This window comes from Carica papaya, chromosome 3, assembly GCF_054855325.1.
Source record: "Carica papaya isolate Zhongbai chromosome 3, ASM5485532v1, whole genome shotgun sequence".
In the NCBI taxonomy this organism is placed as follows: Eukaryota; Viridiplantae; Streptophyta; class Magnoliopsida; order Brassicales; family Caricaceae; genus Carica; species Carica papaya.
The window spans coordinates 34,836,338-34,980,516 of NC_142311.1; the positions used below are offsets into that span (position 1 = coordinate 34,836,338).

General features: G+C 34.5%; 9 protein-coding genes and 1 pseudogene across 23 annotated transcripts; 6 read left to right on the top strand and 4 right to left on the bottom strand.

Moving 5' to 3' along the window:
- The first annotated feature begins 9,008 nt into the window (after window positions 1–9,008).
- On the top strand, window positions 9,009–11,911 carry LOC110814833 (small ribosomal subunit protein uS19-like). Its single transcript, XM_022042418.2, has 4 exons — window positions 9,009–9,113; window positions 9,209–9,354; window positions 9,453–9,510; window positions 11,399–11,911. Exons 1-4 carry the CDS (start codon window positions 9,111–9,113, stop codon window positions 11,645–11,647), a joined length of 456 nt encoding a protein of 151 aa, XP_021898110.1. The 5' UTR covers window positions 9,009–9,110; the 3' UTR covers window positions 11,648–11,911.
- Window positions 11,912–14,110: 2,199 nt separating this feature from the next.
- On the bottom strand, window positions 14,111–17,049 carry WRKY21 (WRKY DNA-binding protein 21). 3 transcript variants are annotated; one of them, XM_022042338.2, is made up of 4 exons: window positions 16,763–17,049; window positions 15,591–16,596; window positions 15,381–15,506; window positions 14,111–14,579 (listed from the first exon to the last, which is right to left on the bottom strand). In XM_022042338.2, exons 2-4 carry the CDS (start codon window positions 16,367–16,369, stop codon window positions 14,435–14,437), a joined length of 1,050 nt encoding a protein of 349 aa, XP_021898030.1. In that variant the 5' UTR covers window positions 16,370–16,596; window positions 16,763–17,049; the 3' UTR covers window positions 14,111–14,434. The 3 variants fall into 3 exon arrangements, with proteins under 3 accessions (XP_021898030.1, XP_088072915.1, XP_021898029.1); XM_088216789.1 differs by having other exon boundaries at window positions 15,591–16,657; XM_022042337.2 differs by having other exon boundaries at window positions 15,591–17,049.
- Window positions 17,050–20,221: 3,172 nt separating this feature from the next.
- LOC110814773 (Signal recognition particle, SRP9/SRP14 subunit) lies at window positions 20,222–31,255 on the bottom strand. Of its 4 annotated transcripts, none has more exons than XM_088216790.1 (5): window positions 31,034–31,255; window positions 30,699–30,767; window positions 25,966–26,059; window positions 25,147–25,243; window positions 20,222–20,431 (listed from the first exon to the last, which is right to left on the bottom strand). In XM_088216790.1, the coding sequence occupies exons 1-4, from the start codon at window positions 31,103–31,105 to the stop codon at window positions 25,167–25,169; spliced, it is 312 nt and encodes a 103-aa protein (XP_088072916.1). In that variant the 5' UTR covers window positions 31,106–31,255; the 3' UTR covers window positions 20,222–20,431; window positions 25,147–25,166. The 4 variants fall into 4 exon arrangements, with proteins under 4 accessions (XP_088072916.1, XP_021898033.1, XP_021898035.1 ...); XM_022042341.2 differs by lacking the exon at window positions 20,222–20,431 and adding an exon at window positions 22,576–22,862; XM_022042343.2 differs by lacking the exon at window positions 20,222–20,431 and adding an exon at window positions 24,326–24,539.
- Window positions 31,256–44,999: 13,744 nt separating this feature from the next.
- LOC110814737 (PRA1 family protein F3 pseudogene) lies at window positions 45,000–45,599 on the top strand (annotated as a pseudogene).
- Window positions 45,600–49,307: 3,708 nt separating this feature from the next.
- On the bottom strand, window positions 49,308–55,998 carry DRIP2 (DREB2A-interacting protein 2). 3 transcript variants are annotated; one of them, XM_088216791.1, is made up of 8 exons: window positions 55,771–55,998; window positions 55,449–55,684; window positions 54,351–54,450; window positions 53,581–53,914; window positions 52,991–53,433; window positions 52,841–52,891; window positions 51,260–51,332; window positions 49,308–49,600 (listed from the first exon to the last, which is right to left on the bottom strand). In XM_088216791.1, the coding sequence occupies exons 2-8, from the start codon at window positions 55,561–55,563 to the stop codon at window positions 49,421–49,423; spliced, it is 1,296 nt and encodes a 431-aa protein (XP_088072917.1). In that variant the 5' UTR covers window positions 55,564–55,684; window positions 55,771–55,998; the 3' UTR covers window positions 49,308–49,420. The 3 variants fall into 3 exon arrangements, with proteins under 3 accessions (XP_088072917.1, XP_088072918.1, XP_088072919.1); XM_088216792.1 differs by having other exon boundaries at window positions 55,449–55,998; XM_088216793.1 differs by lacking the exons at window positions 49,308–49,600; window positions 51,260–51,332 and having other exon boundaries at window positions 52,837–52,891.
- A 4,091-nt stretch (window positions 55,999–60,089) lies between these two features.
- On the bottom strand, window positions 60,090–65,193 carry LOC110814757 (magnesium transporter MRS2-I). 7 transcript variants are annotated; one of them, XM_088216794.1, is made up of 11 exons: window positions 64,695–65,192; window positions 64,549–64,578; window positions 64,232–64,376; window positions 63,795–63,916; window positions 62,834–62,908; window positions 61,511–61,735; window positions 61,382–61,426; window positions 61,252–61,299; window positions 61,013–61,042; window positions 60,707–60,826; window positions 60,090–60,565 (listed from the first exon to the last, which is right to left on the bottom strand). In XM_088216794.1, exons 1-11 carry the CDS (start codon window positions 64,932–64,934, stop codon window positions 60,479–60,481), a joined length of 1,167 nt encoding a protein of 388 aa, XP_088072920.1. In that variant the 5' UTR covers window positions 64,935–65,192; the 3' UTR covers window positions 60,090–60,478. The 7 variants fall into 7 exon arrangements, 4 of the variants coding, with proteins under 4 accessions (XP_088072920.1, XP_088072921.1, XP_088072922.1 ...); XM_088216795.1 differs by having other exon boundaries at window positions 61,252–61,296; window positions 64,695–65,191; XM_088216796.1 differs by lacking the exon at window positions 60,090–60,565 and having other exon boundaries at window positions 60,975–61,042; window positions 64,695–65,193.
- Window positions 65,194–68,128: 2,935 nt separating this feature from the next.
- On the top strand, window positions 68,129–76,115 carry GAUT6 (galacturonosyltransferase 6). Of its 2 annotated transcripts, XM_022042253.2 has the most exons (10): window positions 68,129–68,500; window positions 68,783–68,817; window positions 69,139–69,180; window positions 69,279–69,429; window positions 69,518–69,594; window positions 72,401–72,627; window positions 72,807–72,924; window positions 73,039–73,164; window positions 74,056–74,577; window positions 75,512–76,115. In XM_022042253.2, exons 1-10 carry the CDS (start codon window positions 68,389–68,391, stop codon window positions 75,785–75,787), a joined length of 1,686 nt encoding a protein of 561 aa, XP_021897945.1. In that variant the 5' UTR covers window positions 68,129–68,388; the 3' UTR covers window positions 75,788–76,115. The 2 variants fall into 2 exon arrangements, with proteins under 2 accessions (XP_021897945.1, XP_021897944.1); XM_022042252.2 differs by having other exon boundaries at window positions 68,130–68,500; window positions 72,807–73,164.
- Window positions 76,116–76,602: 487 nt separating this feature from the next.
- On the top strand, window positions 76,603–77,398 carry PSBW (photosystem II reaction center W). The gene is made up of 2 exons (XM_022042254.2): window positions 76,603–76,812; window positions 76,948–77,398. Exons 1-2 carry the CDS (start codon window positions 76,716–76,718, stop codon window positions 77,256–77,258), a joined length of 408 nt encoding a protein of 135 aa, XP_021897946.1. The 5' UTR covers window positions 76,603–76,715; the 3' UTR covers window positions 77,259–77,398.
- Window positions 77,399–79,347: 1,949 nt separating this feature from the next.
- Window positions 79,348–86,032, top strand: LOC110814836 (RNA polymerase Rpb7 N-terminal domain-containing protein). The gene is made up of 8 exons (XM_022042421.2): window positions 79,348–79,747; window positions 80,033–80,153; window positions 80,260–80,355; window positions 80,858–80,945; window positions 84,855–84,939; window positions 85,059–85,122; window positions 85,211–85,300; window positions 85,688–86,032. The coding sequence occupies exons 2-8, from the start codon at window positions 80,043–80,045 to the stop codon at window positions 85,757–85,759; spliced, it is 606 nt and encodes a 201-aa protein (XP_021898113.1). The 5' UTR covers window positions 79,348–79,747; window positions 80,033–80,042; the 3' UTR covers window positions 85,760–86,032.
- Window positions 86,033–92,375: 6,343 nt separating this feature from the next.
- Window positions 92,376–94,342, top strand: LOC148268604 (MLP-like protein 34). Its single transcript, XM_088216112.1, has 2 exons — window positions 92,376–92,571; window positions 93,050–94,342. The coding sequence occupies exons 1-2, from the start codon at window positions 92,376–92,378 to the stop codon at window positions 93,328–93,330; spliced, it is 477 nt and encodes a 158-aa protein (XP_088072238.1). The 3' UTR covers window positions 93,331–94,342.
- The last annotated feature ends 49,837 nt before the right edge of the window (window positions 94,343–144,179 follow it).

Genomic DNA, 144,179 nt, shown 5'->3' on the forward strand with positions numbered 1-144,179 from the left:
GATCCATAAAGAAGGGAATCTTTGACCATAATTTGAAGGCCTTGAAAAGGGAAAGTCGAGCCCATCAAACCAAGGGGAAAGGCAGCCACTAAAGAATCCTACACATTATGAATTCTCGACCAAATCCTTCTAATAAGTATTGGTTGATTACATTACATGGGAAAATCCTCTATAACTAATGCGAGATTTTCTCTGACACGAGAAATTTTTTTTTATTTTCATCTCATCTCGAATCGGCCATAGAAGTCCATAAAATCTAATATTTTCATAAATCAAACATAAGAGATTTTCTTTCTAAAAAGGCATATAAATATAAAAATAAGTCAATGACACTTACTCTGCAAGATCATGGATAAATACTTCTTACAAAAGATGCATATTAAACATTAAAATAAATCAAAGACACTTACTCCACAAGATCATGAGTGAATTCACAAGATTTTCTCCTACCTAAGCATGATCGAATATCACAAGAAATAAAAGTGTACTTTTGCCCAAATTTTAATTATTAAGGTAAATACTACTTAGCCAAATATGAGTAGCATTATTCACTACATCAAAGGTAAATAAATATTATCATCATCTTAAGTAATATGCACTTTTACTAAAGTATCTATTTTTATATTTTGTGTTGATTTTTTTTTTACGTATAGGCTTAATGTGGACCTTACTTTGCGTATCAGGCTATCAATTTAATAAGCTTATTTAAAAGTAATCAAATATGGTTAAACAATATTGAATCTTAATGTATTGGGTTTAGATATGAGCTTGTAATATACAGATACTATTTTTGTAATATTCTCATTTATGATAGATAAAATAAAAATTACAAAAGTTAGTCGATATAAAAGGTGGTTATAGTCCCCAAATCATAAAACTGTCATTTTATTTTTCTAAAATCCTGTCACCAGAAAAAACTAATTTCAAGGCGTCATATTGATTCAGAAGATCCTACCATCATACGTAAATAAATCTTTTGCGATGGATTCAAGTACGCTTTCGATTATATTTTTCTTTAGTTCAGTATGATAATAGATGTTTAATTTTTACAGATCTACGGATTTGAAAAGAAATTTTATTTTAACAATTGGTATCAGAGCCATTTCTAGTATTGAATTTTTTAGAAAGTTTTTTTTATTTTTTAATATGTAATTTTAGATTTTAGATTTAAAATTTTAGAGTTTGGATTTGTTTTTATTTAGTTGAAAATATATATATGCAGGGAATTAAGAAATATATATATATTAAGAAGTTAAGTACTATATATGTATATATATATATATTAACCATGTATGTATATATACATATATATGTATATGAAACAAAAAAAAAAAAACAGAGCTGTGGTCGAGCGCCATTGCATGAGGAAGAAAATCCAGCAGTTCAACAATCGTTCAGCAGCTGAAATGAGTACCAAATTTAGTCCGTAACAGTTGAAAATTTTCAGCCATTACTGTAGTAATTAATTTAGTTTTAAAAAATTTAAAAGTAGCCGTTACAGACTGGATAAGTTTAATTTACCGTTTAATTTTCTGTTTAAAATTAAAAGTGTAAGGATTTTGTGCTTGATGGTTGTTTAAATTTAAGTTTTAAAATTAAAATTATGTGGGCTTGGTCCACAAAAAGAGAAGAAATAAAGGAAAAAGAAAAAATACAATCGGCTGGCCCAAAACCCAAGCCCGTTTAGGCTGGGCCAACCTTATTTGGACCCAACTCGACTCGAACCTGACGGTTGTTGACCCAACCTAGTCAATGGTCAACAGTTGATTGGTCAATGATCAACATTTGACTGGTCAACAGTCAAAGCTGACTTTGACCGGTCAACGGTCAATTTTTTACCAACAAACAAAATTTAAAGAGTATTTTTAGTAATTTTATGGTTGATTTTCTTCTTAATTAAGTTTAAATTTAGTTTTAATTTTGAATTTTAATATTGGTATGTGCATATACATAGTGAAATAACTTAATTTACACAATATCTTACCAAAGTGACATTTCTTGTGGATAACTTATTTATTTCATAATGTGAATAGTTGTATGGATGTAATTTATGTGAATGTTAATCAGTCTAAATGGAGGTTAATATTTAACATTATTGTATTTCATTTTTAAGATAATGAATATGTGACAGTTATTTAATATAACATGTGAATTTTAAATCGGTCCAAATGAAGGTTTATTATTTGATGTATTTCTACTGTCTGTATTTAATTACTATTACATGGTATCATTTATAAGTTAATATTTTATCTAAAGATAGAGTGTTTGGTATCGTGATATGAAAATATATTTTTATTTAAAATTCATTATTAAATTTTATTATTTACAGTTTTATGTGAGTATTAATTAATTTATTTTTGTATATTTTTTGTTCAGCTTCATTTCCTACTGAAAGTATTATCGCAAATATTAATTCCATCCCAATGTTGAACGACACAAATTTTAAGTAATTGAAGAACAATGTTTAACTTGTGTTTGGAGTTATGGATCTAGATTGAGCTTACGTGTTTATCAACTCAATTCAATTACTCCTGACAGCACCATTAATGAAAAGAAGGAATTTAAAAGATGGAATCGATCAAACTGTATGAGTATGTTGGTTATGGAACAGACCATTCCATAGGTTTTTTAGCGCACTATGTCCGATGATATCACAACAATTAGAGATTTTTTTTTTTTTTAGAACAACGTTTCACTAGAAATAATAAAGCTTATGCATGCACATTTCTATCGACTTTTATTTTTATGAGGAATAAGATCAATGAAAATATTAGAGAGCACATAATGGAGATATCGCATGTACATGCAAAGGTCAAAGCACTTATAGTGGAATTATCAGAAGAAGTACTTGTGTACTTTATTTTTATTTCTCTTCCACCACAGTTTAATCATTTTAAGGTGACATACAACTGTCAGAAAGAATCCTGGAATATGAATGAACTCATTTTACATTGTGTTCAAGAGAAGGAAAGACTCAAGTTTGAGAGGACAGAGAGTGTTTATTTAGCAGTGATCTTAAACAATAAGAAGAATAAGAAAAAGAAAATAGGTAAATATGTTGCGGTTCTAGTACAATAGATGAAGCAACAAAAGGCTTAGACGAAAAATATTTGTTTCTTTTGTAAGCTCTGGGACACCAGAAAAAGCAATGCACTAACTATCATGCGTAGCGTGTAAAGAAATGTATGATTCTTAATTTTGTTTATTCTGATATTAATTTAACTTTTGTACCTACACACACCTGGTGGATAGATTTTGGTGTCACAACTAATATCAGTGTGTCTATGCTGGGTTGCCTCCATTGTCGCAAGCCAAATAATGGTACTAGATTCATTTATGTGGGCGATGACAAACCAGTCGAAGTGGAAGCAAATGACAAATTTTGATTATTGTTAAAGACTGAATTTTATTTGAATTTAGAAGAGACTTTTATTATACCATCATTTAGATGGAACATGATTTCTGTTTCTATATTAGATAAATTTGGTCATTTATGTTCATTTAGAAATGAAAATTTTAGTTTTTACTTAACTTAAATCTAGTTGGTTATGATTCTTTATTAGTGCATGATAATCTTTATTTGCTTTATACAATTGCTTCTTATAATTAATCTTTGCATGTTAGTACAAGAGGTATAAAGAAAAAATTAACAAAGGAAGATTCTGCTTCTTTATAATACAAAAGATTAGGTCACATCTCCCAAAGGTGAATTGAGAGACTTGTGTTAGACGAAACTCTAGATCCCCTTTATTTTTCAGATTTTGATACATGTGTTCGTTGTATCAAAGAAAAAGAGACAAATATTAAAATATTATGTGCCAACAGAGCTATGAACATATTAGAACTCGTTTATACAGATATTTGTGGACCGTTTTCTACGACTACTTGGAATGGTCAACAATAGTTCATAACGTTCATAGATGATTATTTAATATATAGTTACCTATATCTCACTTATGAAAAGTCTCAGTCATTAGATGTGTTCAAAAGTTTTAAAACAGAAGTTAAAAATCAACTTAACAAAAGTATTAAAACTGTTAGATCTAACCATCGTGGTAAATACTATAGTAGATCTAACGGATCAGGTGAACAACATTCAGGGCATTTGCTCAATTTCTAAAGGAATGTGGTATCGTTCTACAGTACACCATATCAGGTTCTCTTAACATAAATGGTGTTGTTGAAAGGCGAAACACAACACTTAAGGATATGATAAGAAGTATGATTAATTATTCTACCTTACCTGAATCACTATGGGGAGAAGCATTAAAGACCGCAACATATTTACTCAACAGAGTTCCAACTAAAGAACCTACAAAGACTCCTTAGGAGCTTTAGATGGGCAAAGAGTCTATTTTGAGACATTTGCACATATAGGGATGTCCACTAGAGGCTAGGCCTTATAGGCCATAAGAAAGGAAACTGGATTCCAAGATAGTTAATTGTTATTTTATTGGTTATTTTGAGCGACTTAGGGATTACAAGTTTTATGATCCCACTACTAAGATAATTTCTGATACGGAAAATACTCAATTTTTTGACGATATTGAGTGTGCGGGGGGAGAAAAAGTTTGCGACCTTGTTTTTAAATAGGAATGGGTCAATATTCTTATTCCCTCATATGCTCTTGACAATTATCAGGATCATATTCTTATACCTAGTATTGTTAAAAAAATAACTCCAAATCAAGACAATATCATAGTATCACTCATTCATGTTTCAAAAACTACTCCTGAAGTACAAAGTTTACCCCCTCAAGAACTTATGTCATTAAGGAGATCCACAAGAGAGATGATAAGTGCAATATCATATGATTATTTTATATATCTCAAAGAACATTAGTTTTACATTGGCACGATGAAAAATGATTTTATCAACTTCTATCAAGTCATGAAAAATTCTAACTCTCACAGGTGGATTGATGACATGAATGAAGAGATAAAATATATAAAAGACAATGACGTTTGGGATCTTGTCCCATTATCTAAAAATGCGAAACCTTTTAGTTGCAAATAGATATTTAAGATCAAGAAGGATTCGAAAGGTAATGTGGAGAGATACAGGGTCTGTCTTGTCGCGAAGGGCTTTACACATAAAGAAGATATCGATTATAAAGAAACTTTCTCTCCAATTTCGTTGAAAGACTCTTTTAGGACTATAATGACTTTAGCGGCATATTTTGATCTTGAATTACATCATATGGATGTTAAGACAATATTTTTCAATAGTGACATTGATGAGATGATTTATATGGTGCAGCCATAAAATTTTGTATCCAGAGATGCACAGCAAATGATTTGTAAACTATATCACAAATTTCATCAAGTTGTCATCTTGTTTGGTTTTGAGACGAATTTAATGGAAGATTATATATACCATCAGTTTATTAGGAGTAAATATATTTTTTTAGTTTTATATGTCAGTGATATAATGCTTGCCAACAGTGATATAGGCCGATTACATGAAATCAAGAGATTTCTAACAACGAAATTTGAGATTAAAGATTTTGGGGATGCTTATTTTGTATTAGGGATCTAAATACACCAATATTACTCTTAGAGTATTCTTAGATTATCACAGAAGAGTTATATCGAAAAAGTTCTTAAAAGGTTTGGTATGTAGGATTGTAAACCAGTAGATATCTCTGTGTTTAAATTAGATAAGTTCACTTTAAGTCAATACCCCAAAAATGATTTAGAGACTACAGAGATGTAAAAGATTTCTTATGTTTCTGTTATAGGGAGTATTATGTATGCACAGGTTTGTACGCGTTCAGATATTGCGTATATTATTGAGATATTAGGTAGATATTTAAGCAATTTAGGTATGAATCATTATAAAGTAGCTAAATGTGTCATGCGATATCTACAGATAATAAAAGAATATATACTCACATATAGGAGTTTAGATCACTTAGAGATCATTAGTTATTCTGATTCTGATTTCATTGGATATCAAGAAAGCAGAAAATTTACATAAGACTATATTTACTTGCTTGCTGGGGGGGTTATTTCTTGGAAGAGTGCTAAACAAACACTTGTAACCTCTTTTACTATGGCAGTAGAGTTTGTAGCTTGTTATGAGGCATCCAATCATAGAATATGGATGCAAAATTTTATCAATGGGCTGTGTATTATTGATGGCATAGAAAAGTTATTTTATAACAACAAATCTACAGTTATGTATTATAACAACAATAGAAATTTGACGAAGTTAAAGCATATAGATATTAAGTCTTTGTTGTTAAAGAAAAAATTCAGAGTAAACAGATATCGATATAGCACATTGGAACAAACTCCATAATTGTGGATCCACTCACTAAGGAATTATTAGCTAAGGTCTTTCATAAGGACACTGCTCATATAGATGTCATATTTCTAGATGATGTGTAGTTTTAGTAGGAGTCTTGTACCATATTGTATTTATTTTGTAAGACATATTATAAATTATGTACTTTGGTTTGGTTTATGAATATATGGTTTCATTTAAGTTTTTGTTTTTTGCATTTATGTTTATATATATTATTATCTCTGAATTTTCTTATATTTGCTCTCACTAAAGTTAAGGCAAGACTAATTGGAAATAAGCATGCTTAGATCACATAGCATGTAATTTTTATATTGCATATCCATATTTGATCTATGTTGTTTAGTTATATTGATATACGTGACCATTGATGGGTTTAGCTACATTAGCTGTAGAGAAGACCGCTTTGATCCTAAGTCTTTATGATTGATGAACGAGATTATTTGTGATGTACTCAAATATTGATAGCATAGTTCTGAGTACTTTTACGGTTGTTAACACATAATTAAGGTGTCATGTAAAGCTCAAGTGGGAGATTGTTGGATTTTTTCTTACGTGTGGGCTTAATGTGGATCTTAGTATGCGTATCAGGCTATCAATTTAATGGGCCTGTTTAAAAGTGATCAAATATGGTTAAACAATATTGGTCATTAATGCATCGGGTTTAAGTATGAGTTTGTAATGTGCATATACTATTTTTGTAATATTCTCATTTTATGATATATGAAATAAGAATTGTAAAAGTTAATCGATATAAAAGGAGGTTATGGTCCCCGGATCATAAGACTGTTATTTTATTTTTTTGAAATTCTATCACCAGAAAAAACTAATTTCAAGGCGCCATATTGATTCGGAAGATTCTACTGCTGGACGTGAACAAATCTTCTACGATGGATTCAGGTACGCTTCCGATTATATTTCTCTTTAATTCAGTACAATAATGTATATTTAATTTTTACATATATACGGATTTAAAAAGAAATTTTATTCTAACATTTTAATGTTTTTATCTTTCTACTCATTATTCTTCATCATCTTTTACTTCTTCTCATGCAACTTTGTCTCTTAAAGCACCCATGCAATCTCTTCATCATCTCTCTATTTGGGGGAACTCATCAGACTAAATTCGAACTAGATCACAACATCTTTTAGACATAATTTAAACTAAAGATTGAATCGTAATACTTTCCAATTGGATTATATTGAACTTATTTGTACTCATCCAATATATTTTAGATTGAATTTGAATAAATTTTATTTAAAATTTAAGTAAACTCAAATATATAAATAACTTATTTACTAACAAAATTAGTAAAATCAGCCATCTATAAACATAAGCATTAAGATTATCTCAATTAGTTAATAAAACTATAAATAACTACTCATATTTTATACTTGAAATTAAGATTATCTTAAAATTATAGGATAATCCAATTAATATTCGATTACTCATCTAACTCCAATTTGTACTAATTCAAAATAGATTAAAGTACACAAAGATGAATACAATTGTTTGGTGATAACTTTTTATATTCATAACCACCGTAACTCATGATATTTATTTTTAAAATTAAGCGGTGATATTTTTGGTCATGATTAGAGACCAAATATAACTAACAAACTTTAATATTTCCGCAATTGGACAAAAAACAAGACTAAATAATTTTGGTTTAATTTGGTCTATTTGATATAATTTGATTTAAATTTAATCGAACTATAAGTACCACTAATACAAACTAAGAAATACAAAATTGTTCATTTTTTCTTTTAAAAGTCAATTGTGACTATGAGATACGAAAATCATATGTATCTTAAATTTTGGTAATAACTTAAGTGTATCAAATCAAATATCTTCACTTTAAAACTGTGTAGTGATTAGGTGGTACATATTAATATTTTCTTTAAAATAAAGTAGTGGGCGGAAGAGACCATTCTTTCTTTTTTCGTTCCGAATCTAAAAATTTTAATTAATTCAAAAGAGCTAACATAACGAACATTAAATAAATTGAATACATACAACAAGATGTGGGAAAAGAGCATGGCAAGTGAGGTTAGGGCTTAGGGCTTCAATACTATAATTGGAATATATAAGATATATGTTATGTGATGTATGTAAATTAAATTAAACGAGATTAGCATAAATATTTTATTATTATTTTTTCTTTTATTTTCTTTATAATCATACGAGTGTGTGCATACTTGTCAGTCATATTTTCATTAACTCTCTCATTTACAATATTTGACTTCAGGAAATGAAATAAAAAAATTTAAAATAGTTAAATAATTAAGTGTCTATAAAGAAAATAATTACTAAAAAAATAACATAAAAATGTACCTTTAGACTCATCATTTTCTTTATTTTTTAATCCTCTTTTCTTAAACTATTAATATTTAAACATATAATTATAAATAATATAATAAGCATATAATATTAAATATTTATTTATTTATATTAAAAAATTATTAATTTAAGTATTTTTAAATATATATTAAAAATACGAAATAATTATATAATTAAATCCATACTTGTCTCATGTCTGGTTCGAATTTATAAATTTATATTTATACTCGTTGTTTATTCAATTAATTATGAATTTTTATATGTTTTAAATGTAATTTTTAGGATTGAAAAAAAATTAAATTAGAAAAAAAGAGAGGAGGTACCGACCCGAGAAAAGGCTTCAAACCCGTACCCGTTATATCGGCTACACTATAAGTAGTCTCAAATCTCTCTTTCAAAACCCTAGACACAGCAGCACTTCGCGACCGAGAAGACGGTCTTGTTTGCTGCTTAATATCTAGCCATGGTAAGAGTTCCAAATCGAAACTAGCATTCTATTATTCTCGTCTGTTGTGATTTGCTTCCAAAATTTTGGCATTCTTGAATTGTGTTAATGTTTAGGCGGGGGTGGAAACAGAGGTTCCTACTGGGCAGCCAAAGAAGAGAACGTTCAAGAAGTTCAGTTTCAGAGGTGTTGATTTGGATGCTCTATTGGACATGTCCACTGACGAGCTCGTCAAGCTCTTTCATGCGCGAGCTCGCAGAAGGTGCCGCAACAGCTGCATACCAATTTTTTTTTCTCTCTTTTTTTATTGTAGGTTTCTTATGAGTAGGTGCTCATATGTGTATAATAATACTTTTTCAGGTTTCAACGAGGTTTGAAGCGGAAGCCAATGGCTCTGATCAAGAAACTGCGAAAGGCTGTAAGTAGTTTCTCATGCTTAAAAAAGTATCTTCAAAGAGTTTATTGAGTTGTTAATTTCATTATCTGATAACATTTCCAGAATGGTGTGAGTAACTCGAATATCCAATATTTCGTTGTCTAATGTCGGAATAAGAGAATTTTATGTCAGTGATATTTAAAGTGTAGGCATTTATATATTCATTTGATGTATCGAATATCATGATGATTGAAAGATGGATGCTCTTGTACCCATATCAATCCTTTTTTAATTGTTGTGTAACTATTCTTGCTGCCTATTGAGGGGTAGTAATTGGCCTCGAGCTAGCAGATCCTGAGCTTTGTCTTGTTATCAGGTAATCATATGGCATTGTGAATGTTGTCCTGAACTGACTTGGTGGGTTATTAGTTAATTTGAATGAAAATTTTGGGAGAAGGTTGAAGATCACTATGCCCAATTTTTTTGTTATGATGGAACTAGAGCTTTGGGATTTAGCTGTTGTAGATCAAAGGTACTAGAGCGGCCAAATTGGAAGATAAAGCATCCATTTTGACTTATAAGGCCGGAACTGGTAATTATTATGAATTCAGAAGGACTTTAGTCAATTTGTTACACTAGAATCAGAACTTTGGAATTCAGCTATGGTAGGACTAAAGCTAGAGCAGCCAAACTGGAAGAGAAGGCATCTACTCTGATCTCAATAACGCATATGAACACAGCATAATTTTTATCTTGCTAGGTATCAAAACGGAGGCAAAAAATTTTTCCACAGCTTAACTAACTGTGACTTTAAGAATAACTTGTTCTGCTTAGGTGTAAGTGTGAGTAAAAACAAACTTTGACTGTTAGTTGGTTAATTGTGGTTTAAGGGCAGAAGCCAAGAGAGACGTTTCCTTTTACTCTATCCACCCTTGAGGGGAAATTTGTCAAAAAGTCATTGAAATAGAAAAATATACCAATTCTGTTCTGCATGTCAAATTGTTTTATTTTATTCTGATAAAATCTCTATGTTTCCATGTCAATTTTCTTGGTTGGGTTTGTTGTCTCTGAGATATCTAATTCTTCAAATGCTTTTTGGTAGTACTTTGATGGCCCTAGTGGTTCGTAAATTGCATGTGATTGCTGTCATGTGAAGGGTCAGATTACCTCTTGGTGTCCTAATGAAAGCAATGAAACTTTGCGTGACAGCAATGACATCCAATTATCACTAGATTTCAAGTTGTATAACCAACCTTTGGTTATACAACTTGAGTCTAGTAACCTACGTGCTGTGGATCCCCAATTTGGTATGTTGATGCCGTTTTTGGTGTGGAAGTCTTGGTTGATAAGGAAGATGACGGGGAGGCTCCTTTACTAGTTATCTAGAGACTCCTTTACTAGTTATCCTGTTGACACTGCCCCTCCTCTCTCTCTCTCTCTCAATTTCCTTCCCCTCTCTCTCTCTCTCGGCACTGCACCTGCATGCCTTCCAGCATGTGAGTAAATGTCTGCATGCATCTGTACTATTAAAACATTCATCTGCCTCAGCTGATACATTAGTTGATGCTGAACTACAGTGTTTAGTTTATTAGACTAGGTTGTAAGTGGACTATGGTGTTTTGATTGAATTTATGGCAAAAATTGTTTCTGTTTTTATTTTTTTTGGAAGTTTTATTGGATAATTAATGATCAGATAGTGGATAATGGTTGAACAGTATGTGATAATTGAAAAGTTCTTTTGCTCGCATTTTTCCTAATTAATCAATCAATCAAGATTTGTTGATGTGCACATTTTTTGGGCTGTTACCCTCAATGTTAATGGAAAAATTGAGTTTTCACTAGTGTCTATATCTTTTTCCACAGTGGGTGTTTCTATAATCTTTGGTATTGTACTGAAACAGTTGCTTTTGCATTTTTTGCCTTGAAACAGAAAAGGGAAGCCCCACCAGGTGAGAAACCAGAGCCTGTAAGGACTCATCTACGTAACATGATAATTGTTCCGGAGATGATTGGGAGTATCATCGGTGTTTACAATGGCAAGACTTTTAATCAAGCTGAAATCAAGCCTGAGATGATCGGGCATTATCTAGCTGAATTTTCTATCTCCTACAAGCCTGTCAAGCATGGAAGGCCTGGTATTGGTGCTACCCACTCGTCTCGGTTCATTCCTCTCAAGTAAAAGCTGTGTTTTTCACTGGGTAATGTACGGGAGTTATTTTTCCTGTCGTTGACTGGATTTTGATTAGTTTTCTTTCATTGCAAATGTCTCGATATATTTAATTCCGGCGGAGAAAATAGCTGTATGGGAGTTCTTTTAATTTGTTGTCTTCAACCGGATTTTGATTAGTTTTCTTCCTTTTCAAATGTCATGACAGTATCTAATGCCTGAGATCCTGAACAGAATAGTTTTCCTAAATTGAAAGCCCTGCTAGTTTTCATCAAATTTTCAATTATATTAATCTTTGGGAGAGAGGATTGAGATGGAGTGGGATGAAAATTGCATATTAGGAGAAATTTTAATATTTTTTTATAAATTTTAATATTCCCAATAACTTTTTTATTGGGAATATACTAATATTTTATTATATTTTTATTAATGAGGTGATGTAAAATTTCAATTCCATAATTTTTTGATAATCTTACTTTTATTTTAGTAAATTGAAGAAGAATTTTTTGTTTTGTTTGTAGATATTAGTAGTTTGACAATTTTCCATTTACTTTCTAATCCAAATTAAGATAAGTATTATGCCTATAATATAAATTGGTTTATTTAGATCTTGGTAAGTTCATATACCAACTACAATCATATTGTTGCATGTAGGAAGGATATTTTATAGCCTTTAGATAAATATATATATATATATATAACGAAACTAAGATTACTTTCCAAATAAATTGAAAATTCGTATTGAAATTATTTACACTAACATCAATTGTAAAACAATACACATTTATCTAGAACTAGAAAAATTAAATCCACACGTGTGAAATTGGAACGATACATTACGACTTTAATTCATCTTGATTTCGCGTAAAATCTTATATGACTTCATTTTCTTTAATAATCATCCGAATACACAACCGATAACTTTTCGTGACTAAATTAAGTACAAATCTATACGACTTAGAAACCCAAGAATGAAATCACCCTAGTAATTCTATTAGCCAAGACATTTGTTATATAATTACATAATCTAGAAACCCAAGAAAAACATAATTCTAAAAAAAAAAAATCATCCAATATTAACCGTTAGCCATAGAGGATTAAATTGTATTTCTTAAATTAAATATTTGAAAGTTATATATTATCTTTTAGTGCTAACAAGTAAATAAATTGTTTTTCTTTATGTATATATATATATATATATATAAATTTTAACTAAGAAGAAAAAGGGTATGCTCATCTTTAGGAAACAATCTTTGCACCAAATGTGATTTAGAAAGCCTACTTGCCAAATATACAAATTTAGGAAACTCCTCCATTTGTCATCACGCATTGAATCACCTTCCCATCTTAATTGACTACCCACTAAATACCATAACTTAAAATTTGTCGAAGGTCGAAAATATTCTACTTCTTATTAAACATTGCGTTATAACTTCACATAAAATAAAATGTAGACTCGTTCATTCTAATTTAACCTCAATTTAACTCGAATTCTATGTTCGAAAACAAAAAAAAAAAAAATAATAATTATTATTTTGAAGATCCGTATAAAATTTGATATTTTTAAAATATAATTCCGACTTAAATTTATTTTCTAATCGATTTAATTTTTTATAAAATGATTATTAATTTATTCCAAACATAGCTTTAAAATAAATTAGATTATGTAATTGTATTTTTTTCACTTCACGTAGAATTATTATTTTTGAAGTTAATTTTTAATATTTTTTTTTATATAAAATAACAAAAATTATAAAGCCATAGAGATTGGGAGATGCAATAAGTCAAAAGCTTCTACGCCACAAGCTTTGTTTCCAACCCCCGCCTCCAAAGACCTTAACGTGTTTGAATAATTAATTCTTCTCATGAAAACAAATTGGAGGAGTATGGGCGTAGACTCTTGACTCTTCCTTCACTTTTGGCTTCTTCCTCATTTTCTCTCCTCCTCCACTCACTTTATTCATATCTTTAAAGACGCCTGGCACCAGATGCTAGACCCAGAAAATGCAAAACAAAAAGATTAAATTTTTTTACGAATTCTGATCCAAAATCGAATAAATATTCGTACCCAGTAAGTACATAAACTAGTATCGACAGTCATATTTACATCCCTTAACATCCTCATATTGCAAAGCTATACCATCAGACAGAATTAAGCAAGACAAAACCATGACAGGGGATCGACTATAAAACTGTGTTAAAATTATTTTCCGAAATCATATAGTATTAGTAAGAGTTTGTCGAACATAACAATTCCGAATCTTGATCAACTCTCGATGATTCAGTTTTCACTACACTACTACTGGGTTGGTGGTCTTTTTTTCCTCTTAGGAAACTTCCACTTTGGTTCCTTCTTTCCTTCTACTACCATATTCTATAACATCAACTCATGTATAACACAACTTCATGGTTAAAAAAAAGTTAAAACCAAACACACCCATCTCATCATGATAGGTTTTAGCTTACTATTCTCCATTGAGGAAATAACTTAAACTATTTGAACCACTGATTGCAGTAAAAGATGAAAGATTCTTACAATTTGAAACCCCAATTCCGCATCTTTTTTGTTCCGGCATTAGGTCTCAGACCTGCTACCAGATTGTTTAAAAGGCTTCAAAGCCAACTCCCCGAAGCTATAAAAGGAAAAAAAAGAAAAAAAAAAAAAGAGAGAAACACTGCTCCGAACCTATTCCCATGCTTGAACAGACAAAAATATGTACAGGAGCAATACAAAGCCGACCATAAACAAAAGTTCTCATGACCTGATTGATCCGATCTTCGCTAAAACCCTCACCATGTTCATGTGTTTGCAGATTGTGATGGTAACTTAGGGTGGTTATGTTCCCCTTCATATGTCACAATAAGCATTGATGGGTCTTCCAAACATCTCTCCACATGCTTCCTCGCGGGACAACCTCTCATGCTGCTACATTTATAATATCCCCTGTATGATTCCACAAAATTCTAGCTAAATAAGTAAAGAACTAAGCTCATTTAAAGCTATTAGTCCCAAGTTTATATGCTGCATTTAAAGTTCACATCCATACTTAACATAGTAATGCAGCAAAGATGAAACAGCAGTTAATTATTGAGACTTAAAACTATTATATAGATCAAAGAATAAAAGGAAAGGCATAAATTTAAGAGCAGTTCGTCTTTGACCAAATTATGGATTGGGATGGTTGTTTTAAGAAAAGGCGTAAATAAGTTTCACTCTACCATCTTTGCAGCAACTATTTGACCCAATTCTGCAAGGACGCAAAAGCTTCAACCACTTGACCAGTTGACCCCTTCACTGCTTTTCCCTTTCAAGGTTATTGTATGTGTAGGAAGGTCCTTAACCAATTCAATAGAATAGAACCCATTACCTAATCCTAGTCGATAGAGACTAATAGACATCACACCCCACCAAACATATGTGTCAGGAGGGGCAGATTGCATAGAACAACCTCAGTACAGTCACAAAGTCAATCATAATTTTCCAACACCTACCAACCATTAAAGATCTCTTCACATGGAAATGCAACAATATAATGCACCCATAAAAGGAAAGATGATATTAATATAGTTAGAAACAATAAAATGGCTACCCATATGCTTTCCTGATTCATATTTCAAAAAATCATAAACATAAATGTGAAAACAGTAAAGCCAACCAGAAATTTTTTTACAATACCACACCATAAAACTATAAAAAAAAAAAAAGAATTTACTAACACTCACACTATGCTAGAATTGGATTTACCTTGGGTGAGGAGACCCCTTGATTGGCTTCTGCCCATATTTTCTCCATGAATAATCATCAGGAGGGATGTCAGCAAGCTTGTTGCTGATAGCAGGTACCTTGATTGATCTTTTCACCCTATGTTTCCTGTCAAAAACCATATGCAATTAAGCAAAATCTATGAAGCCAAATCTAACATCCACCTTATAACAAGAAAGGAAAAATTCAGACCTCTTCTTGGAGCAGTGACATCTACTGCTGCTTCCACATTTCACACTCCCATCTTCTCCCCTTCCAGAACACTTCCTCTTGTGTTGTTGTGAGTTCTGATCCGATGAGCGGGGTGCACCGATCAAATGGAAGGCACTTCCATCCAAGTTAGCCACACTACCATCTACACTCAAGGAAGAAATGAAAGACCTGGTGGATGACATTGTAGGAGTGCAGCTAGAACTATCAAAATTCAAGTTAATCCCACTATTGTTCTTCCTAAACATCATTTCAGCTTGATTTTTCAGCTGCTGCTGCTGGTGCTGAAGTAGCCTTTGTTGGAGCTGTTTATGTTGTTGATGGAGGAAATGGTACTGTCCAGATGGTGTTGGTTGGGCTAGTTGAAGAGGGTTTTTCCCACTTGAGCTCAGTTCAAAAGAAGGGCTTCCCAAACACAGAGAATTCTTGGCATGTGAACTGCTTGATTCTTGAATTAGACTTTCATGGTAACTAGATTGAAGAAAGTGAGGAGTCTTGGAAGGTTGGTTTGTTCTATGTTGAGGATTTTCTAGGAAAATGCGTTGAGGAAAAGGGGTTTGTGGCTTTTTCAGCTTCCTTACTCTAGCATGACCTAAACCAGTATTGAGAAGAGAAACAACCTTTTTAAACTTACAAACAGCCTCTCCAGTTTCCGCCATTAAATTCTTGTAATGAACCTGATCTTGGGGACGAGACAAGAGATTGAGAACTCTATGACAGCTCTCAACAGCTACCTTGTTTGCTTCTTCAACCTCCTCCATGGTAACACCCAAACACCCACCAAAAAACCCTAATTCCCCAATCAGAAAACACCTAGACCAGAAGAGACTACGAAAAAAAAACACAACTCCGAAAAATCAACTACGAAAACAGATCCTCAACGAGAAAGCAAACAGTTGGTACAGTCAAGATTCCATCTTCAAATACACAAAAACCCCAAAGCACGCTTTCTGAATCTGATTTTACGAAAATTCAACCTCCCAAAAGACTGAAATTTGAAAACAATGAAGACTCGGAATATCAGATTCAACTGGGTCTGAGAAAACTGACTGAAAGAGAGAGAAAAAGACTTACCACTAACTCATTAAAAGAAGTAAAAAAAAAAAAAACGGACCCGATGAAAAAATCAAACAAAAAGGTGGCAAAGAACAGACCTTGTTACAGTCGGTAGTCTCAAGCCCTAGCTTCTTTCATGGTTTCAGATTTCAAGGTGCGAAATAGAAGACTTTTTGCCGCAGAAAAATTCACAGAAACATAAGAATACAAAAGCTCCCATTTTTCAGAACACCCATATGAAATTTTTTCTCTAGAAAAAGAACGCACACCCCGGAGAACCGGTAACATATTGAAGAAACAAAAAAACGAAGAAGAAGAAGAAGAAGAAGAAGACGAAAGAGGAACTGCGAGAGAAAGAGAAAGAAGTATTTAAATAAGGTTTGTGAAGCCTGCGAATTGAAGAGGAGCTGCGAGTTGAAACTGCCGTCTCTGTCTCAGATTTGAGCCGTGGGTCCCACCGGAAAGACCTTGGTTTTTCTCTCCCCTTTTTTTTTTAATTTCTTTTTTAAATTAAAAAAATTAATTTTATTTCCAAAAATAATTTTATTTTCTTTAATTTCCAGATTTGCCCATCTCTGTTTTGTCTTTTACCGTTCCTTGCCGAAGCCTGGCTCGGAACCACATTATTTGGACGTAAAATACATATATTTTAAATTATTAAATTATATAAATACAAATTAAATACCCACTTAATTAAAAAAAAATTATTTATTAATTTAATAATTATTACTTTCGTGGGTTGGAGCTCGAATTATAAGTTACTTATTAGATTAAAATTTAAAAAATATTATTTAATTTAACTAAAAATTTATTATAAAATAAAAATGTATATAATAATTATAATTATTATTTTCTACTAAAAGAAAAAAGGAATCTCTGCAGTTGAGATGTTAAATGCATTTTTCTTTTTTTGTATTCTTGTGTTTAATTAAAGAAAATTTAGTTTAATTAATAGTTGTAGTACTAAATCCCATTTAAGCTCAATTTCTTAATTTAACTTTAAGAAAAAATTAATTATGTAAAATTAATCCTTACATTATTTTTAATAATTTAATTAATTAATAACCTTATTATAAAAAAAGGGCACAAAATGGTACAATATTTAAATATTAAAATAAAAAATTTAATTTATTTTTAAAAGTAATTAAAAATATATATATATATAATTAAATTCCCATTTTTTATTTAAGGGCAACAGTGGGAGTTCGAAGGGCTTTTTTCCGGTATTATGTGCGCAGCTTATTAAATGTCCGCTAAAAGTGGGACCCACTACGGGATTAAAGGGGCAACCTGCTGTCATAGCCGTTGTCAAGACAGCCCAAGTGGATGACGCCACGTGTAAATCTCCACTGTTACGGCGTGACACGTAACCAATTCGTGCCAGCTCATCACTGAGCCGCTACGTTGAGCCGAGGAAACACCGTTAAGTCGGTGGCCGGCGACTCCGTGGGGCCCTTACGCCGTTGACTTTTGTCTTCGGTTAGTTATTCATCATCACACTCTCCTCTCTTATTATATGTTGATGATAATCATGTGTTTTTTTTTTTCCCCACATGATTTCCTCAACTTGGTAAAGTTCAAAATGAATCAATTCAAATTTTACTTTTTAACCGTTAGGATTAATATAATATATCTAGAGATAAATTTAACAAAAATCAAACAACAAAATAAATCTCCAAATCATATTTTGTTATTTATAGAAATTTCATCAATGATATATATATATATTTATATATTGATTGTTCAAATTATTACTCTAAAGTATCTGAAATCTTAAATGTAAAATTTAAATTCAAATTTTATTTCTGTTAGTAAGTTAATGATTAAAAATTAGAAATATAATTAAATATTAGATACGTTTAGATAAATGAGTTACTTGAAACTTCTGTTATAGCGTTAGGTAAAAGTTAATACTTATTATTTATATGACCGTTTAAAACTCATGCGTTTTTAAAATAAATAGTCTGTTACGTAATTACAACTGATGATGAGTTGTCATTTCTTATGGATTATTGATTACCACTCATCTATTAACGTTGTGCTTTGGGTCTTCTAGAGAGTTTCAAGCTGCGTGACACTTATGCCATTGTCGACAAATTTGTGTCTTACCTATAGTTAGTGGCTTTAATGTTACTATTTATTTTTGGGTGCTTTCAATTAGATTAATGCTTAATTATAATAATTAGTTAAAAATATGTAGTGAACCCTTAAAGTGTTAATAGTGGTGAAGTCATAGCATATTAGATGCTTGCATAGTGATTTGAGTAACACAATAACTTTTCGGGCCAAATATTATCTAATGAGAATCATTAACTATGACTAACTCTTCTTATATTCACCATCTATAATAACAATTAAAGCGACAATCGATAAAGTGCATTAGCATTTCACATATAAAAAAGATTAAAAATTAATTTTACAAACTAGGAATTTAATAATTATATAACGCACGCAACTGTGAGAAAAACAACTGTCATTTTTTATTACTTTGCTAAATATTAAATACGTTAGGATTATGAATTAGTTGAAATTTATGCTAGAACGTTATGTGAAAATTAATTATGGTTATTCATCTAACTGCACACGTTTAAAACTTATGTATTTTCAAAATAAACAGTTTATTATATTATTACAGTTGGTTATGAGTTGTCATTTCTTATAAAATATTAATTATCACTTATTTGTGAGGGTTGTGCTTTTGGTGTTATAGAGGTTTCAAGCTATGTGCCAATATTGGCAACTACCCAACTGACGACAATACTAAAGACTTAGAACTCATAAGCATTTGCGAAATAACTGTAGGTAAGACCAAATTTGTCGATAATTATCACTTATTTGTGAGAGTTGTACTTTTGGTGTTATAGAGGTTTCAAGCTATGTGCCAATATTGGCAACTACCCAACTGACGACAATACTAAAGACTTAGAACTCATAAGCATTTGCGAAATAACTGTAGGTAAGACCAAATTTGTCGATAATTATCACTTATTTGTGAGAGTTGTGCTTTTGGTGTTATAGAGGTTTCAAGCTATGTGCCAATCTACGGCATTATCGACAAATTTAGTATTACCTACAGTTATTTTGCAAATGCTTATGAGTTCTAAGTCTTTAGTATTGTTGTCAGTTGGGTAGTTGCCAATAAGACTTGTCTTAATCGCCATGTAAATTTGTTGTTGGCTTTTGTTTTACTTTCCACGCTTTTTTATAAGAAGGCTTATAATAAGCTACTCTTTTGTTGTTTTGATCAAAATCATAATCTTAAAGGTTTGATTTCGGTCCATCATTCCTTCAATGCATTGATATATTAATGTTGAAAGCAATTGTTTGTGGTCTTGGGAGACCATTAGAGAACTACGTGATCTCTTAATTTTGTGCATTTTCTCTCATATTGTATAGTTTCATAGCATAATTAATTTCATTATTGCTAGAAACCAATATAAGTCAATTTGACTTATTCTCTTCCGTAGAAAATTGGGAGTACCTATATAAATAATACTATTTGTAATTATTTACACGATAAATATTGAAAAAAATGACGCTCCTTTATAACAATCATCTGATAGATTAAATATAATATTATATAAATATTACGCTCAAAAGTCCATAGTGATAACATCTGTCCCAGTTCATGCATGAAAATAAATTTGTGAAATGATGGTTAGAGTTACAATGAACAATAATGTACGTATTACTATTCTCATTATTATCATTACTGTACCGAAAACTGATATCTTCTTTCTCGCCCTCACCCTCTTCGTCACCATTAACTTTATCATCATCATCAACATCATTAAAAAAAAAATTAAATTCATTAATTGGTTTTGAATATATTTAACATAAAACTCAATGAATTCTAACAACAAAATTTTATGATATTATCAAACGTAATTGTAAAATAAGCTAACTAAACATAATTATGCTTCGCGAATGAAATTTTAAATATTATTTGAAAAACTACCAACTATTTAGAAAAGAATAATGAACTTGCATCACTAATATATATATATATATAGATATATATAATATAAAACAACAATCCTTTCCCTTCAAACATTTTGATAATCATTTACCTCAATAGCTACATGTATTATTTGTACTAATTAAGAAAATTTTGAATCTCATTGAACCATGATTTGTTTGAATATACCATCATGGTATTCACACCCAATAAATTACACTATTTGCTTTTTTTTTTTTGTCACTAAGACTATAAAACAACATGATTTTGATTTAAGTCTTTAAACAAATAACACTAATAAAAATTAAAAAAATTGCATAACTTAATTAATTAAATGGAATTAACCACTAAATTAGGTTTGACCAAAGAGATTAAGCTAAAACAAATTAAAAAATCTTTAAGAAAATCTTCTATTAAAGCTTCGAAATATTTTTTTTCGATCTCGATGAAAAAAAATTAATTCTTATTTAAAAATTTAAAATATATAAGTTATAAATTATAATAATTATAAAAAATTATAAGATGAAGATAATATTAGTATTGATGTTTATTACTAATAAGAAAATTATTTTATATATTCGAACTAATCAAGATTTAAAAATTCGATCTAAAACCAACCCACTTGATCAAATTCGAACTAGTTTGACAAAAAATTTAAACAAAATATTTTAATCAATTTTTTTTAAAAGTTACGAATTTTGTTGCTTTTCAAAAAATAGTAAGTCATTTGTATCGACGAACACTCTTATTATAAGATATATATTTTGTTGTTAGTTTTTAAATTTTTTTTTAAAAAACTTTAAGTAAAATTAAAATTATTTTATTTTAAAAAAGAAATTCAAATAAGACAAAACTATCACTTTAATGCAATTAATTACCCACTGAGTCACTAATGAATCTTGGATCTTCATAAATTATTGTATTAATGTTTAATTTTTTTCAACAATTAAATTTCATAGTTATTAATTATTAAACCTTCTATCTAAACCTTCAACTCCCTAATTTTTATTTTTATTTTTTTTGCAATTTTCAATTTAAAAAAATGATATTTTAAAAGAGAAAGAGAAAATTAATTAATTTATGAATTTTTAAAATTTCAAAAAATAAATTTAATTTGTTGATTTATATAAAAATAAAATTATTTTTAAGTTTTAATCGGTCAAAAACTTCCAATAAATGTGAGCAAAAGTGAACATATAGAAAATAAGGCGGAGGGCGGCCAAAATTTCTTAAGAGTGGGTCCCACTTCATGTTGACTAATAGACCAAAAAGTCGTTGGGAGTAAAAGCATTGTCCATTCCCTAAGACTCAGCAGCTTCCATTAAACTCCCCCGTTGAAACGCTACTCGAAATGAATGAATGATTTTAAACCTAAACCTAATCCATGCTTCTTTCTACTTGTATTTATGTATGTATGTACGTACGTATAGCTGTATATATATATATATATGTGTGTGTGTGTGTGTGTATAACGTGCATTGACCTTTAGGGTTCATAATTAATCATACTTTTAACTTCACCAATTTATTATGTTTCCATGTAATTTCCTCTTTTAGACTTACTTCTTGTTTGTATCTCGTATAAAATCATAAAACTACCCTAATACGAGATAATAATTAGATTATATTTATATTTTAAATGACATACAGACATTCGTTTAAATATAGTATTTTAATAAAAATATATAAAAATATACTACCTAACTGAAACTCAAAATGTGATAATCACTTTTATTCTTATACAAGGTAAATTGATATTAATCCTAACTTTAAATGGGTTATGACTAGTGAATACATATATATAAATATATATATATATATATAGATTGACAGGACCCAGAGTTATATATATATATAACCAAAAGGATTCTGCAAACAAACATCATGACATTATAACAAATACATGGAAAAGAAAGGAAAGAAAAAAAGGAGAAAGAATCAAAGCATATGAGAATAAGGAATAAAAGCAGAGGGTAATTCACAAGTGTTGTTCATCCAAAAAAGTAGGAATTTTATACAACTTTGGAGATATCCTAAAAACTTTTATATGACAAAAAGCACAAAATCTTTTATTTATTTGTATACCAAGCGCCTATATAATACACACACACACACACACACACATATTATATGCAGATACATATCTTGTCAAGTTCCAAATCTAACTATGTTTATGATCCCAACCTGTCAAATCTTTGATTGCTTTACCATCCATGACTTATAGTTTTTGCAGATGGTGTTCTAAAAAGATAAAAAAAAAAAAAGTATGAGTGGAATGGGTAATTTTATGATGCACCTTCTTGAGAAAAGAAAAAACTAAAATAGGGGAGGAAGAGTATAAAAAATCAGTGTTGAATTAATTTACAAATCTATATTTATATTAATTAAACAATAATGGGATTTATTTCATTTATTAAATTAAAAAAAAAAGTAAGTCTCTGAATTCTGTTAATTTTTGATAAATTTTTGAAATGCTTCTACAAGAACTCAATATTTTTTTTTTATAATTAAAATAATTTCGAATCAACACATAAATACACTAAATTAATTCTAAATATACCCTCAAATTTGTAGGGTAACGTTTAGATTTAAACTATAATTACTAATTTTTTGATTGATTTTATTATAGCAGAAATAATAAAACTAGAATATTTCAATCATTCTACTCAAACATGATCTTACGTTGAGGTTAATTACTAAAATCCAAACAGGACCAAGAAGTAACAAGGAGAAAAGTGGGAAGGTGGGTTGCCCCACTCTCTCTCCTCTGTACATAATTCACCAATAAATCAACTAAATGCTCTTTGTCTTACCTTATACCCACCAAAAACATTCTGTCCACCTGTCCCTTTACCTGGAGAATATATATATATGTATATATATATTCTGAAATTATTATATTATACTATATTATTTTTGTTATTTATTTGTTTCTCCTAACTTTTTTTTTTTGGGGGATAAACAGATTTTTTTCTTTTTTTCCAAGAAAGAGAAAAGAAGGTAGGGTAAAATTTTGTAACACCAACTTTTATAGCACATGGTTGGATCAAATACTTTTGAACTTTGTAGTAGCAGGCTAGACTTGCTAAAGCAAAGTGATAAGCAAAGGGGAGGAGAGCATTGGGATCTGAGAAAAAGAAGGGAAACACGTTTGGCTACTAGTGTACGGCTGTGATCAATCAAATACATCTATGTATTCAAATGTACGGTCAGGATTGGTGATTCAGGCTCTCTCTTCTTTCTCTGTCTTCAGTTCCATTAGTTCACACTAGCTGCTTGCTAGAGATTGAAGTTGTTGAGCAGGGTGGAATGATTCCTAAAGCTCTGAGTGAAAAGCATTGTCTCCCAGCAAAGAAAAAGTGGGTGCCTCGAATATTGTATCTAAAACTTTTTTTTTTTTTTTTTAATGATTGACGCCCATTTCACTAGCCAATTCACACAAGTATTGTATCTAAAAGATACTTGTAAAGATCCAATATTTCTCTTGGTTTTGGTGAGATAGCTTGTTCAGTTTACCTTCAATAGAAATGTCTAATCCAACTCAATTGTAGATATAATGAATGGTCTGAACCTGAACCTCTAATTATACCCTCTTTTTTTCTTTTGTTCTTTCTTGAAAGTTGAAATCCTTAATCTATAAAACGGCAGTTAATTGCATCACACAGCAGGTAAAAGTTGAGATAAATTTACTCAAAAAAGCACCGTAAGAGAATTAATAGTAAATTAACATAAAAGATACACCAATACTGAGACTATCAGGTTGCCAGTGCAACTTTAGCTTTTCCTCGAGTCAGGTACATCAACAGAGACAATTTTCTTGACCAAAAAATGCATATGCATATGCAAAAGTTGGAGGGGGGGAGTTATTATTATACTTCTGTCATGAAGCTTGCAGATCAGACAGGCAGAAGAAAGAAACTGTTATGGCAGGTTTACACTAGTCAGTCAAGAATCAGGGTTTGGTTCTAAGTTCTTATTTAATTGCTACTTTACGTAAATTGAACATAAAAATCATCACGCCATTCTACACGTTAAGATCAGTTCAGTATGAGTGAAAAAATAGAATAAGAATCAAATGCAGATTGAACCTAATTAACTGCAATATCCCTAATGTGAATATTCCTCGTTCATCTGGACTTGATTTCTATCTACCACCTTGCTGGATAACCTACACCGAGAAATCAAAAACCTGCCTAATTGTTTTTTCAAATGTAGCAGGCCAGCATCCGTTCAGTTTGTGAATAAACCTCCACAAAGAGATAGCGTTACCATTTACTAACAGAACAGAGAAAACACAAAATAATACACCAAAAAACCCTGTAAAAACAGAATATATCCCAGCAAGACCAGAGAAAACACATGAAACAAGGATGTCTCAAATTCCAGGTGGAAAACTTGACTTTGGATGATTAACAAGGAAAACTTTCTTTTCTCAAAAGATCCACAAGTATGGGGGGGTTAAACCTGCAATACAGGCATCTGGACAACGTTGGCTTTAGGAAGAGAAGAATAGCCAAGTGATTACCTAATAGTTTAATAACCAAGTTATTGTTTTCTTCCCCTTCCCTTTTTTGGTGGTTGCGCGTCTATCTGTTCTTTGCCTGCAATTTCTGACAGATCCACTGCATGAAAAACAAGCAGAGGTAATTGATCAAACAAATAAGCAAGCGATTAAAAGATTTGGATCGAGATCAATATCATGAAGAGAAATAAAAGATAAAAAAGGTATATAGTAGCAAAGCATACATCTTTACACGAAATGGTCTGCCCATCACATTCTACCTCTTTGGTAGTGTGGTTCATAGAATACCATATTCCAAGATATTTTTGATAGATGGAAATACCATATTCCATGATAATTTTAGATGGATAGGAATGCCGTATTACCATTAATGTCCCATCATACAAGATTATCATGTTCGGTTATTACAATTTTGACACTATACATGCAGCGTACAGTACATAAATAGGCAATACAATGTATTTATACCATATATATTGTATATATGTCTAATTGTATACATAACATTGAATATATGCAGTATATATTCAATGTGCATACCATCCATATTTTGATGCCTAATCAGCCACATATGGGCAGTATTCCCATGTATTAATCCCAGGAATCTACCATGGATTCCAAGAAGGAACAGCCCCTTTTTCCTTTTTTTTTTGAGGATGTGGAGAGGGGATCATTTTCAAGATTTCCCTTCCTCACAACATGGCAGAATAATTCCAGAGTTCCATAAATTATGTCCTCTACAAGTTCCCAGTGAACTCTACTTCCAAGAAAATTCAAAATGCAACAACAGTTAAAAGTAAAGAAGCTAGAAAGAGATTTCACCGTTGGGGCCCCGAGCCATCAAAGTGAAGAATAAATTGTTTAGCTTTTCCATCTTCTTAGCATCCTGTGCTTGGTCTGTCTTAAACTTGAGACACTGTGACAAAGGAAAAGGAGCCTATGAGACAAAGTAAAAGAAACATGCACACGAAAATACAAGGGCCAATGAACTAGCCATTAGTAGTAACTCATTTATATCTTCCCTCAAGTATGAATCAAATGAACTTTTGGAAGCCTGTAAATATTGTTCTACTCAATTTCAAATGCATGAAACTGAGGCAATGTTATTTCAACAAACAAAAAATGAAACTAAGATAGTGTTTGTTTAGTGTACCATACAAATTTTATACAATACAACTTGTTATAGTGCTGCCCAGTACTCAGTTTAGAAGGTTGATAATTTGGTATAGTAACTGTAACCAATGAAACTTGATACAAATCTTTATAACTAGTTAGGACACTGCTTATGTTTATTAGTGATTTATAAGCTATATTAAGTCTATATTTGGTACGAATGAACTATTTCTGTAGAACTGTTTGGAATTACCACACTTAATTTAATTAAGAAATGCTAAAAATTCTATTAGAATGTGATAAAAATGACTTAATAGGAAATTTCAAGTGAAATTAAAACGGTGCATTCTTAATTTCATTGAAATACTTTAAATTCTCTAAGATGTCAACTTTTATCGTTATAGTTCCCCGGGCTGCCATATGACTTAGAGAAAAAAGATCGCTGTCACTTAGCTACTAGGAAGTTGCACTAATTACATTTTGTAAGTTACACGTGAAGCTTAGTGAAATATACTATTTGAGCCATTTCAGCCTAGCTGTTTAAACTGTTGAACTTGAGCAAACTTGTCTAAGTTGAGCAGATGCTAGTACATTTTTTTGAGCCGTTAGAACCAATTTTGAGCCTTTTTAGCCATCATGTCTATGTTAGAATTCATCATCTAATCATCTGATAAGTGAAACATAAAGTGTATCAAGTAGTTGGTCCTTCTAGATGCACTGAGAGGATCGGGTTTCTTTTGATATTATCAAGCTCGTATTCACTACAGATGTACTCAAGAAGAGGCTAGAAACAAATTCCCTAGACAACGGCTGCATCTATGATAGTTTTAGTCTGTTGAACATTAAGTACTGTTTAGATTTATCCTAGATGATTGAAGGTTTATTTGATTTGGTGCAAACATGTCAAGATCTGAGCAATTCTATAAAGGAATCAACTTCAAAGAAATCCTCTCAACCCATCGCCATATACAACAGTAAATTCCCGCCTATCTTGAGAACCTATATGGCAGATAAGCCCCTTTAGCAAAGCCACCCAAAATCGTCCTTGAAAAGTTTGATACCTTTATATCTTGCCTGACAAACTCCAGAGAGCCTAAAGCTTGACCATGACAATATATATCACGCCAAGCTGTCAAACACCAATACATATGATGCACCTTGACAATTTGCATTGCTACTTAATCAGAACACTTGTTGCTCCACCATCATATCACCACATATTTCTTCCACTACTATAGCGACACATTGACCTTGACAAAATGCCAATAAGAGGTAATTGCTGTATTCCTCTTTTACCAAAATTCCAAAATCAATTCTCTGCGTGCATCCGTCATTTTCTTTGCTATTTGGAGGTCTCTCCCAGCATGCTTTCCTGACTTGATTGCTGGAGGCTTTTCGCTGGCGAAAATTCCTAGCACTCCTCTCCCTTTTAGTCTGTTTTGCAGGTGATGTGGAAGGGCCCAAGGGCCCAGACCATAAAAAACCGCATTATTTTAGAAAGTGATGAAACACACGTGATAATCTAAAAGCAAGTTAAGCCATTTCCGTCCAAGCATGTGCAATCATTGACAAATTAAAATGTTGATAATGTCCTCTTTGACATGCCGATAGTTTCTTGCATGATTTCTCAACCTTAGTTGGTTTATGCTCCTGTAGAATCTATAGTTTTGAGCCACCTTTTGTGGTTTCCTCATGGAGGTTTCAAGTACCACAAGTCCTTGAAGAGCACGTCTAGTCTTATAGTTCTAGATGTTTCCTTACGTTCCTAAGTGAGAAAATGAAGCAAAATGAAAATATTAGATTGGAAATTTTTTAGTATTACAGAATTTTTCACATGATTAGCATTATCACTATTTCTAATTTCTTTAGGAACTCTAGAGATATTAGCTAACACTTGTGTTGTGTTTTGATCAGATTCTAATTCCATGAAATAGGAATAGGATACAATACAAATAGGGTAGAAATTTGAAAAATAAGAATATTAAATCAATTCTGTGTTCAATTCAAAACAAGTATTTTGTAATTCCTACATTTGTATTTTGGAATTCAAAATGTGAGGAAAACTAATTTAATTATGCATTAAATGTGTAAACAATAAGTAACTTTTACATATCAAAAAAAAAAATCTAGAAATTGAATTGAAACAGAATAGGTTTGAACCAAATGCAACAATAGAGTTCTAGTAGAGCATAAGAGGTTTTGATATTACCATTGTTGTTATATTTTCCTAGTTTGATTGCAACTACCACCTATTCAAGGGTATTAAACTGGATCACATGGGAGAGGTTAAGCTGGATGATTACTTTTTAATGTAGTATAATTTTGTAACTATATTTTGCAGTTCTACTCTCTTTCTTTCTTGTTTTACTTCTCCTTCCCCTCATATTTTCTCTTTTTTAACCTTCTTCTGCTTCTTGTTAGTTTGTGTTACATCACCAACACGTATTGCACATAGCTCATTCACATGCAAAAACAGCCACATTTCTTTTTTCAGTCTCAAAAAGTTTATCACATTCATATAACACAAATGTATGCAATGAACTAAACATAGCAATGTCAGCAGAGACAACTATATACACACAGTAAATTTCTTAAATTCAAATTATATATAATAAATTAAGATAAATTTGAATGCTTGGGAATTTGGAGTAATCTAAATATTATAATTAAGGTTCTCAAGCATCACACTCTAATTGATTGAATAATACAATCAAGGCATTGAGCAAATTCACAAGTTAATTTGTATTGACTGATAACAATCTCAAAAGTAAGCTCCCAAATAGGACTAAACCAAGGATTTTCAAAGTATAGACAATAAATACTAATACTACTAGGAAATAAATACTACTACTACTATAAGAATAGGAAAAGTAGTTAAGTTACCTAGAAAAATATAATGTAAACCCTAAATAGTTCAAACACTAAAATAAAAGCTATTTCTTAAATAATATGCGCCATCAATTCTCTCTAGGTGGGAAAAACCGGGCTTTCTTGAGTTGAAATCATAGAACTTCACCTGAAGATCATGTTTGAGCTGCTTGATTTCAGCTTATGGGATCCAGTCGTAATCATGATTTAGAAGTCCCTTCCGTACTATGAAGTGTGACAAGTAATGCTTTGCATAGTAAACTCTTGATATCAGCAATATCTTCTATCCCTATGAGGCTTGTAGAGATCGGTAAATTAACAGGGTTACCATCTAAAGGAGTAATAAGATCATGTCCTTTATGAGTCTAAATATACGTCAGTAGGGATGTCAAATTCTTAACATTGAAGACTTTACTAATGCCATAGCTTCTAAGAAGTTGAAAACATAAGTTTTTGAGCTAATTTTCTTAAGAGTTTTATAAGGGCCAATGTTTTGGGAGTGATGTAACACCTTCCTAAACTTACCAGACTTGATTCGCACCATGACCATGTCTCCTTTCACTAAATCAGCAACTATTCTTCTTCAATCGACAAAGCCTTGTACCTGTTAGAAGTCTATCGTTATACTTTTAGTAACTTTAGGATTTTACTCTTATTAGTATTTTTTTCTATTCGTATTAGTAGTATTATTTCCTAATCCTATTAGTATTACTATTACTATTTCTCAATCTAATGTTATTGGATAAAGATTATTTAAGAAACATTATAGTTATCTTTATAATTTCATTTTTTGAGATAGACTTCTACTATTCAATGAAGCACTTCCAGAGTTCCTCAGTTTTTTAGTCTAGTAATGAAATCAAATCCTTTGTTTAATGGTTAAAACTTTTTATATATGATACTTAAGAAACTCTAAGTGCAACGCTTAGGTTTTTATGTCAAATTCCTAAGTAAACAAATTAAACCTAATTTCTTTTTCCATACATTATTTCCACAATCAAATCACTCAGATGATTGCCAAAATGATTAAGCCAAAACATATAACTTCGTTAGGCCTACGGTGAATACAATAAGAAATGATCATTTTATTGATAAGATTGTGGAATGTTTAAATTTCTAGCCGTAAGTACTGCACTTATGGAAAACCAATGCCAAAACCTGGGAAGGGACCATAAAAGGTTCCTCATCACATTTAGGCGTGAACTTAAGTAACAGAGTCCAATTCTCGCGGACGCACAAGTTAGGCCTCTTACCACAAAGCAAATTGGCATTATCAACAAAATTATAGTATGTTGTCAAATTAACGCTAACCACTAACACCTAATTAATTGTTTGGGCCTCAAAATTGAAGTAAACTTTCATGCTCTATAATTGAGAGAAGAAGAAAATTGAAAGGTTACACTATAACCATTCTCAAGTTTCACACACATGCTCAAGCTATAGACTAGCAAGGATCATTCAATGGAAAAACAGCCTCCCAAAACAAAGCTAAATCTATAATCTATACCGGTGATTTATCACAGGAAAATAACCAGAGGAAATGCAAGGAGAACTTAAATGAAGACAATCCATACCTCTTTGTTATCAGTGACCTTGAGAACCAATTTACCATCACAATGCCTGTACTTCATGACATAGCGCGTCTACATCATCAATTCCATCCAAAGAAATGAAAAAGATTAAAAGAAAATATTATCCAAATCATCATCAAATTGAACTCACAAATTCAAGCAGATAAAATTCTTCAAATAATCTATTTAATTTCCGATAATAATAAAGTAAAGAAGAAATTCGATTAGAATCATCTATTCGCCGCGGCTATTTTGCTAACCTTAATTTTCCGTTAATTTTCTCGAGAACCAATCAAAATTCAACCGCAAGAGTGAAATGGAGGAGGAGAGTAACATACAGATTCAGGATCGGCACGGAACAACTGTACTGATCGGTCAACGAACTCGTCCCACGAAGTAATATAAACCATTGTGTGAAAGAAACAGAGAGATCGAAGAAGAATTTCAAGAAACCAAGCAGCTACCAATTAACGCCGTCGCAGTCGAGAGCGGCACAGTGTTTGAATTTTTCTTTTTCGGTTTCGGGAAAGGAGGGGTTTAGGGACGGTGGGTTTTCAGGCAATGTAATTCGCAGAAGATCCCATTTTGACCACTTGATATTCCAGCCAATCAAACTTTTCCACGTAAGCAAAAGTCAACAGATGGAACCACCATGACCTATGGGTCCAGGTATTGCATATTCGGGTTACGTGGATGTCCAAACCCTAAACGTCGTCGTTTCCATTGGAACTGAAACGTTGACTATATGGCTTCTTCTCCATCACCACCCCGAGGAGGCTAAAAGCTCCGAAAGAGTTGCAGAGATGGTGAGAGATCATGAAACAGAGGCAACGAAGAAGGACTCTGCTCCTTTACCTTTTGCTCTTGCTTCTTTCGGTTGGACCCTTGGCAAGTACTTCTCCATAAGCAATTTTTCGCTTCTCTTCCAAGAGTTTTCAGAGATTCTGCATTTTTTCTTTAGCAACTTCTCAGTTCATATTTCTTCTTGTTGTTGGGTACTTAGGAATTTTAGGAATCTGGGTATTGATCTATCACATTTTTTCAGCTGTTTGCTTCTTTTGGCAATGGTTTTTACCTCTCAAATTGCTTCTTGGAGCAGCCTTAAAGTTAGTCAATCTCACCATTTTAGCTTCTCCTTCATTCTTTCTAAAGCTTGAATGGGTGGTTCTGATACCTAATTTTTACGTACGAAAAATATATGATTTTTGAGTTCTATATAAGCGATAGAATCACACGTATTCTCAATAATTTGAGGTTGAATTTTTGAAAATTTATAGTTCGTGTTTAAAAAATTGTTGGGTCAGTAATTCTTGCACTCAGAGTATTGCAATCTTGGGTTTGAATTCGGAGTATTATTTTACTAAATACACAACTATCCATGTTACTTCATGCAAATAGTCATTCTCATTATTAAAAATTTAAATATTATTAAAATTAAAAAATTAATAATTTTTATTTTTTAATATTAGTGTATGAATAATAATTGAAATTAAAATTTTTTAAATTATTCTTCTAAGTGTTGATACATTATATTATATATAATTGTGTATATATATATATATGTATATATATATATATACAAACTTGTGTATATAATATTGTAATAACCGGGCCCAAGCCCAAAGGAGAGAAGAGAAAAAAGCATAAGAAGAAGGAGGAGGAGAAGAAGAAGGAGAAAGAAGGATGCATGGCGCGTGGTGCTGGGCACGCGGTGCGCGGTGCTGAAGAAGAAGAAGAAGCAAAGCGCGAGTTGGTTGGACCTGATCCGCGTGAGGTAGACTACGACGCAGTATTCCAGATATGTTCAAAGATCGGTGCGAGACCAAAAATCAGAAAGCCAAAGAGAGAGAGACCGAAACCACATTCTTTCGGGTAGAAAGCCCGAATTCGATACCGATTTCGGTAAATTTTCTTTAACTTTATATTCAATTATTACTTTAAATTAAATCCTTAATCATGTGTATACAAGTTTTAGAAAAATTGAGGAATAGAAAACAAAAAAGGGAGTCGACTGTATAGAACTAAAGTTGTTCGAAAGCTTTTCAATTTCTTCTCTCGCTGGATATTCTGATAAGAACTGAGTTAGTTTTTATTTAAAAATTTGATGTTTTCGTAAAATAATTGATTTCAAAATGATGGACCCAAATTTAATGGATGATTTTATAATATATTTTTTCACAAATTATCATATGTATGTGAAAGTGTATGAATTGCTTCTTACGATTGTGTTTGTATAATTAAAAATAATGTTGAAGCTGTATGAATACATAATAGTAAGTGATTAAAGCTGTTGTGTGAGTGTGATTTGTAAGTTTTATGTGAAATATGTATAGGAGTAGTTAAGATATATATTGTTGTGTGTGTATGTATATATAATATAAAGTGTGCTACATACATATAAATTATATGTACAATGGATACGTGAACAAGTCAGTAAGTATATAAATATAAAAATATGTATGTTTGTGATTGATGTTTATGTTTCTGAAGTTGAAATAATTTTTGAAAAGGAAAAAACTTACCGTGTATTATGGTTAAGAGTGTACGGACTTGATACATAGGGTAAACCCCACTGTAAATGTGTCCCCAGTCGTATGAGACCCGAAAATCCCATACCGGACGAAATTGAAAATTAGTTTGATTATGCTCATACCAGACGAGGTATTGAGACGGTTTATAATTGTAACGTTCATTATCAGACGGGGTATTGAGACGGTTTATAATTGTGACACCTATTACTGGATGGAGTGTGGGGACGACCGATGAATTGTAAAAGAAATATTTTGTACATCCACGTATAGAGGGGATTCCTATAGGCCCCCATTAATACTGGTGATAGAAATAAAAATATGTAATGAAAATGGAAGTGATTTGGATACGTATTTGGGATAGTTGATGATATTTGTGAACGAAATGAAATTATTTGAATATAAATCTACTACGATATGATGATATTTATGAATGAAAATGATATGTACGGTACCCATATATATATTAGAATGAGTAATGAAAATGGATGTGGTTCTTGATTGTTTCTTTTGTTATACTTTGCAATAATGATGATGAGTATGGTTGTCTTAAAAATTGGATTTCTATGAATATAAAATTTGCATTTGTTTTATTAAACCTGTATGAATGTGCATTTGCATATCTTTATTTTGAATACTACTTTATTCTTACTGAGTCCGTGAAGCTCATCCCAATTCACCCCCTCCCCTAGTGCAAATTAGTTCAGGTCAGGAGTGAGTTCAAGATCAAATAAAGATTTTGAAGAATCTTTTAACTACCTTAATACGTTATTATAAAGTAGAGCAAAATATATTATTGTGATATAATTTTGAATGATAGGAATTATTATTGTAAGCTTCATGAATTTTGATTCCATATAAGAGATGTATTATTGATTTATAAGAAATAATATAATGTTATACAAAATTTATAAAGTTTATGTATGAGACAACGCTCATTTCTCTCCAAAAAAAGCGAGTCGTTACAAATATTATTACTAATACGTAATATTATAGATATATATGTATTAATATTATTGTATAAATAATTATTTAATGTACTTTATAATATTTACCAAATACACAACTATCATTTTAGTTTTTTTTGTTGTACATTTTTGGTAATTCCATTATAAACAATTATTTTTTATTTATATTTTTTAATATAATAATATTTTTTATAATTATTTTTATAAATATTTAATAATTTTTTATTAAAAATATTTTTACTCAATAACTATTATAACAACAACACTTAACACGGAATAGCATAATTGCTAAACATGTAGAGTTAATGTTATTAATTCTGTAAATAACTATTTATTTTTCAAATATTTCCTATTAAACTTTCGATCTTTTTTATCATAAAAAATTAGTTTAATTTTTAATCCAATTATAATTACCATAATTAAAAAAATTTACCGATATAACCCAAAAATATAATATATTAATTGAGAGTTAACTTAATTCAATTATTATAGCTCTACGAATACATTAATAAGTTAAACTATGACTTTGATTGAATTAAATATTATAGATTGATCATCGTCGATTCATAATACACTTATAAAGTACTTATTATATATTTGTAGTGAGTTTGTGTAATGACTTCGAATTCAAAGAAAACGAATTTGTATTTTAAATGCGGAAGCGAATAATAATGTTAAATTTTACATTCCTTACACAATAAATTGAAATGCTCAATAGGACTACGAGAATGTTCCTTATACGTTGGTTCACAAAAAGATAAATGGTAATTAAAATAAATAAATAAATAGATATCCTAGAGGTAACATTCACTAGCACTTGAAGAGAATTCGGGAGGTTAACTACTCACAACCCTCTTGCTGATCGGGATCTGGATCTTGGTCTTCTTGATATGAAATAATTAATAAAAGGATGAGCTATATTACCTCAGTAAGAATATTATACTAATCACTGATACGGAAAATCAAAATTTAATAAAAATTAGAAAACAACTGATGAATCCCTTACTTTAAGAAAATATATTTAAATTTTAAACGTTCTATCCGATACTTACTATTATGATTTTTTTTCAAAATCAACCTATGAAGACAAATATCTAAACAATATTTTATTTTTACTCATAAGGATATCCCTCTACTCATTGACTCAGTATTAAGATTTGACAATTAACTCAGTCGTTCACATACCTTGTCCGGTAATAGACACTAAAAACATCATCACCTCGATACTCCGTCTGGTATGAGAGTGAACCATATCTCCCAAAACTTTTTCGATATAGGAGTTCTCAGTCCCATCCGACTGAGTAGGGTTCCCTATGTACTGGGTCCGTCCACCCTTTTCTAGAATACCTAGTAAGCTTTCATTTATATAGATTCTCATCATTCAAACAACCACCAATGCATACCAACATCTCATTTTATATTCACGGATTAATTTAAACGGTACTTAAGTAAGCGATATAGTTTAGCATAGCCAAAAGACCAAAAAACCAAATAAACAATGCAGGAGGAGCTAAATAACCAAATAATCGAGAAGACCATAAAAACTATCAATTTAAATACGCACAATATAATATTAAGCAATTTAGGCAGTACAGAAAAATAAATAGGGAAATAGGACAGATATGTACTAACCAGTTTCGGCTCCATTAGTGACTTGTAATTACTTTCAAGGTTTTTCTAATTTTTACAAAACACAAAATTATCCATAATTAAGCCTCAATTTATCGTAACAGAGAGTAGGATGAAGAATCCTTATACAAATCGGTATTTTAAAATGTCATACTATCTACTATGCTTTTTACGGGTCCGCAATTTCCTATTTTTTTTTTTATGGGAATAAAAATATTTGTTGTGTACCTAAAAATACTTTTAAAATCCAAAATCAGAGTTCAATACCCTTTTCGGCCAATTTTAGAGTTCCGGCATAGTGGCAGCACTGTGCTCCAGCGTCAGCTCCACCTCTCACGGCAGCGGTTTGCCTCGGTCTGGCTGGTTTTAGCCGATTTTAGTTGATTTTGGCCGATTTTACACATATCTCTGTAAAAAACATGTTAGGAGGCCTCGGTTGACCAGAAAATAGAAAGAAACTGAACCTACTGATAGGGGGTTCTCCGATTGCCGATTCTCCTTCGCGACTGGAGTTTTTTCTTTGACTAACCAACACAGAAAAGGACGTTAAACACAATGGTTGAAAAATTGTGTGAAACGAAAAACAAGAAGGGGCTCATCGAAGGGGTTTTAGAGTTTTGGTCGTGACGTCTCTGCCAAAATTTGCCTGTAGTTTTTGGCTCACCCATCGTCCTTTTTGTTCCGATATAGCCATAGGGAGACTCGAAATCGAATTTCGAAAGAGAATGGAAAAGTTTTACTTTTTTTTACGATCGATGATGGCTCTGGTGCGGTGACGGCCGAGAGTTAGTCTCCTTCTCCGACATCTGGCTCTTCTTCTCTAGTGAGAGCATGTATGGCTAGGGTTAGGGTTCTTTAAGATGCGATGTTTAAATACTCATCCCGCATCGATCTGAACCGTCCGTTTGCATCAATGTGGGACGAGGATAGTCGTCCGATCATTGCCTGTTTAGGCCAATTGAGTTATTGAATCTGAGCCGTTTATCGCGATTGAGCTCGTTCGTCTGATCCCGCCTAAAGAGAAAATGCATCTTAGCCGACTGTGCACGCGGGACGTGACCGAGACCGTCAGATTGCCAAGCGCGTGGATCACTCGTGTGGCATTTTGTCAGCATGTTTTTCCACGCGGAGTGCTCTGGTGACAAGGCCTTCCAACGTGGTTGATTTTTTTGTTTGCGATTTTACCCCCTATTTCCAAGTTTTCTTTCAAAAACACAATCTTTATTCAAAATTTTATCCATTTTTCTCAAAATTATTTTCAATTTCGTCCCTATTTTGTATTTTCTCAATAATTTAAATAAAAATAAAATAAAATAAATTATTTATATAACTTTTATAAATAAAAAGAATTATCTTGAGCCGATTTTTGGGTCCGGATATTATAACTCTCCCCCCATTAAGAAAAATTTGATCTTTCAAATTTGTCTCTCTCTCACTCAGTCGAACAGGTGGGGGGTACTGGGCTCTGAAGTCTAATTATATTTCCCTAGTGGCCTTTTCCTGAGTATGATTCTGTCATAAGACCTTGACAAATGAAATTTCTCTTTTGCGAAGTACTGTATTATTTTGGTATACAATGCCTACCAATACTTTTTCATAGGATAGATCCTTCTGGAGTGAAATGGGCTCGTAGGATAGGATATTTGAGGGGTTCGGGTTGTACTTACGTAGCATGGACATAGAAAACACATTATGAACCCTAGATAGCACTGGAGATAGTGTTAGTCTGTAGACAGATGTATCAATTTTGTATAAGATTTCAAATGGTCCAAGGATTTAATTTTTCCCTCTTGTCAAACTTACTGATTCCCTTGAAATAAGTGACCTTAAGAAACACCCGATCCCATTTCTCAAATTTTAAATCTCTCCTCCTAGTGTTTGCATAATTCTTCTGTTTGCTCTAAGTTATCTGGATGTTCTTCTTGATCTTAATTATCTTGATAGTAGTCTCCTCCATAAAATTCAGGCCAAATAATTTTCTATCACCCACCTCTTCCTAACAGATCGACGACCTACAGGGTCGGTTATATAATACCTCATATGGGGTCATGTCGATACTTGTTTGATACCTATTATTATAGGCAAACTCTATCAAAGGTAGGTGATCATCTCAATATCCCTTAAAGTCTAAAACACAAGCTCAAAGCATTTCCTCCAGTGTGCAAATCGTCCTCTCTGATTGTCCATCACTTTGAAGGTGGAATGTACTGCTAAGGAACAGTTTCGTCCTCATGGCTTGCTAAAAATTAGAACAAAACCGAGAAGTGAATCTGGGGTCTCTGTCAGATACCACTGTTACTGGAACTCCATATAACCTGACTATCTCCTAGATATATATTACTTAGTGAGTCGATCGATAATTACCCAGATAGCATCATATCCTGAGCATGTCGCAGGCAACTCTGTCACGAAATCCATTGTGATATATTCCCACTTCCACTTCAGGATCGATAATGATTGAAGTAGCCCGTCTGGGTGTTGATACTCTGCCTTAACTTATTGACATACTAGCACTTGGAGATAAAGTCAACTATCTCTTTTTTCACCCCGCTCCACTAAAACTGGGATCGCATACTTTAATACATTTTAGTGCTTCCAAGATGTATGACGAACTTTGAACTATGAGCCTCTATCATAATGTTCATTTTCAGTTCACTATCATCTGGAACACATACCTTATCCTGAAATATGAGAAACCCATTGGCAAAGACTCAGAATTCTGGATTTACTCCCTATTCTCCATATTTCCTGAGAGCTGTTAGGGTGGAATCAGTTGATTATGCTTTCTTTATTCTCTGAATCAATTCAGATTGGACAGTTAGGTGGGCTAAGCATGTAACTCTCTTCAGGTCCTGAAGTCGTATCTGTTGCATAGCCTCTATTACCCTGCATTCAGAAACCATTAAGTGAGCTAACATACCTACGCTTTTTCTATTGAGTGCGTCAGGTACCATATTCCCCTTCCTCGGGTGGTACAAAATATTGCAATCGTAATCCTTAAGGAGCTCTATCTAACCCCTCTTACGCATATTGAGATTATTTTGAGTGAATATATGTTTCAAACTCTTATTATTAGTATAAATCTCAAAAGTCTCCCAATACAAGTAGTGGCATCAGGTCTTTAAAGTGTGAATAATGGCAACAAGTTCTAAGTCACGGGTGGGGTAATTCTTTTCATGACTCTTCAACTACCTACACCCATAGGCTATGACCTTCCCATGCTGCATTAGAACACAACCCAACCCCATGTATGAGGTATCACTATACACTGTATATCCACCCGTCCCACTCGGTAAAGTCAACACAGGTGGAGTAGTCAACCGCTTCTTGAGTTCTGTAAAGCTCTTTTTGTAATTTTCGTTCCATTCAAACTTAATGTTCTTCTTTGTGAGTCGGGTGAAAGGAGATTAGGTTAGAAAATCCTTCCACAAACTTGCGGTAATAATCTGTTATTCCCAGAAATGTATGAATCTCTTTAATCGATGTCAATTTCTCCCAACTGAGTACTGCCTCAACTTTTTTGGGGTTCACTGATACTCCATCCCTTGATATGATGTGGCCTAAGAAGGTATTCTGCTCGAGACAGAACCTATATCTGCTCAATTTTGCATACAATTTCTTTTTCTTGAAAATCTACAAATTAGGTAGTGAGCGTGTTCCTCTTTACTGTTTGAATATATCAGGATATCATCGATAAACGCAATGATGAACTAATCCAAGAATTGTCTAAAGTACATAAAAATAGCTGGTGCATTGGTTAATTCAAATGGCATGACTAAGAACTCATAGTATCCGTACATGATTATGAAGGTTGTCTTGGGAATGTCCTCTACCTTAATCTTTATCTGATGGTAATCTGAATGTAAGTCTATTTTGGAGAAGATCTAGGCACCCTATAACTGGTCAAAAAGCTCATCAATTCTGGGGATAGAGTACTTGTTCTTGATCGTGACTCTGTTAAATCCCCTGTAGCCAATACATAAACTTAACGTCTTATCTTCTTTCTTTTTAAATGTGACTCCAGCATCCCAAGAATATACACTATATTGGATGAACCCACTATCTTGCAATTCATTGATATGTTTCCTCAGCTCTTTTATCTCAACTCGACTCATGCGGTAAGCAATAACTGAGATAGACTAGGTGTTAGATTGAAGATCTATAGTGAACTCAACTTCTCTATCTACTGGCAGTTCAGGTAGTTCTTTAGAAAATACATCTGAGAAGTCTTGGACTACTAAAATCTCTCAAATGCAAACTTCTTTCTTAGGTTTGCCCATGTAGAGAAGACAACCGAATTAAAATACTATGTAATAAGAAAATTGCCATAAGAGAATAATATTAAAAACTTTTATTAGCTTGTAAATGACTTTTTGTTAGAATAGTTGAATACAAGTTTCTTATGGAAACAATATATGGTGACGTAATATGCCACTAAATAGTTCATTCCCAGAATTATATCGAAGTTCTCTGTGTCAATCTCTATCAGGCCTACACTCAGTTTCTTATTTATTATGTTTATGATACAAGCTTTGTATATAATCTCCCCTAGTAGTGTCATACTTCCAGGAATAGACACAAACAATACAAAATCAAGTCTCTTAGATAATACATTCAAATTTTGTGCAAAAACATGTGAAACAAACGAATGTAAAACACTGATATTAATCAAAACATGTGTAAAGTGATCACATATAGTGTATGTATCCTGTATCACGTCCAGGTTGGCTTCAATATCCTGTTAGGTAAGGTTGTAAGTTTTACCCTAAATAGGAGGTCTGACATGATTTTGATTTCACGAGCACTCTCTCGCGTAATGTTGGGCACTCCCACATATGCGGTAGATATTGTTGAGACGATAACAGAGTCGGTCTCTATGATCCTTGCCACAGTGCTAGCAAGTCATACCGCGTCCTGTTCCCAGAGCCTAAGTCACTAGCCTAGATCTCTTATTTTGCTGAACTGGTATACGGAGTGCTGGTCTACGGTGTGAGACTAAGGGTCTGGGATTTCCCGCTGCTGGAGGGAAGATACGAAAATTCCTCTCCACTAGCTGTGTCTTGGGCAAAACGGCTGAGTAGGTGCTAAGCTCAAATATGTACAGCTACTGTCTGATCTCTGGACGGAGACCCCACTCGAACTTCATTGCTTTCCTGTCTTCATCCATCATACTTTTGGGGGAATATCGGCCCAACTTTAGAGATATTTGGGCATATTTCGACACAGTCATATCACCCTGGACTAGGTGTGCAAACTCTATTTTCTTCAAATGCTGGAGGTACTTTGGGAGGTACTCTATATTAAAGGCCATCAAGAATTGTTCCCGAGTGACTGGAACAAGCAGGGTAGCCTGTTTGAGCTGCCACCAACGACCTGCCTCTCCCCCAAGCATATAGGTGGCAAGTACAATATTCTGTTCAGGAACCACCCCAAGAGTTGTGAATGTATTCTATTTCTCAGTTAACAAATGCTCAGCCTCTTTGAAAAAAGATATCCCTGTAACAGTAGATGAGTTTAGTCTTTTATACATTTCAATGTAGCTTAGATCCATAATGTGTGGAACTGGGTCTTGTGGAAGATGGACTAGATTGTTCTGGGGAGGGACTAGGTGGCCTTGTGATGGCACTTAGTTGTACGGTGGGGGCACCAGATTGTACTGTGGCGGTGTCGGATGATATAGTGGAGAAGCAGGGTTGTACTTGGGTGGCTCCAGATCTTCTCGCTATAAGGGTGGCTCAAACTGTGGTGGCGGATGAGGGTCAGACAGCTCTCTCCTTTCTTCCTAGGATTGCTGGGCAGAGATCAGTCTCTCCAGTATCTCAAAGAGTCGATCAACATCATCTCGAAGCAAATCATCATGGGAGGCTCAGTTTAGTGGGGGCCTTCATCTCCTCATATCTTTGTACCTGCATTTCACAAGGAAGGGTTGAACGATAATTTGTATTTGGTATTTTTAAATCTTTGTGTAAGAAATAGTTCCGATGAACACGACTCTGATACCAACTGTAATGACCCAGAACTCAAAGAAAATGAATTTATATTTTAAGTGCGAAAGCAAATAATAATATTAGGGTTTACATTCCTTACACAATAAATTAGAATGACCAATAGGGTTACGGGAATGTCTCTTCTACGTTGATTCATAAAAAGACAAATGGTAATTAAAATAAATAAATAAATTAATATCTTAGGGGTAACCTTCACTAGCACTTGAAGGGAGTCCGAGATATGAACTACTCACAACTCTCTTACTGATTGAAATCTGGATCTTGGTCTTCTTGATATGAAATGATTAATAAAATGATGAGCTACACTAACCCCGTAAGAATATCATACTAATAACTTATACGAAAAATCGAAGGTTGGTAAAAAAAGAAAACAATTAATTGAGCCATTACTTTAAGAAAATACATTTAACTTTAAAATGTTCTATCTGATACTTACCGTCATGATTTTTTTCAAAATCAACATATAAAGACAAATATCTAAATAATATTTTATTTTCATGCACAAGATCAACAATTCTTCATTTTTAAGCTATTTACTAGGACCTCTATGGGTTCTTAGGAATATTCCTCTACTCATGAACCCAATATCAAGATTTGACAATTAACTTGACCTTCTTCATACCCCATTGGGTAATGGACGTCAAGACACAATCGCCTCGATACCCCATCTGGTATGAGGGTGAACTATATCTCCCAAAACCCTCCTGGTATGGGACTTCTCAGTCCCATCCAACTGAGGTAATATCCATGATAAGGTTCTATATATACTGGGTCTGTCCACCCTTTCCTAGGATACCCAACAAGTTTTCATTTATATAGATTCTCATCATCCAAATAACTACCAACACATACCAACATTTCATTTCATATTCACAAAATAATTTAAACGACACCTAAGCAAGCGATATAGTTTAGCATATGTGAAAAATCAAATAACCAAAATACTAAATAAACAATGTTAGATAAGCCAAATAACCAAATAATTGAGAAGACCATAAAAACTACCAATTTAAATACGCACAATACAATAGTAAATAATTTAGGCAGTACAAGAAAATAATCAGGAAATCATGACAAATATGAACTAATTGGTTCCAACTTCATTAGTGACCTGTAATTATTTTTAGAGTTTTTTAATTTTTACAAAACATAAAATTATCCATAATTAAGTCTCAATTTACCGTAACAGAGAATAGGGTGAGGAATCCTTACTCGGGTTGGTGTTTTGAAATGTTGTACTATTTATTATGCCTTCTAACGAGTCCCAGATTTCTTGAATTTTTTCTACAGAAATCAAAATACTCATCACGTACCTAAAAATAATTCAAAATCCCAAAATCAGTGTTGAAAATCCTTTTACGGCCAATTTTATGGTTCTGGCACGGCGCCGCCACCGTGCTCCGATGCCAGCTCTGCTACCCACGGTGACAGTTCGCCTCATTCTAGCTAATTTTGGCCAGTTTTAGACAATTTTGGCATGTTTTGTACGTATTACTGCGGAAAAACATGTTAGAGAATCTCGATTGGCTAGAAAATCGAAAGAAACCAAACCTACCGGTGGAGGGCTCTCCGGGTGCAGCAGCTCCGCCAGTTCTCCTTCACAGCTAGGGTTTCTTCTTTAGCTAACCTGCACAAAAAAAGACGGTGAACACAATAGTTAAAAAATTGTATAAAGCGGGAAATGAAAAGGGGCTCATCAGAGGAATTTTAAAATTTTGGCTGCGGCGGCTCCGCCAAACTTTGCCAGCAGTTTTTGGCTCACTTATCGTCCATTATGCTCTGATATGGCTATAGAGAGACTCAAAATCGAATTTTGAACGAGAAATTTTTTTTTTTACCTTTTTTGGTGGTCGGTGGTGGTTCTGGTGCAACGATGGTCGGGGTCGGTCTCCTTCTACAGTGTCTGGTTCTTCTTCTCCAGGGAGGGCAAGTGCGGCTAGGGTTAGGATTTCCTGATACATTATTTTTAAATACTCATCCTGCGTCGATCTGGATCGTCCGTTCGCGTCAACGTGGAGCGAGGAGAGTCGTCCGATCGTTGCCTATTTATACCGATTGCATGGTCGAATCTGCACCATTCATCGTGATTGATCTCGTTCATCTAATCGCGCTTAAAGAGAAAATGCATCTGAGTCGTCTGCACGGGCGAGATGTGATTGGAACCGTCGGATTGCCAGGCACGCGGATCGCCCACGTGACGCCAATGTCAACGTATTTTGCCACGCGACGTGCTCTAGTTCGTCGTGGCTGCTGACTGAACCGTCTCACGTGGCCAAATTTTTTCTTTTTACGATTTTACCCTATGTTTTCAAGTTTTTTTTCAAAAACACCTCATTTATTCAAAATTTCCTTTTTTCAAAAATAATTTTCAATTTTTTTCTTTTTTCATTTTTTCTCAATAATTTATATAAAATTAAAATAAATTAAATTATTTATTCGAATCGATTTTCAGGACCAGATATTACAGTTTGTACTCGAATTTTTAAATAGGACATGTTAATTTTTACCACATAATCACAGTATTGTTAATTATTACTTTTTTGGTTCATCATATATATATATATATATATACATGTTCAAATTCTATAAACTATTAATCAAAGTTATAATTACATTTATAATTTTCTATCAATTCATTAATTAAATAAATAACAATTAGTCACACCTTTAATCATATATATGAACTCCATCCATTGTACAAAATTTGATTTTCCTGCAAAGTAATTATTCATCCTCCAAATTTACCCTATTTCATGTATAACATGCATATATATATATATATATATACACACACACACCACATATATAAAAGAGATTATCCAACGTTCTCCATGCTTTAATTATGAGAAATGAAAAAACGAAAAATGAAAAATGAACAATCATACCCATGAAGATAATTGATCACACTCAATGTATCTCATCATTCCAGATCTACAACTTCAGTAGCTAGCCATTCATCTTCTCAAAAGTATATATATATATAAATATACACACACATATATATGTATATGAGAAAAAAGATTTGTAACAAAATGATACTGCCAAATCACCATTAAAGAAGTTCTGAAACAAAGCAAATGGTAGCGATCGGTTGATTTTGAGATCAACTTTTTCTCAGTAACTGGGAATTAGGGTTTGTTAGGGTTTATCAAGGGTACTTACATAATCACAATGTCTTCAGAAAACCTAGCCCCTTCCGATTCTCCACCATCAAGCTCCAGTCTGAGAGCATCAAAAGCCGCACTCATCAATCAAGTCGCCGCCACCGCTCAATCCTTCATCGCCACTCGCCGTCCCTGGAAACAACTCATCGAATTCCACGCTTTCAAACGCCCATCCTCGTTCCGCGACGCTCTCTTCCGCATCAAATCCAACGCCCTCTACTTCCGCGTGAACTACGCAATTATCGTCGTCGCATTTGTTCTCCTTAGCCTTTTATGGGAGCCGTATTCATTGATGGTGTTCATGGTTCTGTTCGTCGCTTGGTTCTACCTCTACTTGTTCCGCGAGGAGCCATTAGAGATCTGCGGCCATGTGTTGGATGAACGCGTAACCCTGATGGTGTTGTTTACTTTTACTGTCGTCGTTCTACTCGTGACCTCTGTGTGGTTGAATTTGCTCGGTTCGATCTTGTTGGCGGGTATTATAGTGGTAATTCATGGAGCGTTTAGGAGTACAGATGATATTTATGTGGAAGAGCCAGGAATTGGGGTGGAGGGTTTGATCTCCACCGTCGGGAGCTTGGCGGCGACTGGATACAGTCGCGTATAAAGGTTGCTTATATTTATTTACATATATATATATATATATATTGGTTTGGATTTGTGTTTGATTTTGTTTCACGTATATATATATACACACACATATATATATATATATATTCAAACTGGTTTATTTTCCTTCATCTGTGTGGTTTATATATGATAATTTAATTAAAAAAATTATCATGTTTGATTAAAAAATTTATTCAGTTACTACTAATTATGAATTTATATATAATAGACAAAATAATATTAAAATAATATACTTTTGAAAATTTTTAAAATATAAAAATAGAATTTAGTTTTTAATGTATTACACACACACACACACACATATATATATATATAATAGTTATATATTTAAATTTTTAATTAATTAAAAATTTAAAATTACACATTACCATGCATATATTTTTTTAAAAAAATTATATATGATAATTTTTTTTTTTACATTTTTATAAAATTTTTATTTACATATAATAATATTTATATTACCTTTTATATAATTATAATAACTGCTAGTATTATGATAAATTATTATTTTAATTTTTAAATTATTAATAGTATTACAATTAAATTCTAAAAGTTTAAAATATTAAAATTTTTAAGATTTAAAAAAAATTAGCCTACCAAGACCGGCCCAGTCCAGGCCAGGTACACTGAGCGTCCCAAAGGGCCTTTTCTCTCTCTGTAAAAGCTGGACCGGGTCAGCCGGTCCGGTTTACATCTCTGCTAACATGTATTGAGATGAAATATTGTAAATATATAATGATGGATAATGATTGGAAAAATGTTAAAAATAAAATGCATATATAATTTTTTAATATCATATACGACTTTATGATTTTATTTAAAAATTTTTATCATATAAATATAAATATAAATATATTAATTACATTTACCAAAATATTTTATAATTATATTTATTAATATAATATTTATATATATATTTCTAATTAAAAAATTAATATTATATATATATACATAATAAGTTGGGTTTGAATAATATTATAACTGAATTCATTTAAAATTATCCCTCTTTATTCTATAAATCCAAACTCGAGATAAACTAGTACTTTAATAAAATATATATATATAATTAGGTTCGGATTGATCAGATTGAACAAATTGAGGTGCAAAATACTATTCTTAAACATAACACGATCATGTAGTATCTTTCAGTCTATTTTAGGTATTATTTGATATTTTTCAATCTAGTTTATAGTAAAAACGATTCAACTAAAAGTTGAATTTAATACACGAAGACTGAATCACGATAAAATTAAAGAATATGGGTACTCGTGTAAAGATGAAGAGTTAATATGCAAATTTTCTAACTATATTTTATAATAATTTTCTTATATTTTATTAATATTTTTTTTTATTTAATCATATATTCCATGAAAACATTTTCCATTTCTTAATGATCATAAAACCAAAAAGAAAATCAAATTATAACAATGATACCCATAAAGATTATTCAATGTATATAATGATTCAAGGGTATTTATAATTCACCACAAGTAAGGTATCTCATCATTCAAAACACACACACACACACACACACATATATATATATATATATATATATATATATGTATATGAGAAAAAAATATTATATATAATTGTAATTAATTTAAGATTGAGCAAATTTGAAAGAATTTATTATGTAAGGGCAAAGTGCAAAGTAATAAACCAAGGAAGAAAATTAAGTTAGAATTTTACTTAATAAAATGGAGGCTTCAAGAATCAAATTTTGGTTCCTTGGATCATTCAAAATCATGAAGGCACATGAATGAAAAATTAGAAGCCTTGAAAGTTTTATTATATTAATTCAATTCTTGGGTAGCTTTCAATTTCAATTTTTATTTTTTATTTTTTCATTTATTAGCTTAATTTTTAATTAAATTCGAATTTATCTTTAGAAAAATTTTAAGATAGTTTTCGAAATAATTTAAAATTTTTAAAATTAAAAAAAAAATTTACTAGTCACCAAACCGATTAGATAGATATATATTTTTTTAAAAAAACAAAAAAAACTTTAAATTTGACACGTTTTAAATCTAATTATAAAATTATACTAACATATTTAATGTCATTATATTATTATCCAAAAAATAATCAATGACGGAATAAAATATTTAAATATAATTAAAAATATATAAGTAAAAATTTTATTCTTATTTAGATACTACAATACGTTGAAAAAATATTTTTTTAAAAAAAATTAAGATTAAGAATTTCAACTTCTTATATATATATATATATATATATATATATATATATATATGAAAAAGGAAACAAAACATGGAGTAGTAAAGTGTAATTTGCCCTAAATTCATCTTTTAAGGTTAAGAATTTCAATTTCTCATATATATATATATATGTATATGTCAATATATATATGAAGAGAAACAATATGTATGTATATATGAAAAAGGAAACAAAACATGGAGTAGTAAAGTGTAATTTGCCCTAAATTCATCTGTTAAGGTTAAGAATTTCAACTTCTCATATATATATATATAAATATATATGTATATATGAATATATATATGAAGAGAAACAATATATATATATATATATATGAAAAAGGAAACAAAACATGGAGTAGTAAAGTGTAATTTGCCCTAAATTCATCTTTTAAGGTTAAGAATTTCAACTTCTCATATATATATATATAAATATATATGTATATGTCAATATATATATATGAAGAGAAACAATATATATATATATATATGAAAAAGGAAACAAAACATGGAGTAGTAAAGTGTAATTTGCCCTAAATTCATCTTTTAATATTGTCAAAACCATTGCTTTGTTGATTAGAATGAATGATGATGTCTTAATGAGAAGCTTTGTTTGGCCATCTCTACCAACTCTACTTTTTTGGGTTTGATTATTATGAAGTTGGCTTTCACATTTTGGTGGGTTTAATGGCTACCATGTTCCCACTTAATTCACCCCACAACTTCCACCAAATTCCTTTCTTTTATTTTTCTCTCAATGGTGTGTTGAATATCTTCCCAACAAGTCAACTCTACAAACCACTTTTCCAATTTTATACTTCAAAGAAGAAAAGAGAAGAATGATTTTCTGATCTTGTAATTGAATGGCTTATCCAAATTATACCTCCCCCCCTATGTTAAGCTCATGAGAATTCTCTTATATAATACGTATATTTATGCGACGATTATATCAAGTATTGATTTATTATGACTATGACACTAAGAAACATTGTCACGAAAAAGTGTTTCTTTTGTCGAAATTGTAATAACTCGATTGAATTAAACTCAGTGATTATAGTTTCACTAATATATTAATGAGATAAACCCTAAACCCATTAAATGAAATATTATCAATCACTTACTACTTATTTATAATATATTAATAAGATAACTTTATTTTTTTAAAAGAATAAAACAAAACTTCACCGAATGACATTTCAGTGCAAACGAGCAACTCGAAATTCGTCAATTGAATTGGTAGTAGTACATTTTCTAGCAACCACCACATATGTTCTTTGCAATTGTGTAATACCCAGAATTCTATAGATTCACCAAATGCACATTAGCACCTCTCCTGCCATGATCTTTGGACTACGACAATAGGAGATTAGAAAATCTTTTGAACTATGACCCAATAACATGATGATCGCAAATGATAATGTTTCGGAACTAAATCTTTTGAGAAAATTCAATAAGCAAACGCCTCATTTTGGAGAAATCCCACTTTATCATTATTGATTGACAAAAAGAACAGTACAGTTCATTAATCTAAAGAGCAAAAGAAAAAAAGAACATTAAAAAAAATGGTAAAGAACATCCTCTAGAGTGCAGGATCTTGCGACTTCCGAGCATACGCCAGCACCATGACAAAATCCTTGGCTGAGGAACCAACGGATGTCGGCACTCGTTGAGATGTCGATGCTGTCTGCAGCCACAAGTCAACCAAATTATGTAGTTGCAAAGTGGGAACAACAGTTTGTCCCATGCATTTGATCTCGACCTATAATGTCAAAATAAAAATCAGCAAAAGTGTCATTTCTATTCACTCGATATAATCAAAGATCATTACAGCAAACAAAAGAATTTGCAATGGCAGCAGAAGTGATCCTGCAGAGTATAAGAAAATATAACAGCGCCTTGAATTCCTATTCCATTCTCAACTAATTTCTGACCTTTTTGTAATAGGCTTCAATGTATCATACAACATAATTTTTCATGTTTGATCTACTACCACTTCAACCTTAATTTTTTTAAAAAATAAAAAGTGTGAAGTGTAGTATTAATATGGGCACCAAGAGAGTGCCAACTCATGTACAAAAAAAATTTATATATCTATCAAATTATCAATAAGATCCCCTAAATCCTCCATCGACCGTGGAGAATTGACCCAATAATAAAAAACCAAGGATCTGAAACTATTTGTTCTTAAATTAGTCAAATTCATTCACATCGACCACCCCATCAAAAGTCCTTTTGTTCCTCTCTTTCCAGACTGCCCAAAAGAAAGTAAATGATATTAAATCCGCTTGTTTCCTCTGTTCCCTGATGTCCCTCCACACTCAAATCTCATCTCTCACCGATCCTACCATCACCCAACCTCTCCTTCCCCACTCCCACCTTAATTTTTTGAAGGTAGGAATTCAATATCTAGTTCTGAAAAATTTTATTTAAAAAAAAATATATGTAGTTCTGAAAAATTAAAATTGAATACACAATCCCAAGAAATCCAAGGTGATATGAGGGGTAGATTAAACATGAAAACTACTATTAGAACTAAAGGTGAGAATTAGTTGGGAATCATTTGTGATCAAAACAAATGAGTAATAAATTTTTAGCTAGTTGTTTTGCTTTTCCTCCTTTTGTTTTAGAAAATATCATAAAATATGGGTGTAAAAATGTAAACGCTTAACAAGGAGTAGACAAGTAGGCCCGGAAAGTGGGTGGACAGGTAACCAATGCTTCAGCCTGTTAAAATACAAATATGTTTCTAAACCACCGAACAAATCAATTCTTCTACTGTTAACTTCAGCCATTTTGCAAGAAGACAGCAAAAATCCCAATGTATAGTCTTTCGGAATTGCAAGTTAACATAGATATAATTTTTGAGTCTTTTCTAGCTAGCTATAGAAGTCCAAGGAAATTACAACATGAAGTTGTGAAGAAAGACTAAATTTTTATTCATAGTTTTCTTCTACATTATTCCGCAATTTATAGAGCCGAATACCCAATTCGAATCCCTTAATGTCTGGAAAATATACTTTAAAGAATAAAACAAAGTTTCCCCTTTTTCATGGTTCTAGCATGTATTTCTCTACCTGCTTTTTCTCCTGTGTCTTCTCACGTCAGATAATATTTTTCTTCCTTATTTTCCTCTTAAATTTTCTCTTAATATTTCCACAAGTTGCACAATAAAGAAGCTTCTGAACAGAGGGAGAGAAGACAATATAGTTCTTCAGGAAAAGAACCCTTCATCTCAGGGATCAGAAAAAAGCAGGTAATACTAAAGTTGACTTCTAAATATGCAGTAAAAAATATCATTGCAACATGTTTGACTTCTGTAAGGCTCATGATATATACATAAACAACGGGACAACATGGATTACGCTATGTTGTTGAATATTACATATTAAATAACTAATAATTCATTGATTCAACTCACCTCAGCTTCATTAGATAGGTCTAGTTTCCTCATTAAGTATTTTTGGATAAATGAAACAGGTACAGTTCCATCCCTGTAACAAAATGAAAAAATTTCTCGTAGAATCAAATGTCAAATGACTGCTTTCACCATAATTGACTGTGACAATAAAATTTCTCCCTTTTCCAAATTAGAGCTAGGGACAATATGTAACCATAGTGGTTATATGTGCATAGAAGAAAAAGTTCTAACAGATTTTTTGATTTAGATGAGATGTGAAATTTATACTTCAGATAGAAAACTGAGAAATGTAATTAGTAATATCAGAATAGGATATAAATGATTAAATTATTTGTTTCATTAGGATTTGAAAATGAAACTGTCTATAATTGTCATGCAGAAACTTCTCCATGAAACTTCGAAGTCAAAATCATTACACAAATCCATGTTTCAGTCTCCTTAACCCTTTTTTAGAAGAAACTTGACTGTCATGCCCCAGAAAAGACCAAGATCGGCAACCTAATAGTAGACAGAGAGAGAGGTGCCGAAAGCTGTACTGCTTAGATGGGAAAGACATGCTAAAGCATAGCAAGTTTCTAACTGAAACCATGAGTTGTACAAAGACAATCTCAATTTTTTTTTTAAATTAGATGGGTGCAACACAACAACTTCCTACGAGGTCACCCATCTTAATACTACTCTCGTCCAAGTACATTTAACTTAAAGTTTTAATGAAATTCGGTATATTAGTGCTGGTATGATCGCATCCATCTAGACAATCTCAATATTCTCTATCCCAAATAGGAATTCTAATGTTCATTAAATTTCTTTTATTACATTGTTTACTTCACCAACAAATTTTCTCTGGGCCTTTTTCGGTTTATCTTACAGTCTAAATCCAAGAATTTTACAAGCATGCAATACCAAGGAAACTTGCTTCTCAAACATCACGCTCTAAGAAAATGGTACGTACTCTTAAGTGTTAACCTGCTGTAAATGATGTCAAAAAACATGTATCGTAATTGCACTGTCTTTGTTCTTGGGATACTAGAAGCCATAGATTTGGACAACACTAGCTCTGTTTTCGAGAATTATAGAACGAGTTTAGGTTCTCCTACTCACTCAGAAATTTGAACTACAGTTTGTGCTGGTCGGGAAAATTATAGGACAGGTTTGGGTTCTCCAAGTGACTCAAAAGAAGAAAAACACGTGAAGAAAGAATTCATTCAGTACTTTCATGCATGCTCCCACAGACATACAAACACATGATAAAAACTAGTAAGGGAGGTAATCAGCATTATTATTAGCAGGATCAGTGAAAGGTCAAATCAACCGGTTTCATGATGCTAAGGCCAAATACAGAAATTATTAGCAAAATGAGGAGCCACATAGGACATGAAGCACCCATCGGAAGGTTGTCTTAGTAGATGCATGGATCCATGAAAAAACTATAGGTACCTCACAATATTCTTTTTAGTAATGGCAATGGCTTTGCAGCTGACAATTTGAGTACCTAACTTTATAACACCAATGAATTGGCTTATTCTGCAAACATAATATCAGGTGCTAAACTATTGTATGTTGAAGCAAAATGGAACTTACTTTATTCTCACGTAATTAGCAGGAATCTGTGGCAAGGGGGCTTCTCCTTCCCTGAAACCATAAACATGAAATAAGTACATCAAAAGAAATGGAGAAAAAAAAAGTATGAAATTATTGAAGTTTCAGTTTAAAGCTGAAATATTGTCTCACTGCTCTTCAGAAGCCACAAGCGAAAACCAAACAGGACCAATCCTTCTTTCACGTTTAGTATTGGCAGCATCCAGTACAGCTTGAGGTGAAACCACAGAATCATTAAAAACGGATGACCTTTTCCTACGTGTTCTTCGAAGCTTTTTGGGAGTTACTGTTTCTGATGTGGTAGGATCAGTACTATTCTTTTCTTCCTCAATTTTAGGGCATTTGTTTTCCTTGGTCTTGGTTTTACACGCCTGAGCTTCACTTTCAGGGACCTGCATGGGTTCTGATTTAGAATCCGACCCTTGCGAGCTAGACTTGAAGGATTTGGTCCTATTTGCCACCTCCACTAAACAATTTAAGGGTTTCCAAAGATCCAATTTTCCATCCCATGGTTCAGCTGCATCTTCAGCTCCCTTATTAGATACTGATTGGCTAGGCTCAGTAGATGAAGGAGACTACAAATTTTAATTTATGAGTATGAAGGAAATTAGTTAATTGAGGTAATTACACAACTCAGTTTTCAAAACTACGTCAAGTGCCTATAGGACACAAAATTCATTACCAGTATTAAGAAAATGCCATGTTAGTCTTCTTTTCTTTACCTGCCTTTTATTCTGAGTAAACTTATTCAATGTTTCAAGTGAACTTGCACTTTCTGCATGATCCTCTGTTGAATCCTCCTCTCTTTTAATCGCTTTCTCAGCACCAAAACTGGAACCCCGCAAAGTAGGAGTCTTTCTTGCAACAGCTTTTGTTCGTCTTCCAGTCATGCCAGGCTTTGTCGACACTCTGGGTGTACTAACCACCAACGCTGATATCGATCTCTCCTTTCTTCTGGTTGGTAATGTAACTGAGGAAACAACATCAGGTGCTTTCACTTTTCTCCTTTTGAAAGGAAATATCTTGGCCCTAAGATCTTGCAAATTATGGTCGGGCCTGATTGCCAAACAAAAGAAACAGGCTAGCTTTAGTACAGCAGTGATTACAAATGCTTTCGTACACTTATGTTAACTAGCCATGTGTAGAAAAGGAGTAATCTGATTCAGAGGAATGCTAAAAAGCCTAAAATAAATTCTATCATAAGTCCTCCTTATTGATACTAATGATTTGCTTTTGTAAATATTGTGCCTTCAGAACTTTATCACAATCCAAAATCTGACTTTAAAAGGCTTTTTCCTCTGTAAACACAAGTGTGCGGCTCCAACGCGAGATTTTCTGCTCTTTCCTGATGCATGCTTTCCTTTTATTTGCTTATTTATTTAACTTATATACCAATTCAGAGGAAATGGACAAACATGGAAGAACAGGAAAACAATGCAGCAGGAGAAAAGAGAGAGGATAACATAACATCCGATGGGAAGAAGAACCTGACCTCAATTTTTCTAATGGAACACAACCTAGGTCAATATTGCATATTGGGCAGCATTCTATTTCCTCTTCTGAAATTTTCTCATGTATGCATTTCCTGCAAACTAAACAAAACACAAAGACAAATCAATTAGAAATTAATTTTTCTCATTGACTGAGAAAATACCAAAGAAATTTTGACACAAGTAAGTTCTGCACTAAATTCAGTTTTCACCGAACAAGAAATTCTACAAATTTAAGCAAGATAAGCTCTACCCTACTTGGAAAGTGGCAAGTATCAAGAACTGAAGTAGAATGTTGCTCATTATTTCAACCTAATGAAAATAGAATATTGCTCATCATTTAAATTTAAACATGTATATATGAGAATTAGCCTGCAATTCACACTGTCTGAATAGCCACTAAAAAAATCAGTTAAGAACACAAGGAACAATGTGGCTACATCATGAAAGAAACCTATGAAGGAGAAGACAAATAAAACTTGATCGATTCTTTTAACAGTCATCGCTTACAATAGCCCTCTCCTTTAAACACAGACAAAAGAGAGAAGCATTTTGCAAACCACTAGCAAAAAACCATTGATTGGGGGCCGTAGATTCCAAGAACTAAACTTGTAATTAATTAGAACTCCAAGAAATATATTTGAACGGCCTAGTTTTCAATGGTCAAACTATGTTACCATTGAGTTGGTAACATTCATTAGTTTCCTTTTTGGGAAGTTTATCAATGAAACAGGAAACATGTTATGAGATGGTCCATCAGTGTAATCCACAAAAGTTGACATCGGAACTCTTTAAATGCAGCTTTTAGTCTTTTAACTAGACAAATATCATCACAAAAATAAAGCTTTAATCAGAACCAAAAACACCCATAACCTGATAAATTCATAATGCCTATATGAATCACCCAGATCAGAAAACAGGAAACGAAGCCACAAACCCATCAAGAAAAAACGCAATACACCCGCAACCCAGATCACAGACAAACAAGAAGTAGCAAGCAGAGACATCAAAAGCTCTGAAGATTTCACGAATTTGCCATGATAATAACCAAAGCAAGATGAAAATCAAACCAGAAAATAACAAATTCTGAAGAAACTCACACGTGTGAAGACATTCTGAAACAGTAGTAGCATCCCTCAAGAGCTTATTACATAAAGGACAAGTCATGCATGCCGCAATCGTCTCTCTCCTTACTCTCACCACCTGATTCGCCATCTTCTTCCTCTTTCTCCTCTCAGTAAATAAATCCCTACTCACCCACCCACGTATTACCAACACTGCATGTTAGCTACGAACACAAACGCAAGAAATTTAACGTCCATATCTCTATATCCACCTGCATTAAACCCAAAACAGAGTCCATCACCATCTCAAGAGACGAAACAAACCCAGGCAACGAGAAATTACAGTGTATGTACACACATTGACAGGAAGGGACATGCTGATCTGCGGCGGGGAGAAGAGAGTAGAACCGAATGGGTTATGGAGATATGAGATTATTAGGAGGTGGGTAATGGTGATTTGGGTTCGGAATTTGACGTGTAGTTTTGCAGAGGCGATGGGATGATCTGAATCGAGACTAGAGAGAGGGAGAGAGGTTGTCGTCGAAAAGAGCATGAACCATTGAAGAAGAGTTCCTTTGTATTTTATTTTATGAATTTTTATTTATTTATTTATTTATTTACTTTTATAAATTTAGAGAAAATAATAAATAAATTGGAGAAGAGTTCAACAGGTTTGAGGAGGCGGTTGGTGATAACATGCGCCGGGGGTGTAGAATTAGATGCGAAAGGTTTCGTGTATGCGACGGCGAGTATTGCGGGAGCCACATATTAAATGTTTTTGTTTATTATCTTATGGGGTGTGTGTTAGCCTTCTAATATTTAATATTTAATATTCTTATTATTATTATTATTATATTTGTAATTATTTAAATATATTAATTAAGAAAATACTTTTTATTTAATTTAATTTAATTTACAAGTAAATAATATTAAAATACCAATAAACACTCTCTTATTTTATTCGTAATTAATAATTAAATACCTTTTTTTTTTTGGAAATATTTTTTAATTATATAACATGTAAAATCTGTATCATAAATAACATGCTGACAACGTTTTACGTTATGTACACTTAATTTTCATCACTTGGTACACTTTATGGTAAAGTATTTTCATTTTATATATTTTTCTTATAATTCAAATATTTTTATAAATTATTAAATTAATTTTTAAAATTTGTAATTATTATAATTTAATCTCTAATATTTTTTATTTATTTTAAATATTTTGTTTTCTTTCGTTTGTTATAATTTGATAATTTATACTTAATTTATTTATTATTTAACATAAATTTGTTGAATTTTTTATAAGAGATTATGTTCGACTTAAACTGCTAATTATAAATATTTAAATGTAATAACCTTAAAAATTAAGATTATTGTATAATAATCCGAAAATTAATACACAAAAAGTTGTATGAACTACAACTAATAGCTTTTTTTTTACGGGAAAAAATACTAAGAATTAAAAAATAATAAAAAAATAAAGTACGTGAAATAAAATGAGCGATGAATCACTCTCATTATTGTTGTCAATAGCACTGTCGTTGTTCTTGTTATTATAACTATCATATCGTTATTATTTTTTCATTTCGTATTTTCTGTTAAATAGTAACATGTAGTTATTAAGTCATTATGTTTATTTTAGATCCAAATAATTATATCGTTTAGAATATCAAAACTAAATTATTTTATAACTTATGTTATGTATGTTGGAATAATCATATAGGGATTTTTCATATTTTAAATTTAATTATAGAACTTTTAAGAACAGTTTATGAAACTAAAGTCATTTATTAAAATGAAGTTCTTAAATTTTTTCTCGTTATGATATATTCATGTATGTTATTTTAGCTAATACTATAATAAGAATTAGATTATAAATTTTGCATAAAGTACGAGATTTTTCGATTAGCATTGAGCTTTTCTCTTAGGCCAATTGTAACATGTATGGCTTGCTTTTGTACCGAATATCCTGTTTTGATCTTCGTCAATTTATTTTTCTTATTGAAGTCATCAACTATTTTTTATATAATCTTATATGATGCATCATAGTTAGTCTGTCATTGTTTAATAGATTCAATTGGTCAAAATAATTTTTCATTCACTATGCATTCGAGATTTTTGAATAAGATATATTTAAATATTGCATTTCGACTTTGATTAAGAGAATACTTTCTATCACATACGCTAGAGAAACTGAACCCGTTCCTATACATGTAGTTAACTGTTGTTGTAGTATCCCAAAATACAAGTAGTAGTTTTATAAGTTTCCATCATCTTGGTTAAGAGTTTCCTCGTGCTCTTATTGGCACCCTTGACCGCTCTACTTGCATATGGTTTATACAGCAATAATCGTGCTATCATACTCTATACTTTAAAAATATTCAAGTTTTATTTGAAATTAAACCCTAATATCTATCAACAAATAGTATATGACTCGAACTTTAAGATATTTTATGTGATGAGTTTTATCATTTATTTTACTCTCAATATTATGAAAATTTCTACTTCTATCAATAGAATAAATGATTATAAGTATGCTCCAATGTCGAAGAAAATATTGCAAGTACATCTACTACTTATTCTTTTTTTTTAAGACATTATTAAATATAAATCTTCTGAAATTTTAAGTGAGCGTAGATTAGGACTTAATGTCTCTTCATTTGATTTCTTATTGCTCTATTGTCTAATATTTAACGAACATATAGTTTCTCTACATAGCAATCTCTTTTGTTCTAAATTGGTATCAATATTTATAACAAAAGAATCATACATTATATTGTACAGTATTTTCAGTAATATTGAAATTCAATTTCTTCGTATATTAATTTTATACTTTATCCTAAATTTAAATTTTACAAAAAAATAAAAAATACACTTTTAACTTCAATATAAAAATATCTCGGTTACCCTTTGAAAAGCAAAATTTAAATAGCAAATTATGGGGAGAAAAACACTAAAAAGAAATCACCGCACTTTGAGAAGATAAAGGTGACACGTCGTGATATTGTAATAATAAAAATATTAAATACTTATTATTAATTAAGATACTATTAATGATGGTTTAAGAAAAGAGACACGAAATTTAATTTCGTCAAAAAGTATTTTTATTTTTATTTTTTAAAAAAAGTTAATTAATTTAGATATAAAAAAAAGTTAAAGCATAAATGTCATTTCATTCACATTTTGATTATTTAAAAAGGACGAAGATATAAGTTAAAGGAAGATGAACATCTTTATAAAATTTGATTATTTTTTAAATATTTAAAATTTAGATCTGTTTTGATTCGAGTCGAGTTTAATTTATGAATTTTGTTTTTACTTTGATCGAATTTTGTGTTAAATTTAATTTAAATTGTGTATATATAAATATATTATACATGTCAAATTAGAAAAAATTGTAATAATATTCTAATTAAGATATATACTATATATTTTTAATATTAATTACTTAAATTTAATTTTTAAAAGTGGTAATTCTAAGAACCAAAAATGGAAATAATTCTTAAAAGCATGTTTGGTATTTAAAAATATATCATTGTTAATTTTATGAAAAACAAAAACCATGAAGGTATGCTTTGTGTTTCCAAGTTCTTATATATTTTATTTTTATTTAAAATAAAATCATGAGTTCGAAGTTCATTAGAGATAAAAATTTATCATTTTATGAGTGTATTATAAATTAACAATAACTGATTTATAATATTTGATTCAACGAGATCAAAAATTTAATTTATTAACGAGTTAGTAAGAACGCAATGATTAAATTAGATTTAATTTTATTGTATAATGAAATATCGAGATTAAATAACGATTACGTGACAATCAGATTCTTTTAATACGGAGTAGCTAGCTCCCAACTTAGCCTTTACTAAAAAGGAATTGAATAACTAAAACAAATAATTTTGACATGGAAAAACCGGCTCAAAATTATTACTTCCCTTCCAAAAAGACATTAATCTTGCAGTGTGTGAAATGCCAAGTAAAAGGGCATCAATAACATATATTTTTATACTATATATACACACACACACACACACATATATATATATAGATGTATGTATATTGTAGTAAAGTTAAATTAGGCATATTGGGTCCACCAATGAGACAATTAACTTGAAAGTTTAAACCTTTACTTCTGATAAGATCATACCTCAAAATCAAAGCAACTTAAAGGAAACCAAATTAGATTTTATCATTGCTTAATTATGTAGCTTTATTTCAGATAATTTTTTTTTTTTAGAAAAATATAATTTTTTAAATAATTTAAATTTTTTACTCTCACTCAGTATAATATTTGCATATATATATATTATATTATATTATGTTGTACTGTAAAATATTTCAATATTATATATATATATAAATTTATTAAACACAAGTGACAAAAAAAAAAAAAAGGGAAGCAATCATTTGGAGGAGAATATTGGAATTGCCGTCAAAAAAAAGCATGGGGAAGAAATTTAAAAATATATATATATATATATATATATCCATAAGAAGCCAGATGTAGACATCGCATGCTTGTAAATTGAAAAAGATTAGACGCATGCGTCTACTTCATGAAACCAAATTCAAGAGAGGACCCAGCTGTACCACTATTTTTTCAATTATTACAATGTATAGCCAAAAATATATAAATGCTTCAAAATATATATATATATATATATATATATATCACACCAAGAGGAAGCTTTATATATGTAAATTTCCACTGTAACAATTACATTTCACAGGCTTATTTTTTTTTTGACAGTTCCCCAACTTAAACACACTGGGGTTAGTCTCTGTCAATACTCAATACAAATATTTTCAATTATAATTTTCAGGTTTATGTAGCATTTAAGGCCTGATTACAAGGCAAGAGAATGATCCATTCATGTTGATGATTCAATAACTAATACTGGGTGTAATGCATACACATTGGATACAATGTGTATATATATATATATATGTAAGAATGAACCCATTTGATACACGTATATGTATCTCTCACCAACGATGGCTTCAAGGTGGCTTCAAGGGTTGATCTTGAGTTTGCTTCGCAAATTGGTTTTACATCTATCAAGACCCAACAAGACCTTTCTGCCGGGCATAAGAGACTATCGACATGAAAAGGGAGGCGCAGGCCATTCCCGATACGATCACCACCTAAATTCATGATATTTAAACATGAATATTAACAAAAGATGTTCCAGTAATTAGGACTGATCAAGTCGGGCAAAGTGCCCGGGTTAAAATTTGTAAATTGATGCAGTTTTATTTTAGTACCGAGGCATGAACCCTACATACCCATTTAAATACATGGCTGTGACCCTCCCTCCAAGTGTATGGAAGGTTCATGCCAAATATTGCAGCTACCAGTGAATATATGGAAAGGCAAACAGTCCCGGAACTTAGAAAGAGCTCTAGCTGCATGATGTAGCCAAATTTCATTAATACAAATCGGGATGACATTTTTAGCATGACTTCCATTTTCCGACTTTCCAAGTATACTACAGTTAGCTCAAAAGCAAATGAAAAGAAGAAAAGAAAAAGAGTAAGCGAAGTGCATGCTAACGTGTATGCGAAGAAAAGACGATGTTTCCAAGAGAGCACCTGAATCAGCTGATTTCGATGATTGTCAAGCTGCAAACAGAGGCTGGATTGCATTAGTAAGATTCTTTCCATTTCCAGATAATCTTAGTGGTCTCAAACAGCTGTGGAGGCTTTCAATAGTTTAAGGGAACTTCCCTATTTCATTACAAGATAGAAAAGTAGAAAATCAAAAGCCTCCTTCAGCATATTAATGCCTTTTGTTAATCTTGGTCAAAATAACAAGTTCTCCAACTAGTTACCTGGATATTTATATAATCTTCAGTATCATCAATGTATTCCCGCAGCTGCTAGGAAAAGATTTACATAAAACACTTTCATCAATTTATCGATAAGCATAGAAATAAAGATAAAAAATAATACAGAAAATACCGTTGTCAATTTGTTCAATGTGCTATCAATTTGCATAAAGTAAGCCTGAAAAAATCCAAATTTCTGCTCAGATATTTTACTAGGTTATAGAGGTAGAAACTGAAAATCACATTTTAGATTATTTGTAACCTCGAGCAACATTTCAAGTTCCTCAACGTCATTCTCTTCTCGGATTGTCACTGCACTTCCTTTACTTGTTCTAGATATCTTCGATCCTACAGTGGGGGAAATAGGATACCAATTTGGAGCACTAAAGCCACTGACAGGCGAGCATGCTCCAGTTAACTTTCTTGACAAGTAAAGGTCTGCCATATCATCATCATCATCCAGAAGTTGTTCAAGTTCGTCCCTTACCTGGAAAGCACAATACTTCTACAGCTTAAGTCCAAGATTGTGAAAAACCCCCAAGTTAGTTAGTCTCCACATGCTTTAACATGAAAAACTTAAGCAATATCTGCTGTGAGATGCAGAGCAGACAAAATATTGTTAAGATTTATTCAAACACTAGGGGTTGAAGTATTAATACTAAAGATAGGAATATGCTAGCGAGATATCCAAGATAACTTACGCACCTGTCTTTAGTGATGGAAATATGCCACTTCTAAATCAAAATCAAGCAGGCCATTACTTTAAGCAGAAATGGCAACCCTTCCATAAACAAAGATCAACTGGGAATTCTAGTCCCTGTCTCATTTTCTAGTTTCCATTCTCTCTTTCAAGGACTTGTTTGAAGGGTCCTTTCGCTTGAAAGATTCAAAATTATGTTCATCCTTACCATCATCCTAGCCCTATTGTATCGGTATCAAGTATCCCCTTGCTGAAATTTGCTAGTTTCTACTTGAGCAGTTTGATTTTTTTTCTCTGACTGAACTTTTACTAATTTTTTGTCTTGTTCATGTCTATCTTATTTCTGTTTCATTTTTCTCTTCAATTAATGTTCGCTTTCATTTAGACTCCTTATGTTGCTAGAAGATCCATTGTTCCAGTTAGCATCTATATCTTTTACAAACAGAAGGCAATGTGTAAGCAAACACAAGATACTGTTCACTGAGTATGTCTGTACATGAATCTTTGTTTCTCCATCAATGGAGTGCAGATATGCGGAAGAAAAGAACTCCCCAAGAAACCAGGATCCACTCCCTTAAAACATAATACAGACTTGTACGGTCCAAAGACATTTTCTATATTCCAGGTACATTTTTTCAATTGGAAATTAAAATCAGTATTTTTCCCAATTCAACAGAAAAAATCCTACACATTGCAGTTCTAGGCAAGTAAATAAATAACTGGCATTCAGTCAAAGTTGCTAACCTTTCTGAGCAAACAACATTCTAGAATATGGGTGAAAATACTTAATAAACAAGACACTTAAAGAAAGGATTTACTATTTAGGCATTGGAAGTGAGATACTGATCCGTGTGCTACAGATTCCAAGTACAGATGTTATCATACCTTTTGAACTCGGTTTGTTAACCTAGTCATAGCACTCTTCAATTTACGCACGTGATCCAAATTACGGCTGCTAATCTGCAAATATATGTGCATTTCACAAATGCAGGAAAGAGCAGAGAAATGCACTGCACAATTCAGACTCGGTTGCTTAGTTAACCAACTAGATATGCATTTTACACACAATTTGCTAAAAGAAAACACAAATTGGACAAGCTTGAATCTAAAAAAGCAAAAAGGCCAGGGAAATTAGACCTTGTTGTCATTTGCTGTATAAAACCAACCTGACAGAGTCTCTTTATCTGCTGGAGTAGGCCATGCGAATGATTATGTTGCACTTTTCCATGTTGCACATGGTTTTAGTGTGGAAGTACCCGCCACATGTTTTGTGCTTTCAGATAAAAATGATCTTTTTTGAGGAACAGACATCATGTATCTTTATCAGAACTTCCTTTACATAGTCCTTTTATTTTAGTCAGAAATTAGTGGACCATTAAGGAGTTTCATTCCACAGTTGAAATTCTACAATTATTGAGGATGAGGTATGCCAAGGTAGATCACAACTGTCCAATGTGGCTTCCTTCATGCACTAGATGCATATGAGTGAAGAACAACGAACACAATGCAAACAGAAGCCAGATCAAACAGTGAAACTACAAACATTTCGGAGAAAAGCTGTCCTTTGGTTTACTTATTTAAGAATAATTTATAGTGTTTTCTTCCCTACTCCATGTCGTATGTGAGCATCATCACTTGTTGCTGATTACAGGGTCTACTAAGTCATTTTGCACCAGTCATAGGACACAAATCTAGTTCAAAATCTAAGAAAAAGTTGTAGAACCGTGAAAACCAAAAAGAGAATATACAACATTAGACTTAATTTAGTTATGCATGCAAAAAGTTATAATCAACTCAACTAGACAGAATGAACAAAAAGGAAAATAGATGTGGAAAAAGCCTTTACCTTGGAGGTCAGCTCATCTAAAGCTGGATAAGTGTCAGTCTCCAGTTCTCTTGTCCGCCCATCAAGAAAGCTACAAACAGCTTCTAAAGCAACTTCAAGGGCCCGGAATTCGAATGGAAATTCTGCATCACACAAACCACCAGCACATTTTACCAAATAGATAGGTCAGCTACAAGCGAGAGCTGTTTTTAACTAATAAGTCCACTCAACACGGTGAAATAAATTCTCTTAATTGGTGTAGCTACAATGGATTAATTCTCAGACCTAACCTTTTCCCAAAACAAAAAGAAAAAATGGAAAAGTCCACTCCATACTAACTAAAAAATGTACTTCTACATCAGCATATTAAAACCAACTAAATGGAAAAGAAAGAAGAGTTTAATAAAAAAGACAGGGAGAGCATTGTTTACTAACGCTAAGGTTACCATTTAGCTAACCTGTGTCAACCTCTTGTCTTTCCCCAGCCTGATCTTCTTCTTCTTCTGCTACTCGGCCTTGGCCAATGGTATTATCAGGCAATCTTCTTTGAAGTTCCTCAACAATGGGGATCACATTAATATCAAATGGATCTCTAAGGAACACCTGAAGCACCCTCAGAAACCCATCAAAATTCACTCAAAAAAGGGAAGAAAACAACCATTTTACCCTCCACATTACTACGTAATGACAAGATCGAATTCATAAGAGAATGCTCATAAATTTTTTCTTCTTCACAAATCCATATCCAATCACATAAACAGAGTGAAAAACTTACTTCCTCTGACGTAATTATTGCTTTTACGTGCTGAAAACCAAACCAACAAAGAAGAATAAAAAAACAGAATCAGTCATCTAGAAGCTTCAAACAAGTCAAATTTAACATACGTAACTCATAACACAAGCACTTATTTACAAGATCACCTCTAAATTAAGAACAATGACTCTCTCTCGGCCAAGAATTTTCGAAGGATAAGACAACAAAGGATCAAGAATCCGAAAATCTCTTGCGTGAACCTGAACTCGGCGCATGATAGCGTACTTATCCACGTCAAGCACCGTACTCTCTCCATCGCGGTTCACCAAAATCCAGCTCGTGGAAACCGCCGTTTTCTTCTTCAACGACGCTTGTGTCTCCACTGGAACCAAAAGCTCCGTGTCCATACCTTCAAGAGTTCGAGGAATTGAATTCCTGGTCTATACTCACAACCAACAGCTGTGCTTGTTCGATAAGAGAAGCAAGAACGAACAAGCGAAGGAGTGAAGTGATAATCTGTAGAGATGGGGAGTGTTTGGATGCGGGGACAGAGGAAGAAGTCATCGGGATTAGGAATTAGAGGGAGAAAAGATGATTGATCTTCGGGGCTTAATTTTGCATGGGTCAGTGGCTGGCAGAGAGCGAGGTAGGCCAGCAGTCGAGTTAAAATGGAGGGGAAGAAACGGTTTTAAACAGATAATACTTCACCACTTTCACTCACAGTCTTTAGCGCGTGCACTCACTTTCTCCTTTGTAAACAAAAAATTACATTTATTTTAAAATAATTTTTTTTCTTAATTTCATTTTAAGATAATGTTCAATAAAATATTTGTTTGATATTCTTAAATTATCGTTTCGACTTTCGACTTTATAATAAAAAATCGATTCTAGATATTATTAAATTCATCAAGATACTTTTAAAATTTAATTTAAATATTAAAAATATAAAAACTATAAATATTATAAAATATCTAATATATCATTTTAGACTAAAAAAAATTAAAAATATTCATTTATAATGATCACGAATGTAATTATTTAGTTTAATTTTTATCATATTAAAATTATCATAATTAATTGTCTTTACGCGTAAAATAAGATTATGTTTTTCACATTTAAAGCAATTCCTGCCTATAATTTGAATTTTTTTTCTAATGTATTTTTAATTATTATTTGAGATGATTCATACATAATTCCTTTTAGAGTAGATATAAAGTTTATAGTTGCACCATTTGATATTTCAATATCTAAGTAAAATAAAATATATAAAATTGTTATATATAGTTTATTAATATAAATATAATTATACTTTTATTAATATTAATTTAAAAAAATTAAAAAAGAAATATATTGAATTCATACTTAATAAATTATGCTATGAATATGTTCTTATAACATCTCGCATATATAATTTTATTATATCTCGAATATTTTTAATACATTATTTTTTTATAAAAAAATTATTTGGATTTGAAATAATATTTTAACATAAAATTTAAAATTATCTATTTCTTAATCTGTCACAATTTAATTTTTTTTATTTATTTCCAAATTTGTTAATTAAATTGTGATATGAGATTTTCTTTTAATTAAACGCAATGGCTTTAACTATTTTTGTATTAAATTAAAATTTAAATAATTCTTATTTAATTAACTATTAAAACTATAATTAAAAAAATGTGGGATTCTCGGGATTGACATTATTTATGAACTTATATAAATAGAAATTTAATTTATTAATTAAGAAAAGCAAATTAACAAATGATTGGATTGCGTATAGACAAACATTTTGTAATAAATTTAGACAAGCTTAATTTAAGCCTCCAAGTGCGTAACGTTGGTCCACCATAATTTGGACACTTATTCTTCTGCTATGCAACTCATTATCAATTAAATAAATATAATTATTAGTTTATATGCGTTATAATTAAAATTAAATTTAATTATTACAGTCTAATAAATATATTAATAATTATATTTTTTAAATTAAAAAAATTAAATTATATTGTTTTAACATTTATAATTATTTTAATTTAAAAAAAATTAACTATTATTTAAAATATATTATGATTCGTTTGAACGAAATTAAAATTAATTATTACATCTTAATAAATAAGTTAACAATTATATTTTTTAAACTAATAAAATTAAATCGTGTTATTTTAACATTTATAATTATCTTAATTTAAAAAATCTAACTATTATTTAAAATACATTATGATTCGTCAATACGAAATTAAAATTAATTATTACAGCTTACTAAATATATTAATAATTATATTTTTTGAAGCTAAATAAATTAAATTTTATTATTTTAACAATTATAATTATTTTAATTTAAAAAAATTGAACTATTATTTAAAATATGTTATAATTCGCCGGGACGAAATCATATTTGATTATTATGTCCTAACAAATATGTTAACAATTATATTTTTTGAGCTAAAAAAATTAGATCGTGTTATTTTAACAATCGTGTTATTTTAACTATTATAATTATCTTAATTTAAAAAATATAACTATTATTTAAAATACATTATAATTCGCTGAGACGAAATCAAATTTGATTATTACGTCCGAATAAATATATTAATAATTACATTTTTTAAGCTAAAAAAATCAGATTGCATTATTTTAACAATTATAATTATCTTAATTTAAATAAATTTAACTATTATTTAAAATACGTTATGATTCGCCGCAACGAAATCAAATTTGATTATTACGTTCTAATAAATATGTTAACAATTATATTTTTTGAGCTAAAAAAATTAGATCGTGTTATTTTAATAATTATAATTATTTTAATTTAAAAAATCTAATTATTATTTAAAATACGTTATGATTCACCAAGACAAAATCAAATTTGATTATTACATCATAATAAATATATTAATAATTATATTTTTTGAGCTAAAAAAATTAGATCGCATTATTTTAATAATTATAATTATTTTAATTAAAAAAATTAACTATTATTATGAGTACTTTATGATTTATTGAAATAAGATTAAATATGGTCATTATAATTCGACAAATATCATAAGTATTTAAACATTTGATTCACTGAATTAAGTTTAACGAGTTGTTTACTGTCAATCTATAATATATTTATAAAATAATAAATTATATATATTTAATAAAATTATAACTCTTTATATATTTAGTAAAATTATAAATTATCTTTTAAATAAAATAAAATAATTTTATTTATTAGACCATCTGAATAATGGTTTTATACTTTCCTTTTGGAACTTAATGCCAATCGTTCATACTCAATAAATTCTACACTGCCCATACATATATTAATTAATGTACCACTGTTATTTTAAGATATGGTTAATTTTAGAAAAAGAAATTCATGTATTTATTATTAGAATTTATTGCCCAATGCCACGTGTCAAACGTTCAACGGCAGATTATAATTTTCATCATAATCAACGATCAAAATCAGTCGTCCTCATCACCCACCATGGACTCGCACACCACCATTCCCATCGTCCTCGGCAGTCTTGCGTTTCAAATCTCATTCAGTCAAAACAAAAAAATAAGGCAAACAAAAAAAAAAAAAACAGTAGAAATCCAGCAATTTATATATACTGCTGATTCGGGCAGACCCGAACATGCACGAAGCTTTCTTTTATTTCTCTCTCTAGAAAACTCTCTCTCCCTCTTTCTGTAAAAGTACTAAAAAGGAGAAGCCAGAACCCTAGTTTGATCTTTCACGTTTCTTCTTGTTAAAGCATAGAATCTGCGTGATTTCAATCTATGAAATGTGCTTTTTGGAGAACGATTGAGAGAAGAAACAAGTTCTTAAGAGTGAGGATCGCTTCTTTTTGGCATTTATAGGGTTTTAGATTGATGAAGCAAGTTCGTCAATGGCAGAGGATATGCATCCTCTCGTTGCTTACTGTTTCTGTTTTTGCTCCCATCGTTCTTGTTTCTCACAGGCTTAAGGCCCTCACTTCCACCGGTAAACTTCCGTGTTGATAGTGCTCTTTTTACGTCTATATGTATACATGTGTCTTGGTATCTGTGATGTAACGAGATGAACATTTTCTTAGAATAGAGTGGATGATCTGTATAGGATACATGTGGACAACGGAAGCTTCCGTATCAGTCTTTATGTAATCGTCCAAATCCACATTTCTTATTTGCACCGTTTACTATGTCTTTGCAATATCGTTGCTTCTCTTTTGATTTGATCTTTCTTTAATGATTTTATTTGTTCGAATTTTTGTTTCTGTTATGGCAGGGCGGAGAGAGTTTATTGAAGATTTATCAACTATTGTATGAATCCATATCCTCAAATCTGAAAATTTTCTATTGTTGTTCCTGTGCTCTGTTTGATTGCTAAGCAAAGTGGGAGAAGGACGAGAAATTCAAGTGTTTGGATTTCTTGTTTCTTTATCTTTTCTGGTTTTGAGCTAAAGTGTAACCTTCTCTTGACTTCCGTAAAGATATTCATAGCAGTTTGAGATTTCACAAACATGCGGTTTCGGAATATTATTTTGTTTTCACCTACTAATTTCATTCTCCCTAGCAACGAAACAGAGCACAGATTTCATTGCTTTCCGCCCATTGATGTTTTGGATTATTTGTCTGATGCAGAAGTTTAGAACAGATGGTTTAAAACTCAATGCAATTCAGCAGGTAGCTTGAGATCTATCAGTTCTGATTTTTTTTTTTTATTGTTTGCTTATATCTTCTTTTGCCTCATATACATGGAACTTGTTTGCTTTGTGATTTAGGAAGATGGAAAAGATTTGAGGGAGCCAAAATTGGTCATTTACAAGGATAAGGAGTTTAATTCTGTAGATAGTGTTAATACTTCTAGCGAGAATCTTGATTCTAACCTACCAAGGAGTTATGAGGATTTGAATGTTTCTGTCATAAAAAGTGGTCAGTATCATGAGGTTTCTGTTCTTTATTTTGCCCTGGAGGCCTTTGTTATTGATTTTAATTTTGGTTTTATTTTTATTGTTTCAAGTTTCGGAAATTTATCTTGAAGAAAAAGAAAAAAGTGAGAAAAGTCAGCAGAAAACAATTTTAAGATCTGATGAAAAGGTATGTATATAATCGGAAAGAATTTGGCTGTTTTTAAAGGAGTTGTGTTGTTTGATTATGTAATAGGTGGCTGGATTGATGCCTAGCATGGTCTGGCAATCACATGATAATTTGCTGGTGTTTTATGTTTTTTCTTTTAGAGGACAGTGGTTCTTTATGTTCTTTTCAGTTTTTAGTGAGAAAAGCTATCCTGTCAGTTTCATGAGATCAAATTAGTTAGCAAGACTAATTAATTAAACTACTGTTAGTAGAGTAGAGTACAAGGTTGTCATTACACACCATAGTTTCATTGAAGTAAACTGCACTCTCCTGGGAAAATGAAACGAGTTTCCTGTTGGTTCTAAATGTCTTCTGAGATGCTGTGAGTATGTAGGAGAGATCTAGTGTTGAGCATATCTAAAGGAGGTCGATTACCTTAGCTACATTGTTGTGCATGTCTAAAGGAGATAGATTGCTATTTGTTGGTTAACATAAAAATACTGGTTAGGAGAATAAGTGGTGCAGGATTGAGGTTTTAATAAACTCTATTAAGTGCAAACAAGAGGAGGATCTTGAGATGGATTTTGGAGTAGGTTTTGGGAGGGTTAGACAAGCAAGGAGGAAATTAATGAATTTGCAAGAATATGGATAAAGGATTAGGTAATTATCAAAAGCTTCTAACGTTCAACAAGATTGATCTTGATGGTCAGAGATATGCATGTAGGTTGTTATAGAGGCAAGACCTCAGATATTGGTTGAAATAACTGGAAATATTTCCGAATTTATGATGTTTGGTATAAGATAAATTCATGGAACTATGAAAATGGACTTGTAACGTTGGCTCTATCAATTTTGTAAGAATGATGTGAAAGTCAAGTGGAGAATCCTACGTGTTTCCATGTTTGTTAAGCTTAATTTTAAATATTTTATTTGAGTACACCAAAATTAGAAGTTTATGCCCCTAAAAAATGCAAATACTACACTTTTTATCTTGAAAAAAGCCCTTAAAAAATGCTTGAGTGAAATTTCTGAAGGTGATGGCTATGTGATATAGCACCATGGAATAGGGATTAGAAAAGATAGTAAAAAGGGAAAATTTTCTTATCTACTATTGAGATCCACAAATCACATGGATAGAGAAAACCAAGCAACCAGAATCAATGGTTGTCACAGCCTCAATTACAAGGTTGTCAGGCACTCGTACTATGAGAAAATATCAGCATATATTATTGATTAGCAATTTTCTAGCACTGAAAAAAAAAAATTTTAAAAGAAAAGAGAAAAAATATTATTCACAAAGATATCAAGGGGATATCACCCAAGTATAATAACTAGTTACAAGTCAATTAAGTGGTACATTGCTATCACAAGATGTTCCTAATCATTGATGTCATGATTTAACAAAATAGAATTAAATGTATGTATTTATCTATCTCTAATATATGTAAAGTTAGTCTCAATGTCTTCAAATGCTCTCGCATTCCTTTCCTTCCACACAACCCAAAAAATAGTAAGTGGAACAAGAAATAAATGCCTATTTTTTTTACAAAAACCCGCCCAAGCCCACAATTTTCTATTCACATTCTCAACCATAACTCAATTCAACCCCAGCAGCCCTAACACAGAAATCCGTAAGCTATAAGTCTTCGGGCACCGCAACAGTAAGTGGTTACACGTTTCCTCATCTGATATGCACAAATAACATCTGTTAACCCTAGTGATTCCTCTTCTTTTAAGCATATCAATAGTTAAAATGCACTCTTTCGCAGCTTCTCATGTAAAAAAAGCCATCCTACGCGGTGCTCTACTCTTCCAGGTCTGTTTGAAGGGTGCACCATTGTTAATACTGCAGCTATCCCTTTTACACAATACCGTGTACATAGACCTCGCAGAAAAGCCTTTCTTCTCATCTTGTTTCCACACTGAAGAATGATCCATATATTTATAGAGCGTCTATAAATCCTAATATTAATGGGATAGCGTTAAAGCTAACTGATAAGTGATAAAATCCTACTAAATTTTTTTGACAGGAAAAAATCTCACTGAAACAATATGTATAAAAATCACTAAAATATAATAACTTCACACTGGGAGCAATCATTGTAATGATACTTCATTACTAATAGTTTTGGAAGCTATTATGTTTGATGGTCCCACATGACTCTAGTTTTTGTTGTTCCTATGAGGAGTGAGAGCAAGGATAGTACAACTTTTGTTTCATTCTTAATGCTCATGGTTCTTATTTTGCTTCGAGAATCTGTTTGGTTCCCTTATTTGTAATCCAGTCGTTATAATACCTGTAGATAGATTTGGGAGCAAGAATTGTATAACTTTGGTTTCATTATTAACCTCATGGTTCTGATTTTTGTCCTGAGAATCTGTTTGGTTCATTATAATAGTTGTAGATATATTATCATTGAGTGGCTATAATGATTCAGAATTTTCATCTTCAATCATTTAAGCTTTGGAATTTAGGCCCATAGATCAAAGCTAGGGCAAATACTGGAAGCTAATTTTGTAAATATTCTTTGTAATTTTGTTAAATGTTTCTAAAATTTTTGAGAAAAAGAACGATGATGATTACCAGTATACTAAAATCTAAATTAGGTAATTTATTAATACAAATTCATTTTATACTAGGTCTGCATGCCAATAATTTTGGATATGGAAAGGTTGTATAAAGAGTAATCTTTTCTTCTTTTTTAATTCAATGATCAGTTAATGTTTATGGTTATCATACTGGCATCTCTAGTTGTAGCAGATACACACTGCTTGCCATTTATATAACATTCCCAAAATTGCATCTTGTCCTTGGCTTTGCCTATAGGAACAATATAGTCAAAGATCAGTTCAGCCTGATCAGAACAAGCGATCTCCATTGCACACAGATGACAAGATAAAGGAGATGAAAGATCAGCTCATTAGAGCCAAAGCATACGTAAATTTTGCACCTCCAGGCAGCAATGCCCACTTAGTCAAAGAGTTGAGAACAAGAATAAAAGAGCTGGAACGGGCAGCTGGTGTGGCCTCCAGAGATTCAGATTTGTCAAGGAGGTAAAAGGAGAATTGAAATTCTAGCTAAGGATTTGTTTTAGTTGATCATCCAGTAGATGAAGTAGGAGTATAACAGTTCTTTAAAGTAAAAGTTTTAGAGAAAAGAATTCCACAGAGTGCTACTACTTAGGAGTGAAGAATTGCATTAATTTGGTCCTGAAGACCATTGGTCTTTGCAGCGTTCTGCAGAAAATAAAATCCATGGAGGTTTCATTGTCGAAAGCCAGTCAGATTTTTGATGATTGTCCTGCAATGGCCACCAAGCTCCGTGCTATGACCTACAATGCTGAAGAACAGGTACGGGCACAGAAAAATCAAGTGACATATCTTGTTCAGCTTGCTGCAAGGACTACCCCAAAAGGTCTCCATTGCCTTTCTATGCGGCTGACAGCTGAATATTTTGCCCTACAGCCAGAGGAAAGGCAGCTACCTAATCAACAAAAATTGCATGATCCTAGTCTTTATCACTATGCTGTCTTCTCTGACAATGTCCTTGCTTGTGCAGTGGTTATTAACTCGACTGTCACCTTTGCAACGGTAAATTCTCTCAGGTCGTTTGCTACAATTTTAATTTAATTTAGTACCATGTTAGTGCTTCTGTAGCTTCTGGCTTATATTTAGATATAACTATAGAATGTGCTGGCAGAAAGGAAATTGATGAGTATTTATCCAAATCTGCAGATTCATCTTACCAATAAGACTTGCTTATTAAGAAACAAAAGTTCTGTGCTAACTCAGCCTCAAGAATCTTCTACTCTATTTCTAGATCAATTGTTCTAACCATACTGGTAAAGAAGGATTCATATGAATGTAGTATTGTCTTTTCTGAAGGTGCCGCAGGCAGAACTGTTTGTCTCTCAGGATTGACTGAGTCCAAACGTTCTAAAAAGAACTGCTCCATAAGAATGATTCATGTTAGATTAGATACTTATTATTATATTACTGTTGGTTCAAGTTTTTTCTGGTTGAATGTAATATATTAGTTGTCCTGCCAAAACTTGTCTGATTCAATCATTGAAGTGAGTGTTGGAGGATTGTTTTATGTGCTGCAGTAATACTCGAGTCTTCACACTTAGGCATTAATGCACAGAAAAAGAAACTATTGTATTGTCTGCTGTTAGGAGATGGGATGCAATGATTGCAATAGTGGAAGTTCATAACATGTGGACCTTTTTTCTTTAAACATAATTGTGTACAGTGTGCGCTTTATGCCTATTTTTCTCTCTCTCAAGTAATTACTTGGGAAAAGAAAGCATATTGTTGTTCTTGCTTATTCATGGTACTAAGTCATGAATTAATAGCCAATGCAGTTTTCTCCCACTACCTATTTTAAAATATCTATGGTAAGTTAATGCACTTGTGCAAAAGCTTCTTAAATTGGTTATGAAGCCATTTATTTTTCTTCCTTTAACAGATTACCATTTGCAGGAACCAGAAAAAATCGTGTTCCATGTGGTGACTGATTCGCTGAATCTCCCAGCAATTTCAATGTGGTTCCTAGTAAATCCTCCTGGCAAAGCTACAATCCAGATCGAGAGCACAGACAGTTTTGATTGGTTGTCTTCAAAGTATAATGCCACCTTGAAGAAGCAAAATTCTCATGATGTGAGATTTAACTCTGCCCTGAACCACCTTCGATTCTATCTGCCAGATGTCTTTCCTGAACTGGATAAGATTGTTCTTTTTGACCATGATGTGGTAGTCCAAAGGGATTTAAGCAGACTTTGGAGTATTAATATGAAAGGGAAAGTCAATGCAGCAGTCGAGACTTGTCAGGAGGGCGAAGCTTCATTTCGTAGGATGGACATGTTTATTAACTTCTCAGATACATTAGTGCCCAAGAAATTTGATGCTAAAGCCTGCACATGGGCATTTGGAATGAATTTATTTGACCTGCAAGTCTGGAGAAGACGAAATTTAACTTCTGTGTACCATAAATATCTGCAACTGGTATGTGCCTTTCTTGTCTGCATTTGCTTTTCTTCCTCTCAGAATGGTTTTGTAACTTTATGTCATCTATTCCATCTCTGAAATCAAGTCATCCTTTTGGTAGTTTTTTACGGAAAGAATTTTAGGGTCTTCAAGAAGTTTGATTCTCCAATTTGTTATTTGCTTTTGGTATCTCTCTTTGACTAGCTGGGATTTTACCTTGAAGTTAAACATTTCTTCATTATTTTCCTGTACTCTCTTTGATCTCCTTCTGCTCAAGATTTTGTATCTGTCAAAGTATTTTTGAAACCTGTAATTTTTGTGATAACCAAGAATAACTACCCTCAGATCTTATAGATCTTAAACACATTCCTTGTTTGTAGTTATATATCACGTTATGCTATTGGGTGGAAGAGATGCTTAAATGCCTGTTACATACTAGGTTATGACATATTGATGTTCGCATAGATAGTAAATCATACCTGACTGCTGCATCATTGTACTATGCATAAATAAGGAGGGAAATTGTACTGTGCTCTTGTATCATGCCCGCATAGCAATTTTCTGACATTTATAGTAATCTAAGAACTTTATATGCTTAGCCTCTAATGCTATTTATTCGATTGTTACCTGTACTAAATTACTACGAAAGTTTAGAAAATTATTGTGTGACACATTATGCCTCGGAGGCATCATGGTAGCACCCAAACGGTAAGAAGGTTGGTTTCAAGTTGCCTTTCTTACAGGTTTCTACTCTTGAAATGTGCATAAACAATGTTTTAAGTACCTATGGATGACTCTTCGAGATATTTTGGTGGATGATGCGTAGATGATTCATCATTCTAGTATGCATCATTACTTGCTCTCGGAAGGGAAAATACTTGTATTCCTTTCTTGCGAAGTTATTTCATACACGCTAGGTGTCTCATTCGTGTTCTCTGGTGATCTGGTGCAGGGATATAAAAGGCCGTTGTGGAAGGCTGGGAGTCTACCCTTAGGTTGGGTGACCTTCTATAACCAAACAGTGGCCTTAAATAAGAGATGGCATCTGCTTGGGTTGGGTTATGACTCAGGAGTTGGCCGGGGTGACATTGAACGGGCAGCAGTTATACATTATGACGGAGTCATGAAACCATGGTTAGATATCGGAATAGCAAAATACAAAGGATATTGGAGCAAGCATGTCGATTATCATAACCCTTACTTGCTGCAATGCAATATCCACGAGTGATTGAGTATAGCAACAATAGAAAATGGTGTATTAGTTGATAGATATACATCAGATTCTTCATTCTTTAATGATCACACGGGTAAATTTCAACTCAAATTCTTTTTCCATAAAAATTTTTTCCGGCCTTATAATCTTTGTAGGAGTTGAGCCCCTTCTTCTTATCTAGCTATTACTGGAATGTAATAAGAGTCACTGGAGAATGTTATATTGCAGCTAGATGTCTGTACATAAAATCGAAACTGATATATGAGTACCCTTTCGAACACGCACTGGAACGATCGGTTCCCTTGATTTTTTCATATGACGATCTCGCAAATTTATTGTATTTCATCAAGACTAGCGTTTTACCACATTGGTGACGGTACAAATCTGAAACTGCATTTGATTTGGGTGCGTGGTCTCTGATCCGATGTGGGAGTATTGACATCAAAGAACAAGAAGCTTCGAGTAACTGAGAAATACTGACATGTACTCTCTATAAATGGTAATTTACTATACTAATTTGAATTCTCTAAATCTGAGATTAGCTTAAGTCGTTATACTATTAATCATTTAAATTATTTACTTTAACTCAAAAAAAAAGTTGTCAGTTGTCATATTGGGATATCTGTTTATATTTCATAAAGCAGAACTCAGGCTACGATAAAAGGCGTGTAAATTCCACTCCTTTAAAATCTTTTTCCAGAGGAATGCTCAGAAAATCTGTTAATGGATGATGTGACACGTGGAGGAAACTAATTGGGTATTTCCGGATAGGGGATATCAAGTGATGGGCTCCAAATCCTATCAATGTTAGTGTACGTGGTGGGTTGGACAGATTTTGATCCAATAATATTAATCTCTCTACTCTCTCTACATTCCTTTCCAACCTCTCACAGCCACCTTCGTACTCATTTTCTTCATTCATTATCTCCAACAGAAAACGAAAATGGCTTCCATCACTGCTACCGCTCCCACCTCATCAATCATCCGTGCTGGCCTTGCCCCCAGGAGATCACTGGGTGTCTCAGCTTCGCCTGTTATCGGTAAGATCTTTGACTAATACAGAAGTTAAATCACAACTTACCCATTTGAATCTATATAAACTGTGCCCCTTCATCAAACTCTTAAGAGAGAAAGTAAGGTTGGTTCTGAGGGTGTGTCTGAAAATTTGATTTCAGGACTGCCATCAATGGCAAATAAGGGAAAAGTGAGGTGCTCGATGGAGGGAAAGCCTGAGAAGAATGAGAGTGGAATGAACACGGGGATGTATGCGTCAATGGTTGCAGCAGCAAGTGCGTTGACCGTGTCGAGCCCGGCGATGGGTTTGGTGGATGAGAGATTGAGCACGGAAGGGACAGGACTTCCATTTGGATTAAGCAACAATCTTCTGGGTTGGATTTTGTTCGGTGTGTTTGGTCTCATCTGGGCTCTCTACTTCACTTACACTTCCACTCTTGATGAGGATGAGGAGTCCGGATTGTCCCTCTAAATATATCTCTAAAATCATCTTCCTTCTATGCTGCCTGTAAAAAGAGTTTCCTTCTTTTTTCAGCTCCTCTGTTGTAGTAAAGCAACCTGCGCTTTCATCCTTCGTCTGTCAATTGCATGATTAAAATTATTTTTCCTTCATTAGACAAAGTTTCTTTAGAAGGTTGGGAAAAAGATATAAAATAATTAGTGGATTGTGTATATAATGCTTGATTCATACTGTGATGATAAAATTTATAATGTTTGATTTAGTGTAATTGAAGATATTTTAAAATAAAATTATGAATGATCAAATTAAATTTTATTAAATTGAATATTATTTAGTAAATTATGATGATTTTTAGTAAAAAAAAAATATATTATGTGATGGCATTACAATTTTTTTTTTTTATTATAGTTATAATAATAGACTAAAAAAATTAGATTTTCAATTTTCTATATTCTTAAAAGACTTGTGTATTCGTCTCTTACGGTCTTAAATAATGAAAAAATTCGAAAGTACTAAAAATGTATTATCATTAATAAGTCTTTCAAAAATAAAAATTAATTACGCGGGATGCACGATACAATCTTGTATGCATTTTAATCTATCCTTTACATACTTTAATAACCAATCTTGTGACAACATTACAAAGACTAATAGGTCGGTAATCAGAAGGGGTTGTGGGATGAGATATTTTAGCTACTAAATATATGAATTTATGATTAATTTTAGCTTATTATATATGATTATTGATGTAATACCTAGGTTGAAAAAACGATTTGAGATAATTTTTTTATTAACATAATTATTTAATTATTTATATTTTTATTTTATTAATTTTTTTAAAAAAATAAATAAATTAAAGACGAAATTGAAAATAATTTTTTTAAGAAAAATGGTAAAAATTTGAGTTCGGGAGTGTTTTTGAAAAAAAAATTAGAAACAGGAGTTAAAGTGTAAAAAGAGAAAATTCAGCCACGTGAGAGTCCAGTTAGCAGCTCCGACGAACCGAGCACGCTGCGTGTCAAAATACACTAACGTCGGCGCCACACGGGCGATTCGCGTGCTCAGCGATCCGACAACTCAGGTTCGATCTCGCACGCATGAATGGCGCATATTCGTTTCCCCCCTTAGGTACGATCAGACGAACGAGATCAATCACAATGAACGGTTCTGATTCGTTTTCTCTTTAGACGGGATCGGACGGACGAAATCAATCGCGATAAACGGTCCAACTCGACGCAGGATAAATATAAATATCTTGCGTTGCAGAAAAACTCAAACCTTAGTTGTCAACTCCCGTCAGAAAAGAAGAACCAGGTGTTGGAGAAGAAGGCCGATCGCTAACCGCCATCGCATTGAAGTCACCACCGGCAACTAAAAAAGGTAAAAAAAATTTCTACCCACTCAAAATTCGATTTCGAGCATCCTTGTGACCAAATTCGAACATTCTTTCAAGTACTAGTGAAAGTTATCATAAAATGCTTATTTATTCGTTTTTTTTTTTATTTCTTTAATTAACGTTTGTCTTTTAGAATGAACATTCTCGTAACCTTATTGGACATTCTAAATTATTATATAAAAAATGTAAACTCTAACTTTATTTTATTCGCTTCTGTACGTAAATTATAAATTTATTTCATTTAAGATTTTGGATCTTTACAATTGATAATATTCAATATAAACAAGGTTACATCATTTTTAATGACAAAATTTTTTAAAACTTGGTACCTTTATAGGATGTATTTATTCGAGTGTCAAGTAAATGTCTACAGCTGTGTATGGTTCCATAAGTTGAGTATTCATCCATGGTGTCTTCTGGTGCAACAAAACTCTTCCAATAGAACCAGAAGAAAAGCAAAATACAAAGAAAACACAGTAAAACCCAAGAGAAGGAAGTAAGAGCGAGTGTAGAAAAAATCAAACCCAAAAGACGTAGACTCCATGAGAAAAAAACCCATGAGAGGAAAAGACTTTGTTAGTACTTAAATAGAATTAAATATTTTGAAGCCCAGTCAAATGTTGAGTCAAATTTTCCTGGCCGCCTCTTTCTTCACCCTTCATCTTCTCCTTATTCACCCTCTGGATCACTTCTCTGAAGCAGTAGAACCCATTTAAACGCAAAAATCCAGAATCCCAAAAATCCCTCCTTTGCTCCCCATAGAACCCAAAAAACCCCAGCCAAGCGCCTCCCTTCTCAGCTCTGGGTATCAGAAATCTAGACAACTCTCTGTCTGGTTCTTGGGTAAAATTCTTAGCCACTATCGGTTCTTCTATCCAAAATCTGACACCCAAAGTACCAAGCCCCTCCTCTATGTCTGCAAAAATCGATCTCCCAAAAGCGTGTCTTTCTGTCTTGTACACCGGAGCCAGTCCCCCTTCATCCACCACCGTTGGATTGCTCAGTTTTTGAGATTTTAGAGAGACCCCAAATTTTATCGTGCTACTTAGTTTAAGTCCTCGAGCGCGCACATACAGAGTGACAACTTGAACGGTCGCTGAACTCTGTAAAATCACTCTTCCATATAATATATCTACTGGAGAACGGTTGCTTTATTCTTGCTTTGCAGATGTTTGATGAAATGTCTATGAGAACTCTGTGTTTGAGAGTGGTTGCAGTATAGATTGTGAAAATGGGGATTTGTGCTTTTTAACTTGCTATAATAGTTTATTTTAGAATTACTTAAATACTTGAAAAACAATACCCATAATTTGTATCGCTAAATAATCTTTATTTCAAGGGACAAATCTGCACTTCATTGATTCTTAGTTTTGCGGTTCATCTTTTTTAGGAAGGTTCAAATGTTCAAACTTAGCAAAGTTGAGCACACATTTCGTTTGCCGCCTCATCTACTTAGCCTCGCTCTTGAAGAAGCTATCAAGTTAGAACTGGAAAGTCTTTTCTTAGATAAGGTTTGAAGTGAAATTCTTTTTTTTTCGCTTTCAATTATACGGTTCCTATAAGTTTTGATGAACTATCCCAGCAGTTTCTAATTTATGGAGCTTATGTTTGATGAAGGTTATTGCAAATTTGGGACTTTGTATATCTGTATATGATATTCAATCCATTAAAGGAGGGTTTATCTTTCCTGGAGATGGTGCTTCAACCTATACGGTATATTGAAACTATACTCTATCTTCTAATTTCTCTTAGATAGATTTACATGAATATTTGGAACTATACTCTATCTTCTAATTTCCCTTAGATAGGTTTGCATGAATATTTGCATGCATATGAAACATCTGTTTGCCGACAAATAAACATGTAATAGCATTAGCACACCTCTTTGAAAGGCTTAAGATCAATTTGAATTATTCAGTATATTTTCAAGCATTCCCATGATAGCATTGCCCTTCCAAGCCTAATGTTTACTTGCAAGGAGATGCATGATGTCATATTATATGAGTCTGTCTTCAGTTTTTCATGGCATGACATTGAAATAAAGCCAATATATATGCTTTTCCTCTGTTAACATTTTAGTTAAAAATTGTTTTTTTTTTCTTTGTTTGTATTGATGGAATTTGCTATTTGGTATGAGGATCTTGAATTTTTCTATGCCAGCACTTTCTATGGCAGATAGGTTATCCTAGTTATAAATTTGATATTCTCTTGGCAGGTTGTTTTCAGACTAATTGTTTTCCAACCATTTGTTGGAGAGATTATTGCTGCAAAACTTAAAGAATCTGATGCGAAGGGTTTGCGCTGTATGTCTAGTAAAATTTGCTCTCTTGTTTATAATCCAGTCTGAGACATATTCCTCTTGTTTCCATTTCTTTTTTTTTTCCCTTCTATGGACATGCTAGCTCCTTTATAAACAATTTTGCAATATACTTTATAACGACCCTGGAAATTTGAAATGAAATATGTGTATTAAAAATGTCAAATGCGGAAGCGAAGTCAAAATTTTGATTAACATCCCTTACACTAAAACCAAAAACGTGCTCAAAATATAAAAGATCAAACTAACTAAAAGAGAGACTCGAAAGTAAAAACTTTGAATATGACTATGGAGTCTTTAGGCGTCCCATTCGTCGTCTTCCTGCGCGACGGGATCGGGAACAATGTCTTCTTAATCTGAAATGATTAAATAAGGGATGAGCTACACTAGCCCAGTAAGGACATCACGATATCTCACCGTTACGGAGGTAAAGGTGGGTAGAAAACATAAAAAGACCAATGGAGCATGATTTACAACAAATCCTTTTTATTAATAATAAAACCTTTACCATCCACTTACCTCGACGAAATTTATAAAACAATATACGAAAGCAATAACATTATCATCATCATGAAATCATATAAACTGTATAACATAATACTTATCACGCCTTTTGTAATTCAATCATTACACAACATATTTTCCTCATTTACCAGCCTACTAGTATCCATGGGGATCCATAGGGGTCCCGCTACCCGTTAACCCTTAACACTTGAAATCAGATTTCAGGGCCGTCCCCATACCCCGTCCGGTATGGGCACCAAAACTATAAACCTCATTACCCCGTCCGGTATGAGGGTGAAACGGGTCGTCCCCATACCCCGTCTGGTATGGGCGCCAAAACACATAAGGTCTCCATACCCCGTCCGGTATGAGAGACCACAATCCCGGTAGGGTTCCCTACGGACCCGGTCCGTCCACCATCTCCCAGGATATCTAGTCAGGCTGACCACATTATACAATTATCAATTTACATAATCTTTCATTCTCCTTTTCCTCAGTCAGTATCATCAATTTACATACAAACAAGCAAACAGTAATTTATGCCAAACAAGACAACATACAGCATCGGTTTCTCAGTCATTTAACCCATAATCAATAAAGCAGTAAAATATGCACGCGAAATAATGAAATGAAAACATCAGACCTCATACTGCATTTAAAACTGTAAAATATGCCAAATAACAGTTAACCGACAAACACACTAGACTCGGGCTCCATTAGCGACCTTAAGCAATTTCACACATTCGTTGATTCAAGAATTACCATTTTATCATTATTGAACTTTAATACCGTGATAGAAAATAGGGTGAGGGGTCCTTACTCGTTTCGGGGTCCGAACACGGCTTCACAGTGCGCCTACAGGCTGTCCCTAATTTTTCCTGAATTTTTTCCGGAGAACTGAAACGCACTACCGGTACCTGCACGTGTTCCAAAAAATCCCAAATTAGGCCCAGGGCCCCTTTTTGGCCAATATCGCAATTCTGGCACTGCGGCTCCGCCGTGCTCCGGCAACGGCGCCGCCGCTTGCGTCGGCGATTCGCCTCGAGTTGGCCGTTTTCGGCTGTTTCTGGCCGAATTCGGCCACACTTGCATCGGTCCCTGCGATAAAACAACCCTAGGGCCCTCGGGGGGCCAAAAAATTACGGAAAACCGAAGCTTACCGGCGGCGGTGCTCTCGGGTGCGGCGGCTCTTCGGTGAGGTTCGTGTTTTGGTGATTCGGCTCCAATCAACCTGTAGAGAAAAGAATGGTGATCACGGTGATATAAAAATTGCATCAAACGGAGGCCGGGAAGGGCCTCATCGGAGGCAAAAACCGAGGAGGGGCACGGCGGCGCCGCTGGGTTTCGGCCGTGTTTTCCGGCCGTTTGGCCGGGATTTTGGCTCCGATTTGGCCACAGGGGAAATCAGCGTGGAAAAACGAGTCGGGGGTATGAAATTTACCTCGATCGGCGGTCGGAAATCTCCCTGGTGCGGCGGCGGGTGGCGGCGGTCGGCTTCTCCGGCGTCTGGTTCGTCTTCTCCGGCGAGGGCAGACGGCTAGGGTTTTTGTGGTCAGGTGTGGGGGTTCTATTTATACCCTTTTGCCTTTTGATCTCAGCCGTCCATTTTGATTTAATTTGGGCCGTCCGTTTTTGATTGAATCTGGGCCGTCCGTGCAATTGCATCTGGGCTGTCCGTGCGTACGCTTGATTTGGACCGTCCGATCGCGCGTATGCGGATCGCCAACGTGGCCCGTCCCCGGTCGACGTGGTCTTGACATGTGGCAGGTCCTGTTGACAAGGACTGCTGATTGGGTCTGCTGACGTGACACTTTTTTTTTTTTTTTAACTTAATAAAAATAATTAATAATAAAATAACTAAAATTTCCTAATTTTCCGGGCGTTACATACTTTCCATGTCCCCTGCCCGCTTTCTGGTGGTTACTCTGGATTTGTCTCGTGGAGGAATTTTAGAATATGATATAGTCATGTTTTAAAAGTCTCAAATAGTTTTGACCGATATATTTTTAGTTTGGAAATTTTTTCAATTACTGAATTTAGGAGCATCAATTAGCTCTATGCTATCCTGTGATTGCTCTTGTTTCAGAGAAGCTGCATGAATTTCTCCCTAAGCGGCCAAGCCACTTCTCTGTCCCTTTCTCTCAATAAACTGTTATTTTTTATTTTGGTTTGAACGATAAATCTAAATCAAACTGAAAAATCAGTTTTTATTTTCCTGAAACTAAACCAGACTAGCTTATACGTCAAAACAAATTAAACTATTTAATTAAGTTTGTTTCTACTTCTTATTTGGCTTGGCCTTATTTTTGGTTTTCTGAAAATAACAAATATAAAAATAGTTTTAGGCCTTTCTTGGGGTTTTTCTCAAAAATCGAACTAAGGTACAAGCCTAGAGTATTTGTTTACACCTTAAATGATTTAAGTTACATTTAAAAGGTACCATAGTTTCATTTGTATATATTTATTTAGAATTTATTTTTTAAGAAAATAAAATAAGATATGCATATAATATGTAAAACTAATATAAACTATCTTATATAGATGTTGTAAGTAGGTCCTATAGTTGACATTGTTATTTCAATTACCGCTTGGACAGTTAAATGAGACAATATCTGTCCTGTACTTATGTATGTTGTAGATTCAATTTTCTGTAAAAAAATTAATTAATAATTTTAAAGTGAATGCACATGTACTGGATATGAGAAAGTACTTCTAAGGGAAAATAAGTATTTTTCTTCATGATAATTTTAGCAATTATTTGAAAAGAAATTCCAATCTTCAAAGTTTTCTCTCTTTCCCTGGAGATTTTATCAAATCTCGAATTCTCTTTCTTGGCCCAAAAAAGATTCTGAAACCTTTATATTTCTCTATAATCAGTATTTTTCATTTTATAGTTCGCCATGCCCCATCCAAACTATAGATTGATGCTTTCACAAGAAGAAGAAGAAAATGAAAGTTGAGAAATTTCGGGGAAAAATCTAGCGGAATTTTGAAGATTCAGAGAAGAATAGGGACATTTGGAGGATTGTAGATTTTTCAAGTAAAAAAGAGTTTCCATTATTGTAGAGAAAATTTCCATCTTGTTTTCACATTCAATATGTTTGTAACATTTAAACTACTATTTAGCTTTTGACAAAAAGATCCTGTTTGTAACATGCATAAAGTTAATGTGAACAGTTTCTTGATAAAACATAGAATGTGTTAATCGAGGAACCTCAAAAGCATATGATAGTTCTTGTTAGATTTCCGATAATACTTTTTATTATGTTTCTTCAATATATAATTTGATTTTTTTGGCTTGGTTTGGTCTGACTTTTTGCTTTAGAACCAAAATCTTACACCCCAAATTTTCTTTACTGCACAAAAATAATCCTGTTTTTATAATTGGCAGTGACACTAGGATTTTTTGATGACATATACGTACCTGTCCATCTTTTGCCAAATCCTAGCAGTTTTAAGCCAGATTCCAATAATAGGTAAATCTCCAAGCCTGCTATATCTTGCTCTGCTAGAACATTAAAAACATCTACAGAATTTCTTCTATTCCTTCTTTTGCATCATCTTATGACTTCTCATTGCTATATTGGTACTTCAGGAATTATGTAAGATGGGTATGGAACTATGGTGGTGGCGATTTTATTATTGACGGGATAGATCAGGTTATATTTCTATTTTTTTGTTTGGCACAGATGTCCCCAAACGTCTACTGCACTAGTTTTCATTAACTGTTGATTTTAAAAATGACAGATTAAATTTCGAGTTCACAGCGTCACGTATCCTCCAATTCCAGTTGAGCAACCGGAGCAATCGAAGCCTTTTGCACCTATGGTGGTTACTGTAAGTTGATTTTGATATCATCATATTTTGACTTGGATATATTTTTACCGATAGCATTAACTTGATAAGGTTGTCCCTCGAAGTTTTACCGAGACCGAATTACATACTTTTAAGACTTTTTTGAATTTTTTGGGGTGGACAAATTTCTCATTGCTTGCAATGAAGTGAATTTAAAACAAAAGATTCTCAAGATTTGAGTGATGAAGTGAATTTGAAACAAAAGATTCTTATTTTATTGTTGGAGATATTTGCTTGGGCTGGCAATTTGGCATTAACTTTTCAATGTTTCATGAGAAATGCAAAGAAGGATATTGGGGTTTTTTTCCCCCCTGCTGTAAATCTCTGGAGTTAAGTTGGTAAAAATTAAGTATAATTACATATTTGCAGGGATCAATTGATTATGATGGACTGGGTCCAGTTTCATGGTGGGAGGATGTGATGGAAGTTGAGGAATCCTGAGCTTTGCTGATGGGAACATGCACAAATATGGAAGTTTAGCATGGCAAGTTTTTCCTCTACTGCTTGCTAGTAACAATTTAGTATTAGACTACTGGACATAAATTAAAAGTTCAATTGTTTTTATTTGGAGTTTTAATCTATTGTGGTCATTTCAACTAAGGAAATTTAGTCATCGCGTAATGTTCTTTCATCTAGAAATATAATTAACTCGTTAAGATTTCTTCTAACTTAACTATTGCAGTGTTATCAATGTATTAGCGAGTTTAGTTTTCAGTTTTACCGATTCAAATATTATAGTTTTGTCATTGTCAGTTTATAGTACATTAATAAAGTAGTAAGTTGTAAGTCCTACGCGAGGTTTGAACTTTTGAATTTTAAGTAGAATATAACGGTTTTAACTATTAGATTACTACGTTGTTGTTCTCATTTCATTAAAGTTTAGGTGAATACTAATTCAGTATGAGTACGTAATATTAACCTACCTCAGCAAGACCTGGGCAGAATAGCAGAGCAAGTACGAGTATTAGTAGCATATTTGATCCCTTTGAATTCTATATTCGAAATTGTGATCGGATTTATTTATTAAAAAGAATCGATTTTTTTTTATTTTTTTAAAAAATAATATTATCTTAGTGAAAAATACCTAACTTTAACATCTTCGATAGAGTTTAGGATCAAAATCGGAGTTATACATGGAGGACATCAATCAATCTTCGATTGACCTCCCAATTTCATTCATCAAAGTATCAGTCTTGATGTTTATATTAATGTCATCTAATTTTGAATTCTTTGATCTCATAAAATTATTTTCACCTCTAAAGATGGAGATTAAATTATAATTAATTTTATAATTGTTTATTAAGAAAGTTGTTAAGAACTAATTATCACTCTCCAAATCCTTCTGTTTTAAGTTAGTAAACCAAAAAAATTTAGAAGTAAATGGATTTGTAATTAACAGAAAAAATCAAAAATAAAAAATAAAAAACAAAAAATTCAGGGTATATTTTTTAATTGAGTTTGATTTCATGAAAGGAAAACCGAAATTGATATTTCTCCTACTAAGTTTAACGTTATATTATATAATTTAATTAGTACGAAGCATATGTAAATTTTTTTTATTTAAAATAATAAAAATTTATTTAAATATAATTATATAATTATATCTTTATCACGTGTTATACATGAGTTATAATTTTAAAAAATTAATTATATAGTGTATAATTTATAGTTACCAAAATTAAATTGTTATGTATGTTTAAAAAATTAAATAGATTTGTATTTAAAAATTAAAATTATGCAATAAAATTAAATTCTATTTTATTTAAAAAAACATAAATGTATTATAATTAATTTTATTTTTATATTTTAAAATCTAAATAGATAATAACATCTAAAATTTATCTTGATATAATATATATATATATATATATGATTATAATTAATATTTCTATATTATCTTTTTTTTTTCTTTGCATTCATAAATAATTTTGCTACTTCAAAAAAATATTCTATAATTGAAACTTAAAGTTAAACAAAAATTTATATGTAAAATTTTAAAATAATTACCGAATAAAATAATAATGTAACGGTCCCAAAAATATCTAAAGAAAATAAAAGATAATTAAAGTGCGGAAGCGTAATAAAAATTCAGGGTTTACATTCATTACACAAATAATTTAAAGTACCAAACAGTGTTACAAAATTCACCATTTTGAAAAAAATATAAGAAATAAGGAAATAAACTGAAAATAAAAACATATAACATTTACTCGCAATCCTCTTGCGGATCGAGGTCTGGAACCTGGTTCTCTTGATTTAAAATGGTTAAATAAGGGATGAGCTACACTAGTCCTGTAATGACTCCAGAAATTAAAAGAAAATGTATATATTTATTCTAAGTGCGGAAGCGAAATAAGATAGATTATAATTAATATCCTTTATACAATAATCAAAACGTATTAAAGATATGAAAGAATAAATTAATTAAAGGAAATACTATGAATGAATATTATAAGGAAAACTAATAAATTCTTTGGCTTCTACTCGCTGTCTTCCCACGGAACGGGTTCGGGAACCAAGTCATTTTGATCTAAAATGGTTAAGTAAGGAATGAGCTACACTATCCCAGTAAAGATGTCACACTTTCTCACTGTCACAGTAGTAAATGTTGGTAGAAAACAAAAACGACAAATGGAACATAATTTATAATAAATTCATTTATCAATAATAAAACTATTTATTGTAAACTTACCTCGGTGAGATTCATAAAAATAACTTATGAAAACAATAACATTATAAACATCATAATATCATGCACACTCTATAGCATAACATATATCATACTTTTGTATTTCAATCATCAGGTAACAAAAATTTATATTTAAAATTTTAAAATAATTATCGAATAAAATAATAATGTAACGGTCCCGAAAATATCTAAAGAAAATAAAAGATAATTAAAGTGCGGAAGCGTAATAAAAATTCAGGGTTTACATTCATTACATAAATAATTTAAAGTACCAAACAGTGTTACAAAATTCACCATTTTGAAAGAAATATAAGAAATAAGGAAATAAACGGAAAATAAAAAAATATAGCATCTACTCGCAATCCTCTTGCGGATCGAGCTCTGGAACCTGATTATCTTGATCTGAAATAGTTAAATAAAGGATGAGGTATAATAGTCCAGTAAGAATATCATATTATCTCACCGACACAGAAGTAAATGTTGGTATAAACTCAAAAACCGCTAATGGAGTACTATATTTAGCAAATTCATTTATCAATCAAAAAAATTATTTACCATTTATTTACCGTAGTGGGATTCATAAAAACAATCTATACAGACAATAATGTTATACAGATCATGATTTCATGTACAATAAGCAATCATAGCACATATTATAATTCTATACCCATCATCAATAAATCAAACAATAACTGTCACTCTTTTTACCAAACTACTAGTATCCATGGGGGTCATAGGAATGTTCCCGCTACACGTGATCTCTTTCATTTAACATTCTCAATTACGGGCCATCTCCATACCTTGTCCGGTATGAGACAACATTTACGGTATGGTTGCCTATGTCCCCGGTCCGTCCACCATCTTCCAAGATATCCAGTAAGACTGTCGTTTCATTTATTCATTTCATCACACAATTTTTACCGTTTAACATTCTTTTTTTCGATTCGGCAGTAAACACACAGAATAGACCATGTATGCTTTCAAAGGCATAAAACAATTTAATGAGATAACATTATGCATATAAACTGTAAAAACAATCAACAAATAACAGTAAATAATTTCTGATTCTGTATCTATTAATAATCCGTAATTAATTATGCATATTTTCTAAATTCACACAAAATATTGTATTATTATTTATTTGGACTTCAGTTCTATGATAGAGAATATAATGAGGGATCTTTATTCGATTTGATACCCGAAAAGCTACACTGTTAGACTGCGTCTACGAGCAATTTTTGGGTTCCCTAAATTTTTATTTGGGAATTAAAACGCACTAATAGTACCTACAAATATCCCAAACAAACCCAAAATTAGTCTCCGGACCCACTTGGCCAATTTTAGAATTTCAGCACGGCGGCGGTCTGCCTTGAGTCGGCTATTTTCGGCATATTTCGCATCGATCCCTGCAAGAAAATACGTTAAAGGGTCTCGGTTGGCCCAAAAAAATACAAAAAACTGAAACTCACGGGCGGCGGAGCTCTCCGGTGCGGTGGCTCCTCCAGCTCACGTTGCGGTTGGGTGTTTTGCTCTGATCAACCTATAGAGAAGGACACAGTAATCACAACGGTGGAAAAATTATATAGAATGATAATCAGAAAAAGCCTCATCGGAGGCGTTTTGTGAAATTCCCTACAGCGGCGCCGCTGGCTTCGCCCGTATTTTTCGGCCAATTGGCTGGTCCTTTTGCTCCAATTTGGCAATGGATGTATTTAAAATTGAATTTCGAGCAAAATGAAAAGTTTTTACCTTTTTTGGCGGTCGAAAAGAGTTCCGGTGCGGCGACGGTTGGCGGCGGTCTCCTTCCTGGCGGCTAGGTCTTCTTCTCCAGCGAGAGGTTCTGGCAGCTAGGGTTAGGGTTTGGTGCGAATGAGAGTTATTTATATTCGTTCACTCTTGATCTGGGCCGTCCATCGCGTTTGATTTAGATTGTTCGATCGCAATTAAATAGAGAGTGAATCTAGGTCGTTCATCGCGATCCAATCTGGACCGTCCATCGTAATCTAATCTGGACCATCTGATCCCATTTGAATCTGGCCGTTCGATCGCGTTTGGGAGGGAATGCATTTGGATCGTCCGTGCACACGAGAACAGATTTAGGTCGTTCGATCGCGGGCACGTGGATCGCCAGCGTGGCCTCCCGTGTGGCACTGCGTCACTGTCTGCTGCCACGCAGCGCGTCCTGATTCACCGAGCCTGCTGACCAGGCGTCTTACGTGGCTAAACTTTCCTAAATTGTATTTCAGCATCTATTTTTCGATTTTTCTTTCAAAAATACCTTAAGAACCCAAATTTTTACCTATTTTTTCCAAAATTATTTTTAATTTAATTCTTAATCAATTTTACTTTATTTTTATTCTAAATTAAATGAAAATAAAAAAAAAATTATATTTATAAATTTTAAATTATACACAATTTATTTTGGAGTGTTACATTATGTGTAGGCACATATACTTATCATTGATTCCCCATATACCCGAACACGGAATAATATACATGAATACCTTTAAACACTGCTACTCCCCGAACACAGAATAATTAGGGTACCCAAATTAAAGTATTTTTTCATACATCCAAATACGGAACGATTATGTATGGATACACACTTATCACTTCGTTAATACACCTGAACACGTAACGGTTATGTACGACCACATTAAAGTTTAGCATAATTCATGTACTTTCAGAACAACTCCTTTCTATAATGAGGTGTGTGTGTGTGTGTCCCCGTTTTTGGTTGATTGGTAAACTAGGTATGGTGATTGTGTTGTATTACTACACTGTGCTTGTGATTATTGTTACGTGGATAGTGGTGAACTCTATTTACTCTCACTAGATAGTGATTGCACAAGTACTATACTATGAAAGACTTGTGTATGTGTAAGTAATTATACATGGTGTTATTAATTAGATTATGTAACTTAACTATCGTATATTGTACCTAGTACAAGGTGCTAATGTGATTTAAGGGAATTATAAGAGTTAATAAGATGAAATACCAGCAGTTACAACTTCAAACTAGTAATAGTGAACAGTGAGGGTTAATAGAGTCTAATATGATTCAGAGGTTAGAGGAAGAGAGGGAGTTGGATGATTATAAAAATGTTGGAGAGCGTGTGGAATCTAAATTCGTAAAATATATCAAATTGGGGTGGAAAACTTAAGGGTTTACATGTATTAACTCTGATTTTCATTGGTTTAGTTATTAAATTATTTTTACTAAGCATGTGTAACTCATTCTCTTTCATCTTTCAGTGTTGGTAAAATAGGAGGATTTCAAGGACCCAACAAAATCGTATTAAAAGCCATAAAGGATACAAGACCGACCCTAACCGATGTTAACCTTATCTTGATTTTTCAAACCTCGAGGAGATATTTAGTACACTAGGCTTAAGGATATGATACAGCGGATTTATTTCTAAAAATCTTTTATTGTAGTTGAATATTACGAGAATGTGTACATATATAGTAGATTGCATATCTATCTATGTATATCTTGCGAGTTTAACATTACGATTATAACAAGAAAAGTAAAATTGAATATATTTATCCCTCCAGGGATATGGGTTGTTACAACTAATTATTACCTCTCATATCTTTTTGCTTTAAGTTGGTAAACCAAAAAGTTATAGAACTAAACGGATATGCAATTAATAGAAAAAAAAAATAAAAAATAAAAAAAAAAACAAAAAATGAAGAGTAGATATTGTAGTTGAGATTTTCGATCATGGATGATTTTCTCGAACTATAATATTATTTTTATATTTTTTTATTAAGAAATTAATTGTCATTATTTTCAAAAAGAAAAAGAAATTAATTTACATAAATATTTTGGAGGTGATGGATTTAATTGTAGAACAAGCAAGGATGAAAAGGTAAGCATAACCATATAATATTTTAATTGGGTTTTTTTTAGTACTATATATAATTATAATTATAATTATAATTAGAAATAAAGTATTTTTTTTAAATTTTTTTAAAAATAAAAAACTACCATGTTGTGTTTTTTATATTATTTATATATAAAAATTATTATTTTATATAAATTTCTCTGTTAAAAATATATATTTAAATAAAATATATTTTTTTTATTAGGACATTTCAACCAAATAATAATACTCTACTTTCGTAAATAATTTGGTTACTTCCCAAAAATAAATTTATATTTAAAATATTAAAATAATTACCAAATAAACTAATAAAAACATTAATTTATTACATCAATAATTGAATTAGCTCAAATGACTACCCATTAAAAATAAAATACATACATATATACGTGTATATATATATATATATATATATATATATAGGCAGCAAAGTAATGAGTATAGAATCTCATACAATTATCAAAGGAAAAAAAAAAAAATGGAAGGACAAAGTGGTGAAATTTTAAGAGACGAAGTAGAAATTAAAAGTTCAGCTGATGAATTTTTTGAGTTCTTCTGGAAAAAAATGTATAAATTACCAGAAATTCATCCAGAAAGATTTCGAAGTATTCAATTACTCGAAGGTCAGTGGGGAGAACAGGGTGCTGTTCTCCTTTTTCTAACCATTCGGCCCAGTAAGTTTCTAATTTAATTATATATATATATATATATATTTATTTCAATTTAATTCTTAATATTATTTTTAGAACAAATGAATTTGGTTAAAATAATATGTAATTTGATCATTTATAAGTCAATATTTATATTTATTTATGTACTACATATAAAAATATATATATATATATATTTATAAATCAAAATGTTTATTTTTTATTATTTTCTAATATAAAAAAATTAAAATAATTAGGTTGTGTGTGAATGTAAATGTGCAGATAAAAATAATAATTTTTACTAATAAATTAATAACAATATTATGAATATTTTTTCTGCTATTGATTTAATTAATTAGTTAAAATATTTAAATATAGTATAATAATATTAATTTTACAGCCTAATTTGATAATTTATTTTATAATTAATTTATTAAAGAAAATAATATAATTATTTAATCTATTCTTATAACTTTTTTTTTTTTTTTAATTTATGAAATAGACGGAGAACTTCGCACTACGACACGAGTTATAGAATACATAAATTATAAAAAGAAGAAGGCAGTTAACAATGTGATCGCTGGAAATCTTCTGGACGAATTCAGGTATTTCAATATTATTCAGAATGTTGTTTCTAAAGATAAAAAAAAAGGTAGCGTGGTGAAATATACGTTCGAGTACGAGAAGTTGAATGAGCAAGTTGCAGATCCAACCTTATTTATGCAGAACGAAATTGAAACCGCAAGACGAGTTGATGAATACCTTACGAACAATAAAAATTAGTCTATTTCGGAAATAAAAAGTTTAAGATTTATCGTCGAGCAATATTTGTAAGTAAATAAATAAATAAAAATATGTAAATAAATAAATGTAATCTTTGCTCAAATTTATATTTCTTTCTCGCTAATATTAATTAAGAAATAAATTATGTAATGTTGTTATATACGTATATATTTATGTATTCAATGATAAAAATATATCCATTGTATATGCAATAGTCTCGCGGTCGAGAGAGAGAGAGAGAGAGGGAGAAGAGAAGAGGAGACAGCGGGCGGGAGAAAGAGACGGAGAGATTGGCGAGTGAAGTGGAGATTCGGCGTGCCGAGAAGAAGAGAGGGAGAATTCGATGGTGAGCTTTCCTTCGTGAGTCTCCTAGTCGTGCCGTACATCATTACAGAAAAGAGGAACACTCACGCCGCCGCTGCAAGTCGGAGCGTCACAGATCTAGGGTTTACTCTTGGTAAGAATGGTATTATCTAGTTACAGATGTTTGTTCCGTTTTTTTATTCATATACTCGCGATTTAAGGGTTTGAATCTGCCGATTGATTTTTTGATTTGTGGTTTGATCTGATCGTCGCTGATTTAGGTTTTTCTTAACCGATCGATATCGGTTCGAGAGTTGGGGAAAGTCTCAATGTTATTATTACTAAATTTCCAGAATGTTAGGGTTTTAGATGATTTTGATTTAAAGGTTTTATATCGTTCTAGAGTCAAATTGTTTCGGATTTGGGCGTTTTAATAGTTTCCATTGGGTTCTTGGTATGATGATTATGAGTCCGGTGTGGGTAAGTCTGTAAAACAGGACTGAGGGCTACTTAGTTTTTTAAAATCCTCGGAATTGACTGAAACAAGTGAGAGAGTAACCATTGCACAGGTTTTTGTGTATATTAAACTTGTTTTCGTCATGCATCTGCTTGAATGTGTGTACCGTGTATAAATTGTGTGAACATTTTATGTATATAACTGTAAATAAGCATGTATTTGCGTGTGGAATATATATGTATATACATGTTATATGTGTGTGAATGCGTATATACATATATATCCTGAGTATATGGTGAGTGTGAGAATTTACATATATATTATTGTGAGTGTGAGTGAGTGTACATATATTTGTATAAATTATCCATGTGTGTAACGGTCACGGAAATTAAAAGAAAACATATATATAAAATTTTAAGTGCGGAAGTGAAATAAAATATTATGATTAACATTCATTACGCAATAACTAAAACGTATTAAACATATGAAAGAATAAGTTAATTAAAGTAAATATTAGAAATGAATATTATAAGGAAAACTATAAAATCTTTAGGCATCTATTCGCCGTCTTCCTGCGGAACGGGGTCAGGAATCAAATCCTCCTGAACTGAAATGGTTAAGTAAAGAATGAGCTATACTAGCCCAGTAAAGATGCCACACTATCTCACTGTCACATAAATAAAGGTTGGTAGAAAATAAAAGCGACCAATGGAGCATAATTTATAACAAATTCATTTATCAATAATAAAATCCTTTACTGTTCACTTACCTCGGTGAGATTCATGAAAACAACTTATGAAAACAATAACATTATAATATCATGAAATCATTCGCATTCTGTAACATAACACATGTCATACTTTTAATATTTCAATCATCAAGCAACAAATTTCTTATTTTACCAGTCTACCAGTATCTATGAGGATCCATAGGGGTCCTTGCTATACGTGAACCATTCACCTTAATAACTAACTCCAGGGTCGTCCCCATACCCCGTCCGGTATGGGCGCCAAAAGCATAAACCTCATTATCCCGTCCGGCATGAGGGTGAAGTAGGCTGTCCCCATACCCCGTCCGGTATGAGCACCAAAACATTTAAAGTCTCAATACCCGGTCCGGTATGAGAGACAACGTTCCCGGTAGGGTTCTCTATGGACCCGGTCCGTATATCATCTCCCAAGATATTTAGTGAGGCTGTCGACTTATCCATTTATCAATTCACATATTTTTTTTATTCTTTTCTTAGTTTTCTGTTTCTCACATAATCATGAATATTTAAACCAGTAACGAGCATCCAACAATGCAGGCATATCATCGGATTCACAAAATTAAGCAATAGTGAAGTAAACAGTGATTTATGCATTCAAAACCATAAAATAAATAGATCAGACACCATAATGCCTTTAAAACTGTGAAATAACTAAAATAGCAACTGATCAAAAATATATCTGATTCGGGTTCCATTAGCAACCTTAATCAATTATACATATCTATTAATTCATAAAATACTGTTTTATCATTTATTAAGCTTTAATACCGTGATAGGAAATAGAGTAAGAGATCCTTACTTGATTCGAAGTCTAAAATCGGTTTTTCACTATGCTTACGGGCAGTCTTTAGATTCCTTGATTTTTTTTTTCGGGAATTGAAACACACTTCCGGTACTTGCACGTGTCCCCAAAAAACTCTAAATCAGACCTGGGCCTCCTCGGCCAATTTTGGAATTCCGGCACTGCAGCTCCGCCGTGCTTCGGCGACTGCAAGCGGCATTGATCCGCCTCAGGTTGGCCGTTTTCGACCGTTTTCGGCTAAACTTGCATTGGTTCCTGTGATAAAATACACGTAAGGCCCTCGGTGGGCCGAAAAAACTCAAAAAATCGAGATTTATCGGCGTCAGAGCTCTTGGGTGCAGCGGCTCCTTTGGCGCGAGTTGCGATTTGGCGTTTTGCTCCAGTCAACCTGTAGAGGAAAAGACAGTGGTCACAATGGTGTAAAAATTACATCAAACGGGAATCGAGAAAGGCCTCATCGGAAGCAAAAATCGAGAAAATCCACGACGGCGCCGTTGGGCTTCGACGGCGTTTTTCGACCAATTGGCCGATGGTTTGGCTTCGATTTGGCCACAGGAGGGTTTAGCATCGAAATCCGAGGCAAGGGGAGAAAATTTACCTCGTTTTGCGGCCGAAAAGTGCTCCGGTGCGGTAGCGGGTGGCGGCGGTTGGTTCCTCGGTGGCTGGGCTGTCTTCTCTGGCGAGGGCTCTGGCGGCTAGGGTTTGGGGTTGGGTGTGGATGAGATTATTTATAACATTCCCCTTTTAATCTGAGCCGTTCACGATTTAATCTGGACTATTCAATCGTGATTAAATTAGAAATAAATATGGGTCGTCCATCGCAATGCGATTTGGGTTGTCCGTGCGTGATTCAATCTGAGCCGTCCGCACGCGTGCAATCTGGGCCGTCCGCGCGCGCGTTTGATCTAGGTCGTCTGTGCGCGCAGGAACAGATCTCAGCCGTCCGATCGCGCGCACGCGAATCGCCCACGTGGCCCGTTCTGTGTGGCCTTCTCGCGTCAGTGTCTCTGCCACGCGGCGTGTCCTGGTTGGTCGGAGCCGCTGTCCGGACTGCTGACGTGGCGCAATTTTTTTAAATTGCGTTTTGATCCCTGATTTTTGATTTCTTATCAAAAACACCTCCAGAATTTGAATTTTCACCAATTTTTTCCAAAATTGTTTTCAATTAAACTCCAAAAATAATTTTACCTATTTTTATCATTATTATTATTTTTATTTCCATTAAATTAAATTAAACTATATTAAAATAATTATATTATTACTTAAATAAATAAATAAAAGAAAAAATAAAATAAAATTATAATAATTCCAATAATAATAATAATAATAAAATTAGGGTGTTACAATGTGTGAGTATGTGAGTTTACGTGTATATATTTTATTATGTGTGAGTGTATATATATATATATATATATGTATTGACAAAATTATAAGCCTATCAAGATTCTTGCTAAAAATATAAAGGAAAGCAAGATAAAATGTTGCATGGAGATGAAGAATTGAGAGAAGAGGAAACTCAACTGAACTTTACTGATTTTTGAATGAGGAAGAAACTGATATCGGGCTTCCTTAAGCTATTTATACATCCTCAGAAAAAATCTAAAACAAGACGGTGCCGTTTAGTAAAATATACATACACACGCACGTGACAGAGGCATGTCGCCCATTTCCAGTATTTCTTCTCTGTTCTGATCCTCTACAACCATGCTCATACTTCAACACCCCCTCGCAAGATGGAGAGTACAAATTCTTTGCTCCCATCTTGGTGAGATGCTGTTCTATTGAAGCTGTAGACAGTGCATTGGTTAGAGCATCAGCAACTTGCTCTGCACTCTTCACATAGTCTGTCTTCATTCCACCATCTTGTATTTTCTCCCTAATGAGATGGCAATCCAACGCAATATGCTTCGCTCTTTCGTGATATATAGGGTTTGCTGCAATATGTAGTGCAGTCTTGTTATCACAATGTAAAATTACAACCTGATTATATGTTACCTTTAAGTCAGTCATCAAATACTTCACCCATGTAATTTCACAGCTTGTGGTGGCCATAGCCCTGTACTAAGCTTCAACTGAGGATCTTGATACAGTTGATTGTTTCTTAGATTTCCAAGACACCAAGGAGTCACCTATAAATATGCAGTACCCAATTATTAGTTTTCTAGTATCTGGACAACTTCCCCAATCACTATCACAATTAGCTTTCATCTTTAGTTATGTTTTTGATGGGTAAAACAAACCTTGTCCTACACTGCCTTTAACATACCTCAACACTTTATAAGCAGTTTGCATGTGTTTGTCTCTTGGCTTTTCCATAAATTGTGTAATACCCGAATCCGAAATTTGACATAGGATTCATTTTTAAATTAAAAAAATATATAAAAATATACTTTTTAATTTTATAAATTTTTATTTAATGTAAAATTAAGAAAAAATAGGTGGAGGATGAAATTAAAAATAATTTTGAAGAAAATAAATAAAAATTTAAGTTTAGGGGATATTTTTAAAAGAAAAATAAAAAACTGGGGGTCAAAACATAATTTAAGAAAAATGCACCACGTAGGACTACCTAGTCAGTAATCCTGACGAATCGTAGAGCGCCACGTGGCAGGGCACGCTGACTCGGTGTCACGTGGGAGGCCACACCGGCAATCTACGTGTCTGGATCGGAAGGCCCGGATGCGTTTCCGCGCGTGTGGACGGTCTGGATCTGTCCCCTTCTCAGGTGCGATCGAATGGTTATGATTAAACGCGATGAATGGCTCATATTCGTCCTCTCTTTAAATGCGATCGTACGGTATAGATCAAATAGCGATGAATGGTCAAGATTCATTTTTTATTCAAACGCGATCGGACAGTCTAAATCAAATATGATGAACGACCTAGATTTAAGGAAGACGGATATAAATATCTCACTTCACATCGAACTCTAACCCTAGCCGCCAGCTCCCTATCGGAGAAGAAGAATCAGTCGCCAGATAAGGGAGCTGCCTGCCGCCCGTGGCGGCGCCGGAGCCACCTCCAACCGCCAGAAAAGGTAAAAATTCTCCTATTCGTTTGGAATTTGATTTTGAACACTCCCATGACCAAATCAGAATAAAAGGAACAGCGAATGAGCCAGAAACCGCAGGTAAAGCCTGACGGCATCATCGCAGGCAAAACCAAAAATCATCTCCGATGAACTCCTTTCCGATTTTCATTTCATTCGATTTTTCTACCATTGTATTCACCATTCTGTTTTCTATAGGTTGACCAAAGAAAAAAGTCTAACTGCGAAGGTGAGCCGGCAGAGCCGCTACGCCAGAAAATCTCGCCGTCGGTAAGTTTTTATTTTTTGATTTTTTCAGCCAACCAAAGTTCCTTAATGTATTTTCTCGCATGAATGAATATAAAACCGGTCGAAACCAACCAAAACTGGCCAAAAATGGTCAATCCGAAGCAAACTGCCGCCGTGGGCGGCAGTGCCATCGCCAAAGCACGACAGTGGCATCGTGCCGGAATTCTGAAATTGGCCGAAAAAATTTTTTAACATCGATTTTGGTTTTTTTGGGCACTTCTAGGTACGTGAAGCGTGTTTCAATCTCCGCAGGAAAATTTAAGAAACTCAGGGACCACTAGTAGGTGCAGTAGAAAATTCAGTATTTCGGACACCGATTCAGATAAGAATCCATCACCCTATTCTCTATTATGGAATTGAAGTCTAATTATAAATAATACAGTATTTTGCGTAATTTAAAAAATTTTAATAATTAATTACAGGTTACTAATGGAGCCGTAACCGGTTATGTATTAATGTTTGTCATATTTTAACTGATTGTTTGATCTTATAGTTTTAAATGCATAATAATACATTGGAATTAGTAAGATAATTCAGTTGTGTTTCTTTGATGCATGTATTATTTGTCTTGCGTGATTTATAGTTAATTTGTAAAACTGAAAATTAAATATAAACAGAAAATTGCTTGGTCAAGTGAATGAATGAAACAGTTGTCTTATTGGATATCGTAGGATATGGTGGATGGACTTGGTACATAGGAAACTCTACTGTAAACGTTTTCTCATACCGGATGGGGTATCGAGGAATTATATTTTTGGTGCTTATACTGGACGGAGTATGGGGACAGCCCGATTCACCCTTATACTGGATGATGTATTGAGGGATGGTACTTTTGGCGCTCATACTGGACGGGGTATGGGGACGACCGGTTAGTTGACAAATTTTGTTATGGGTTCACGCGTAGTGAGACATCCCTATAGATCCCCAGAGATACTAGTAAGCAAATAAAAAGAAAAAATTGTTGTTCTGGCTAATTGAATATGAGATTATGATGTTATTTGTGTTATTGCCTTTAGAGGTCGATTTTTAGAAATCTCGCTACAGTAAGTATGCAATAAATGATTTTACTTATGATAAATGAATTTACTTAATTTAAGAGCTTCATTAGTTGTTTTTATAATTTTTACCAACATTCAATTTCTGTATCGATGAGTAGTGTAATATTCTTATTAGGTTACTGTAGTTCACTTTTTCATTAACTATTTCAGATCAAGAGAACCAAGATCCAGATCCCGATCAATGAGGGAGTTGTGAATAGTTAACCACCAGACTCCCTTCAAAGGCTAGTGAAGATCGTCTTAGAATACCTAATTATTTTACTTTTCATTTATTTATTGATTTTTTGCTTGTTCTTTTAGAATGATCATTCTTATATTCCTGTTGAGTATTCTCAATTATTGTGTAAGGAATGTAAAGTCTAACTCTATTATTTTTACTTTCGCATTTAATTTATGATTTTATTTCCTTTTAAGTTTTAGGTCGCTACAAATTGACTGAGTTATTACCCGGAATAGGCCAAATTTGGCATTGTCAGTGTTAAATACATAAGCATCCCCTTTAGTCTCCTGTAAATCACAGAATTAGATAATAATTCACCTTCATCCTTAGATAACCTCAGATTTTGATCTAAAGTTATTTTTAAGGATTTTGATCCTATCATTCCAACTTCTGTCAAGAGATCAATGGCATACCTTCTTTGACACATATATATGCTTTCTTTGGACCTTGCGACCTCTATCCCTAGGAAATATTTGAGGTTCCCTAGGTCTTTAATCTTGAATTGCTCATCAAGAGTTGATTTCAATCTCTCTATTGCTTCTAAATTATCTCCAATTACAATTATATCATCCACATAAATTAATATGGTCGTAAAACTGTCTTCTGTTTTTCTAACAAACAAACTGTAATAAGCTTTTGATAGCTCAAAAGCTTGCTGCAAAATGAATGATGAAAATTTTGCATACCGTTGTCTGGATGACTATTTTAAACCATATATACTTTTCTTCAATCTGCATACTTTGGAACTGTTTTTAATTTGATATCCCGGGGAAGTTCCATGTACACTTCTTCATCTAAATCTCCATGCAAAAAAAGCATTGTTTTACATCAAATTGCCTAAAATGCCAATTATTCATAGTAGCTAATGACAGGATCAACCTTACCATGGTATTTTTGCCACTTGTGAGAATGTTTTATGGTAGTCTAATCTCACTTTTTGTGTATGCCTTTTAGCAACAAGCCTAGCCTTAAAACTTTCAATTGTACCATCAGCATTGTACTTGATCTTGTATATGTACTTGCATCCCACAACGTTTTTGTTAGGTGGCAAATTGGTGATTTTCTAGGTACCATTTCCTTTAAGAGCCTTTATTTTGTTCCTCATTGCCTTCACCTAACTGGTGTCCTTGTAGGCCTCTTGATAGCTGCTGGGTTCATGTTCTGTGTCCACAGCAAAAATAAATTTTTTGTACCTGTTATTCAGCCTTTCATAACTCATATATGAACATAGAGGGATGGCCTTACCTTTCATTTTCCCCGAATTTTTTTATGTTTTACAATTGCCACTTACATTCAATGCTTCCCCATATATATAATCATTCAGTCAAACTAGTGGTCTTCTTTCTTTGTCTGACCTTTTCGACTCAATCACTGAATCTGCCTCTTCAGTTGCAAAACTCTCATCTGAGCTTATCTCATTCCTTTCTGTTTCCCAACTGTTTCTACCTGATTCTTCTTGAATTCTTTCCTCTTCACTAACTGCAATGTCATTCTGTCTAATCCTAATGCCTGCCTCAACACCTGGGTTGTAAACGGTACTCTTTTGCAATCTTAGAATTACTTGGTTCATTTCCCCTCGTCATTTTTTCTTATTTTGTTGGGCATCACCCATTCATAAAATATTACATTTCTTGACAGAACAACCTTGCCATTTTCAACATCCAGTAGCTTGTATCCCTTTGTTCCTAGTGGGTAATCGAGGAACATAAATTTTCTTACTCTTGGATCAAACTTGTGACGATCCCTTGTCAATGTTGAGGCAAAGGCCAGACAGCCAAAAACTCTCATGTTCGTATGTAGGCTTTCTTCTGTTTAGCTTCTCAAATGGTGCTTCATTCTGTATTGCTGAGGAGGTAATCCTGTTCATAATATACGCAGTTGTTAGTACAAAATCACTCCAAAATTTCAAATCTAAACCACTTTGAAATTTAAGAGTCCTGGCAATATTAAAGATCTGTTGATGCTTTCTTTCTACTCTTCCATTTTGTTGCGGAGTTTGGACGCAGCTTGTTTGGTGTACAATTCACTTCTTCAAGTAAAAATCATCCATCAAAAACTCCTTACCATTATCACTTCTTGCTGTTTTGACCTTAGCTACAAATTGTGTCTCTACCCATGCACAAAAATTATGCAATGCTTGTCCTGTTTTAGATTTGTTCTTGAGCAATATAATCCATGTGCACCTGCTGTAATCATCAATAATAGATAAAAAATTCTGAAACCATCATATGAGACCTCATTATAAGGTCTTCAAATATTACAATGTATAAGATCAAACCAGTGTTGAGATTTATATTCACAAACGCCAAATAGTAATTTATTGTTCATTTTAGTTAAAGGATATACATCACATATTTTATGCTTTATGCATAAAATAACTTGTTTTGGACAATTTCAAAAAAGAACTTGTTTTGGGGAGCATTGAATGCCCAAGTCTATAATGCCAGAGTTCACAATTAGTTATTGAATTACCACTCTCAGGTACCATCTGATATAAATTGTTCATTACAAAAGATGTCCATTTTTTGCTGCAAAACATATAGTCCTCTTTCAAGCCTAGTCAATCCAATCGTCTTCCATGTGTGAAGACCCTATATTATGCATATTTTTTAAGAGAAGACCAGAAATACTGAGAATCTTTGGCTAGTCTTCTAGCCGATAACAAATTAAAACTGAAGGCTGGCACACATAGAACATTATTGAGGATTAAATCCTTACTGATTTTCAATGTTCCTACAGACACAACCTAAATTTTTTCACCATTTGGCAACCCTACTGTGGAGTTAACACTCATTACATCTCCAATATACAGATATTGTCTGTACGCCCCGGTGTCAATAACCCAATGGACCATTTTCAATCTCTCTTATTCAACTGTACATGTACTAGAGAAGGAAAATTTACCTAAAAATTCATGCAGCTTTGCATCTGTGTCGATTGAGCCTCGGGTCTGAACCATATTGGCAGTAGCAACGTTCTGTTGTAGCGAAGACATGAGCTGGGCATACAGCTCCTATGTTATCACATTCCCAGTCCCTATCTCACTGTTTTCATTCTCTTCCTCTGTCGTGACCTGGTTAGCTACAGCTCCCTTGCCTTTTCCACGAGTTTTACTGTCTTTGGGGTATCCATGCACTTTATAGTAGGTATTGACACTATGGCCAGATTTACCATAGTGCGTGCAGGTGGGTTTGGTTCCACTAACCTTCCAACAATTATCTAGTGAGTGGCCTGTGGTTTTACAATGTGTGCAAAATAATTTTTTTTCCTAGCCACCTTGACCTTAAAGATCTTGTTGGAATCCTTAATTCTAGCTGCCATTGCCCTATTTGGGTTCAAGTCTGTGGAGATTTTCCTCTTTTTCTCTTCTTGCTGCATTAAAGAGCATACTTCATTTAGACTTAGAATTAGTTTTATCATTAAGACTTTAGCCTTAATTTTTTTATAGCTTTCATCTAATCTTATTTAGGGTCAGAACATATCTTTAGGACATCCTCTTCTCCTGTAAAACTTAATTTAGGAGGAATAAAGATTTTCAAAAATAAGAATACTAATAAGATGTATTCTATCTCATTTAATATATACATATATATTTATTTATTTTTACCAAGCACATGATTTATTTCATCTCCCAAAATGCTTTCATCCACGAGGTACATGAGTTGCAATATGGAATCTTGATGGGAATTCAGAACAAGCAAGATATCCGCTCTTCCTAAAGGAAATTTCATGGGGAGTTTAAAAGGCATTAAAATATTAGATAATTATTTGGTCTTTCAAAATATTGCTTATGAATCTACTTGTTTTTAGGATTTTTCTTTCTTCTTGGTCTCTAAAGGGTCTTCCATTTCGTAAGGAATCGATTGAAAATAAATTACCCATTAACCAAAATATCCCTAGTAATGTCTATTGCGAGAGATACTAGTATTAGAGCATCAATAACCTAAGTGTACTCTGTCTCATTTAATAGATACATATATATATATTTATTTATTTTTACCAAGCACATTATTTATTTCATCTCCCAAAATGTTTTCATCCATGAGGTACATGAGTTGCAATGTGGAATCTCGATGGGAATTCGAAACAAGCAAGATATCCATTCTTCCTAAAGGAAATTTCATGGGGAGTCTAAAAGGCATCAAAATATCGAATAATTATTTGGTCTTTCAAAATATTGCTTATGAATCTACTTGTTTTTAGAATTTCTCTTTCTTCTTGGTTTTTAAATGGTCTTCCATTTCGTAAGAAATCAATTGAAGGTAAATTACCCATTAACCAAAATATCCCTAAAAATGTCTATTGCTAGAGATAGTAGTATTAGAGCATCAATAACCTAAGTGTACTCTGTCTCATTTAATATGTACATATATATTTATTTATTTTTACGAAACACATGATTTATTTAATCTCCCAAAATGCTTTCATCCATGAGGTACATGAGTTGCAATGTGGAATCTCGATGGGAATTCGGAACAAGTAAGATATCTGCTCTTCCTAAAGAAAATTTCATGGGGAGTCTAGAAGGTGTCAAAATATTGGATAATTATTTGGTTTTTCAAAATATTACTTATGAATCTACTTGTTTTTAGGATTTCTCTTTCTTCTTGGTCTTTAAAGGGTCTTTCATTTCGTAAGAAATCGATTGAAGGTAAATTACCCATTAACCAAAATATCCCTAGCAATGTCTATTGCTAGAGATAGTAGTATTAGAGCATCAATAATTTAAGTGTTTGTGTAACGGCCCCGGAATTTTAAAATGAAATATGTGTATTAAAAAGGTCAAATGCGGAAGCGTAATAAAAATTTTGATTAACATCCCTTACACTAAAACCAAAAACGTGCTCAAAGTATAAAAGAACAAACTAACTAAAAGAGAAACTTAAAAATAAAAGCTATAAATATAACTACGGAGTCTTCAGGCGTCCCCTTCGTCGTCTTCCTGCGGAACGGGCTCGGGAACAATGTCTTCCTGATCTGAAATGATTAAATAAGGAATGAGCTACACTAGCCCAGTAGAGACATCACACTATTTCACCGTCACGGAGATAAAAGTGGGTAGAAAACACAAAAAGACCAATGGAGCATAATTTACAACAAATTCTTTTGTCAATAATAAAATCCTTTACTATCCACTTACCTCGGTGAAGTTCATAAAACAACATACGAAAGCAATAACATTATCATCATCATGAAATCATATGAACTGTATAACATAATACTCATCACGCATTTTGCATTTCAATCGTTACACAACATATTTTTCCTCATTTACCAGCCTACTAGTATCCATGGGGATCCATAGGGGTCCCGCTACCCGTGAACCCTTAACACTTGTAATCAAATTCCAGGGCCGTCCCCATACCCCGTCCGGTATGGGCGTCAAAACTATAAACCCCAATACCCCGTCCAGTATGAGGGTGAAACGGGCCGTCCCCATATCCCGTCCGGTATGGATGTCAAAACACACAAGGTCTCCATACCCCGTCCGGTATGAGAGACCACAATCCCGGTAGGGTTCCCTACGGGGCCGGTCCGTCCACCATCTCCCAGGATATCTAGTCAGGCTGACCACATTATACAATTATCAATTTACATAACCTTTCATTCCCCTTTTTCCTCAGTCAGCATCATCAAATCACACACAAACAAGCAAACTAGTAATTTATGTCAAACAAGACAACATACAATATCGGGTTCTCAGTCATTCAACCCATAATCAATAAAACAGTGATATATGCACACGAAACTATGAAATGAAAACATCAGAGCTCATACTGCATTAAAACTGTAAAATAGGCCAAACAACAGCTGACCGACAAACACACCAGATTCGGGCTCCATTAGCGACCTTAAACAATTTCACACATCTATTGATTCATGAAATACCGTTTTATCATTTATTGAACTTTAATACCGTGATAGGAAATAGAGTGAGGGGTCCTTACTTGTTTCGGGGTATGAATACGGCTCTACAGTGCGCCTACAAGCTGTCCCTAATTTTTCCTGAATTTTTTTTGGGGAACTGAAACGCATTACTGGTACCTGCACGTGTCCCAGAAAATCCCAAATTAGACCCAGGGCCCCTTTCGGCCAATATCGCAATTCTGGCACGGCGGCTCCGCCGTGTTCTGGCGACACTTACATCGGTCCCTGCGATAAAACAACCCTAGGGCCCTCGGGGGGCTAAAAAATTATGAAAAACTGAAGCTTACCGGCGGCGGTGCTCTCGGGTGCGGCAGCTCTCCAGCGAGGTTCGTGTTTTGGTGATTTGGCTCCGATCAACCTATAGATAAAAGAATGGTGATCACGGTGATATAAAAATTGTATCAAACGGAGGCCGGGAAGGGCCTCATCGGAGGCAAAAACCGAGGAGGGGCGCGGCAACGCCGCTGGGTTTCGGCCATTTAGCCAGGATTTTGGCTCCGATTTGGCCACAGGGGAACTCAGGATTGAAAAACGAGCTGGGGGTATGAAATTTACCTCGATCGGCGGTCGAAAAACTCCCCGGTGCGGCGACGGGTGGCGGCGGCCGGCTCCTCCGACGTCTAGTTCGTCTTCTCCGACGAGAGCTGGCGGCTAGAGTTTTTGTGGTCAGGTGTGGGGGGTTTATTTATACCTTTTGTCTTTTAATCACAGCCGTCCATCTTGATTTAATCTGAACCGTTCGATCGCGATTTAATTTGGATTAAATCTGGACCGTCCATTGCAATTAAATCTGGGCCGTCCGTGCGCGTGTATCTGGGCCGTCCGATCGCGCGCACGGACGGCCAGGGCTGCTGATTGGGCCGCTGACGTGGCTGCTGACATGGCGCTGACGGGGCACAATTTTTCTAAATTATATTTTGACCCCCGGTTTTCGATTTTCTTTTCAAAAATACCCTCATAATTTTAATTTTCACCCTTTTTTCCCAAAATCAATTTCAATTAAATCCTAATAATATTTTTACCCAATTTTATCATTATTATTATTTTTATTTTTATTAAATTAAATAAATAAACTAAATAAAATAAATAAAAATAAAAATAATAATAATTATTATAAAATTAGTGGGTGTTACAACTCTCCCCCCCTTAAAGAAATTTGGTCCCCCAAATTTGTCTCTTACTCTTGGTCGAATAAATGGGGATACTGGGTCTTAAATTCTGATTCCAGTTCCCAAGTAGCCTCCCTGGGCGTGTGATTCTGCCACACGACCTTTACAAATGATATTTTCCGGTTGCGGAGTATTCTGCTCTCTCGGTCCGTGATACCGACCGGTACTTCTTCATAAGACAGGTCCTCTTAGAGTGGAAGCGGTTCATGAGCCAAGACATGAGAAGGGTTCGGGTTGTACTTACGTAGCATAGATACGTGAAACACGTTGTGAACTCGAGAGAGCTCGGGAGGCAGTGTTAGTCTGTAGGCAGCGGTACCAATCTTGTCTAAGATTTCAAACGGTCCAATAAATCGGGAGTTCAGTTTCCCCCTCCTGCCGAACCTACTGATCTCCTTAAAAGGAGTGACCTTAAGAAACACTCGGTCGCCTTTTTCAAACGCTAGATCCCTCCTCCGGGTGTCTGCATAACTCTTCTGTCTACTCTGGGATGTCTGAATGTTCTTTCTGATTTTAGCTATCTTCGAAGTGGTCTCCTCTACCAACTCCGGACCGAACAATCTTCTGTCGCCCACTTCCTCCCAACAAATCGGTAACCTGCATGGGCGCCCATATAACGCCTCATATGGAGCCATGCCAATGCTCGCTTGATAGATGTTGTTGTAGACAAACTCTATCAGGGGTAAATGGTCGTCCCAATGGCCCCCAGAGTCAAGGGTACAAGCTCGGAGCATATCTTCCAGTGTACGAATTGTTCTTTCTGATTGTCCATCGGTCTGAGTATGGAAAGTAGTGCTGAGGGATACCTTTGTTCCCATGGCTTGCTGGAAGCTATTCTAAAACCGAGAAGTGAATCTGGGATCCCTGTCGGATACCACTGTCACTGGGACTCCATGCAATCTGAGTATCTCCCGGATATACATTCTTGCCAACTTGTCCAAAGAATTAGTCATTCTGATGGCCAGGAAGTGGGAAGACTTAGTGAGTCGGTCAACAATTACCCATATAGCATCATGTCCTGATCGTGCCTTGGGTAGTCCCGATACGAAGTCCATGGTGATATGTTCCCTCTTCCACTCTGGAATCGGTAAAGGCCGAAGTAACCCACCTAGGCGTTGATGTTCTGCTTTGACCCGCTGACATATCAAGCACTTAGATACAAAGTCAGCTATATCTCTCTTCATCTCATTCCACCAGAACCGAGGTCGCATAGTTTGGTATATTTTGGTACTTCCTGGATGCATGGCAAACTTTGAACTATGGAACTCCGTCATGATGTCTCTTTTTAACTCACTGTCGTCTGGGACACACACTCTGTCCTTGAAACGAATCAATCCGTCGGCAGAGATCTGGAATTCTGAACTCACTCCCTGTTCTGCATCCTTCTTGCGGGTTACTAGGGCGGGGTCGACTGATTGGGCTTCCTTTATTGTTTGGATTAACTCAGGTTGGACTGCTAGGTGGCCCAAACATGTGGCCCTCTTCAGATCTCGCAGTCGAACCTGTTGCGTGGCCCCAATTGACCTGCATTCTGAAACCATCAAATGGGCTAGGGTGCCTGCACTTTTCCTGCTGAGGGCATCGGCTACCACGTTGTCCTTACCTGGATGGTATAGGATATCACAATCATACTCCTTGAGGAGTTCCATCTACCTTCTCTGACGCATGTTGAGATCATTCTGAGTGAAGATGTGCTTGAAACTCTTATGATCGGTATAGATCTGAAAGGTCTCTCCATACAAATAATGGCGCCAGGTTTTCAAGGCGTGTATGATTGCGGCAAGCTCCAAGTCATGGGTAGGATAGTTCTTCTCATGATTCTTTAGCTGTCTGGACCCATATGCTATAACCTTTCCATGCTGCATCAGGACACAACCCAGGCCCAGATAGGAGGCATCACTATAAACTGCATACCCTCCTGATCCACTCGGTAGAGCCAGCACGGGTGCAGTAGTCAGTCGCTTCTTCAATTCTGAAAAACTCCTTTCGCAGTTCTCATTCCATTCAAACTTTGCATTCTTCTTTGTGAGTCGGGTTAGAGGAGCTGTTAGGCTAGAGAACCCTTCGACGAACCGGTGGTAATAACCTACTATCCCCAGAAAGCTGCTAATTTCCTTAACTGTTGTCAGCTTTTCCCAACCAAGTACCGCTTTAACCTTTTCGGGGTTCACTGATACCCTTTCCTTCGATATAACATGTCCTAGGAAGGTGGTTTGCTCAAGCCAGAATCCACACTTGCTCAACTTTGCATACAACTTCTTTTCCTTGAGGACCTGTAGGACTTGGGCAAGATGATGAACATGTTCTTCTCTACTTTTTGAGTAGACTAAGATATTATCGATGAACACGATGACAAATTGATCCAAGAACTCTCTGAAGATCCTGTTCATTAGATCCATAAAGATGACCGGGGCGTTGGTTAGCCCAAACGGCATGACCAGGAACTCATAGTGTCTGTACCTGGTTCGGAATGCCGTCTTGGGGATGTCTTTCGTTCTTATCTTTACCTGATGGTAACCTGATCGTCGATCTATTTTAGAAAAGACTTGTGCACCCTGCAACTGATCAAAAAGGTCATCAATCCGGGGAAGAGGATATTTGTTCTTAATTGTTACCTTGTTTATCCCTTTGTAATCAATGCACAGTCTCAACGTTCCATCTCCCTTGCAAAAGTAACTCCGGTACCCCAAGGGGAAACACTGTGTCTAATGAAACCACTGTCTTGTAACTCAGTGATCTGTTTCCTTAGTTCTTCCATCTCAATGCGGCTCATTCGGTAAGGAGCAACCGAGATGGGCTGGGTACCTGGCTGTAAGTCTATGGTGAACTCGACCTTTCTGTCCACTGGTAGACCGGGTAGTTCATCCGGAAATACGTCTGGAAAGTCTCGGACTACTGGAATCTCTTGGATACAAACTTCCTTCTTGGGCTTACCTAGTTAGAGAAAATACAAGATTAAGGTACTGGGAATTAAGAAAACTTGCCATCAGGGAAAATCAGTACTGAATGATTTTATTAACTTGTAAATGGCTCATCGTTGGGAGGATTAAATACAACCTTTTTGTTAAAGCAGTCTATGGTGGCGTGATACGTCGCTAGCCAATCCATTCATAGGATTACATCAAAATCCCCCGTGTCTAACCCTATCAGGTCTACCCTCAGTTTCTTATCTGCTATCTCCACGGCACATGCCCTGTAGATAACATCTCCTAGCAATGTCTCCCCCCCAGCGGTAAATACAAGCAACAATGAATCAAGTCTATCAGGTGATACACAAATTTTGGAAGCAAGAACATGTGAAACAAAAGAATGTGATACACCAGTGTCAAACAAAACATGAGCAATGTGGCCAGATATAGTATACATATCATGTACCACGTCCGGGTCTGCGTCGGCATCCTTCTGAGTAAGGTTGTAAACTCTGCCCTGGATTGGAGGCCTTCTTTGGTTCTGGTTCCTCGGGCATTCCCTTGCATAGTGCTGGGCACTGCCGCATATGCGATAGGTGTTGCTGAGGCGATAGCAGGGTCGGTCCCCGTGATCCCTGCCGTAGTGCTGGCAGATCTTCCCACGTACTGCCCCCATAGCCTGAGGTGGGGCCTGGATGGCGGGTCTGGGCCTCTTACTGGGTTGGACAGGTGCGGTAGGTGCTGGCCTGCGGAGCGGGGCTGAGGGTTGGGAACTCCCCGCTAGCTGAGGGTGGGTGTCGAAGCTCCTTTCTATGATCTGCGCCTTTGCTAGGACTGCTGAATATGTCTCGAGCTCCATTACCAGTAAGTGCTGTCTGATCTCCGGGCGGAGACCCCACTGGAATTTCCTGGCCTTTCGGCCCTCATCCATCAATGTCTCCGAATTGTTCTTTCTGGATGTGTTTAGGGAGATACTCCGCGTTGAAGGCCGTTAAGAACTGCTCCCAAGTAGCTGGTGTAGGCAGGGTGGTCCGCTTGAGCTCCCACCAGCGTACTGCTTCCCCTACCAGCATGTAGGAGGCAATGGCAGCCCTCTGCTCAGGAACTACTCCCAAGGTCTCGAAAGCTCTCTCAGTCTCTGCCAGCCAGTATTGGGCCTCTTCAAAAGAGGATCCCCCTGCAAAAGTAGAAGGGTTCAGTCTTCTGTACCTCTCTATGAAGCCGGGGTCGATCAAGGAAAGAGCGGGGTCCCGAGGTAGAGGGACTGGGGCCGACTGAGGGTGAACTGGGGGGCCCTGTGGTGGCACCTGCTGATGTGGTGGGGGTACTGGAATGTGCTGTGGCGGTGCCTGGTGGTACCGTGGCTGTGGTACCGGGTCGTACCGCGGTTGTGGTGCCGGGTGGTACTGTGGAGGAGCAGGCTCCTGCCGGGGTGGCTCGGGGTCAGCTTGCTGTAGCGAGGGCTCAACCTGCGATAGCGGAGGAGGTCCGGGTAACTCCCTTCTATCCTCTCGCTTTTGCTGGGCAGCTACGAGAGCTTCCACCATCTCAAATAGTCTGTCTAAATCCTCCTGAAGCGAGTTATCTTGGGCCGCTCGGTTTAGTGGGGGCCTTCATCTCCTCATTTCTGTGTACTTGCATTCACAAGGAATGGTTGAGTAACGATCTATCGGTGAGTATTTCTCTAAGGCACTATTGTGTAAGGGATGGGTCCGAGGAAATGCGGCTCTGACACCAACTGTAATGGCCCCAGAATTTTAAAATGAAATATGTGTATTAAAAAGGTCAAATGCGAAAGCGTGATAAAATTTTTGATTAACATCTCTTACACTAAAACAAAAAACGTGCTCAAAGTATAAAAGAACAAACTAACTAAAAGAGAAACTCAAAAATAAAAGCTATAAATATAACTACGGAGTCTTTAGGCGTCCCCTTCGTCGTCTTCTTGCGGAACGGGCTCGGGAACAATGTCTTCCTGATCTGAAATGATTAAATAAGGAATTAGCTACACCAGTCCAGTAAAGACATCACACTATCTCACCGTCACGGAGGTAAAGGTGGGTAGAAAACACAAAAAGACCAATAGAGCATAATTTACAACAAATTCTTTTGTCAATAATAAAATCCTTTACTATCCACTTACCTCGGTGAAGTTCATAAAACAACATACGAAAGCAATAACATTATCATCATCATGAAATCATATGAACTGTATAACATAATACTTATCACACCTTTTGCATTTCAATCATTACACAACATATTTTTCCTCATTTACCAGCCTACTAGTATCCATGGGGATCCATAGGGGTCCCGCTACCCGTGAACCCTTAACACTTGTAATCAGATTCCAGGGCCGTCCCCATACCTTATCCGGTATGGGCGCCAAAACACATAAGGTCTCCATACCCCGTCCGGTATGAGAGACCACAATCCCGGTAGGGTTCCCTACGGACTCAGTCCGTCCACCATCTCCCAGGATATCTAGTCAGACTGACCACATTATACAATTATCAATTTACATAACCTTTCATTCCCCTTTTTCCTCAGTCAGCATCATCAAATCACACACAAACAAGCAAACCAGTAATTTATGCCAAACAAGACAACATATAACATCGGGTTCTCAGTCATTCAACCCATAATTAATAAAACATGGATATATGCATACGAAACTATGAAATGAGAACATCAGACCTCATACTGCATTAAAACTGTAAAATAGGTCAAACAACAGCTGACCGACAAACACACCAGACTCGGGCTCCATTAGTGACCTTAAACAATTTCACACATCTATTGATTCATGAAATACCGTTTTATCATTTATTGAACTTTAATACTGTGATAGGAAATAGGGTGAGGGGTCCTTACTTGTTTCGAGGTCTGAATACGGCTCTACAGTGCGCCTACAGATTGTCCCTAATTTTTCTTGAATTTTTCCCAAGGAACTGAAACGCACTACTGGTACATGCACGTGTCCCAGAAACTATATAATATATATATATGGGCCAAATTATTAAAATTTAATTAGTCCCCAAATTAATTCATTCAAATACACAATTATTTAATATACTCTTACAAATCTTTTTAGTTTTTGAAATAGATGGAGAAATTAGAAGTGCAAGACGACTTTTAGAAGTATTAAACTATAAAAAGAAGATGGCAGCTACCATTGTGGCTCCAGGAAGTGTACTAACTGCATTCAAGTATATCAAGATTATTCATAATGTTATTCCTAAAGACGAAGAAAAAGGCAGCGTGTTGAAGTATACGTTCGAGTACGAGAAGTTGAATGAGGAAGTTTCGGATCCGATCATACTAATGAACAATTTAATTGAAACCGTAAAACTAGTTGATGAATATCTTACGAAGAACAAGTGTGAATTTACTCTATAAATAAAACACTTGAGTTTTATATATGGAGCAACATTTGTAAATAAATAAATGTAATTGTTGCTCAATACTATCGTAATAATCTCCTGGTACCAAATCATGTGTAAGAGGTATACCTCTAAATTTATATTTATCTCTCGATAAAATTAATTAAGAAATAAATTATTTTTACCATCCTTATATATATCTTTATGTATAATACAAAAATGAATATAAATATTAATTTATTATAAAATTCATCTGTTCAAAAAACAACATTAAGAAACAAACAAACCTTATATTTTTTATAATTAAATAAAAATAATATTTATGTTGTAAATATGATAAGGAAGTCATTAAGAATTTAGATATACTGTAATATCCAGACTTGAAAATTAGTCCGGAATAATCTTTTTTTATTTATAAATAATTAATTTTATTTTATTTCAATTTAATTTTAGTGAATTTTTGAAAAAAAAAATGGATTATGGACGAAATTTGAAAACAATTATGAAAAAAATGGGTGAAATTTTGAATTCGAGAAGTGGTTTTGAAAGAAAAATTGAAAACAACAGGTTAAATCGCAAAAAAGAAAAAGTTTGGCCACGTGGGACAGCTCAATCAGCAAGTCAAGCGAACCAAAACATGCGGTGTGGCAGGCAGGCTAACATCGGCATCACGCGGGAAGCCACACGAGCAATTTACGAGCTTAGCAATCCAACGGTTCATACCTCATCCCGCATGCGTAAACGGTCTAGATGCATTCCCTCTTTAGATGCAATCGGACAGACGAGATGGATCACGATAGACGGTCCGAATTTGTCTACATCATCAGCCTAAACAAAAAACATCGAACGGTCCTCCTCGCCCCATGTTGACATAAACGAACGATCTGGATCGAGTAAGAGAGGAGTATTTAAACTCCTCTTCATATGAGAACCTAACCCTAGCCACCCAGTCCTCATCGGAGAAGAAGAAACAGATGTCGGAGGAGAAGGCCGACTCCCCGCTGCCGCCGCACTGGAGTCACCGCCAACCACCAAAAAATGTAAAATTTTCCTATAAAGGCTCAGAACTTTAAAAAAAAATGAATTTATAATTTAAATGGGGAAGCGAATAATAATATTAGAGTTTACATTCTTTACACAATAAATTGAATTGTCTAATAGAGTTACGAGAATGTTCCTTCTGCGTAGTTCATAAAAACAAACTATAATTAAAGAAAAACGAATAAATAAGTATCCTAGGGCAACCTTCATTAGCACTTGAAGGGAGTCGGGGAGGTGGACTACTCATAACCCTCTTATTGATCAGGATCTGGATCTTGGTCTTATTAATATGAAATAATTAATTATAGAGTGAGTTATACTAGTCCAGTAAGAATATCATACTAATCACTAATACGGAAAATCGAATGTTGGTAAAAATTAGAAAACAATTAATGGAGCCTTTGCTTTACATTTAACTTTAAAATTTTTTATTTGATACTTACCGTATAGTTTTTCCTAAAATCAACCTATGAAGATAATTAACCAAATGACATTTCAATTCAATGCATAAGATCAGCAATCCTTCCTTTTTAACCTACTTATTGGGATCCCTAAAGGTTTATAGGGATATCTCTCTACTCGTGAATCTAGTATTAAGATTTGATAACTAACCCGACCGTCCCCCTACCCCGTCTGGTAATGGGCGCTAAAAACACCATTGTCTCGATATCCTGTCCAGTATGAGAGTGAAGCATATCTCCCAAAATTCTTTTGGTATGGGACTTCTTAGCCCCATCCGACTCAGGTAATGTCTATAGTAGGGTTCCTTATGTATCGAATCTGTTAATTCTTTACTAGGATGCCCAGTAAGTTTTAATTTATTTAGACTCTCATTATCCAAACAACCACTAAAGCATACTAATATCTCATTTCATATTTACATATTAATTCAAAAGGTAATTAAACAAACGATATAGTTTAGCATAACCAAAAATCAATAACCAGAATACCGAATAAATAATGTAGAAGGAACCAAATAACCGAGAAGACCATAAAAACCATCAATTCAATTATGCACAATATAATAGTAAGTAAATATAGGCAGTATAAAAAAATAAACATGAAATCAAGACAAGTATGAATAAACTGATTTTGTCTCCACTAGTGAGCTGTAATATTTTTAGAATTTTTTTAATTTTTTACAAAACACAATTATCGATTATTAAACCTCAATTTACCTTAATTGAGAATATGATGAGGGATCCTTACCCAGATCGGTGTTTTAAAATGTTGTGCTATCTACTACGCCACCTAACGGATCCCGAATTTCTTGAATTTTTTCTGCAAAAATTTAAAATACTCGTCACGTACCTATAAATACCCCAAAAATCAAAAATCTGTGTCGAAAACTATTTTCGACCAATTTTAAAGTTCCAGCACGGCGGCACTGCCGTGCTCCGGCGCCAGCTCTACAGCCCACAGAGGCAGGTCGCCTCGGTCTAGCTGGTTTTGGTGGGTTTTGGCCAGTTTTACACGTAGCCATGTGGAAAAATATGTTAGTGCCCTTAGTTAGCCAAAAAATACAAAAAATCAAACCTATCGACGGGGGAGTCTCCGGGTGCGGTGGCTCCGCCAATTCTCCTTCACAGCTGTAGTTTTTTCTTCAAATAACTTACACAGAAAAGGACAATAAACACAATAAATTGTGTGAAATGAAAAACAGAAAGGGTCTCATCGGAGGGATTTTAAGGTTTTGACCGCGGTAGCTCCAGCTTTGTTTGTGATTTTCGGCTCACCCCATGTCCTTTTTACTCCAATATGGCCATAGGAACACTCAGAATCGAATTTCGAGTAGGTAGAGGGGAATTTTACCTTTTTTGGCGATTCGTGGTGGCTACGGTACGGCGACGGCCGGGGGTCGATCTTATTCTCTAGCGGCTGGTCCTTCTTCTCCGGTGAGGGCAAGTGCGGCTAGGGTTAGGGTTCCCCTACGATGTGATGTTTATATACTTATCCCACATCAATCTAGATCGTCTATTCACGTTGACATAGAGTGAGGGGAGCCGTTTGATCGTTGCCTGTTTAGGCCAATTGCGTGGGCGAATCTAAGCCATTTATCGCGATTGATCTCATTCATCCGATAGTGCCTAAGAAGGGAATGCAACTGAGCCATTCATGCTTGCGAGATTGAATATGGGTCATTGGATCACTAGGCACGTGGATCGCCTATGTGGCCTCCCCGTGGCGCCAATGTCAACGTGTTTTGCTATGCGGCGTACTCTAGTTTGCCGTGGCCGTTGACTGGGCCATCCCATGTGGTCAAATTTTTCTTTTTTATATTTTGACCTCCTGTTTTCAATTTTTCTTTCAAAAAATATCCCCCGAACTCAAAATTTCAACTCTCTTCCCTAAAATTACTTTCAATTTCGTTCATATCCTATTTTTCTCAAATAATTTAATAAAATTAAATTAAATTAATATTTTAATTATTTTTATAAATACGAAAATTGATCTCGAGCTAAATTCTGAACCCGGTATTACAACTCTCCCCACTCAAGAAAAAATTTAGTCCCTCAAATATGTCACTCTCTCACTTAGTCAAACAGTTGGGGGTACTAGGCTCTGAAGTTCGATTCTAGCTCCTATGAGGCCTCTTTCTATGTGTGATTCTGCCATAAGACCTTGATGAATGGAATTTCTCTGTTGCGAAGTACTTTACACTTTCGATCTACAATGCCTACTGGTACCTCCTCATATGACAAATCCTCTTTGAGTGAAAGGGGCTCATGGAACAGGATATGTGGGGGGTTCGGATTGTATTTGCACAGCATGGATATATGAAACACATTATGAACTCTAAATAGCTCTAAAGATAGTACCAATCTGTAGGCAGTCGTACCAATTCTATGTAAGATCTCAAATGGCCTAATGAATTGGGAATTTAATTTCTCCATTTTGCCAAACCTACTAATTCTTTTGAAATTGGTGACCTTAAGGAATACTTGATTACCTTTCTCAAATTCTAAATTCTTCCTCTGGGTGTCTGTATAACTCTTCTGCATACACTGAGCTATCTGGATCTTCTTCCTGATCTTAACTATTTTGACTGTAGTCTCCTCTACAAGATTTGGGACGAACAGTTTTCTATCACACACCTCTTTCCTACAGATCCATGACCTGCAGGGGCGACCATACAATGCCTCGTACGGAGCCATGCTGATACTTGTCTGATAGTTGTTATTATAGGCGAACTCTATCAAAGGTAAGTGATCATCCCAATAGCCCTCGAAGTCTAGAACACAAGCTCAAAACATATCTTCCAGTGTGCGAATTGTCTTATCTGATTGTCCATCGATTTGAGGGATGAATGTGGTACTAAGAGACAATTTCATTCTCATGGCTTGCTAATAACTAGACCAAATTTGAGAAGTTAACCTAGGGTCTCTATCGGATACCACTGTCACTAAAACTCTATATAACCTGATTATCTCCCAGATATATATTCTTGCTAACTTGTCAAAGGAATCGGTCATCTTGATAGCTAAAAAGTGAGAGGACTCGGTGAGTCGATCGATAATTACCCAGATAGCATCATGTCCCAAGTGTGCTTTAGGTAACTCCGTCATGAAGTCCATTGTGATATGTTTTCACTTTCACTCTGGGATCAATAATGGCCGAAGTAACATGTCTAGGCGTTGATGCTCTATCTTAACATGTTGATATACCAGACACTTGGAGACAAAATTGGCTATCTATCTTTTCATCCCGCTTCAATAAAACAGAGGTCGCATACTTTGATACATATTAGTACTTTCGAGATGTATGACAAATTTTGAGCTATGAGTCTTTGTCATGATGTCCCTTTTCAGTTCATTGTCATCTAGAATAAACATCATGTCCTGAAACCTGAACAATCTATCGGCAGAGACTCAAAATTCTGGATTTACTCTCTATTCTGCATTCTTCTTGAGAGCTACTATGGTGGAATCGACTAATTGGGCTTTCTTTATTCTCTGGATCAATCCAGGTTGGACCGTCAGGTGGGCCAAGCATGTAACTCTCTTCAAGTCCTGAAGTCGTATCTGTTGTGCAGCCCCTATTACCTTACATTCAGAAACCACTAGGTGAGCTAACGTACCTGTACTTTTTCTGCTGAGCGCATTGGCTACCACATTGTCCTTACCCAAGTGATACAAAATATTATAATCGTAGTGCTTGAGGAACTCTATCTAATGCCTCTGACATATGTTGAGATCCTTCTAAGTGAATATGCGTTTCAAATTCTTATAATCAGTATAAATCTCAAAAATCTCACTATATAGATAATGGCGTCAGGTTTTCAAGGCGTGGATAATGGTGGCAAGTTCTAAGTCGTAGGTGGGATAATTTTTTTCATGACTTTTAAATTGCCTGGACCCATAGACTATGACTTTCCCATGCTGCATGAGAACACAACCAAACCCCAATTAGAAGGCATCACTATATACTATATATCTACCTATCCCGCTCGGTAAAGCCAACACGGGTGCAGTAGTCAATCATTTATTGAGTTTCGTAAAGCTCCTTTGGCAATTCTTATTCCATTCAAACTGAACATTCTTTTTTGTGAACTAGGTCAAATGAGCGATTAGGCTAGAAAATCTTTCCACAAACTTACGGTAATAACTTGTCATTTCTAAAAAACTACGAATCTCCTTAATTCGATGTCAATTTCTTAGAAGACATCACTATATACTATATATCTACCTATCCCGCTCGGTAAAGCCAACACGGGTGCAGTAGTCAATCACTTATTGAGTTTCGTAAAGCTCCTTTCGCAATTCTTATTCCATTCAAACTGAACATTCTTTTTTGTGAACTAGGTCAAATGAGCGGTTAGGCTAGAAAATCTTTCCACAAACTTACGGTAATAACTTGTCATTTCTAAAAAACTACGAATCTCCTTAATTCAATGTCAATTTCCCCCAACCAAGTACTAGATCAACTTTTTCGGAGTTCACTGATACTCTATCCCTTGATATGACGTGCCCTAGTAAGGTAGTCTGCTCAAGCCAAAATCTATATTTACTCAATTTTACATATAGTTTCTTCTCCTTAAGAACCTACAAAACCTGAGTCAGGTGGTGAGCGTATTCCTCTCTACTCTTTGAATAGAGCAGGATATTATTGATAAACACAATGACAAACTGATCCAGGAATTGTATAAAAATCCTATTCATCAAATCCATAAAAATGGTTGGTACATTGATTAGTCCAAATGGCATGATGAGAAACTTATAGTGTCCGTACCGTTCTGAAGGCTGTCTTGCGAATGTCCTCTGCCCTGATCTTCATCTGATGGTAAACCGAACGCAAGTCTATTTTGGAAGAGACTTGGGCCTCCTGCAACTGATTAAAAATGTCATCAATCTTGGGGAGGGGTATTTGTTATTGATTGTGACCTTATTTAATCCCCTATAGTCAATATATAATCTTAATGTCTCATCCTATTTCCTTACAAATGTGACTCCAACATCCTAAGAAGACACACTATATCGGATGAACCCATTATCTTGCAATTCATTAATCTATTTTCTCAGTTTTTCCATCTCAACACGACTCATACGGTAAGGGATAACCAAGATAGGCTAAGTGTCAGGCTGAATATCTATGGTGAACTCAACTTTTCTGTCTACTGGTAGTTTGGGTAGTTCATCAAGAAACATATCCGGAAAGTTTCAGACTACCAGGATCTCTTGAATACAATTTTTTTTCTTAGTTTTGCCTAATGTAGAGAAGATAATTGAGTTAAAATACTACGTAATAAGGAAATTGTCATGAGGGAACAATATTTAAATTTTTTATTAACTTGTAAATAACTCTTTGTTATGAGGGTTAAATATAAGTTTCTTGTAAAAACAATCTACGGTGGCGTGATACGTCGCTAACCAATTCATTTCTAAAATTACATCAAAGTTCCTCATGTCAATCTCTATCAGGTCAACACTTAATTTTCCATCTGCTGTGTGTATGGTACAAACTTTGTATATAACCTCCCCTAGTAGTGTCTTATTTTCAATAATAGACACAAACAACATATAATCAAGTCTTTCAAGTAATACATTCAAGTTTGGTGCAAAAGTATGTGAGACAAACGAATGTAAAGCACCAGTATCAATCAAAACATGTGTAAGGTGATTACAACTAATGTACATATCCTGTATCACGTCCGAGTTGGCTTCAGCATTTTGCTGAGTGAGGTTATAACCTTTGTCCTGAATAAGAGATCTGGCCTGGTTCTGATTTTGTGGGCACTCTCTTGTGTAGTGCTAGGCATTCCCACATATGCAACATATATTATTGAGAAGATAGTAGGGTCAGTCCTCATGATCCTTACCACAGTGCTGGCCAGTCCTACCGCGTCTTGTTACCGGAGCCTGAAGAGGAGTCTGAGTCACTGGGCTAGGCCTCTTGTACTGCTGAACCAGTATGGTGGGTGCTGATTTACGGTGTGAAACCGGGGGTCTGGGATTCCCTACTGTTAGAGAAAAGATGCAAAGGTTCCTCTCTACTAATTGTGCCTTGGCCAAAACGGTTGAGTAGGTGCCGAGCTCAAATACATATAGCTGCTGTTTGATCTCAGGACAGAGGTCCCACTCGAACTTCTTTGCCTTTCTGCCTTCATCCATCGTACTCTCAAAGAAATACTGGTCCAACTCTAAGAACCTTTGGACATACTCCGATATAGTCATATCACCCTGGACTAGGTATACAAACTTCATTTCCTTCAAATGCTGGAGGTGCTCTAGGAGGTGTTCTGCGAGGTACTCTGCATTGAAGGCCATCAAAAATTGTTTCCAAGTGACTGGAATGGGTAAGGTGGCCTGCTTGAGCTGTCACCAGTGACCTGCCTCTCCCACAAGTATGTAGGTGGCAAGTACGATCTTTTGTTCAGGAACCACCTTAAGAGTCGCAAAGGCTTTCTCTATCTCAACTAACTAATACTCGGCCTTTTCGAAAGAGGATGCCCCTACAAAGGTAGATGAGTTTAGTCTTTTGTACCTTTTAATATAGTCTGGATTCATCAAGGGTGGAATTAGGTCCCGTAGAAGAAGAACTAGATTGTGTTGTGGAGGGGCTTGGTGGCCTTATAGTGGTGCTGGATGATATAGAGAAAGAGTAGGATTGTACCAAGATGGCTCTGGATCTTTCTGCTGCAAAGGGTGGCTTAAAATTTAGTAATTAGGGAAGATCAGACAACTCCCTCCTTTCCTCCTAGGCCTACTGGGTAGAGATGAGTCTCTACAGCATCTCAAAGATTCTATCAACATCCTCTCGAAGTGAACCATCCGGAGCTACTCGGTTTAGCGGGGGGTCTTCCTCTCCTCATATCCTTGTACCTGCATTTCACAAGAAAAGGTTGAGCGATAGTTTATATTTATTTTTTTAAGTTTTTGTGTAAGGAATAGTTCCGAGAAACACGACTCTGATACCAACTGTAAAGGTCCAAAACTTTAAAGAAAATAAAATTATAATTTAAATGCAAAAGCAAATAATAATGTTAGGATTTATGTAACGGCCCTGAAAATTTAAAATGAAATGTATATTAAAAATATCAAATGCGGAAGCGAAGTCAAAATTCGATTAACATCCCTTACACTGAAACCAGAAAAACGTGCTCAAAATATAAAAGATCAAACTAACTAAAAGAAAAATTCGAAAGTAAAGCTATGAATATGACTTTGGAGTCTTTAGGCGTCCCCTTCGTCGTCTTCTTGCGGAACGGGCTCGGGAATAATGTCTTCTTGATCTGAAATGATTAAATAAGGAATGAGCTACACTAGCCCAGTAAGGACATCACGATATCTCACCGTCACGGAGGTAAAGGTGGGTAGAAAACACAAAAAGACCAATGGAGCATAATTTACAATAAACTCATTTATCAGTAATAAAATCTTTTACCATTCACTTACCTCGGTGAAATTCATAAAACAATATACGAAAGCAATAACATTATCATCATCATGAAATCATATAAACTGTGTAACATAATACTTATCACGCCCTTGCAATTCAATCATTTCACAATTACTTTTCCTCATTCACCAGCCTATTAGTATCCATGGGGATCCATAGGGGTCCCGCTACCCGTTACCCTTAATACTTGTAATCAGATTCTAGGGCCGTACCCATACCCCGTCATTATGGGCGCCAAAACTGTAAACCTCAATACCCCGTCCGGTATGAGGGTGAAACGGGCCGTCCCCATACCCCGTCCGGTATGGGCGCCAAAACACATAAGATCTCCATACCCCGTCCGGTATGGGAGACCACAATCCCAGTGGGGTCCCCTACGGACCCGGTCCGTCCACCATCTCCCAGGATATCTAGTCAGGCTGACCACATTACACAATTATCAATTTATACAATCTTCCATTCTTCTTTTCCTCAATCAGCATCATCAATTCGCATTTAGATAAGCAAAACAGTAATTCATGTCAAACAGACAACATACAGCATCGGTATTTCAGTCATTCAACCAATAATCAATAAAACAGTAAAATATGCACACGAAACTATAAAATAAAAACATCAAACCTCATACTGCATTTAAAACTGTAAAACAGGCCAAATCACAGTTAACCGACAAACACACTAGACTCGGGCTCCATTAGCGACCTTAAGCAATTTCACACATTCGTTGATTCATGAAATACCATTTTATCATTTATTGAACTTTAATACTGTGATAGAAAATAGGGTGAGGGGTCCTTACTCGTTTAGGGGTCCGAACACGGCTTCACAGTGCGCCTACAAGCTGTCCCCAATTTTTCCTGAATTTTTCCCGGGGAACTGAAACGCACTACTGGTACCTGCACGTGTTCCAAAAAATCCCAAATTAGGTCCAGGGCCCCTTTCGGCCAATATCGCAACTCCGGCGACGGCGCCGCTGCATGCGGCGGCAATTCACCTCGGGTTGGCCGTTTTCGACCGTTTTCGGCCGAATTCGGCCACACTCGCATTGGTTTCTGTGAATAAACAAACCTATGGCCCTTGGGGGGCCATAAAACTACGAAAAACTGAAGCTTATCGGCGGTGGTGTTCTCGGGTGCGGCGGCTCTCTGGCGAGGTTCGTCTTTTGGTGATTCGGCTCCGGTCAACCTGTAGAGAAAAGAATGGTGATCACGGTGATATAAAAATTGCATCAAACGGAGGCCGGGAAGGGCCTTATCGGAGGCAAAAACCGAGGAGGGACGCGGTGGCGCAGCTGGCTTTCGGCCGTGTTTTCCGACCGTCTGGCCGGGATTTTGGCTCCAATTTGGCCACAGGGGAAATCAGCGTGGAAAAAACGAGTCGGGGGTATGAAATTTTCCTCGATCGGCTGTCGAAAATCTCCCCGGTGCGGCGGCGGGCGGCGGCGGCCGGCTTCTGGTTCGTCTTCTCCGGCGAGGGCAGGCAGCTAAGGTTTTATGGTCTGGTGTGGGGGTTCTATTTATACCCTTTTGCCTTTTGATCTCAACCGTTCATTTTGTTTTAATCTGGGCCGTCCGTGCGATTGAATCTGGGCTGTCCGTGCGCGCGATTGATCTGGGCCGTCCGATCACGCGCACGCGGATCACCAACGTGGCCTGTCCCCGGTCGACGTAGTTTTGCTACGTGGCAGGTCCTGGTTGACCAGTACTGCTGACTGGGTCTGCTGACGTGGCTGCTGATGTGGCGCGCGTTTTTTTTTTTTTTTCTCTTTCCGGGCATTACAACTCTCCCCCCCTTAAAGAAATTTGGTCCCCAAATTTGCCTCTTATTCTTGATCGAACAGATGGAGATATTGGGCCCTAAATTCTGATTCCAGTTCCCAAGTAGCCTCCCTGGGCATGTGGTTCTGCCACACGATCTTTACAAATGAGATTTCCCAGTTGCGGAGTATTCTGCTCTCTCGGCCCGTGATACCGACCGATACTTCTTCATAAGACAGGTCCTCTTGGAGTGGAAGCGGTTCATGAGCCAAGACATGAGAAGGGTCCGGGTTGTACTTACGTAGCATAGATACGTGGAACACGTTATGAATCCGGAAAAGCTCAGGTGGCAGTGCAAGTCTGTAGGCAGCGGTACCAATCTTGTCTAAGATTTCAAATGGTCCAATATATCTGGGGTTTAATTTTCCTCTCCTGCCGAACCTACTAATCCCCTTGAAATGAGTGACCTTAAGGAACACCCGGTCGCCTTTCTCAAAAGCTAGGTCTCTCATCCGGGTATCTGCATAACTCTTCTGTCTACTCTGTGTTGTCTGAATATTCTTCTTGATTTTAACTATCTTGAACGTGGTCTCCTCTACCAACTCTGGGCCGAATAATCTTCTATCGCCTACTTCCTCCCAACAAATCGGTGACCTGCACGGGCGCCCGTATAGCGCCTCATATGGGGCCATGTCGATGCTTGCTTGGTAGCTGTTGTTGTAGGCAAACTCTACCAGGGGTAGATGGTCGTCCCAGTAGCCCCCAGAGTCAAGGACACAAGCTCGGAGCATATCCTCAAGCGTATGAATTGTCCTCTCTGACTGTCCATCAGTTTGGGGGTGGAAGGCAGTGCTAAGAGACAGCTTTGTTCCCATAGCTTGCTGGAAACTATTCCAAAACCGAGAAGTAAATCTGGGGTCCTTGTCGGATACCACTGTCACTGGGACTCCATGCAGTCTAACTATCTCCCGGATATACATTCTTGCCAACTTGTCCAAGGAATCAGTCATTCTGATGGCTAGGAAGTGGGAAGACTTAGTGAGTCGGTCAACAATTACCCATATAGCATCATGTCCTGATCGTGCCTTGGGTAGTCCCGATACGAAGTCCATGGCGATATGTTCCCACTTCCACTCTGGAATCGGTAAAGGCTGAAGTAACCCACCTGGGCGTTGATGTTCTGCTTTGACCTGCTGACACACCAAGCACTTAGATACAAAGTCGGCTATATCTCTCTTCATCCCACTCCACCAGAAACGAGGCCGCATGGTTTGGTACATTTTTGTACTCCCTGGATGCATGGCAAACCTTGAACTATGGGACTCCGTCATGATGTCTCTTCTTAACTCACTGTCGTCTGGGACACACACTCTATCCTTGAAACGAATCAATCCGTCGACAGAGAGCTGGAATTCTGAACCACTCCCTGTTCTGCATCCTTCTTGCGGGTTACCAAGGCGGGGTCAACTGACTGGGCTTCCTTTATTCTTTGGATTAACTCAGGTTAGACTGCTAGGTGGCCCAAACATGTGGCCCTCTTCAGATCTCGCAGTCGAACCTGCTGCGTAGCCCCAATGGACCTGCATTCTGAAACCATCAAATGAGCTAGGGTGCCTGCACTTTTCCTGCTGAGGGCATCGGCTACTACGTTGCCCTTACCTGGATGGTATAGGATGTCACAATCATAGTCCTTGAGGAGTTTCATCCACCTTCTCTGACGCATGTTGAGATCCTTCTGAGTGAAGATGTGCTTCAAACTCTTATGATCTGTGTAGATCTGAAAGGTCTCTCCATACAAATAATGGCGCCAGGTTTTCAGGGCGTGTATGATTGCGGCAAGCTCCAAGTCATGAGTAGGATAGTTCTTCTCATGACTTTTCAGCTGTCTGGACCCATATGCTATAACCTTTCCATGCTGCATCAGGACACAACCCAGGCCCAGGTAGGAGGCATCACTATAAACTGTATACCCTCCTGATCCACTCGGTAGAGCCAGCACGGGTGCAGTAGTCAGCCGCTTCTTCAATTCTGAAAAACTCCTTTCGCAGTCCTCATTCCACTCAAACTTTGCATTCTTCTTTGTTAGTCGGGTTAGAGGAGCTGCTAGACTAGAGAACCCTTTGACAAACCGGCGGTAATAACCTGTCATCCCCAGGAAGCTGCGAATTTCCTTAACTGTTGTCAGCCTTTCCCAACCAAGTACCGCTTCAACCTTTTCGGAATTCACTGATACCCCTTCCTTCGATATAACATGTCCCAGGAAGGCGGTTTACTCGAGCCAAAATCCACACTTACTCAACTTTGCATACAACTTCTTTCCCCTGAGTACCTGTAGGACTTGGGCAAGATGATGAGCATGTTCTTCTCTACTTTTTGAGTAGACTAAGATATCATCAATGAACACGATGACAAATTGATTCAAGAACTCTCTGAAGATCCTGTTCATTAGATCCATAAAGATGGTCGGGGCGTTGGTTAGCCCGAACGGCATGACCAGGAACTCATAGTGTCCGTACCTGGTTCGGAATGCCGTCTTGGGGATGTCTTCTGTTCTTACCTTTACCTGATGGTAACCTGATTGTATATCTATTTTAGAAAAGACCCGTGCACCCTGCAACTGATCGAAAAGGTCATCAATCCGGGGAAGAGGATATTTTTGTTCTTAATTGTTACCTTATTTATCCCTCTGTAATCAATGCACAGTCTCAATGTTCCATCTCACTTCCTTGCAAAAGTAATCCCGGCACCCCATGGGAAAATACTGTGTCTAATGAAACCACTGTCTTGTAGCTCAGTGATCTGTTTCCTTAGTTCTTCCATCTCGATGCGACTCATTCGGTAAGGAGCAACCGAGATGGGCTGGGTACCTGGCTGTAAGTCTATGGTGAACTCAACCTCTCTGTCCGCGGGTAGACCGGGCAGTTCATCCGGAAATACGTCTGGAAAGTCTCGGACTACTGGAATCTCCTGAATACAAACTTCTTTCTTGGGTTTACCTAGTTAGAGAAAATACAAGATTAAGGCACTGGGAATTAAGACAACCTGCCATTAGGGGAAAATCAGTACTGAATAATTTTATTAACTTGTAAATGGCTCCTCGTGATCCCTACCGCAGTGTTGGCAGATCTTCCCGCGTGCTACCCCCGTAGCCTGAGGAGGGGCCTGAATGGCGGGTCTGGGCCTCTTACTGGGTTGGACAGGCATGGTAGGTGCTGGCCTGCAAAGCGGGGCTGAGGGTCGGGAACTTCTCGCTAGCTGAGGGTAGGTGTCGAAACTCCTTTCTATAATCTGCGCCTTTGCCAGGACTGCCGAATATGTTTCGAGCTTCATCACCAGTAAGTGTTGTCTAATCTCCGGGCGGAGACCCCACTGGAATTTCCTGGCCTTTCGGCCCTCATCCGTCAGTGTCTCCGGGGCATGTCGGCCCAGCTCCAGGAATTTACGGGCATACTCCGACATTGTCATGTTTTCCTGGACCAATTGAGCAAACTCCATTTCCTTTAGGTGTTGGATGTGTTTGGGGAGATACTCCGCGTGGAAAGCCGCTAAGAACTGCTCCCAAGTAGCTGGTGTGGGCAGGGTGGTCCGCTTGAGCTCCCACCAGCGCACTGCTTCCCCTACCAGCATGTAGGAGGCAATGGCAGCCCTCTGCTCAGGAACTACTCCTAAGGTCTCGAAAGCTCTCTCAGTCTCTGCCAGCCAGTATTGGGCCTCTTCAAAAGAGGATCCCCCTGCAAAAGTAGAAGGGTTCAGCCTTCTGTACCTCTCTATGAAGCCGGGGTCGATCAAGGAAGGAGCGGGGTCCCGAGGTAGAGGGACTGGGACCGGCTGAGGGTGAACTGGGGGACCCTGTGGTGGCACCTGCTGATGTGGTGGGGGTACTGGAATGTGCTGTGGCGGCACCTGCTGGTGCTGTGGCTGTGGTACCGGGTCGTACCGCGGCTGTGGTGCCGGGTGGTACTGTGGAGGAACAGGCTCCTGCCGGGGTGGCTCGGGATCAGCCTGCTGTAGCGGGGGCTCAACTTGCGCTAGCGGAGGAGATCTGGGTAACTCCCTTCTCTCCTTTTGCCTTTGCTGGGCAGCTACGAAAGCCTCCACCATCTCAAATAGTCTGTCTAAATCCTCCCGAAGCGAATTATCTTGGGCCGCTCAGTTTAGTGAGGGCCTTCCTCTCCTCATTCCCGTGTACTTGCATTCACAAGGAATGATTGAGTAACAATATATCGGTGAGTATTACTCTAAGGCACTATTGTGTAAGGGATGGGTCCAAGGAAATGCGGCTCTGATACCAACTGTAACGGCCCCGGAAATTTAAAATGAAATGTATATTAAAAATATCAAATGCGGAAGCGAAGTCAAAATTCGATTAACATCCCTTACACTGAAACCAAAAAAACGTGCTCAAAATATAAAAGATCAAACTAACTAAAAGAGAAATTCGAAAGTAAAGCTATGAATATGACTTTGGAGTCTTTAGACGTCCCTTTCGTCGTCTTCTTGCGGAACGGGCTCGGGAACAATGTCTTCCTGATCTGAAATGATTAAATAAGGAATGAGTTACACTAACCCAATAAGGACATCACGATATCTCACCGTCACGGAAGTAAAGGTGGGTAGAAAACACAAAAAGACCAATGGAGCATAATTTACAATAAACTCATTTATCAGTAATAAAACCTTTTACCATTCACTTACCTCGGTGAAATTCATAAAACAATATACGAAAGCAATAACATTATCATCATCATGAAATCATATAAACTGTGTAACATAATACTTATCACGCCCTTGCAATTCAATCATTTCACAATTACTTTTCCTCATTCACCAGCCTACTAGTATCCATGGGGATCCATAGGGGTCCCGCTACCCGTTACCCTTAATACTTGTAATCAGATTCCAGGGACGTCCCCATACCTCGTCCATTATAGGAGCCAAAACTGTAAACCTCAATACCCCGTCCGGTATGAGGGTGAAACGGGCCGTCCTCATACCCCTTCCGGTATGGGCGCCAAAACACATAAGATCTCCATACCCCGCCCGGTATGGGAGACCACAATCCCGGTGGGGTCCCCTACGGACCCGGTCCGTCCACCATCTTCCAGGATATCTAGTCAGGCTGACCACATTACACAATTATTAATTTATACAATCTTTCATTCTTCTTTTCCTCAATCAGCATCATCAATTCGCATTTAGATAAGCAAAATAGTAATTCATGCCAAACAGACAACATACAGCATCGGTATTTCAGTCATTCAACCAATAATCAATAAAACAGTAAAATATGCACACGAAACTATAAAATGAAAACATCAAACCTCATACTGCATTTAAAACTGTAAAACAGACCAAATCACAGTTAATCGACAAACACACTAGACTCGGGCTCCATTAGCGACCTTAAGCAATTTCATACATTCGTTGATTCATGAAATATCATTTTATCATTTATTGAACTTTAATACCGTGATAGAAAATAGGGTGAGGGGTCCTTACTCGTTTAGGGGTCCGAACACGGCTTCACAGTGCGCCTACAAGCTGTCCCCAATTTTCCCTGAATTTTTTCCGGGGAACTGAAACGCACTACTGGTACCTACACGTGTTCCAAAAAATTCCAAATTAGGTCCAGGGCCCCTTTCGGCCAATACCGCAACTCCGGCACGGCGGCTCTGCCGTGCTCCGGCGACGGCACCGCCGCATGCGGCGGCGATTCGACTCAGGTTGGCCGTTTTTGGCTGTTTCTGGCCGAATTTGGCCACACTCGCATTGGTTTCTGTGAATAAACAAACCTACGGCCCTCGGGGGGCCAGAAAACTACGGAAAACTGAAGCTTACCGGCGGCAGTGCTCTCGGGTGCGGCGGCTCTCTGGCGAGGTTCGTCTTTTGGTGATTCGACTTCGGTCAACCTGTAGAGAAAAGAATGGTGATCACGGTGATATAAAAATTGCATCAAACGGAGGCCGGGAAGGGCCTCATCGGAGGCAAAAACCGAGGAGGGGCGCGGCGGCGCCGCTGGCTTTCGGCCGTGTTTTCCGGCCGTTTGGCCAGGATTTTGGCTCCGATTTGGCCACAGGGGAAATCAGCGTGGAAAAAACGAGTCGAGGGTATGAAATTTACCTCGATCAGCGGTCGGAAATCTCCCCGGTGCGGCGGCGGGCGGCGGCGGCGGGCGGCTTCTGGTTCATCTTCTCCGGCGAGGGCAGGGGGCTAGGGTTTTGTGGTCTGGTGTGGGGGTTCTATTTATACCCTTTTGCCTTTTGATCTCAATTGTTCATTTTGTTTTAATCTGGGCCGTCCGTTTTTTGATTGAATCTGGGCCGTCCGTGCGCGCGATTGATCTGGGTCGTCCGATCGCGCGCACGCGGATCGCCAACGTGGCCCATCCCCGGTCGATGTGGTTTTGCCATGTGGCAGGTCCTGGTTGGCCAGTATTGCTGACTGGGTCTGCTGACGTGGCGCGCGTTTTTTTTTTTTTTCTTTTTCCGGGCATTACAATTTACATTCCTTATACAATAAATTGAATTGCCTAATAGGAGTACAAGAATGTCTCTTCTACGTGGTTCATAAAAGACAAATGATAATTAAAGAAAAATAAATAAATAAGTATCCTAAAGCAACCTTCACTAGCACTTGAAGGGAGTCTAGGAGGTGGACTACTCACAACCCTCTTGCTGATTGGGATCTGAATCTTGGTCTTGTTGATTTGAAATGGTTAATAAAAGGGTGAGCTATACTAGTCCAGTAAGAATAGCACACTAATCACTGATACAGAAAATCGAAGGTTGGTAAAAATCAGCTAATGAAGATCTTCCTTTAAGTATATACATTTAATTTTAAAACTTTTTATTTGATACTTACTGTACAGTTTTTTTTCAAAATCAACCTATGAAGACTATTAACCAAATGACATTTTAATTTCATGCATAGGATCAACAATCTTTTATTTTTAACCTATTTACTAGGACCCCTGAGGGTCCATAGGGATATCCCTCTACTCATGAACCTAGTATCAAGATTTGACAATTAACCCGGCTGTCTCCATACCTCACCTGGTAATGGGCGTCAAAAACACCATCACCTCGATATCCCGTCTGGTATGAGAGTGAACCATATCTCCCAAAATTCTTCCGGTATAGGACTTCTTAAGCCCGTCCGATTGAGATAATATATACAGTAGGAATTCCCTATGTACCAGATCTGTCTACCATTTCTTAGGATTCCTAGTAAGTTTTTATTTATTTAGATTCTCATCATCCAAAAAACTACTAAAGCATACCAACATCTCATTTCATATTCACATATTAATTTAAATGGCACTTAAACAAGTGATATAGTTTAATATAGTCAAAAATTAATAACCAAAATACCGAATAAACAATGTAGGAGGAACCAAATAACCAAATAACTGAGAAGACCATAAAAATAATCAATTTAATTACGCATAATATAATAGTAAATAAATATAGGTAGTACAGGAAAATAAACAGGAAATCATGACAAATGTAAACTACTCGATTCCGCCTCCACTAGTGACCTGTAATATTTTTAGGGTTTTTCTAATTTTTCTTAAAATACATCATTATTGATAATTAATCCTCAATTTATCGTAACCGAGAATAGGGTTAGGGATCCTTATCTGGGACGATATTTCAAAATGTTGTACTATCTACTACACCTCCAAACAGGTCCCAGATTTTCTGAATTTTTTTCTAGAAATATAAAATACTCGTCATGTACCTAAAAATACTTCACAACCAGAAATTGGAGTTGAAAACTCTTTCCGACCAATTTTAGGGTTCTGGTACAGTGGTGTCGTCGTGCTCTAGCGCAGGCTTTGCTGCCCACGGCGGCGGTTCGTCATGGTTTGGCCAGTTTTTGCCAATTTTGGCCAATTTTACATGTGTTCCTGCGGAAAAATAGGATAGGCGGCATGGGTTGGCCAGAAAATCACAAAAAATTGAATCTATCAACGGGGGGTCTCTGGGTGTGGCGGCTCTACCGATTCTCCTTCGCGGCTGGGGTTTCTTCTCTAGCTAGCCTGCATAGAAAAGGACGATGAACATAATAGTCAAAAAATTACGTAAAACGAGAAACAAAAAGGGGCTCATTAGAGGGATTTTAGGGTTTCGATCGTGGTGACTCCGTCCGGCTTTGACCACGATTTCTTAGTCACCCATTGTCCCATTTGCTCCGATATGATCATAAGGAGAACTGAAATCGAATTCCGAGCAGGTAGGGGAGAATTTTACCTTTTTTGGTGGTCGACGGTGGCTCTGGTGCGGCGGCGGCCAGGGGTCGGGCTCCTTCTATGGCAACTAGTCCTTCTTCTCCGGTGAGCGCAGGTGCGATTAGGGTTAGGGTTCCCCTGTGATACGATATCTATATACTTATCTCACATCGATCTGAGCCGTCTATTTGCATCGACATGGAGCGAGGAGAGTCGTCCGATCGTTGCCTGTTTAGGCCGATTGCGTGAACGAATCTGGGTCGTTCATCATGATTGATCTCATCCGTGTCAGAACTCCAAAATAGGCTGAAAAGGTTTTCAACGTCAATTTTGGGTTTTTGAGATATTTTTGGGTACGTGATGAGTATTTTGATTTCTGCAGGAAAAATTCAGGAAAGTCAGGGTCTGTTAGGAGGCGTAGTAGATTGTATGGTGTTTTAAAACACTAATCCGGGTAAGAATCCCTCAGTCTACTACCTGTTACGGTAAATTGAGACTTAATAATCGAATATCTTGTGTTTTGTGAAAAAATTAGAAAAATCCTAAAAATAATTATAGGTCACTAGTGGAGTCGGAAACTAGTTAGTGTACGATTATCCTACTTCGTCTGTGTTGCCTATTTATTTTTTTATACTGCCTATATTGCTTATTGATCCATCGTGTGATTAAAATTATTGCTTTTAATTATTTTCTCATTTATTGATTGTCTGATCATGATTTTTATCTAATTGACTGATTTGAAATAAAGGTCCCAATTACGTTACTTAATTGTTGAGGTATAAAATTGTATTATTTGTTTAAATACTGATTGATATGTGAATATAAAATGAGATGTTGGTATGCGATTAATGATTGTTTTGTCAATGGGGATCTATATGTGAAAGGCTTATTGGGTACCCTAGGAAAAGGCGGACGTGGCTGAGAAGTCCCATACTGGAAGAGTTTGGGAGATATGATTCACCCTCATACCGGACGAGATATTGAGATGATGGTGTATTTGGCGCCCATTACCAGACGGAATATGGAGATGGTCAGATAAATTGACAAATTGATATATTGGATTCACGCGTAGGAGAATGTCCCTATGGACCCCCGGAGGTACCGATAAGCAGGAAATAAAGTGAGTTTACTGTTATTATTCATGTAAATATATCATAAGAATGATATTCAAATTTATTATTTTCATAGATCATTTTGAAAAACTCGCAACGGTAAGTATGGAATAAACAGTTTTCTTTATATTAATAAATTTACTCAAATTAAGAGCTTTCTTAGTTATTTTATAATTTTTACCAACCTTCGATTTTCCGTATCAGTTATTAGGTTGATATTCTTACTGGGCTAGTGTAGCTCATCTTCTACTAACCATTTCAGATCAAGATCCATATCCTGATCAGTATAAGAGTTGTAAGTAAATTACCTTCCGGACCTCATCAAGTGTTAGTGGAGGTTAACCCTATGATATTTATTTACTTGTTTTAATCATTTATTCGTTTCTTTTTACGAAACCGTTGTAGAAAGGATATTCCCGTATCCCTATTGAGTATTCTAATTTACTGTATAAGAAATGTAAATCCTAACATTATTATTTGCTTCTGCATTCAAAATACAAATTCATGTCCTTTTAAATGTTAGGCCTTTACATATACAAAACCATTAGAAATAGAAAAATAATTGGAGATATTAATAAACCAAGGATTAGATAGAACATTGGAATTGTAAAATCAGCGTTAAAATATAAAGAAAATTGAAATAATTAGGAATCAAGACAAATTTATAAATCTTTTGCATGTCAACTAAGTGGAAAAACGTGGAAAACCTTACAAAGATTGAAAATTTGAAAGTATTAAAGGACATCAAAACTTAACTCATTTAGTCATGAATCGAGGATGGGAGTGTGTATGTGTGACTAAAACTCGAAGGTCTGGTGGTGAACCCCACTCGTGAATGGATGATCTGGAACCTATTTAGACATAGATATACATGTATGTAATATGATTTAATATGGGTCACCTAGTGACGTATCGTTGTGATCAATATGATATTTATTTATATTTTGCATGTCTGGCCTATCTATTATGTAATGAGGTGGATCCTTACTGCCTCTCTTTAATAATGACATAAATGGTATCACGCGATAAAAATCCTTAATAAGCTTTAAAAGATTTATATGTATGAATGTGTAAGTCCAAAATGATGTAAATATGAATGTGTATGTATATATGAAATCTTATCTAACTCTAATATATAGGAATTTCATTATGTGAAACATATGAATATGCATATGATGTGTAAGAATCCATTTTTGAAAATTAGATGAATCAATATGAAAGTAAAAAAGATTTAAGTAGATAAGACTTAAGTAGGAATTTATCACAAGTAAGAAAATAAAATTTATAATAAACATGAAAGAAAGATATGAGGAGATTAGTAACATATGCGAATAAAAGAAAATATAAATATGAAATAGGAATAAGGCACAGAAATGATATGTATGTACAGTATTCATTATAGAGTGCTATGTTTCCGTGCCATGTATGTACAAAATTCATTGTAGACTACTACGTAAAATAATCAAACTCTATTTTGTTATGATTGTTTCTGCTTAGTGTTTTTCTTAAATGAAAATTTATATATGTTTTTTTTACTTGTGTGAATGCATGCGTACATGTCTCCGTTATAGATTATTGTCCCATTTTTACTGAGCACGAAGAGCTCATCCTGATTCAAACCCCTCATTTCAAATCAAGAAAGACCAGCATCTAGTTCAGAATCAGTAGGAGATATAAAAGAGAGTCTTTTAGCTTTTGGTTTGAATTTGTATGGTTAATAGGAATGTAAATGAGTTTTTATTATTTGACCAATTTTATAATGTCTCATATATTTTAGATTTTAATATTTATTTCATTATAAGAGATGCGTAATAACGTGTAGTGTCATTGCATGTGATAACATTTTTGTTAGTTTTGCCAATAGGAAATGATGTGCAAACGTATTTGTTTCGTAAAATGGGATAGAGACATTATACTTGAATCATTTAAGAAAAAGTTGACATAGATGAGAAAATATTTTGGAGATGATGGATTTAATTGTAGAACAAGCAAGCATGGAAAGATAAACATAACTACGTAGATGGTGACGAATTTCGGCTCGTTTTATTCGTGTTAGATTTTATTCGAATTTGATTTCTTGAAAAGAAAACCGAAATTGATACTTCTCCTACTAATTTTAAATCATATTAGTAAAAATGTTTATTTAAAATAATAAAATTCATTTAAACATAACTATATCTTTACTCTTAGTACATATGAGTTATAATTTTAAAAATTAACTATATAACGTATAATTTATAGTTAATGAAAAGTAAGTAGTACATAATTTATAGTCAATAAATATTAAATTTTACTTTTATATGTAAAAATTTATTTAAAAATCATTAAAATTGATTTTATTTTTATATTTTAAAATTATATATATATATATATGCCATGTGGGATTTTTTTTTTTTGATATTATATATATATATATATATATATTTATTATTTCATATAAATCTCTTTGTTATTAGAACAAATTTCAACCAAATAAAGTAATATATTAATGTTAGTAATCACGTTAGTAATAATCTAAATTCCTAAAATAGTTTGCTACTTCCCCAAGATTATTCCATTATCGAAACTTAGGTTAAATAAAAAAATTTATATTTAAAATACTAAAACAATTACCAAATACAATACATTATTACATGTTAAGAAGAAAAAAAAATATACGTATACATGTATATATATGTGTATATATAGGCAGCAAAGTGGTGTAGAATCTCGTACAAATTACAAAATGGAAGAAGAAGAAGGTTGTGAAATTTTAAAAGGCGAAGTAGAGATTAAGAGTTCAGCTGAAGAATTCTTTGAATTTTATTGGAAACAAACTTACAAATTACCCAAAATTAACCCACAAAGAATTCGAAGTATTCAATTACTTGAAGGTCACTGGGGAAAACAGGGTGCTGTTCTTCTTTTTCGAACCATTCGACCCAGTAAGTTTCCAATTTAATTATAAATATATATATATATATATTATATGTACTGTATATAAAGATATATATATATATATTTATAAATTAAAATGTTTACCAAATTAATCTCTAAAATTTGATACTTTATTCCTTAATATTTTCATTAATTTATTTCAAACTTTTTATTTTTTTATATTATAATAAAAAGAAATTAAAATAGTTAGATCATGTATAAATATTTTTTGAAACAAATATAATAATATTATATTTATTTTTGTTATTATTAATTTAATTAATTAGTCAAAATTATTGTTTTTTTAATTATTTATTAAAACATACAAGGTTGACCTAACTATTTTTGCCTTTTTAGGATATTAAATATTTGAAAAAAAAATTAGAAAAGATCCAAAAAACTAAGTATATTATAACAAATGTCAAATTTCAAATACTAAATTTAATAATCTATTTTAAAATTAATTTATTCAAAAGAGAATATAAATATATATATAATTATTACAAAAATTAAAAAATGATTTTTACTAATTAATTAATAATATTATTAGATTAATTTTCTTCGTTATTAGTCAAAATTATTTTTGAGTTATTTTTTAAAGTATTTAAATATAATATAATAATGTCATTTCTTTTTTGTTTAAAAAAGAAATGTCTAGAAAATAATTGTAATAGATAAATATTATGAATCAAATTGTAAATAGTATCAAATTCCAAAGACTAATTTAATATTTTATTCTAAAATTAATTTATTTTTAAAAAAAAAATGATAAATAATTGTTTACTCGACTCATACGAATATTTTTAATTGGTGAAACAGATGGAGAACGTCGTTTTTCGAAACATGTTATAGAAGTGTTGAACTATAAAAAGAAGATAGGAGTTAATAATGTGATTGCTGGAAGTCTAAAAAATGAATTCAAGTATTTCAAGATTATTCAGAATGTTATTCCTAAATACAAAGAAAAAGGTAGCGTGGTGAAGCACATGATCAAATACGAGAAGTTGAATGAGAAAGTTACGGATCCAATTATAACACTGGAGGGTATACTTCAAACCGTAAAACGAGTTGATGAATATCTTATAAAGAACAAATGTTAATCCAATCTATAAATAAAAAGCTTCACACTTAATGTCGAGCAACCTTTGTAAATAAATAAATAAATGTAATTGTTCCTCAATTTCTCCTTGTACAAAATCAAGTGTAAGAGGTATACCTCTAAATTTATATTTATCTATCAATAAAATTAAGTAAGAAAGAAATTATTCCAACTGTTTCTATATATATATATATATATATATATTTACCCACATAATAATACAAATTATCTCTCTCTCTCTCTTAATATTTCAACCTAAGAATCACTAATCCAATAATTTTTCCATCTATATAAGCGGCTCTCAAAAATCGGGTTTAAACTTAAGTTATTATTTGTGTGTGATTTAAATGTTTATATGAAGTTTAGTATTCATACATACTTCAATTAAAATATTACTATCTTTATTACCCGAATTCTTGATATCTTCGTCAAAATCATATCACAATCACAAAATAATCTAAAGGTTCATAAAGTCTAAAATGTTTCACCAACCTAAAAATTACTAAATTGGTACGTGTTATGATATCATTTGTAAAACTATAAATCTATAACATGTTCGGTGTATTATTTAAAAGTGTTCAGTATTGGTGTTTCTGAGAAATTTAAGCCCTTAATATAGATGATGGTGGTATATAAATTCTCCCTATTAAATTAATTGCATCCTCGTAATTATGTACAAACATAACAATGACGAATTCTTCTTCTTCTTCTTTCCCTGTCGCGTCCCTTTTCCACTCTATCTCTCTCCCCAATATTGCTTCTTCTCGGTTGTCGGGTCCCTCTCTCTGTCTCTCATTTCTTTCACTCTCAGTGGCCTCTCTCCCTTCGCGATAACAATCCTTCATCCCGACATTCCACTATGTTGTCCCTCTTTCTCCTAGCTCCTCCCTTGTGGCCAGGGTTTAGGGATGCTACAATAACTGTAACAAACCCAACCCACCTGCTTCTTAGAAATAGGAAAAGCCAAAACAACGTCATTTTGAAAAACCCCAAAAACGACGTCGTTTTGATATGAATGAAGGAAGAATAGAAGCAAGTGAAACAATGTTTTTTTGAGAGCATCAAAACGATGACATTTTGGTGACATAAAAAAAAAATTAGGGCAACCAGAGGCGTGTACGTCTCTGGCCACTAAAGAAGAAGAGGAAGAGAAGGTGTGTACGCCTCTTCCCTCCACCAAAGAAATAAGAAGAAAGCCCGTATGGGGCTCTCCTCTCTTTGACTATAAAAATAGATAGAGAGCGAGCCATGGAGAGGAGAAAGAGAGCCGCATGTAGAGAGATAAAATAAATCAGAGAAGAAGACTAGCGTGCGGTGGAAAAGGTTATTTGGTGCGCGGAACTAGATGCTGGATCTGAGAGACCAGTCCATTTGCGCCAAAAATAGAAAGCTAGAAAGGGAATAGTGCAACTGCGTACAGTGGGAGAAAGAGACCCGTGCAGCGCCCAGGTGCGACTTCGCGATATGTGGTGCGTTCTCAGCCCATAAGATTCGTGCCGGATCTGGATGTGCGAGTGGTTTCGTGGCAATCTCCGGCCGATACACAGCAGTTTGTGACTGGTTCTGATGGCACGTGCCGGTTTCGTTGGCTACGCATGAGGTAGTAGGTGGCACTCCGGCGGCGGTGCGTGGTGAATCAGGAGCACACAGGTGGTGGCGCGTGGCGACTCTGGCGAGTGGGATCGTGTGCCCAAGGTAAAAATAGTTTTTTATTGGGTTCATTTCTAAAAATCTCTCATCATTTAATATGCGTGTTATATATTTGTGGACGAAAAAATTAACTAAGTGACAGTGAAGATATAGAGGAGAGCGTAGACTCGAACTAATAAAGATTCTGATATTTTTTCTGACTCGACTGTAGGTAAGGGATTGGGTTAGTCTCATTCAGAGGTCCTCATATTTTTATGAAACCTTATTTTTTGTTGAAATGAGTTGTTTACAGAATTTACAAACTGTTCACGTTTTCCACCACGAGTTCTGCAAATTCATCATATTCGCGTGTGTGCAATTGGCATATGATTGAAGACCTACATGATGTTGTGTATGACATATAATTCTGTATTCTTATTGTTACTTGTATGTATATACAAATTTTATGAATACTAGTTATCGAGTTATAGGTGTGTGTGATGCATATATATGTATAATTATAGGTTGTACAACGCGTATATGTATGAGTGAACAACTTGTATCTGTATGCTTATAGAATATATATATGTATTGTGTAAATATACAAGTATATTCATGTTGTATGTGTTGCGTGTTTATATATACTTAATTGAGTCGATAACTATACATATAAAGGGTATATATTGTACTTATTATGTAGGCTTATTGATATATAATATATATATATATATGATATATAAATAGGTGCATGTCTGAGTAGGTCATCTAGTGGCGAAGCTGATCAATAAAAGAATAACATAAAAATCTTTAAAAGACGAAAAAATTCATTTAACTAGTATCACAAAGGTGTGTGTGTGTGTGTGTGTGTAAGCCTTTTGGTATGTGACTGTGGTGAACTCTAACCGTGGATACGACTTTAGTCAGACATGGCGAAGCGATAAAAATTGTGAACTGAATATTGTGTACTGCAAACTGTAAACTGTGAACTGAACTATAACGTATTCACGTGGTAGAGGGGATTCTTACTGCTCTCGTTAATATTGGTGGAAACAGCATCATGCGATGAAACTATTTTTAATAAGATATAAACTGATAGGAAGGAATATAAAGTCATGGGTAAAGTTTACGATATTGAAATACTGAACTAATATCTACTGAATTGCTTATTGCTTAAATTATGATATTGAACACTGAATTATATTATTTATGGAATTGTTATGCCCTAAGCTATGATAATGAAATAAGAAATTCTGAATGTTTACTAATAAACTGATTTAGAAGATTTGGTGATTGAGTGTGTGCATGTCTTTGTTATGGGCACTTCCTCTTTTCCTTACTAAGTAAGTAAAACTCACCCCAATTCACACCCCCCAATGCATATTAGTTTAGATCAAAAGCGAGTTCAAGGTCGAAGGAAAACTTTAAAGAACTTTTAGTGACAGTAAGAGTCTGTTTTGTAAAATCAGTTTAATTATATTATAGCAATGTAATGTAAAAAAATTTGTAAGTCTCGCGACTTATAATTCTATACATGGATTATTGAATATTAAGTTTTCGCTTAGTTCTATGTAAATTTATCGGGTTATGTGTGAGGAATAACGCTCATTTCTTAATAGAAAAAGTGGGTCGTTACAATAACCATACAGATAATGACGAATTCTTTGCCTATTTTATTCATGTAATATTTTAATTGAGTTCGATCTCATGAAAGGAAAACCGAAATTGATATCTCTCCCACTAATTGTGACATCATATCATTCAATTTAATTAGTATGAAGTATAAATATTTGTTATTTAAATATTGTCTATATATATAAATTATTATTTCATATAAATCCCTTTAATAAAAATATTCATTTAGATTAAATATTTATTGTTATTAGAACATTTAAACCAAATTAAGTAATATATTAATCTTATTAATCAAGTTAGTAATAATCCACATTCGTAAATAATTTTGCTACTTCCCAAAAAAATATATTCTATAATTGAAACTTAAAGTTAAACAAAAATTTACATTTAAAATTTTAAAATAATTACCAAATAAATTAATAAAAACATTAATTTATCACTAATCACCATCAATAATTGAATCAGCCCACGTGACTACATATTAAGAAGAACGTATATACATATATATATGTATATATATGTGTATATATAGGCAGCAAAGTGGTGTAGAATCTCGTACAAATTACAAAATGGAAGAAGAAGAAGGTGGTGAAATTTTAAAAGGCGAAGTAAAGATTAAGAGTTCAGGTGAAGAATTCTTTGAATTTTTCTGGAAACAAACTTACAAATTACCCAAAATTAACCCACAAAGAATTCGAAGTATTCAATTACTTGAAGGTCACTGGGGAAAACAGGGTGCTGTTCTTCTTTTTCGAACCATTCGACCCAGTAAGTTTCCAATTTAATTATAAATATATATATGTATATATATTATATTATATACGTTTATTTCATGAGAAAAGAATATGTAACTCAATCATTTATAACTTTCATATTTATATTTATTTAAACGAAAAAATATTAGATTAAATTGTAACAAGTATCGAATTTTAATAATTTATTTTAAAATTAATTTACTCAAAAGATAATATAAATATACATAATGGTTTAGTCTATTGTTATGAATATTTTGAATTTGTGAAATAGGCGGAGAGCTTCGTAGTTCAAGACGAGTTATAGAAGTGTTAAACTATAAGAAGAAGATAGCAGTTGTGAACGCGGTTGCAGGAAATCTACTAAACGAATACAAGTACTTAAAGATTATTCAACACGACGTTCCTAAAAACGAAGTGAAATATATGATCGAGTTCGAGAAGTTGAATGATGAAGTTCCAGATCCAATTATACTAATGGAAGGTATAATTGAAACCACAAAACTGGTTGATGAATATCTTATGAAGAACAAATGTGAATCCACAATCTATAAATAAAAGGCTTGGGACTTAATGTTGAGTAATGTTTGTAAATAAATAAATGTAATTGTTGCTCAATACTATTGTAAGACTCTCCTTGTACCAAGTCAAAGTGTAAGAGGTATACCTCCAAATTTATAGTTATCTCTCACTAAAATTAATTATGAAATCAATTATGTTTACTGTTCTTATATATATATATATATATATATTAAATTATAATACTCGAGATGAAATTTAGCCAGGGAACAATTTTGGTGTCTTAATAAATAAATAAATAAATAATTTTTAATTTAATTTTGTTAAATTATTGAAGAAAATAGGTTGGGGATGTATTCGAAAATAATTTTGGAAAAAATAGGTGAAACTTTGAGTTCAGAGAGTGTTTTTGAAAGAAAAATTAGAAACATAAAGTCAAAATGTAAAAAAAAAAAATTTGGCTACGTAGGACAGCCCAGTCAGCAGCCCCGAAGAACTGGAGCACGCCGCATGGAAAGACATGCTGATGTCGGCGCCACACAGGAGGCCACGTGGCGATCTGCGTGTCCAGTAATCGGACGATCAAGGATCGATCCTGCGCGCGTGGACGACTCAAATTCGTTCCCTCCTTAGTTACGATTAGATGGACAAGATCAATCGCGATGAACAGTATTCAAATCAATGCGGGATAGGTATAAATACTTTGCGTCGTATGGGAACCTAAACCCTAGCCGCCGCCCCCCGCGAGAGAAGAAGAACCAGACGTCAGATAAGAAGGCCGACCGCCGCCGCCGACCGCCACCACCGGCTACCAAAAAAGATAAAAATTTTCTCTACCCACTTAGAATTCGATTTCGAGCATCCCTGTAACGAATCGGAGCAACAGGAACGACGAGTGAACTGGAAACTATGGGCAAAGTCCAGCAACGTTGCTGCGGCCAAAATCTAAAAATTCCTCTGATGAACCCTTTCTCGCTTTCCGTTTCACGTAATTTTTCGATCATTGTGTTCACCATCCTTTTTTGTGCAAGTTAGTCAAAGAAAGAATCAGAGTTGCGAAGGAGGACAAATGGAGCCGCCGCACCCGATGACCCCCCTGCTGGTAGATTCGACTTTTTTGTGATTTTTCAATCAACTGAGACCCCATAACATATTTTTTCGTAGGGATACATGTAAAATCGGCAAAAATCGGCTAAAACTAGTCAGGCTGAGGTGAACCGCCACCATGGACAACTGAGCCAATGTCGGGGTACGGCAGCAATGCCATGTCGGAACTCCAAAATTGGCCGAAAAAAATTTTGGATATCGATTTTAGATTTTTAAGATATTTTTAGGTATGTGATGAGTGTTTTGGATTCCATAAAAAAATTTAAGAAACTCGGTACCCGTTAAGAGACATAGTAGACAACGCAACATCTCGAACCACCGATCCGGGTAAGAATCCCTCACCCCATTCTTCGTTATGGTAAATTGAGGCTTAACAATGTATGATTTTGTGCTTCTATGAAAAAAATAAAAAATCCTAAAAATAATTACAAATCACTAGTGGAGACAGAATCGGTTAGTTCACGATTATCCTGATTTCCTGTTTATTTTTCTGTACTACCCTACTTGTTTGTTATTATATGGTGAATGTTCTTAATTTATAATTTCTATGGTCTTCACGAATTATTTGGCTTATTCGGTTATCTGGTTACTCGATCTATTGTTATGATAACTATATCGTCTGTATAAATATCATCTAATTAATCTATAAATATAATATGAGATATTGATATGCATTTGTTGATTGCTTTGTTGATGAAAATCTTTATGTGAAAGACTTACGAGGTACTCAAAAAAAGGGCAGACAGGCTCGGTACATAAGGAACCCTATCATGAACGTTATCTCAATTGAACAGGATTAGGAAGTCTCTTACTGAAAAGATTTT

Coding starts and splice junctions, on each gene's coding strand:
- LOC110814833 (XM_022042418.2), top strand. Junction 9,355..9,452: donor CATGCGCGAGCTCGCAGAAG/GTGCCGCAACAG, acceptor ATACTTTTTCAG/GTTTCAACGAGGTTTGAAGC. Junction 9,511..11,398: donor TCAAGAAACTGCGAAAGGCT/GTAAGTAGTTTC, acceptor GCCTTGAAACAG/AAAAGGGAAGCCCCACCAGG.
- WRKY21 (XM_022042338.2), bottom strand. CDS start 16,369: ATGGAGGAGGTTGAAGAAGCAAACAAGGTAGCTGTTGAGAGCTGTCAT. Junction 15,507..15,590: donor TGTCACTGCTCCAAGAAGAG/GTCTGAATTTTT, acceptor GGTTTTTGACAG/GAAACATAGGGTGAAAAGAT. Junction 14,580..15,380: donor AAGGGGTCTCCTCACCCAAG/GTAAATCCAATT, acceptor GGAATCATACAG/GGGATATTATAAATGTAGCA.
- LOC110814773 (XM_088216790.1), bottom strand. CDS start 31,105: ATGGTTTATATTACTTCGTGGGACGAGTTCGTTGACCGATCAGTACAG. Junction 30,768..31,033: donor TCCGTGCCGATCCTGAATCT/GTATGTTACTCT, acceptor TTGATGATGTAG/ACGCGCTATGTCATGAAGTA. Junction 25,244..25,965: donor GATGGCTCGGGGCCCCAACG/GTGAAATCTCTT, acceptor TTTTTCATGCAG/TGGATCTGTCAGAAATTGCA.
- DRIP2 (XM_088216791.1), bottom strand. CDS start 55,563: ATGGCGAATCAGGTGGTGAGAGTAAGGAGAGAGACGATTGCGGCATGC. Junction 54,451..55,448: donor TTCAGAATGTCTTCACACGT/GTGAGTTTCTTC, acceptor TGTTTTGTTTAG/TTTGCAGGAAATGCATACAT. Junction 53,915..54,350: donor GTTCCATTAGAAAAATTGAG/GTCAGGTTCTTC, acceptor TTTGGCAATCAG/GCCCGACCATAATTTGCAAG.
- LOC110814757 (XM_088216794.1), bottom strand. CDS start 64,934: ATGGACACGGAGCTTTTGGTTCCAGTGGAGACACAAGCGTCGTTGAAG. Junction 64,579..64,694: donor TCATTGTTCTTAATTTAGAG/GTGATCTTGTAA, acceptor TTTGGTTTTCAG/CACGTAAAAGCAATAATTAC. Junction 60,827..61,012: donor ATCGAAATCAGCTGATTCAG/GTGCTCTCTTGG, acceptor TACATCATGCAG/CTAGAGCTCTTTCTAAGTTC.
- GAUT6 (XM_022042252.2), top strand. CDS start 68,389: ATGAAGCAAGTTCGTCAATGGCAGAGGATATGCATCCTCTCGTTGCTT. Junction 69,430..69,517: donor TGTTTCTGTCATAAAAAGTG/GTCAGTATCATG, acceptor TATTGTTTCAAG/TTTCGGAAATTTATCTTGAA. Junction 72,628..72,806: donor GATTCAGATTTGTCAAGGAG/GTAAAAGGAGAA, acceptor TGGTCTTTGCAG/CGTTCTGCAGAAAATAAAAT.
- PSBW (XM_022042254.2), top strand. CDS start 76,716: ATGGCTTCCATCACTGCTACCGCTCCCACCTCATCAATCATCCGTGCT. Junction 76,813..76,947: donor CTCAGCTTCGCCTGTTATCG/GTAAGATCTTTG, acceptor ATTTGATTTCAG/GACTGCCATCAATGGCAAAT.
- LOC110814836 (XM_022042421.2), top strand. CDS start 80,043: ATGTTCAAACTTAGCAAAGTTGAGCACACATTTCGTTTGCCGCCTCAT. Junction 80,154..80,259: donor AAAGTCTTTTCTTAGATAAG/GTTTGAAGTGAA, acceptor TGTTTGATGAAG/GTTATTGCAAATTTGGGACT. Junction 80,946..84,854: donor TGATGCGAAGGGTTTGCGCT/GTATGTCTAGTA, acceptor TATAATTGGCAG/TGACACTAGGATTTTTTGAT.
- LOC148268604 (XM_088216112.1), top strand. CDS start 92,376: ATGGAAGGACAAAGTGGTGAAATTTTAAGAGACGAAGTAGAAATTAAA. Junction 92,572..93,049: donor TTTTCTAACCATTCGGCCCA/GTAAGTTTCTAA, acceptor TTTATGAAATAG/ACGGAGAACTTCGCACTACG.